Source organism: Eschscholzia californica, unplaced genomic scaffold (assembly GCF_041429995.1).
Source record: "Eschscholzia californica isolate CP2 unplaced genomic scaffold, dmEscCali1.0.p SCAF_1, whole genome shotgun sequence".
NCBI classification, from domain to species: Eukaryota; Viridiplantae; Streptophyta; class Magnoliopsida; order Ranunculales; family Papaveraceae; genus Eschscholzia; species Eschscholzia californica.
This window is the reverse complement of record NW_028238198.1, coordinates 30,877,807-31,006,833: the sequence shown is the minus strand read 5'-3', so window position 1 is coordinate 31,006,833 and position 129,027 is coordinate 30,877,807. Positions and strand designations below refer to the sequence as shown.

The 129,027-nt window shown below is 38.0% G+C and overlaps 14 protein-coding genes and 1 non-coding gene across 31 annotated transcripts; 9 read left to right on the top strand and 6 right to left on the bottom strand.

Moving 5' to 3' along the window:
• The first annotated feature begins 3,420 nt into the window (after window positions 1-3,420).
• On the top strand, window positions 3,421-5,147 carry LOC147566023 (amino acid transporter AVT3B-like). The gene has a single exon (XM_086652499.1). The coding sequence runs from the start codon at window positions 3,707-3,709 to the stop codon at window positions 4,964-4,966; it is 1,260 nt and encodes a 419-aa protein (XP_086508625.1). The 5' UTR covers window positions 3,421-3,706; the 3' UTR covers window positions 4,967-5,147.
• Window positions 5,148-12,669: 7,522 nt separating this feature from the next.
• LOC147566022 (uncharacterized) lies at window positions 12,670-15,822 on the top strand. The gene is made up of 3 exons (XM_086668137.1): window positions 12,670-14,921; window positions 15,002-15,563; window positions 15,650-15,822. The coding sequence occupies exons 1-2, from the start codon at window positions 14,574-14,576 to the stop codon at window positions 15,464-15,466; spliced, it is 813 nt and encodes a 270-aa protein (XP_086524263.1). The 5' UTR covers window positions 12,670-14,573; the 3' UTR covers window positions 15,467-15,563; window positions 15,650-15,822.
• A 10,018-nt stretch (window positions 15,823-25,840) lies between these two features.
• On the top strand, window positions 25,841-30,043 carry LOC147566021 (coiled-coil protein). Its single transcript, XM_086652498.1, has 6 exons — window positions 25,841-26,440; window positions 27,616-27,751; window positions 28,257-28,409; window positions 28,602-28,657; window positions 28,797-28,884; window positions 29,600-30,043. Exons 1-6 carry the CDS (start codon window positions 26,300-26,302, stop codon window positions 29,692-29,694), a joined length of 669 nt encoding a protein of 222 aa, XP_086508624.1. The 5' UTR covers window positions 25,841-26,299; the 3' UTR covers window positions 29,695-30,043.
• A 991-nt stretch (window positions 30,044-31,034) lies between these two features.
• On the top strand, window positions 31,035-33,981 carry LOC147566020 (protein kinase dsk1-like). The gene is made up of 4 exons (XM_086652496.1): window positions 31,035-31,596; window positions 31,967-32,746; window positions 33,307-33,354; window positions 33,432-33,981. The coding sequence occupies exons 1-4, from the start codon at window positions 31,420-31,422 to the stop codon at window positions 33,753-33,755; spliced, it is 1,329 nt and encodes a 442-aa protein (XP_086508622.1). The 5' UTR covers window positions 31,035-31,419; the 3' UTR covers window positions 33,756-33,981.
• Window positions 33,982-43,540: 9,559 nt separating this feature from the next.
• Window positions 43,541-45,073, top strand: EXL5 (EXORDIUM like 5). The gene has a single exon (XM_086652495.1). The coding sequence runs from the start codon at window positions 43,797-43,799 to the stop codon at window positions 44,844-44,846; it is 1,050 nt and encodes a 349-aa protein (XP_086508621.1). The 5' UTR covers window positions 43,541-43,796; the 3' UTR covers window positions 44,847-45,073.
• A 1,891-nt stretch (window positions 45,074-46,964) lies between these two features.
• LOC147566018 (uncharacterized) lies at window positions 46,965-51,481 on the bottom strand. Of its 2 annotated transcripts, XM_086652493.1 has the most exons (4): window positions 51,307-51,460; window positions 49,795-51,107; window positions 49,641-49,688; window positions 46,965-47,730 (listed from the first exon to the last, which is right to left on the bottom strand). In XM_086652493.1, exons 2-3 carry the CDS (start codon window positions 50,816-50,818, stop codon window positions 49,645-49,647), a joined length of 1,068 nt encoding a protein of 355 aa, XP_086508619.1. In that variant the 5' UTR covers window positions 50,819-51,107; window positions 51,307-51,460; the 3' UTR covers window positions 46,965-47,730; window positions 49,641-49,644. The 2 variants fall into 2 exon arrangements, with proteins under 2 accessions (XP_086508619.1, XP_086508620.1); XM_086652494.1 differs by lacking the exon at window positions 46,965-47,730 and having other exon boundaries at window positions 49,382-49,688; window positions 51,307-51,481.
• A 2,172-nt stretch (window positions 51,482-53,653) lies between these two features.
• Window positions 53,654-66,035, top strand: LOC147566017 (RAD3-like DNA-binding helicase protein). Of its 4 annotated transcripts, none has more exons than XR_015230348.1 (29): window positions 53,665-54,356; window positions 54,766-54,841; window positions 55,040-55,115; window positions 55,374-55,438; window positions 55,524-55,580; window positions 55,685-55,785; window positions 55,866-56,007; window positions 56,542-56,603; window positions 56,684-56,757; window positions 56,837-56,907; window positions 57,938-58,025; window positions 58,126-58,198; window positions 58,281-58,373; window positions 58,779-58,887; window positions 59,560-59,653; window positions 59,739-59,822; window positions 59,915-60,071; window positions 60,376-60,560; window positions 61,158-61,202; window positions 61,446-61,474; window positions 61,560-61,681; window positions 61,924-61,971; window positions 62,554-62,678; window positions 62,771-63,126; window positions 63,711-64,656; window positions 64,864-64,920; window positions 65,195-65,365; window positions 65,554-65,686; window positions 65,802-66,035. XR_015230348.1 is itself a non-coding variant. In XM_086652490.1 (28 exons), the coding sequence occupies exons 1-28, from the start codon at window positions 54,008-54,010 to the stop codon at window positions 65,590-65,592; spliced, it is 3,900 nt and encodes a 1,299-aa protein (XP_086508616.1). In that variant the 5' UTR covers window positions 53,654-54,007; the 3' UTR covers window positions 65,593-66,035. The 4 variants fall into 4 exon arrangements, 2 of the variants coding, with proteins under 2 accessions (XP_086508616.1, XP_086508617.1); XR_015230347.1 differs by having other exon boundaries at window positions 53,679-54,356; window positions 64,858-64,920; XM_086652490.1 differs by having other exon boundaries at window positions 53,654-54,356; window positions 64,858-64,920; window positions 65,554-66,035.
• A 1,235-nt stretch (window positions 66,036-67,270) lies between these two features.
• LOC147566016 (SWI/SNF complex component SNF12 homolog) lies at window positions 67,271-71,293 on the bottom strand. Its single transcript, XM_086652492.1, has 3 exons — window positions 70,802-71,293; window positions 67,831-69,412; window positions 67,271-67,638 (listed from the first exon to the last, which is right to left on the bottom strand). Exons 2-3 carry the CDS (start codon window positions 69,390-69,392, stop codon window positions 67,566-67,568), a joined length of 1,635 nt encoding a protein of 544 aa, XP_086508618.1. The 5' UTR covers window positions 69,393-69,412; window positions 70,802-71,293; the 3' UTR covers window positions 67,271-67,565.
• Window positions 71,294-72,526: 1,233 nt separating this feature from the next.
• Window positions 72,527-77,811, bottom strand: LOC147566015 (uncharacterized). 8 transcript variants are annotated; one of them, XM_086652481.1, is made up of 6 exons: window positions 77,399-77,811; window positions 76,461-76,646; window positions 76,127-76,206; window positions 74,341-75,987; window positions 74,092-74,260; window positions 72,527-73,389 (listed from the first exon to the last, which is right to left on the bottom strand). In XM_086652481.1, exons 2-6 carry the CDS (start codon window positions 76,540-76,542, stop codon window positions 72,752-72,754), a joined length of 2,616 nt encoding a protein of 871 aa, XP_086508607.1. In that variant the 5' UTR covers window positions 76,543-76,646; window positions 77,399-77,811; the 3' UTR covers window positions 72,527-72,751. The 8 variants fall into 8 exon arrangements, with proteins under 8 accessions (XP_086508607.1, XP_086508609.1, XP_086508612.1 ...); XM_086652483.1 differs by having other exon boundaries at window positions 76,133-76,206; window positions 77,399-77,736; XM_086652486.1 differs by having other exon boundaries at window positions 74,341-75,975; window positions 77,399-77,714.
• Window positions 77,812-83,105: 5,294 nt separating this feature from the next.
• Window positions 83,106-84,684, bottom strand: LOC147566014 (HMG1/2-like protein). The gene is made up of 8 exons (XM_086652480.1): window positions 84,439-84,684; window positions 84,286-84,343; window positions 84,054-84,176; window positions 83,896-83,953; window positions 83,747-83,791; window positions 83,562-83,642; window positions 83,379-83,471; window positions 83,106-83,286 (listed from the first exon to the last, which is right to left on the bottom strand). The coding sequence occupies exons 2-8, from the start codon at window positions 84,333-84,335 to the stop codon at window positions 83,266-83,268; spliced, it is 471 nt and encodes a 156-aa protein (XP_086508606.1). The 5' UTR covers window positions 84,336-84,343; window positions 84,439-84,684; the 3' UTR covers window positions 83,106-83,265.
• A 14,657-nt stretch (window positions 84,685-99,341) lies between these two features.
• Window positions 99,342-102,042, top strand: LOC147566012 (RNA-binding (RRM/RBD/RNP motifs) family protein). 2 transcript variants are annotated; one of them, XM_086652478.1, is made up of 2 exons: window positions 99,342-99,506; window positions 101,107-102,042. In XM_086652478.1, the coding sequence occupies exons 1-2, from the start codon at window positions 99,490-99,492 to the stop codon at window positions 101,879-101,881; spliced, it is 792 nt and encodes a 263-aa protein (XP_086508604.1). In that variant the 5' UTR covers window positions 99,342-99,489; the 3' UTR covers window positions 101,882-102,042. The 2 variants fall into 2 exon arrangements, with proteins under 2 accessions (XP_086508604.1, XP_086508605.1); XM_086652479.1 differs by having other exon boundaries at window positions 99,376-99,506; window positions 101,028-102,042.
• Window positions 100,388-100,449, top strand: LOC147566013 (small nucleolar RNA snoR101). Its single transcript, XR_015231652.1, has one exon. It is a non-coding gene; the product is annotated as a small nucleolar RNA snoR101 (small nucleolar RNA).
• A 29-nt stretch (window positions 102,043-102,071) lies between the features above and the next one.
• Window positions 102,072-103,634, bottom strand: LOC147566011 (uncharacterized). The gene is made up of 5 exons (XM_086652477.1): window positions 103,369-103,634; window positions 103,097-103,280; window positions 102,728-102,934; window positions 102,457-102,651; window positions 102,072-102,343 (listed from the first exon to the last, which is right to left on the bottom strand). The coding sequence occupies exons 1-5, from the start codon at window positions 103,449-103,451 to the stop codon at window positions 102,218-102,220; spliced, it is 795 nt and encodes a 264-aa protein (XP_086508603.1). The 5' UTR covers window positions 103,452-103,634; the 3' UTR covers window positions 102,072-102,217.
• A 9,787-nt stretch (window positions 103,635-113,421) lies between these two features.
• On the top strand, window positions 113,422-116,841 carry LOC147566010 (protein RKD5-like). Of its 5 annotated transcripts, XM_086652473.1 has the most exons (5): window positions 113,508-113,625; window positions 113,845-113,864; window positions 115,534-115,682; window positions 115,822-116,042; window positions 116,470-116,841. In XM_086652473.1, the coding sequence occupies exons 3-5, from the start codon at window positions 115,562-115,564 to the stop codon at window positions 116,662-116,664; spliced, it is 537 nt and encodes a 178-aa protein (XP_086508599.1). In that variant the 5' UTR covers window positions 113,508-113,625; window positions 113,845-113,864; window positions 115,534-115,561; the 3' UTR covers window positions 116,665-116,841. The 5 variants fall into 5 exon arrangements, with proteins under 5 accessions (XP_086508601.1, XP_086508600.1, XP_086508598.1 ...); XM_086652475.1 differs by having other exon boundaries at window positions 113,422-113,864; XM_086652474.1 differs by lacking the exon at window positions 113,845-113,864 and having other exon boundaries at window positions 113,428-113,639.
• A 323-nt stretch (window positions 116,842-117,164) lies between these two features.
• LOC147566009 (glycosyltransferase family 92 protein RCOM_0530710-like) lies at window positions 117,165-119,215 on the bottom strand. The gene has a single exon (XM_086652471.1). It carries the CDS (start codon window positions 119,078-119,080, stop codon window positions 117,335-117,337), a length of 1,746 nt encoding a protein of 581 aa, XP_086508597.1. The 5' UTR covers window positions 119,081-119,215; the 3' UTR covers window positions 117,165-117,334.
• Window positions 119,216-129,027: the final 9,812 nt, after the last annotated feature.

The following is a 129,027-nucleotide window of genomic DNA, read 5'->3' as shown; positions in this document are numbered from 1 at the left end:
TAAATATCATTAATAATGTAAAGATCAATTATTTATACCATTTTGGATTCGACCTACTTTTGGTTTTGTTGTTCATCAATTAAATTCTAAGAAAAACGTTGATATGAGGATACATATGATTTTATAAACAAAAAATTAGGCCGTAGGTCTAATTTAGGAAAAAATAAATGAAAAAGACAAGTTGTATTTTGTTTGATAAAAATTTTAATATTTGTATTTTGTTTGGTGTAAATCCAAAATGTAATGCAACCAACGCAGACCTTTGGAACCAGATAAAATATTCTAGCAAATTTCGTTTAGTTAAAAACCAGAAAATTTTTATTTTCTCTAGTAAAAAATTCAAACACAATGCAACCAATGCAAATATTTGCAATCCTTTTGCAACCATTAGCAAATTACGAAAATATTTATGCAACTGAAGAACAGAAAAATTTAATGATTTTTTTTCAAAAAAAAAGTATTGTACGGAGTTGTAACCAAAATATTCTTTTAACCCACTGACCACTCCGGGGTAAACGGATTCGAACGAGTCTGAAACCCACCAGAAATTGATTGGATTCGGTCCACTTGGTTGGTAGTAAAAAATGACTTTGTAAATACTCAATAATCAGTCAAATAAATAAGGATAAATGACCGTACAGGTCAGAGTATTTTGCTTAATAACTAAAAAAGCCAGGTTCTTTTATAAATTAGCAAACAGTGGTGGAATAATAATTTGAATTGCTCATTCGTGAGGAAAAAATATTCTTAATTAATTATCAGGTCATTTTTGAACTTTGATTATCCCAAAATACCCCTAACAGCAATAAAAAAGATTTTCTCTTTCTGTCTTTCACGTTATTTCTGCTGCTTCATCTTATTATTCTGATTAGGATTCATTAGGTTAGTGTTTTACATCTCATGATGATGATGAATCTATTGTTTTAATCTCCATCTCTGAATCCAAGTTTCATCTCCCCACAGTAGAAATATTTAGGTTTTCTTCTTCTTGGATTCTTCTCTGGTTCTCCTTCTTCGATGCTTCTCGTTCTTTTTCTTCTTGATTCGACAAAACTTATTCAAGTGTGTGTGTTGTTCATCTGATGTTGATGATACAAACTCAAGAAAAACGAACCCTAAATTTGGGATTAAGAAGGGTTACATGAGGATCATAAATTCATTTTCGTGATTCAAGCCGGATATAACTACGAGAATATGACGAAGCCTTTTCTTTGAAGACTACTTTCTATAACATTAAGTGACTCAGTTTGGAGAAGTAAGTGAGAATAACTGGGTGGATATATTGTGCTACCAAGAAGAGCGAAACTTCAACTCTCTAAGTATTTATAAGAGATGCCAACATAGCTCATTAGGTGTTTGACGAAATGCCTTAAAGGAACCTTCTTTAATGGACAGGTCTCATGACTGGATATTTAATGGAATGCAAAGCCAAGGTTTTTCCTGCCATTTTTGACATTAGAAGATCTTAAGGATATGGGTGTTAATGGTGTTGGTTCAGGAAGGAAAATGTAATATGACATTAAATAGCTCATAAGGGGGTTCTCCAGAGACTCATTAGGCTGTGCTTGATTCATTATGGGGAAAATGTAACCACTGCCTTCTTATTGCATACTTGCCTTTTCTTTGTACCTGTTGATGAATCGATTGTTAATTCTTTCTCTTTCTAATTTCAATTTCTTTTCTTCCACACTTGTTGAAGCAATATTTTCATCCTCACACTAAGATCGATCCTTAATACTAGTTAATACTAGTAGTAAATCATGTTTGCAATTTAAATTTTGCAAACACAATTTGCATTTTACATTATGCAAACATGTATTTGCAGAACAAATTGTTGCAAACACGTGTTTGCATAACATGTTTGCAAAACAGAATACATTATGCAAACACATGTTTGCAGATATACATTATGCAAACACATGTTTGCAGTTTACATTATGCAAACACATGTTTGCAGATCAGATTGTTGCAAACACGTTTGCATAACAGTTTGTTGCAAACACGTTTGCATAACAGATTGCTGCAAACACGTTTGCATAACAGCTTGTTGCAAACACGTTTGCAGAAAAACGTAAAGGAAAAAACGCCCGTTTTTTTCTGAGTTTTTTTTTGAAAAAAGGTATTGAGAATGGATCTTGTTAGAAAGCTAATGAAAAATCATTTCTAAATATATAATTTTTATAGAATTCCGACATCTCAAACAAAAGTTATATCGATTTAAAGTTTAAAGAAAAATAAAAGAATTTAGTTACACAAAATGACAAAAAAGGGTACTTTAGTATTTGCACACTTTTTGACCTGAATAATAATTTTCAAATGTTTTGTGCTTTTCTACTCATTTTCAATAAATAAACACAACCTTTCTCTACATTTACAGCACTACCCTAAACACATTGTAAGGATCAATCATTAAAAAATAAATTGATTTTCTAGATCTTGACTTGAGAGAGAAATTGAAGTATTTTCAACCCTTTCTTCACTATCTTTTTCATAATAATGCAACAACGACAATGAGAGAAAATCATAATATACTCTTCCTATTTTTGTAAACGAGAACATAGTAAAGAAGAAGAGCCGAATAAGTGAGGAAAAGGAAGAAGTTAGGGATTTTAGCCAGAGGAATAATGAATAGGGAAACTTGGTCAAAACTCCTTGTAAATTTTTCATTCTGGTGAAAAATGATCAGTAAACTTTTTTTTAGTCTTCAGCTCTATAGTTATTTTTTTAATTTGCAACACCTTGCAACGAATTTGTATAAAATATTAAGTTTTTAATGAAGCAAAATACAAATATTTGAGTTTTAAAAAAAATACAACTCGTGTTTTTAATAAAAAAAAATAAAATTGGATTTTCAACCCATTCAATTACGTATAATCGTTAGTCACGAGGTGTTTGGCCTTTCAATGAAGTTTGATTTCCAAAAAAAAAAAAAAGAATAAACTCTGAAAACCTGGAGGCCCTAGATTCGATGTTCATGAGAGGTGGAATCTGTGATTATTGAACTTAGATTATTTAAGATATAAATAATGTAATCAGTATATCGAGCTTTAAGTCTCTTTCACGTTGTTGGGCTTTTAACTTCTTTCTTTATCAGTTTAACTTAAGCGGTGCTTATTACATCTTCATGATGTATCAATGTCTCATAATAGTTAACGTAGATCGTAGTTGATTTCTAAAAATAAATGAACGGCTCCTATCGACCAACCCGGGAGAAAATGTCGTCACAAAAACAATTACGTCTCTCTATCAAGGGTAATCTAGTCTTAAAAAAGGAGTCACCTTGCAAGTACAAAACAAGAATACGATATACTGATGGACCACTCAAATCTTGTGTACTTTTACCTTGTCTTACCTAAATCAACGGTTCCAATGGAAAGATAAAATCCCGGTAGTAGGTTAGTAAAAATAGAACTCAATACGAGCCAAAATAGGCCACCATTATAAGGGATCCAAGCTTTCTCCTCACACGTCTCATCCCCAAATATCTTATCATCTCTGAAACATCTAGAAACAGAAAGTGTTCAATAAATTCTCAGAACTCTCTCTCTCTCTCTAAACTCCAGAGTTCATCAGACATTCTTCAATTACAACAGAGAAAGATCCAGATAGGAATAAATACCAAACCCCATATTCCAGGAGAGGAAAATTTCAACCTAATAAACCAATAAAATTTTGAAGATTTGAATTCAAATCGATCAAAATCAAGATGGGTTTTGATGAGGAAGCAAGTTCATCATCAAATGTTCTTCCACCATTTCCAAGAGAAGATTCACCTCTTCTTTCAAAATCCCCACATCTTTCTTCCACTTTCAAAACATTCGCTAACATCTTCATCGCCATTGTTGGTGCTGGTGTTCTAGGGTTACCTTATACTTTCAAAAAAACTGGATGGGTATTTGGTGTTATTATGATTTTCTTCGTTGCCATGCTTACTTATCATTGTATGATGCTTCTTGTTAAAACACGTAGAAAACTCGAAAACGATGAGGGATTTTCAAAAATCAATTCTTTTGGTGATTTGGGTTTTACTGTTTGTGGTTCAATTGGGAGATTTTCTGTTGATGCCATGATTGTTTTAACCCAAGCTGGATTTTGTGTTAGTTATTTAATCTTCATAGCTAATACCTTAGCATTTCTTACCCAAGTAAAGAAAATTCTAGGGTTTACACCCAAATTCTTTTACATATGGGGTTGTTTTCCATTTCAATTAGGGTTAAATTCAATTCCAACACTTACCCATCTTGCTCCATTAAGTATTTTTGCTGATGTTGTTGATATTGGAGCTATGGGTGTTGTTATGGTTGAAGATATAATGATTTTCATGAAAACAAAACCAGTTTTGGAAGCTTTTGGTGGGTTTTCTGTGGTGTTTTATGGTTTGGGTGTTGCAGTTTATGCTTTTGAAGGGGTTGGAATGGTTTTACCATTAGAATCAGAGACAAGAAATAAACAAAAATTTGGAAGAAATTTGGGTATTTCAATGGCTTTTATATCTTTAATGTATGCAAGTTTTGGAGCATTAGGTTATTTTGCTTTTGGTGAAGAAACTAAAGATATAATCACTACAAATTTGGGGAAAGGATTAGTGAGTAATTTGGTTCAATTGGGTTTATGTATTAATCTATTCTTTACTTTCCCATTGATGATGAATCCTGTTTATGAAGTTTGTGAAAGGAGATTTTGTGAAGGAAGGTATTGTTTATGGTTAAGATGGATTCTAGTTTTGGGTGTAAGTTTGGTTGCTCTTTTAGTACCAAATTTTGCTGATTTTTTATCTTTAGTGGGTAGTAGTGTTTGTGTGGCATTAGGGTTTATATTACCATCTTTGTTTCATTTGATTGTGTTCAAAGATGAGATGAAGCTTGGAGGACTAGTTCTAGATGTTGTCATATTGGTTATGGGTATTATTTTGGCTATTTCAGGTACTTGGTCTGCATTATTAGAGATTTTCTCTGTCAAAGTCTAGAGGTTGAAAGAGAGTTCTTGTCTCTATAATACCTCTCTTTGTATTTCATTAATAATAATTACTACTAGCATTGTTTAATTAGATTGCTATGAGGTTAAGGAAGAGATATGTTTATATATTGAGCTAAGTTTATGAATTCATAATTTTAAATAAATAAAGTTGGTTCTAATGTTCTCTCTCATGTTTCTTTGGTATTGATATTATTCTATGAAGAGTTGGATAAGAACTTGAAACACAAATGATGAATGATGAATGACTGAAAAAATAGGTCGTATTTTGTAGTGGAGGATCAGCATTAGCCATCTATCTTAGAGAGACATGTCACATATACGGCCTTATTTTGGTCATCTGTTTTAACATTTCCACTAGTTTTTCGATCATCTTAACAAAAAAAAAAACTAGTTTTCCAATCCGTTTATCACTGCAGATGTCGTTATACATTTCTTTACCAACATTTTAATATTAATCTGGCCTTATCTTGGTTGTGTAGTTTAACATTTCGACTAGTTTTCGATCAGCTTATCATTACAGATGTCGTTTCTTTAACAATATTTAATATTTTAATGTAAATCTTTAATCAATTTATGGTTACAGCTTACAAGTGTCATCGTATATTTCTTTACGTATTTTAATGCAAATATAAAGAGTTTATTGTTGATAAGTCACTATATTCAACACTCACATAAAATGATCCAAGTGTCCTTTGTGGTGGTATTCAAAAATAAATTTGTCATTTGTTTAATTGAATTAGTCAATTCATTCATGATTGGATTTGTTTAACTTGACTTGAATTTTATGTGGAGAACTTTATCACCACCACTACCATAAAAAAATCTTAAACCTTTAGGATATTTGTATAAAAAAGGATATTTGGAAAAGTAGCATGTGAATACAACAATGTGTAGGTTCCGGGAAAATATCATGTCTCACTAAAATTTGAGAGTCACTCTTGCTTTGGCTTTAAGGTTTTACACTTTGGGCAGACAAGTTGGCGATTTTAGACAAAAATCTCCAAAGTTTAGGAAAAGTGTAAACTTAGTAACTTAATAATCTCCCTTTAAGGGTGTTGAGACTTTTTTTTTTATGAGAAAGGGTGTTGAGACTAAAAATGCAACCTTGTTGAACTCTATATGTACTGTATAATTGTTTACGATAGTAATACAAGAGATCACAAAAATAAAACTCGCAAGAATTTTAAAACTAGAGAAGTTCTCCATCTCTTCTTGCATGGACTAGCTAAGGGTGGGTGGCCACATAATTTTGGACACCTTCCTTGTTAGGTCATCAAATGTCTAGAGAAAAAAAATGCCCCAATACCAACACTATGATTTGCCAACAAATAATTTATGGTGTGTTTGGTTGCAGGATTCCTAAGTAGGATTTCTATCAAAAGTGGGATTTGGTAGGAATCATGAATCCTTGGTCTGTTTGGCTACCAAGAATCCTAGGACTCTTGAATCCTAAGGATTCCTAATTCCAAAAATTGTATTGGACCAAAATCCCACCTTACCCCCTAGGATTTGCTAGGATTTTGGATTAATGAACCTAAATTTCAAACTTAAAATCAACAAAAAAATATTTCCTTCTACAAAATCATTATTTATTTTCAAAATCATTATTTTTTTCAAAAATCATATTTTTTCTAAAGACTTTTAAAAATACTCAAATAATAATGAATCATAGGATTCTTAGTTGCCAAACAAGCCAAAAAATATTACTAGGATTCATGAATCCGTGGAATCATGAATCCCAAGGACTCATGAATCCGCGGATTCATGATTCCGTCATCCAAACACACCATTAGTTTTTCACCAAAAAATAAAATAAATAATTTAGTGGGTAAGATGTGTATTCTAAATTTCTAGAAGTTCTAGGTTCTATTTTTCGCAAAAGCGAAATCCATAATTTATTAAACTTGATATAAATAAAAGTAGTATAGTTGAGCTATAGGCTTGTAGTTTAGTTTGACTTTATTTTGTAGTTTATTGGGTTGCAGACCCCTTTCTAAGGGTTATCGCGCTTGTTACATCTTGTCGATGTATCATTGTCATTGTAATGACGGAACTAAGATCACCCTTGGCAGTTGTCACAAGAAAATTTCTGTTATATATTATTGTTAGTCGTATGGGTATTTTAGGTAATTTAGGTTGGTCATGTCCGATTCTAAATCCTGACTCTGCCTCACGTGTTAACCTCTTTTTTTTTTTTTGTTGAAATGCATTGTGTTAAGTGTTAACATGCAACTTAATCTAGAAGAGACAATCTCCTACCATTTGAATTTCACAAGACAGTACAGGTTCCTTTTGTGTTATAGAGTTGTGCAGACAGTTCAACAAAAAAAAAAAAGAGTTGTGCAGACCAATATTTTAGATTGGGAACTAAATATCATAATTTGACACTTTTTTTTTTTATAACAGCCATAGCATTCTATTCATTCATAAAACGATGAGATACAATGTTGCTATGCAGAGAAGGCAAAAGAGTAGGAGTACAAAAATTCACCTCGAGTCTACTCTTCCTAGTACTAACAGCTAGAGAATTAGCTTTCTCATTTAAGCTTCTATTTACATAAAAGTATTTTAACAATTCAAAAGAGGAGGAGGATTTCTTGATTTTCATTAGTACGTTCTTGGCAGTCCAATGCACCGACCTGGGAAACCCATTCAAAAAGTTACTGACATTGATCGAGTCCCCCTCCAAGATGAGTCTGTTGAAACCATACTTCTGTGCCCACAAAATGCCTAGCTCGGCTGCTTTCCCTTCACCCTCATCTACTGATCGTGAGGTGGTGAGGATTGATTCCTTTCCGATTTCTGATCCTGCATGGTCATGAATAACAATAGCCAAAGCAGAGGTTAAGGAAGACTTCATAAAAGAAACATCATAGTTTATCTTGATTACTCCCATAGGTGGAGGAGTCCAAACATTTGGTTGAGATATAACACTTAGGGGGTAGCTTCTCAAGTTTTCTGTTTGTGATTTGATGAAGCTTTTAGTCTGTGCTATAAGTGTTGGGATATGTACTTCTTCCTCCTGAAACACTTTTTTACATCTAAATTTCCAAATATGCCAAAGTGCTATAGATATCTCTTCTATGATTCTTAATTTACAATCATTGCTTTCTCTTTTCGAAGCCTCAAAGTAATAAGAAAACCATTCCTGAAAGGTTGAACATGAAGGAGATATAGTTGTATTTTGTATTGTTAGTTCCATGATGTTTTTTACTACCGGGCAAGATACCAGGAAGTGCATGGGCACCTCTTCTTCTGATAAGCAAAGAGGACAGATAGGAGAAATCTCAGATATGTAAGTTGAGAGGAGCTTATTTAATGGGAGGATGTCATTAGCTAATTTCCAAAGAAATAGCTGGATCCTTGGGTGAATTCTTAGTTGCCAGAGCTCCTTCCAAGCATGAAATGAAACAGATTGAGGAACTACTTGATTATGTAAGTAAACTAAGTGCTTGTACATGGAGGAGACAGAGAAAGTACCAGAATTTGATATAGTCCATTTCTGTTTGTCCTGAGATGTATCTAATGGAATTGTTTGTATTCTCTGAATAATGTCTTGAGAGAAAAGTGTTTGAAGTGCTTGGATATTCCATGAGTGATTTTCATCAATTAGTTGAGAAACTATATTGAAACCTTTAGTATCATCTGGTTTCACTAGTCTTTGAATACCTGGAACCCAACTATCTAACCATATGTTGACTGAAACACCATCTCCTATATCCCACAAGATTTGATTGTCAATGTATTCCTGATTTTTGGAGATAGAGTTCCAAAGCCAGGAATTTGGGGGTTTTGATTGTCTAGGAGAATTGTATTTGTTCTTTATTAGTTGCACCCAAGCAGTTTTTGGTTTAGTTTTGAAGACCCAGTTCAATTTACTTCTCATAGCTTGATTGTCTTTATAAACACATCTAAGTCCTATTCCTCCCAAAGATTTTGGTTTACAAACAGATGTCCATTTCTTGAAGTAAATCTTCTTCTTATTATCCTTTGATCCCCACCAAAATTCTCTCTGAAGAGAAGTAATGTCCTTCTTGATCCTTTTTGGAAGATCAAATATGGTCATTTGGTATCTAGGGGCAGCTGCTAAGGAGGACTTGATGAGTTATAACACACATTAATATCTCATTATTTTAAAATGTGTTACTGGGACAGGTTGCTTGATCTCTTATAATTGCACCACATTTCATCTCCTACAATAATGGTTGGTTTATAACACACATTTTTTTACTTTGTAAGAGTATTAGGGGTGTTCACGAGCCGAGCTCTTAACGGGTTGTTCGAGCTCGACTCGACCATCGTTCGCGCTCGACTCGAATATGAACGAACACGAGCTTAACACGAGCCCAAAATCATGCTCGTTTTATGTAAACGAGCCGAACTTGATCATTCTTTAGTGTATTACGAGCTACTCGTGAACAACTCGTTTAACATACTCTCATACTATTGTAGTACATAATTACGTATTAGTATTGAAACTTGTACATGAAATATCAACCATTAAAAAATTATCGAAATATGAACCATTAATCATTATTATTGTATGTGACAAATGATCATTGAAGTATTTTGATAATTTAGAAAGTTTTCATTTGAAGTATTTTGATTAACGAGTTTAAAAGAATGCGAGCTCGAGCTCTTTCAAACTTATACGAACCGAGCTTGAACAAGTAGACAATTACTCGAACGAGCTCGAGCTCGAGCTCGACAGTCAAATACACAAACCGAGCTTGAACATCTTACTACTCGGCTCGGCTCGACTCGAGTACACCCCTAAGAGTATAACACCATGACTTTTCGTATCACTATCTTTAAGTTTATGTCAGAGGGGTCGACGTAAGTGTCCATGTCTCCATGACAACTGGCTCCAAACTTTGTCTTGGATTATATCCATTTTCCATGTGCATGAATATCAATATTTTGGCTATAATGAATACTTTGCTAAGATCTAAGTTTTCTTCGACGAAGGGTTTTCTCTTCGTTGGATCCCTCTCAAGTGGAAGTTGTCGATTTACGGTTTTACATAGTTTGTCCATCCAATTTCTATGTTATGAAGTAGATAAAAAATGGAGAAAGTTCGGGTAAGGGAAGACGACCACTCTTCCATTCTTGATAAGTCATCATCAGATCTAGTCGCTTTAATTAGTTAAAGTAATTGTTTGGTTTGGTGGTTTCTCCGAGTACTTTATTTAAAGACTTCGAAAAATTGTCAATCAAACAATTTAATTTAGGATTTTCTTTTGATGATGGTGAAATGAAGTTAAACATCCTCTATATCTACATCTATCACCTATTATTTGATTGTGTTCAACTTCCAATCAAGATGGTCGCTCAGTAGTCATCTCAACTATCGCCCAAATTAAAAACAAGCTTGCCAAATGGCAAACTAACCTCCTATCCCAAGCTGGTCGCTCGGTAGTCATCTCAACTATCGCAGCAGTCGTTCTCCGATACCAAATGCAGTGTTTTTCCATCCTGAAAGGCATATGTAACAACATTGAGTCCATCCAAATGACTTTCTGGTGGGGAAAATCCAAAACTTTCCATACTATCAACTGGTCAGCTATTTGCAAACCTAAGAAGACGGGTGGTCCTGGGCTTCGCCTCCCTCTTCTTGATAATCATGCCTTCCTTAACAAGATCAACTGGCGTATGATCAATAATCCTAATGCCATATGGGTTCGCGTTCTCAAAAGTAAGTACTATCCCAAAACTCATAAGCCCACTCCTCCGAAAGCCAATCATTCCTGGCTCTGGAAATCGATTACAAAGCATTACAACCAAATGGATGGTCTGGTTTTCTGGGACATCAATAAAGGTGATAATATTAACATTTGGCAGGATTTTTGGATCCCGAACCCCCCTCCCCCCCCCCCAATAACCAACTGTAGACGGTAAAATGTCTACGGGTCGGAAAGTCTGACAGTCAACGGGTCAACGGTCAAGGTCTTGTCGGGTCGGGTCGGATGCTTCGGGGACCGGCCACGTGTCGAAAAAAACCTGCACACAAAAAGAGAGAAAAGATCGTGAAGCCTCTGGGACACCGGGATGGTGCCGGCCTAAGGGGGCTCCGACGGTCAAGTCAGATACTCGGTCAAATATAAATAAGAAAGTCAAAGTGGGCAATAGAAGGGTAACCGTTGTCGGAGTGCTTAGGTGTCGCGGCTCGTGAAGTTGTCGGAACAGATCCCCACGGTAGTGATTTACTTACGGTAATTAAGAGCGTGATGGTAATGAAGTATCGTCGTTAACTCGCTGGTCGTAAAGGAGACTTGCAATAAGGTGCTGGTCGTAAAGGGATCCGCAATAGAGTGCTGGTCGTAAGTGGATCGGACGTCGAGGATGAATGAAGATGATACGCCTAGCGTCTTATCGCTAGATGAATGATGCGATAAGGAGGTGGTGGTATTAAGATGGTGATACTGCCAGCTAATTACTGCTGGATGGGTGTTACCGTCAGCTCCTTACCGTTGGATGGAGGATATTTCAGACCAGAGGGCTCTTATGCAACAAGGTGGTGGTCGTATGATGTTGATACGGTTAGCTAGTTGTCGTTCGAATTGTGACTATCAGACCCCTATCTCCCAATTTCTAAGACAATGAGTTAGAGACTTTGAGAGGATCAGAAGATCTTTGAGATGCTTATGAGAGAGCAAGTGAGTAAAGAGAATAGATTAGGTTACTCGAGTACTGTTGTCGAATATTGGATGCCTTTGTCTGAGTTTTGCTTATCGTATTTATAGTGGTGGAAAGGGATTGCCTTGATGACAACCAGCTAGTAACCGACGTATTTATTCCGTGTCATCACTCCTGCGAGATACGTTAGGGGCAAGAGGATCTGACCGTCAGATGAATATTCGAATTTCTCGAGGGACGGCTAAGATGTTACCGCGTGTGCGTTAAGCTACTAGCCAGTAACACCCGTCTTTAAGTGGCAGATACGGGATATTTACCACTAGTGCGGTTATGGATTGCACAATAATCCTCTGGCCGTAAGATTGCCTAGTACTGGCAGGTGGCTATCGCGTGACACGTGTCAGATACGCTTAGTGCCAAACGGATATGGATTCGGTGACCCGAGTAACGACTTGGGCCATTATCGGGCCTTCTCATTTAGCCTCACGGATTTTACCCTTACGAAGCGGTTGTTTCCTTTATTTTACAGGCACCTCGTGGGGCGGATTTTTGCCCATACAATTTGCCCCCCACTCTCTAAGTCTGTATGCAGAGTTAGAGAGTAGTGAGGTATGACCATGTCAGCGGAAGAGTGCGCATCTCGATCATATTTTATCAGCGGGAGTGCCACTTTGCATTGCAGAGTGTTTTGCTCAAGTTATCGAGGCGGCGATAGGTTGTGGAGACGTGGTCAGACAGAGAATCACGGAAGGACTTGTCGAAAAGAAAATAGTCGCGGAAAAGGATGCGACGGAGCAGCAAGGGGTGGTTCGGATATCACGCGTTGGTCGCCCGGGAACGACCAGCTTGCTACTGCGCGGGCGCGCCACGTGGCAGAAGCTGGTCGTCCGAGGACGACCAGCGCCCTACTGCGCGGGCGCGCAGTAGCGCGCCACGTGGCAGAAGCTGGTCGTCCGCGGACGACCAGCTCGCTACTGCGCGGGCGCGCGGTAGCGCGCCACGTGGCGGGCTCTGGTCGTCCGCGGACGACCAGCTCGCTATTGCGCGGGCGCGCAGTAGCGCGCCACGTGGCGGGCTCTGGTCGTCCGCGGACGACCAGCTCGCTACTGCGCGGGCGCTGGTCGTCCGGGACGACCAGCTTGCTACTGCGCGGACGCTGGTCGTCCGGGACGACCTGCTCGGGTCTGCGCGGGCGCGCCGACGCGCGCCGGCACTGGTACCGTACCTTCTTCCGTCAATCGAGTGCCCCCGAGACACCTAGTTTGTTCTCGCATTTCGAGGGTCCTTGCTGCGTCTTTGTGTGTCTGCGTGTCCATGGGTCACTCAGTCGCTTTGTGCGTATCCGGAGTTTTCGAGGGTACTCGGACACGGGGACCTCCTTGGCGGGAAGGAGGTGGATGACACCTTGGATTAGACCCTATAAAGGGGGTGGAGTATCATTATTTTACTTACCATTTGAAGCTTGAAGAGAGAGATTTTTTTGGGGATTCTTCACTTGTAATCAGGTATTTTTCTCTCCCCTATTTGGTTTTGTTGAGCTTTTTGCTTTTTATTTTTGTGTTCTTCAATTGTTCTTGATTCGTTCTTGAATGTTCATAGCGTTTGATCTTCTAAGTTACTTTCCTTATTTGTTGGCATGTGTTTTTGAGATTGCATACCTTGAGTTAGTTACTGCTAGGATCGATACCATGAGTAGACTATTGGTAAGATCGATACCTTGAGTGAACTACTGTTAGGGCCAATACCTTGAGTGAATTACTGCTAGGATCGATACCTTGAGTGAATAACTGCTAGGATCGATACCTTGAGTGAATTACTGCTAGGATCGATACCTTGAGTGAACTACTGCTAGGATCAATACTTTGAGTGAATTACTAGGCTTATGTCTCGTTTGAATGTTCCCCTCAAACCAGTTGTTGGGTTTGAAACCTTATCCCTTTGTCCTACAGACTTTTGCCATCCGGGATGAGTCATCGTGGACACGGTAATTCCTCTAGGCCGCTTCGCGTGCCAGAACATTCTGAATTCCGGCGACAGAAGGTGCTCGAACGAGTGACCTTGAAACGTCTATCGGTAAATCCGGCTTCAACCATTACGGAGGGCGGACTAAAGGATATACGATTCATGTTCAATATCCCTGCCTCCATAGAGCTTAGGCTTCCGCAGCCCAACGAACTTGTCGACGAGGACCATGGCGGTTGGACCGCATTCTACATGATTCCCTTCTTGATGGGATTTAGGTTTCCCGTCCCCCGTTTGGTGCATGGGGTTTTGAGTCACTACGAGATAGCTCCTTCACAACTCATGCCTAGCGCGTGGAGGCTTCTTTTGTGCTTGGAAGTGTTGGCCTACCTACAGCAGGTAGAGCTTTCAGCTAGCGACGTAGTTCGCTTCTATCACTTGACGAGCCATTCCAGGGACAATGGTCGTTATGGTTTCAAATTGCGGAAGCCTGGTGCTCATTTAATCACTGCAATGCCGGCTACCGACCGAAAGTGGCAAACTGGTTATTTCCTTGCTCGCGGTGACCTTGTATATGGTGACCGAGGGGTAGGACAGATTCCTTCCCGTTGGCAAGATGCTCGTAAGTATGTTATTGTTTATCGTGGAATACCTCATGTGTTTACATTGTTGTGGTTTAAGTGTGTATTGTCCCTTTGACAGACTGTTCGTTCAACAATAAGAACGTTGAGCGGCTTGAGAACTGGAAGGAGAGGATCTCCAAGTTGTTTGAGCGTCGTGATCCAGAGAGGAGTTCTGCCTTCCTTCTGAATCACTCCCTTATTTCAGGTACTCCTTTGTGGGACTTTGTTCCTGGTGCGACTCTAACAAATCGCCTTTCTGCTCCTGCGACGGCTATAGAGATTCGAAGTGCGCTTCTAGCCTACCAAGAGTCATTTGGTGCTCCGGTGCTCTTCCCACCTCCTTCGGCAAGTACAGAGTCATTCGCGTCATCGCAAATGGTGGGATCTGGTTATATCCCTGCTCCTTACGCGGACATCCGGAAGGGTGGCCAGAGGAAGAGGTCCAAGGCAGGTACTGGTTCGAGTTCTCTTCCGCATTCTTCTTCGTCTACTCCTGTTACCGAGGAGGCCCCAGCTTCGGAGCCGGTTTATTCGGCGATACCTCTATCTGGGTCTTCTGGTGAGGTTCCCATGTGGAGGCATCATCCTTCTGCTTCTCCCTTTGACGGCTCCACTTTCTTGTCTACTGGAGGGGACCAGTTGCTCTCTTTTGAGGATCACCAGAAGTTCCTTGCTTATGGTCCTTGTGGAGGCGCGGACTATGGTGTTTCGCACCATTACCAGGTATTCGCCTCTCATTTAAGTTGCAGCTATCCCTTGTTATATTTACGTGCTCATCCTTGTTTTTTTTTTGGTTTTTGTAGGCTTTCATGGCATCGATTTCCTCTCGTCGCCAATTGAGCGAGAGTGTGGATCGAGTTGCGGAGTTGACAGGATCATTCTCCCAATTGCAGACTCGCTACGACAGCCAGGTGGTTTCCTTTCAGGAGCAGGGTGACAGGATGCGTGCCCGGGAGAGAGAGTTGGAGGATCTTCGGGGGCGGTACACTGTGCTGGAGCGAGAAGCGGCGTACAACCAACAGCTAGTTGATGAATTTCCCCGTGAGAGGGATCAGATTGCGACTGACGCGGCGTTACGGACTCGTGCAGACTTGTTCGTCGAGTACCGCGAGCATGGGCCCGACAGATGGGATATGGATGATAACATAGAGGCCTGGCGGGTTCGTTACGAGGAGCTTTTGGCGGAGCGACGGGCGGGAGAGATGACGATAGATATGGACGAGGTGATGAGGGGTGATGATGCAACTGGAGGTAGTTCGCCTCATTAGTGCTTTCCTTTACTTGACTTGTTTAGAAATACTATGTGTGTTGTTGATTTCTTTTCTATTTGATGAACCATATTTGGTCGTCGTCGTGTGTCGTCAGGCGTTCAGCTCTTTTGTTTGGGCGACACACGTCGGATATATGTTGTTGTTGACGAACTATATGTAGTCGTCATCGTGTGTCGTCAGGCGCTCAGCCCTTTTGTTTGGACGACACGCGTCGGATATATGTTGTTGTTGACTCCTGGTTTAGCTAGACTTCTGGATTTGTATTTTAACGGTTCAAGTGAACCCACTGGATTTCTTTGAGACTCTTCGTTTAAAGATGTATTGCTATGGTTATGTACCTGTTGTTATTCTTCTTAGTTGAGTGGTTGCGATACCAGCTTATGTAGGGAAGACGACTAGCGCCTTATTGCGTTTAGGCGTCGGCCACAACTTACTGTCTCATCTTGGATGAATTACTAATCCTAACTTATATAAGTGATACGGCCAGCAGCTTGTTGCCCCAACTTGAATGGATTGTAAATCCTAACTTATATCAGGGATACGGCCAGCACCTTATTGTGTTCCGGTGACGACCAGTAGCTTGTTGTCCCAACTTTGAATGGGTTACAAGTCCTGACTTATATCAGGGATACGGCCAGCACCTTATTGTGTTCCGGTGACGACCAGCTGCTTGTTGTCCCAACTTTGAATGGGTTACAAGTCCTGACTTATATCAGGGATACGGCCAGCACCTTATTGTGTTCCGGTGACGACCAGTAGCTTGTTGTCCCAACTTTGAATAGGTTACAAGTCCTGACTTATATCAGGGATACGGCCAGCACCTTATTGTGTTCCGGTGACGACCAGCTGCTTGTTGTCCCATCTTGGATGGGTTACCAATCTTCACTTATAAAAGTGATACGACCAACACTTCATTTTGTTTTGGGATCGTCTAGCGACCTACTGTTTCTCTCCAGACAAGTAATTAGATGCCCTTGTAGTGAAATGACATCGATATTGATAAAGTTTAAACACAAGTAATTACTGGATAAATACTTGAGATTTTATTTCTAAATTTTTGTTTACATCGGAAGTGATATCCTAGATTTAAGAACATTACATTGAACTTGAGGAATAAGTGCGGGACTTTGTTCCTTCTAAATTAATTTTGATGAACAGTACGTTGAACTTGTTGTTGTCAAATGAAGAAGTGTTCGTCATTTGAGGTGCCTGGTGATTTGAGTTGCCTGTTGGACAGGTGAGGGTTGCTTAACCCGTATTGTTCTTCAGTTTCTTCATAGTCTTCTTATAGTATCCTCATGCCCCCCAGTCGAAGTGCGGAACTCCTCTGGTGGTTTGGACTTCGACTCAGACGTCCAGCCTCTTATTGTTTTTGCTACTTTGTTGTGTCTTGGAGACAGTTCCTGTCATCACACGTAGATAGTGAGGGGTGGTTGTTGGCGTAGCCAACAACCCTCCGACGCCCAAGTCAGTAGGTGATCTTTTGGAAAAAAGGCAAAATAGGAGAAGTTTCAAGGTTAGAAGTAGTACCTTCGTAAGTGAACGGCATTCCAGCTATTGCCTATGTTTAGGCCATCTTTTGATTGAAGTTTGTAGGCTCCTTGTCCCACTACCTTGGTAATGAGGTATGGGCCCTCCCAAGTAGGGGCTAACTTGCCAGCTCCTGTTTCCTTAGTATTTTGAAATACTTTCCTCAGAACCCAGTCGCCAACTTTGAATGTTCGAACCCTGACGTTCTTGTTGTAATGTTTGGCTGCTTTCTGTTGATATGCGGCATTCCTGATTGCCGCCATGTCCCTTACCTCGTCTACCGTATCTAGGTTATGGTTAAGTAGCTCCCAATTGCTTTCTTCTGTGGTCCACTGGTATCGGGCAGAGGGAACTCCTGTTTCAGCTGGTATTACCGCCTCACAACCGTATGCAAGTGAAAATGGGGTTTCCCCAGTTGGGGTCTTTGAAGTGGTTCTGTATGACCACAACACTCCTGGTAGTTCATCTGCCCATGCCCCTTTAGCTTTCTTGAGTCGTTTTTTCAGTGAGTTCATTATCGTTTTGTTTGACGATTCTGCTTGCCCATTGGATTGAGGGTATCTAGGAGTCGAAAAACTTAGTTTGATTCCCCACTCCTTGCAGAAGTCTTGGAAATCAAAGCTGATAAATTGTGAACCATTGTCTGTGACAATCTCCTTGGGAACTCCAAACCTGCAAATGACATGTTTCCAAACAAAACTTTTTACCTCGCGGTCTCTGATTTGGTGGTAGGCTTCGGCTTCCACCCACTTAGTGAAGTAGTCTGTGACAGCAAGCATGTAGACTCTCTGGCCTGGGGCTGTTGGTAGTTTGCCTACTATATCCATCCCCCATTTCATGAAAGGCCATGGGGATAGAATCGAACTTAGCTTCTCTGGAGGGAGGTGGGAAGTTTGGGCGAACCTCTGGCAGCTGTCGCAACGTTTAGCATAGTCAGTAGAGTCTGCTCTCATAGTCGGCCAGTAGTAACCTGCAGTCAGTGCTCTGTTGGCCAGGCTGCGACCGCCAGAGTGGTTACCGCATTCCCCCTCATGTAATTCCTTGAGGACATACTTGGATTCCTCTTGGGCGATGCATTTCAAGTAAGGCCCAGAGTATGATCTCTTAAGGAGCTGGCCGTCCATGATGCAAAACCTTGCAGCTTTGACTTTGAGCCTTCTAGCTTCATTTCGATCCTGTGGCAACTCATCGTTAGTTAAGTACCTGATTATTGGTGTCATCCAGGTCTCTTCTGCATCTGTAACCGCTACCTCTGAAGGCTTTGTTTTCCATACTGCCGGCCACTGAAGTAGCGTTAGGGGTATTGTCTGTGCATCCTTGGTTGGAATTGATGACCCTAAATTGGCCAAGGCATCAGCGTGCCCATTCTCGAGCCTGGGTACCTGTTCAAAACTAACCTCGGTGAACTGACTTTGTAGTTCTTTTACATGCGACACATAGGCTGCCATCTTCACGTCTTTGGCCTGGTAGGTTCCTTGTAGCTGGTTAACTACGAGTTGGGAGTCTGATTTTATCGCAAGTTTCTGGACTCCCATCTCCTTTGCCAAGTTCATACCTGCGATCAAGGCCTCGTACTCTGTTTCATTGTTGGTGGCTTTGAACCCGCATCTTATTGCTTGTTGGATTAGGTCACCTTCTGGGGAGGTGAGAACAACACCAAGTCCTACTCCATTCATGTTGCTGGAACCATCTACTGATAAGGTCCATTTGAGTTGGCTATGTTCCTGTAGATGGAGCAATTCTCCTTGTGCCTGCACTAAGGTGTTAGGTGTAAAATCAGCAATAAAATCGGCCAGTACCTGAGATTTGATTGCTGTCCTTGGCTGGTAGCTGATGTCATGTTCGCTTAACTCCACTGCCCATTTGGTCAATCTCCCAGACAGCTCTGGTTTGTGAAGAATATTCTTCATTGGGAAAGTTGTAACCACCACAATTGGGTGGCATTGAAAGTAAGGTCTCAGCTTCCTGGCTGCAGTAACAAGGGCAAGGGCTAGCTTCTCTAGTTGGCTGTATCGGGTTTCAGCATCGAGCAATGACTTGCTTGTGTAGTAGACTGGAAGCTGCTTACCGTCTTCCTCACGAACGAGTACTGCACTTACCGCTGTATCTGAAACAGCAAGGTATATGAACAGTTTTTCTCCATCTTTTGGTTTGGAGAGCAAAGGTGGAGAAGTGAGGTATCTCTTCAGCTGTTGTAGAGCTTCTTCACAGGCAGGTGTCCACTCGAAATTTTTCCCCTTTCGTAGAGTGGTGAAGAACAAGTAGCATCTCTCGGAAGACTTAGAAATGAATCGGCTAAGTGCCGCCACTCTACCTGCAAGCTTCTGGACGTCCTTTATGCATTTCGGGGAAGGAATACCCATCACCGAATTGATCTGATCTGGGTTGGCTTCGATCCCCCTTTGAGTCACCATATAACCTAGAAATTTTCCAGAGGACACACCGAAAGAACACTTAGCCGGGTTTAGTTTCATATTATACCTCCTGAGTACCTCAAATGCTTGTTTGAGGTGTTCCAAGTGTTGTTCTGCTACTAAGGACTTGACCAGCATATCATCGATGTAGACCTCCATAGTGTCGCCTAGCATGTTGGCGAACATTTTGTTTACGAGCCTCTGGTAGGTGGCACCTGCATTTTTTAGTCCAAAAGGCATGACTTTGTAACAGAATATACCTCTCTCCGTGACGAAGGCGGTTTTCTCCTGGTCGTTTGGATGCATAAGGATCTGATTGTAGCCCGAGAATGCATCCATGAAGCTCAAGAGTTCATGTCCGGCTGTGGCGTCTACTAGCATGTCGATGTGAGGTAGTGGGAAGGAATCCTTCGGGCATGCTTTGTTCAAGTCTGTAAAGTCAATACATACCCGCCACTTACCATTTTTCTTTTTAACGACCACCACATTAGCGAGCCAATCCGGATAGTGTACTTCTCTTACAGATCCGATATCAAGTAGCTTCTGGATCTCCTCGTTGATCACCTTGTTGCGTTCTGGTGCGAATTTCCTTCTTTTCTGTCTGACCGGGGTATGGGAAGGGTCTACCTGTAATTCATGAACTATTATAGAGGGGTCTATCCCTGTCATATCTGCATGAGACCAGGCAAAACAATCAGAGTTATCGGTTAGGAATTCAATGAGTTTTTCTCTGAGAGTAGGAGCTAGCTGTGCTCCAATTTGGACTTTGTGCTCTGGGATGTTGGGGTTAATTTGGACTTCGTCTAACTCCTCCATGTTTGGTTGGTTGAGGTTTGAGTTGAGGGGCACTTTGTTCTGTAATTGCTACAAGGGCTTCTTGGGAGCCTTCATTGTGTTCTTGTAGCAGTTCCTGGAAGCTCCTTGGTCTCCTTTGATTTCCCGTACTCCCCAAGGTGTTGGAAACCTCAATACTTGGTGGTATGTTGATGGTACTGCCCTCATCTCATGGATCCAAGGTCTTCCAAGGATCATGTTATAAGCTGATGGGCAGTCCAGTACCACAAAGGTGGTGCTAAGGTTAATTCCTCCTGCATATACCGGTAGCACGATTTCTCCCAAGGTATACTTCTGTTCTCCACTAAATCCTATAAGGACAGTAGAACGTCGGCAGATGCTCGATTCTTCTAGTCCCATTCCTAGCAAGGCATGAAGAAACAAGACATTAGTGGAGGATCCGTTATCAATAAGTATACGTTTAACTAACACATTTGCAATAGTGAGAGAGAGGACGAGAGCGTCATGATGAGGGTTGACGAGCCCTGAGACTTCGTTGTCAACGAAGCTGATGGTTTGGTTGGTGAAAGTTAGGGTTGACGCCTCTGTCGAGTGGGCAGTTGGATTTGCTACGATTCGTGCACTCCTTTTGGCTGCTGAGTGGCTTACTCCACTCACTTCTGAGCCACCTGTGATCATGTTGCAAGTCAATGTTGGAATCGGCTCCTCTGGCTCTTTGGGTCGGGCATCTGCTTGGGACATGGTTTTCTTGCCTTTATCCGTCAGTAAGTCGGTGAGGTGACCCCTCTTTAGGAGCTCAGCAACTTCAAGCCTGAGGGCAATGCAATCTGCAGTAGTGTGCCCATGGTCCGAGTGGAATTCACACCACTTGGAAGTATCCCTCTTGTCGCTTGGCGTCTTTGTCTTCCCTGGCCACCTTACCGTGTTACCCATCCCCTTCATTACAGCAATCACCTCACTTGGTTCAATATTGAGGTTGTATTCTGGAATCTTGGTACGGATGGGTCCTTGCGGTTTCTCGTTTTGACGATTAGGTGGAGGGTTGAATGGCCTCCTGTTCTCCCTTGGAATTGGTCGTCTGGTTGGGTATGGATCATTGCTCCTGGCTTCTGACCGTCGTTCATATCTTCTGGAGTGACGGTCTCTTGACCTATCTTCCTGTGAGTAGTATCTGTTCCTGTGGGCTTCGTCTTCTTCCCACCTAATTTCAACTCAGGCTCTGGAAAGAACATCCTCCATTGTTGTGCAATTGAACTTGGTGAGCTCTTTGTACAACTCCCCATCTGGCAGTAAACCTTTCCTGAATGCATCAACTGCTGTCTCCTGGTTGCAGTAAGGAATTGACACCTTCTCCCGATTGAATCTTCCCACATACTCTCTGAGTGGTTCACCTCTTCGTTGTTGGATTCGGTAGAGATCACCAGAGAGTTTCTCCAGCTTCTTACTGCTTGCAAATTGCTCGACAAAGGTGTCTGTGAGCTGGGCAAATGAAGCGATTGAGTTATGGGGGAGGTTAGTGTACCATTGTAGAGCTGGGCCAATCAGACTAGACCCAAAACTCTTGCACATACACGCTTCCCGCAAGTCCCTTGGAATCGCAGCAGTAAACATCCTCTGTTTGTAAGAGGCTATGTGATCGTCCGGATCAGAGGTGCCGTCATACATCTTCATGTTGGGGAAAGTGAACTTTTTGGGCATCTCTACCAGAGCAATTGCATCGACGAACGGAGAATCGGCATAGCTCTGAGGAAGACTCTTCTTGAAGGGGGTTGGGACTCCTGGAATTCTAGTGATCAGGGCCTCCATTTCAGCTAGCCTCTTTGCTAAAGCTTGCTCTAAAGGGGTACCTGTATGTGAAAACAATAAGGGATTAGAAGCCATGGTGGGTTGAGTAGGCATAGGGAAGATAGTAGGCATAGCAATATTAGAAGATGAGTAAAGAGGAGCAGCCATGGTCTGCTGTGGAGTGAGAGGTTGTTGAAAGGTATGTGTTGGAGCCATGAATGGAGCACTTGCGGATCCTGTCCCTACTTGGCTGGTGGTGAAGCCTGCAGTAGTGTTGTGAGGGGGTGTTGGGCGATTAGATGGTCCTCCTACTTCAGAACCGTTGGGAGGTGGTCGATTGTCCCCCAAACTTTGTCTTCTCGGAACCACCAACTCGGTAATTCTTTCTTGCAGTAGCATGTTCTCTGCCCGGACAGTAGAGTTCTCCTCCTCCAAAGCTCTCAATCTTTCGGCGTTTTCTTGCATCTGGGCAGTGAGTGAAGCAAGTTGTGATGAGAAATCCACAGAAGCGTTGGACATGTCTCCTTCCATGGTACATGTCTTTTCGGTAGTTAGTGGCTGGCCCCCTCCTTCTAGCGCCAAATTGTAGACGGTAAAATGTCTACGGGTCGGAAAGTCTGACAGTCAACGGGTCAACGGTCAAGGTCTTGTCGGGTCGGGTCGGATGCTTCGGGGACCGGCCACGTGTCGAAAAAAACCTGCACACAAAAAGAGAGAAGAGATCGTGAAGCCTCTGGGACACCGGGATGGTGCCGGCCTAAGGGGGCTCCGACGGTCAAGTCAGATACTCGGTCAAATATAAATAAGAAAGTCAAAGTGGGCAATAGAAGGGTAACCGTTGTCGGAGTGCTTAGGTGTCGCGGCTCGTGAAGTTGTCGGAACAGATCCCCACGGTAGTGATTTACTTACGGTAATTAAGAGGGTGATGGTAATGAAGTATCGTCGTTAACTCGCTGGTCGTAAAGGAGACTTGCAATAAGGTGCTGGTCGTAAAGGGATCCGCAATAGAGTGCTGGTCGTAAGTGGATCGGACGTCGAGGATGAATGAAGATGATACGCCTAGCGTCTTATCGCTAGATGAATGATGCGATAAGGAGGTGGTGGTATTAAGATGGTGATACTGCCAGCTAATTACTGCTGGATGGGTGTTACCGTCAGCTCCTTACCGTTGGATGGAGGATATTTCAGACCAGAGGGCTCTTATGCAACAAGGTGGTGGTCGTATGATGTTGATACGGTTAGCTAGTTGTCGTTCGAATTGTGACTATCAGACCCCTATCTCCCAATTTCTAAGACAATGAGTTAGAGACTTTGAGAGGATCAGAAGATCTTTGAGATGCTTATGAGAGAGCAAGTGAGTAAAGAGAATAGATTAGGTTACTCGAGTACTGTTGTCGAATATTGGATGCCTTTGTCTGAGTTTTGCTTCTCGTATTTATAGTGGTGGAAAGGGATTGCCTTGATGACAACCAGCTAGTAACCGACGTATTTATTCCGTGTCATCACTCCTGCGAGATACGTTAGGGGCAAGAGGATCTGACCGTCAGATGAATATTCGAATTTCTCGAGGGACGGCTAAGATGTTACCGCGTGTGCGTTAAGCTACTAGCCAGTAACACCCGTCTTTAAGTGGCAGATACGGGATATTTACCACTAGTGCGGTTATGGATTGCACAATAATCCTCTGGCCGTAAGATTGCCTAGTACTGGCAGGTGGCTATCGCGTGACACGTGTCAGATACGCTTAGTGTCAAACGGATATGGATTCGGTGACCCGAGTAACGACTTGGGCCATTATCGGGCCTTCTTATTTAGCCTCGCGGATTTTACCCTTACGAAGCGGTTGTTTCCTTTATTTTACAGGCACCTCGTGGGGCGGATTTTTGCCCATACACCAACCAAAGTGGTGAAGGATATGGTGCCTAAAGTCTGAAGGAATGGTATCCTTCCGAATGAGTGTCCTTCGACCAAGGATGCAATGCGTGCAATTTGGCTATTAGGATCTTAATGACCTTATTCGGAAGATCATTAGTCCGGTCCAATTAAGGGTCGTAATGCTTAGCTAGAAGCCAACTACGATCGTCGAATCAAGAGTTGATTCGCGGCTAACATAGACCGGATCCTACAAGGGTTACACAACAGAATAATGATTTGAACGGAGAGAATTGACTAGATGGATAAAGGCAAATAAGTGGATTGGATCCGTTATTGGTAAGTCCTGAAAGATTCGGAGAAGTCCGAAAGAGATAAACATGTCCGGGCCCAAAAGGGAGGCCCGGAATGGCTTTAGGGAAGCCGGCCATGTGATGGCCGGCCAAGGCAATAGGGCCGGCCATGTGATGGCCGGCTAGGCCCTAAGTGGGCCGGCCAAGGAAGCCCATAAAGGGCTATGTTGGCCGGCCACACTTGAGTGACCCAATGGAGGGTATTTTGGGTGTTGCCTAATAATTAGGTTCATGGAATCCTAGTTTGAGTCTAATACCTCTTCTAGGGATTTCTATATATACCTAATTATACAACCTAAAGAAAGAGATGGAATTCTCAACAACTGAGAGGGTTAACTGAAAGAGTTTCAGAATATACATCTCAGAGAGAGAGAGAGAAAAGGAGTTTTCTCAAGTATCTAGTCAAGAAGAAGGAGTTCTTCATCTCAACCTTCAAGAAGGTCCTAGCTGACTGAAAGGAGGGAGTTCAAGTCATTATTCGGTGTCTCAAGTAGAGGAGCTACACTTGGAGCTCTTATCTTCCGAATACTGATCGGAATTTAGTTCGTGGGAAAGCGATTAAGAGGTAATCATCTTTCCAATCTAGTTCATTGGTATGTTCATGTATAGATCCTGGAATTAGTGTTAAACATATGATGTTTGAGATTCCGCTACCAACACTAATAGACAATTAGGTGTATGAGATACACTAGGTTATTCCCCTTCAAGTGGGTCCAACCTTAATTGGGTCTCGCAGCTTATTACTAATAACAGTTGGAATTTTCAGATTTTACAGCAATGCTTTAATGAGGAGGTTTGCAGAGCAATACTGAGCATTAATTTTCATAATAATCAAGAGGATAAACCGACGTGGACGTTAACAAAATCAGGTAACTATTCTATTAAATCTATGTATAATTTTTTGAGAACAGAAAGCACAAATCAAATGCAGGATCAAACCGACTGGTTCTTTATATGGAACATGAATACTATCCCTCAGGTTAAACTATTTATATGGAAGTGTTGTACTAATAGCTTACCTGTGAAAGCTAAAATAGGCAAATTCATTGGAAACTCATAATCTTGTATTAACTGTGATGAAAATGAAACTTTAGATCATGTTATGCTTCAATGCACGTTTGCAAAAGCAATCTGGTTTCGTTTTCAGGTTCGAACAGATCAAATTAGATCCACCAATCAATGGATCCAACAATGGAAGGACCTAAATGAGGAAATCACTAACCAATATGCCAAAATCCTTTGGTTTATATGGAAAGCTCGGTGTGAAAATTGTTTTAATGCAAACGAACAAAGCCCGAGACAAATTATTGACAGAATTAATAATGCTACTATCACTCCTCTCAAGATTGAGACGATTACCACTAACAAAAGCAGGAAGAACACTAAGCAACGCACATGGAGACCTCCATCGACACCATACTTAAAGTTGAACGTCGACGCCTCTTTTATCAACTTTACAGATCCGGCCGGTATTGGATGTATCATCAGAGATGAAGAGTCCACCTTCATTATAGCAGCAGCGGACTCGGTGCGATGCTAAAATGCGGAAGAATGTGAAAGCCTAGCCATTCTCTACAGTATCCAATGGGCATTACAATTGGATATCACTCACGCTCATATAGAACAATGATGAAGAAAAAGAAAGAATACCAAAAAGAAGACTGGACATCATCTATTAAATCAAAAGAACAACAACTTATTCACATTCAATTAACAACCTCTACTGGATTCATCGTTACTATATATATTTAAGTATAATAAAGTTTAAGACCTTTAACGTCTTCTCATTTGTGATCTATTAGACCTTTTTATTTTGTGACATACTTTTCATTTTGTTATTATTGTAATATTGTACTATTTTAGCTTTACGTTTTAATTTAGTTTTGTAAATCATAGGATGTACTCAAGTACTCAACAGACTCACAAGATTCAAAACCACATAATGTATGAGATTGAATTAAAGTTTTAACTCGAAAAAAAAGGAAAAAAGAATATCAATATTTTGGAAACTCAACCCTCTCTTACCGTTAATTAGCACGAACTAGTATTTTTTTTTAGCAGCTTCTTCTCCTTGAATCTCGATGGAAGACCAAAACAGTAGAAGGGAAAATGGAGAATCGAAAGGGAAAGAAGATGAACAAGACACAAAAGCTCTTCAATTTTTGGATTCAATGGACAACTATCTAACCCTGATTGATTCTCTCTCATCAAAACTTCGCGAGGTATGATTTGATTTCTTATCGATTTTCCCCATTTCTTGTTAAATCATCCATACCCAGATCGGCCAATTAATTAACTTGAATGAATTTATTCATTATATTTTGATGAGTGGCTAAGTTAATTCTTCTTTTGAATTTTACTCATGTCTATCTTTTGAAAAATTTGTGCCATTTCCTAGTTCATCTGTTTGGAAAATTTTTCGGCTCTGGGGGTATTTGGCACTGATGGGTAGTTTTGGGTAGAATTGAATTGATTTTCAAAGTTAAAAAGCTAAGATGGGTAGTTGAAGGGGTTCACTAGTTCAATTACTTCATTTCTTTGCTTCATGGGGTCAAAAAACAACTAGGGTTTCCAATTTCTAGGAGAGATATACAATATATTATTACTTGTTATGACATGAATTAGGATGCTATATGATGTTTATAGATTACCAACCTCAGAACTCAACATGGCAATAAACTGAGTCTGAGTTGGGCTGGACTCTTTTTGAGATTCGAGGGCACCGAATCTTTCGTTTTCGAGGATGAGGGTCTTGGACTAGATAGATTATGTGTTTTTTCGCTATGAACAGAATTGTAGTCATATTGATCAACATGGGTTAGTTTTAGTCAAGGATGGGTGGTGAGTTCAGTTTTTCAAATGATGTATCATGTAAAAACTTATAACCGTCGTTAGCTAGATAGTGTAGAGTGTGTCCCCGAAAATTACAATAGCGCAAAACTATTTTGAAGTATTTGGTACCATAGATTTAACATACTTGGTGCTTCCCGTTCTAAATAATTAGAGTTGACAATTCAAAGTGTTAAACAGTTAGAAGTTTTAACAAGACTCTTGAATCTTGCTCATAGGCTTTGGTTATAGTAGAGGAATGGACATAGTTTCATGACTAAGAAAATATTAGAAAACACCAGTTCACTATGAACAAGGATAAGGAATAAACACGTAGGCTTAACATGGATAAGGAATGAACACAATTAGATTATGGTCAATATCATTAAGTTAATGATCTTGATTATGTAGCGACATCAGTTATGCTCATTGACCATTTCTTCAACTCATTTGATCAAGCTAATACTCAATCTTCTTCTATCTTTGACTTGGTATATTCCTTGTTATTATTTATGGTTTCCAGTCGTTTAAAGAGCAAACTTTTGCATTTTATTCTTTCCCTTCACAGGGATGGCTTGACCTTGCCAGTGCCAGACATTCAATGGGATCTTCACGTGTCAGCAGTACATTATTTGACCTCAAATTGCACACTGCTGCCACCACATTGCGAGTGACTGACGTGGATGATATTACTACTTCTCGAGGTATTTGGCCAGCTTTATGAGCATTCTTCGGTACTAATAATCAATGGACCCTAATGTCTGTCATTAATTAGATCATGTAATTTGGAGGTTCATTGTTCAAATGCGGTGTAAATAAGTCATATGAGTTAATATTCACCTCGGTTGGACTACCCGTAACTATATTTTAATGTAAAACACTAATCTAATATGATGAGTATGGATTTTCTTTGGTTTGCTCGACATCCATTTTTTTAGTATGCAAATGAAGTAGACTACCGTGGAAAAAGAGATGGGAAATATTTTCCTAGAGTATTATAGAAGGTGCGCCTTTAGAAGAAGGGTAATCTAGGTGATGGTACTAACTGAATGGGTCTGGACTAAGGTAAAAGTGTAGTAGAGGCAGTTACACAGTGGAAAACCCGAGGAAAATATAAGTGACATAATGTTTTGCCCGTATCTTTCTTGTTAAATCTATATTTTACCCAAAATCAGATCTATTACTTGACATCTTGATCTATATATGCAGATACAGATGTGAAGCAACCACGTTTTACCCTATGTAAATGGGCTTCATCTCGAGAAAACAATTCTCCTCGGAAAGTAGAAAACGATGAAAATGAGTCGGATAAGAAAGCCAATGTACCACAACTACGGCGTCGTGGCACTTCACAAGTTTCTGGTATAAACATAACCTTTCTAGCCATGTTTATGAATTTCAGAATACCTGTTTAGTAAACTTTAAACCTTGATGATAAGAGAAAGAGATCTATTCGCATCATATTTAACCAAAACCATTTATAGTATACCTAGGATTAAAGATAACGTTATCAGTTCGCATCATATTTAACAAGCATTGTTTCTTAAACCCCAGAAGCCGACGAGGAGCAATTGACAAGCAATGTGTCTTCTCTTACTGTTGATGATCAAGTAAGTGATCTGTTAAAGTCCTTGAAAGAAAGACATTTCTAACTCAACTAAAATAGATAAGATATGATTCAAGGAAGAAAGAGAAGTGCAAAATGTCGGTTATTATAATCTGGTTATTTTGTTTCACTTGTTTTCTTAGGTCGGGAAAGAGAGATCCAAATCATTATCAGTTTTTGGTACTTTGGTGTCTCCCAAGCTTCGTGCTGCTCAGCTTTCATTTGAGACAGGTTAAAATACATCACTTCGTCCTCTTCACGAAAATCGATAGTAAAAAATGATTTGTTAAGAATTTTGTTTTTCTTTTACCTGCTTCTAAACCCTTTTTGCTGTGCAACCAATAATATTTTTTTCAGAATAGCAACCACCCATGACCATGAATGATTTTGATGCCCAAAAATCACATCTATGTAGCCAGTTAGTGATAGTATTGGACCAGTGAGACTGCACAACTCGTTTGGACCGATTTGTCCCAAAATGGAACCCAATTTGGGGGTCAAATTGAGTTGATGTTGGAAGAAGTTGGGAGGGGTTATCTCAACTCCAAAACCAGATCTAGATCCTATAAGCTTTTTTGAGCAGGCCAAGAGGATCTGCCCCACCACGGCCATAGCCAGCCCATTGCTAGACATGTATCTGGCCATGGAAGTCGCAACCCTTTAGTAGGCCGTGTCTGCAGCTCCATGGCGTGGCAGACATGCCACAACTGTGCCTGCAATCTCCATGACGTGGCAGATATGCGACAACCCATAAATATCTGATTAAGAATGAAAGATGTCTGTAGAACTCGTAAATCTGGGAAGGGGTCAACAAATGACCGGAGGAAGATACCCACCTATAAAAATGGTTTTTGGGCATTTATTCATTTTGTTCAATCCATTACTTTGGGAACAAAACAATTATGATCCATGTGTGACCTATTTGTTGATTCCTTTTAACCTGCAGCTCTTGAGACACTTGTAGAAATAGCAAATATGCGATCTTTGATTCTCTCTGCTCATGCTGAACTGAAGAATGATATGGCTGTTACAAAAGAGTGACAATCCTTGATAACATTTGATCACAATCTGTCATAAATTCTCAAGGGCGAGATATACGGTATGACAAAATCCACAACTGTTTGTGCTTTAATGGTTCGTGCTGTATGATCTTGAGTTTTACAAGGCCAATGACTTCACGGAGAGAACTTGAGTTCTTCAATGGTACTTGGAGGAAGTAGTTTCAGATATGTACTGTTATCATGGCTTTTTTACTACAATTTTGCCGTCGGATTTTTCTCATTTGATTAGAATATGTATGTGAAATTTATACTTGGCTTCTCTCTGAGATTTGTACCGAAAGGATAATTTTGAATAGACACATAAAAAGTGTCCTACACACTTTTTTTCACTTGATTTTTTCTCATTTGAGTGTTACATATTCTTCCCCAATTTTGGCTGGAGTTTTGCACTTCTAAGGATTGCACCTCGCTAGAATCCCACAATTCTCGCTCCACCACCACCATTGCTCGTCTCTCTCTCTCTCTGCACTTGAGAGACAAACGAAACCAACAATCTAGGGTTCTTAGGGATGAACTCCGACCAAGATTCTTATTTGAATGTAAAGGTTTATCCCCAAATAACTTGTTTCTATGAGGATGCTTATGCTAGACGTATAGATGGGCCGCTTGATGTGTACAAGTACACCTTTCACATGAGAACGAAATGAACCTGCCACTATCAATTTAGGGTCAATAGAGTTCTTCGTGGCGATTAAATTCTAGAAAGACCAAATAACTAACCGCATCGAGACAAGTCTTGCATGCCAGAGGTGTAAGTGTACAGAATTACATACAGTGACCTGTCTGTACAGCCTCAGTTTCTGTGATATATAGTGCTAAAAGGTCCAAAAAAAAAGTTAATTATAGGAGTATTTTATTATCATGGAAAATAAGCAATGTTAGGTGGATACCATGTAAATCACTTGTAAAGTGAGTGGACATGATACCAATATACAAAAAAATGAATGCTTGTTTTGTAATCTTCTTTGAGATGGTGGGTATGGGGAGTATTTGAAACTGTGTTTTCCTCTACCCATTCTAAGAAGAATTAAAACATTTGTACATTTAGAATTTTCTTAGAATTCTCCATCAAAATTGTCATTCTAAGTGAGAGTAGATCGAAAACAATGAAACTTCATAGAAATTGGATTTTTTGTCTTAATAATGTTGACGTCGTTAATTGGTTCAAAAATGACAAAATGCACTAAAAACAGATTAGAACTGATATCTTATGGGGACGATCAAATTTCATCCTCTCTCTTTCTCTAATTCTGTTAGGGCGAAATCTAGCCATCCACCTAGATTCTAGATAAATAATGACCAACTTGTTTGGAGCAATTTATTGGGGTTGTGATTGTTTTGACTTGTAGTTTAATCAGTTAGTATTTGGAAAGGGTATTAACGTATAAGTTGTACCAACTAAAACCTAATCAAACTTATTAAGAAAATAATTAAAATTCATAATGTTCTCCAACTAATTAAAGTCTTATTAGGGGTTAATACATGCGTAAGATAGCAACAAAGTAAGGGTAGAATTAAAGAAATAAAGAGAAAGTGAAAAGCTTCATCTTCATCTTCAGAGTTCAGGAGGACTTCATCTTCATCTCTCACTTCTGTCTCTAAAAAACAAAATTGAATCATACCCTCAACTCAAAACGCCCACTTTTACCTATTCAGCTTGGTTTAGATTCAGAAGAAGCAAAGTTAGACAGAGAAAGAGAGAGAGATGTCTTCAACTTCAGGGTCTGAGGAAGAAGATGAAGGTACTGATGCTTACAGAAAAGGAGGATATCATGCTGTTCGAGTAGGTGATTCATTCAATGGTGGAAGATATATTGCTCAAAGAAAGTTGGGTTGGGGTCATTTCTCAACTGTTTGGCTTGCTTTTGATACCCGTTTCTCTGTATGTTCTTCTTCAATTCCATTTTCTCTCTCTCTTCTAATCTCTATACTTTACTTGATTCTTATTTATCTTGATTTGATCTTACCAAATTCAATTTTAACTTTATCTCTTTAATCTAGTGAATTTCTTGTTGATGTTTAGATCCCTCTCTATCTTAATCACATACCAAAATTGGAACCCAAATCCATAGATTCTTTTTGTGTTCTTTCAGTTAGTTTGGTGTAATTTTTGTTCATTTTTGCCTCATAATTTAGACCAGATTTCCTTATTAGTTGTAATTTTTGATTACCCATATTGATCAATATTCTTTTAATTGAATATCTGTTTGTTTATCTCTCTTGCTCTATTTTGTGTTTTCTTCATTTTTCAGAGATTTGTAGCTCTTAAAATCCAGAGAAGTGCAGCTGAATTTGCCGAAGCTGCTCTCCACGAGATCGAAATTCTTTCGGCCATAGCTGATGGAAAATCTTCAAATTCCAAGTATGTTATTCGATTACACGACCACTTTAAGCACATAGGACCTAATGGACAACATATTTGTATGATTCTTGAATTCCTCGGTGATAGTTTACTCCGTCTAATGAAATATAATCGTTATAGAGGTCTCCCGTTGAATACAGTTAGAGAGATTTGTGCACACATTTTACTTAGTCTTGATTACTTGAATAGAGAGCTAGGTATTATCCATTCAGATTTGAAACCCGAAAACATTTTACTAGTTTCCACTATTGATCCGTCTAAAGATCCGGTTAAATCTGGGATTTCACCGATTCTTGAGAGGCCCGAAGGAAATGCAAATGGTCCCAATGTATTAAGTAGTGATGAGAAGAAACTAAAGAGGAGAGCAAGGAGTGCAGTAGCTAAGATTTCAGTAAGACGATCTTCAATGGGAGGGATTCGAAAACGAGAGAGATCCTTGGATGGAATTGATCTAACGTGCAAGGTTGTCGATTTTGGAAATGCGTGTTGGGTTGATAAGCCATTCCAAGAAGAAATTCAGACAAGACAGTATAGAGCTCCTGAAGTTATTCTTGGAGCTGGTTTTTCAGTTTCTGCTGATATGTGGTCTTTTGCTTGCATTGCCTTTGAGCTTGCTACTGGCGAGGTTCTTTTCGCTCCTACTTGTGGCGAAGGTTTTACTGATGACGAGGTAGGATTTCTTAAATTTGCTTTTTGTTTCCAATTTCATTTTCTAATGTCACATACCTCTACCTAAAGATGGTGTTAGAAGCACATTTGGCCCAAGTCTCCTTGAGTACCGGTTTACTAGGAAAAGATCGCCCAAGAGTTATTTACTTCTCAAATTCCAATGCCGAAGCGAAGTGGGAACGTGGGATAATGCTAATACCTCCCCTCAATGCCAGAGCTAGAGGCTAAGTTATGAAGTCCTACGTGAAAACCGGCTTGCAAGGAAAGGATTGACCATAAGACTTGTCTACTTTGCAAAGTCACGTGCCCAGTTGGCGTGGGATTACGCCAACTATAGGACATCATTTTGTGGAGCACTTAACTTTGTACGATTTTTTCGTGAACCAATTCTTTTACCCATTTTTAGTGTAGGTTGATAAAAAAAATTTCGCTTGATGTTCTTCTATATTATGATAGAAATTCTCTTCGACTATTCTGAAAACTGACATGTTCTTGATGAAGATTACCCAAAGAACACTGATTCGTCGTGATGAGCCTGATGGGTTTTTTTCTGTTTTCTAGGATCACCTTGCTCAAATGATGGAAATCTTAGGAAAGATGCCTAGAAAGGTGAGAGAATTTTACATCTCTCTATTTGCTCATTCAACTTATCTAATACCTCTAACTCTCCTCTTTCATGTGAACAGATCGCGATTGGTGGGTCTCGATCAAAACAATTCTTTGATAGATATGGAGGACTGAAGAGGATCCGGCGACTGAAGTTCTGGCCGTTACAGAGGTTTCTTGTAGAAAAGCACAACTTTCAGGAATCTGATGCTTGTGAGTTTGCTGAGTTTCTCTCTCCTCTTCTTGACTTTGCACCTGAGAATCGACCAACTGCAGAACAATGCTTGCAACATCCATGGCTGAAGATCAGAAATTCAGCCCCAACTGAGGATAAAAAAGAGTTAAGTCTAGGAAAACTTGATGTTGGAATGAGTAAACTTCAGATTAAGGTGGGTCGACGATGATCGATTCAAAGCTTTTGACATCTGCAACCTTTCAGAATCCCATTTCCACTTCCATTCTTTCTTCTGGGACATCTAGTTTTTCGTCTTTACAGGATGTTAAGATTCAACATGAAGTTTCGTAATTGTATTCGATTGAAACTAAACAAAAACGAAGAACTTGTATATATTTGAAGAACATAGACTGATATTGTATTGGTAAAATGACACGGTATTTATTCTTCCTCTACTTCATTTCTCTCTATGAACCTCCAATGCAACTTTAAATTGTTTATCTTACTTCATGTCGAACAACTGCTTGAGCACTTGCTCTATTAGCGACCCGAGCATCCAACACTTAGCTCAGATGGGTTCGGTTTTTGGGTCCACTCCAAATCGGAAGGCGACAGAAGCCAGCCCAATTAATACTGAAATGGGCCATCTTAGCCCGGCCCAGTAGAAATTGCATTGACTAGTTGGTAATATGAGGCCATCCAAATAAAAACTTACCTAAAATTCAATTGAGATGACAATATGACATGATTGTACTATTTTGCCTTTAATAAGTGATGTCCTAATGAGGTTGAGAGAAAAGGGGAAATGAATAAATAGGAATGGGACCTGACCTGTGTTACTTGTAAATGTCTCATCAATCCTTTATGTATCATCATAATCCTAAACCCTAAAATTGCATTTTCGAAAAAAGGGAGTAGGTCATTAGTCAAAAGAAGCTTTCCATATTTTATGAGCAAAATCAAAACCCATGGACAATTTTGATGTCTGGTATCAAATTTTGGTTAAAATCTTTTCAAACGAACCCTAATATTGGCCTTTGGGAAGAATTTGACTTCCAATAGAATTTTTTTAGAATGGTAGAAATTGTTTCTATTTTCTAAAAAAATGGTCAATCAAACACAGCCTATAGTTTTTTTTTGGCTAAGAAAAAAATCTAGGTAGAGAAGAAGATATTTTAGGGTCCAAGTAAAGGAAAGGCAATGATTGGTTGGATAATGTGATTGAAGGCCACTCACCAGGCCACCACTTTCTCTCTCTTCTCTGTGGAGTAGGGTAGCCCTTGGAAATTTGAAAACTTCTCCATCAAGCAGTTGAAAGTTTGCAACTCAAATATTGACTTTGTCCGATCTACCCTTGTGATCACACTGAATTATTTTCTTCTTTTTATCACTGTGTCAAGTGTCAACTACCAAAATACTCTACTCTAAAAACAATTTACTCCATGAAGAAAAGACTGTCTTTAAGGGTGCCTCATCTTTTTTACTTTTCGTGTCCATCGAGCAGTTGAAAGTTTGGACTGTCCCACACCTTCAGACTGCCCCAGTCCGTGAGACGCTTCGAATTGCCCCACACCCTCATACTGTCTCGATTCATGTGCCACGAAATGGAGAATGAAGCTTAAGAGTAAAATGACGGGGTGGTTATAGACACATCCATGAAGACAATTATGCAAATTTGTGCGTGAGTTTTAAAACCCCTGTTCTTCAATAGACCTACCTCCGGCGAAGGGTTCCCTTCGCCGGAGTGTTTAGAGAGAAATGAGAGATTTTTTTCATGTTTGGAGGTCGCCAGCCGAAAATTTTTCCGGCCGGCGACCTTCGTCGGTGAAGAGACAGGTGACTTGGAGAAAGAGAGAGAGGTGAGTTGTAGAGAGATGTAAGGTGTAGAGAGAGAGAGGTGAGGTGTAGAGAGAGAGAGGTGAGGTGTAGAGAGAGAGAGGTGAGGTGGAAATTCATGTTTTTTATTTAATTTTATTTTGAAAAAATATTTACAAGAAGGGTAGTTCTGGCATTTACGTTAAAAAAGGGGGTCCTATTTGAATTTACGGAAAACAGGAGGCCATAAAAGAAGCTGGTCACAAAGTAGGAAGCCAAATAGGAATTAACTCTAATCTAAAAGAAGGGAATCTTTAATGAGCTTGGATCTGTAAAAAAAAAAAAAAAAAAGATGATTAACAATACTTTTTTCCAGAGTTAAGAAAGAGAGGTTACTTGAGAAATCTTGTTTGCGAAGATGTTGCAACCTTGCTGATGGAACAAAAATTGATAATGAATATTGTTTTAACAGATCTGGAGGTTTCTACATTCAAATTTACGAGGACTTTTTCTAATTGAACATATCTAGAGTTTTATTAATAATGTTGCCAAACTTTTCTAAAGAATTCATAATTGAAAGAGATGCATCTTGGACCGAAATATGACAATACTCGTGCAAGAAAGTCGTCCAATGCTCCAATTTTCTTCACTAGTAAAGTACTAGGGTCTAGACATTTGGAGTTATCAACGTACGAAAAGAGCTAGGAGCATTGTCACTCAATCACTAAGTGGAAAACTTATCTGCTTGGGCGGTGTTTTATTGTTCGAACAGATCAACAAATCCTAAAGTATTTCTTATGCGCGTGATACGACGCCTTTATAACAAAAATGGCTAGCCAAATTATTGGGGTACGACTAGGTTATTGAATAAAAACAGTGCTTACAGTTGTTATATTATCGAGAACATCAGTTATTTATTAGTCCGTGCTCACAATGTAAGGAATTATTCATGGATGAGTTTCATGCATCTTCATTGGAAAGCCCCTCGGGTATTTCAAAACAGTGAAACATATCTTTAAAACTATTTTATGGGTCTACACACGTAGTGAAATTCGGGAATTCATAATGCAATGTAGGATATGTAAACGCAATAAGCATAATATGTACCTTATCACCGGTGGGATTGTTGGAGCTACTGTCAATACTGACAACAGTATGGGCGGATGTATTGATGGATTTTATCGACCGATCCCAAAAATCGAAAGGTAAGTCGGGAATCCTCATTGTGACTGACTAATTTACAAAATATGATCATTTTATAGCTCAACATCCATACATGGCTGCATCAATGACCCAATCATTTTTTGAGAATGTCGTAAAATTCCATGGGATCACAGTCAATTGTTTCAGATAGAGATGTCGTGTTCATTAGAAATTTTTGGCGTTTCTGCTGCAAGGAAGAAAACTAAATATGAGTTCGGTATCATCCTCAAATTGACGGACAAACTGAGGTAGAGAACCGATGTTTAGACGCATTCCCACCTTGTTTTACGAATAATAGACCAAAAGAGTGGGTCATGTGGTTACCGTGGGTGGAGTAATGGTATAACACATTTTATTCCACACCCACTCGGACAACTTCTTTTGATGCTTTATATGGTATATCGCCTCCGTATTTGGTCATATATATATATATATATATATATATATATATATATATATGTGTGTGTGTGTGTGTATATATGGTGAAGCTAAAGTGGATTCAACTAAATAATTGCTACAATGTACTTGGGTATTGAGAAAGCTACAAAGAAACTTTAGAACTACATAAAATAAGATGAAACAAGCTGATCAAGGAAGACGAGAGGTGGAGTTTCAAGCAGGAGTGTTTGTGGGTCGTAAGTTACAACCTTGTAAATTGATGTCTACAGTCAGATGTGGTAATAACGAATTGTCGGCCAACAAGTGATGGAACGAGTAAGGAAGGTAACATATCGACTTCAACTTGTTGAAATATATTTCTATATATTAAGATATCCCATATAATAGATATTAGGAAATATCAAATATTAGAAACTAGTCAGAATTAGGAACTAGTAAATATATTAGTATAAACTATTAAGAAACTAGTAAAATATTAGAAACTAGTAAAGTTAGTAGTATTGTAACTCTATAAATAGAATCTTATATTTCTTTTGTAATCCATCAAGGAATAAAACAAGTTCTTTGATCAATTTCAACTTGGTACCAAAGTCAAAAGTCTTATATTTTTGTTTGGGAATTTATATTGATTGAAAGAGAAGAGTCTTTCATCTTCATCTTGTTTTTCCGGTTTAGCTAAAGTGAAGGGCAATTGATGTTTCCGCAATAATGACTCTCAATAAGGCAAAATTCAAATTTTGCTAAAGTTGTTGGTCAATCTGACAAAATTACTTATAAGTGTACTCACTGCAACAAAATTGGTCATACCAAAAGTCATTGTTATGAACTATTAGGCTATCCAGAACGGTGGGATCATAATCGAAAGAAAACTCTAAGAAGACCCTTGTAGATCACACTGTTAAGCAAGCTTCATCGACGGTAGCCACTACAGGTAATGTAGGCAAGACTTTAAATATGTCTACAAAATTTTCGAATAGTACTTGGATAATTGATTCTGGTGCTACAGATCATATGACTTTTGATTCTAGACAAGTCTCAACCATAAACCAATCTTCACATAAATATGTCTCTACTGCCAATGGCACCTCAGCCCCTGTTGTAGGGGAAGGACCTATAACTCTAACGAACACATTGAACTTAGACTCTGTTTTGGTTGTCCCATCTTTAGATCATAATTTATTATCAGTGTCTCAAATAACCAGCACTCTGTTTTGTGTTGTCATCTTTTGGCCTGAATTTTGTGTTTTTAAGGACATCCAGACAAGGCAAACAATTGGTTATGGTGTTAGGCGAGGAAAGTTGTATTACTTGGATTTAATATCTGAAAGCTCTAATAAATTGCGTCAGGCATTAGTAGTGAACAATTCTGAAATAAAAAATAAAGATGAAATATGGTTATGGCATCGCCGTCTGGGGCACGCCTCCTTTGGTTACCTTAAGAAATTATTTCCATCGCTATTTATTAAATGCAATGTTTCAAGTTTTCAATGTGATGTTTGTGCACTTGCAAAAAGTCATCGTGCATCGTTTCCGTTAAATTTAAATAAAAGTTCAACTCCTTTTATGATCTTACATTCCGATGTCTGGGGTCCATCTAAGGTTCTTACTTTGGGTGGGGCACGGTGGTTTGTTACCTTTATTGATGATTGTACTAGGATGACTTGGATGTGTTTGATGAAATCTAAAAGTGATGTAAAGTTATTGTTCCAGAAGGTTCATAAACTGTTTAGTACTTAGTACAACGCAAATGTTCAGATACTTCGTAGTGACAACGGAGGAGAATATATGGATCATGAACTTCAAACTTATTTGGTTTCTCATGATATTGTTCATCAAACTACTTGTCCAAATACCCCTCAACAAAATGGGATCGCTGAAAGAAAGAATCGTCACTTATTAGAAGTTATCAGGGCTATGTTGATCGAAGCACATATGTCATTATCTTATTGGGGAGAAGCACTTCTTGATGCAACCTATTTAATTAATAGAGTACCATCTAGTACTATTGAGTTTAAGACTCCTTTTCAAACTCTATCGGATGTTACAACTTCTCATACAGTTTCAAATTTACCTCCCCGTGTCTTTGGGTGTGTAGCATTTGTTCATCTTCATGAGCACCAACGTACAAAATTAACTCCAAGGGCATTAAGATGTGTATTGGTAGGGTACGGTGCAAATCAGAAAGGGTACAAATGTTATCATCCTCCAACTAAACGAATGTTTGTTACATCGGATGTTATCTTTCATAAAGATTCTAAGTATTTTTCACCTGAGTCTGAACTTCAGGGGGAGAAAACTAAGCAGGAAGTTCTGGCTCTTGATTATGAAGAAACGGATAATCATGTAGAAGAGAACAAAATTGGATCTAATATTGAAGTAAATTTGATTCCTGAAGAAATAAGTGAAGTTGAAATTGAAATTCCAGAATTACCAACACCTGAATCGGTAATGGAAGAAAGTGTTAATGAAATCGTTGAACAAATTGTGAATTCACCTCCAATTGAAGTCGTTGAACAAATTGCGGATTCACCTCCAATTGAAGTCGTTGAATGAAGGGTTAGTAATACACCAAACCAATCAGTTGTCGAGGATGTTCCTGAAGCACCTTCCGAACCACCTAAGAAAATATTACCGTCGCGTCAAACCAGAAGTATTCCTGAACCGACATATGAACCTGAGCTGTCTAGTAGAGTCAAATATCCTATGAGTCAGTATGTGTCAGATCATCGGTTGTCAGAATCAAATAAGTCGTTTGTAAATCAATTATCTACTGTATATATTCCTAACAATGTATAGGAAGCCATATCTGATTCAAAATGGAAAGCAGCTATGAATGAGGAGATGAAATCCTTACAAAAGAATGACACTTGGGAGCTAGTTGATCGTCCAGAAGATAAAAATCCAGTGGGATGTCGGTGGATTTATTCAGTGAAGTATAAAGCAGATGGTACAATTGAACGTTACAAAGCGAGACTAGTGGCAAAAGGCTACACTCAAACTTATGGAGTCGATTACACAGAGACATTCGCTCCAATTACAAAAATCAACACTGTTCGCGTCTTGTTATCGTTAGCAGCAAATTTAGATCGGCCACTACAACAATTTGATGTAAAGAATGCTTTTTTGCATGGGGAACTATTAGAAGAAGTCTATATGGACCTTCCACCGGGATGCAAGATACCACAAATACATAACCAGAAGGTATGTAGATTGAAAAAGTCATTGTATGGATTAAAACAATCAGCAAGAGCGTGGTTTGGAAGGTTTACAAAGGCTATGAAGGAATTCGGTTATCACCAAAGCAATTCTGACCATACCTTATTACAAAAAGGCAGAAAGGAAAACTCACAGCACTTATTGTATATGTTGAAGACATGGTGGTTACTGGGGATGATCCTGAAGAACGAAAGACTTTACAGAATTACTTATCTAAAGAGTTTGAGATGAAAGACCTTGGTCTATTGAAATACTTTCTTGGAATTGAAGTATCTCGATCTAGTAATGGAATTTTCTTATCCCAAAGAAAGTATACTTTAGATTTGTTACATGAGGTGGGTATGTTAGCGTGTGAGCCGATTGATACACCTGTCGAAGAAGGATTAAAGTTGTCGAACTATTGATGTATATACTGATGCAGATTGGATCGGGGAAGTAAATTGTAGGCGATCAACTGCAGGATATTTTACCTTTGTTGGCGGAAATCTTGTTACATGGGGAAGTAAAAAACAGAACGTTGTTGCACGTTCAAGTGCAGAGTCTGAATTTAGAGGAATGGTTGATGGCATATGTGAAGCGTTGTGGTTAAGACTCCTGTTGGATGATTTAGGATATCCTTCTGAAAGACCAATTCAATTATATTGGAGTTAATTCCTATATGGCCCCCTACTTTGTGACCAACTTCCTTTATGGCCCCCAAATTTTTGTAAATTCAAATATGGCCCCATATTTTCATGGAAATGTCATAACTACCCTTCCCATTAATATATTTTCAAAATAAAATTAAAAACAAAAACCTAAATTTCACCTCACTTCCCTCTCCACCACTCATCTCTCTACACGCCGGCGACCTTCAAACTTAAATTTTTTTTTTTTTCACTCACCTCTCTCTTTCTCTCCAAGCAGCACTAACTTTAAAAAAAAAAAAAAAATTCACTCATCTCTCTCTCTCTAAAAATTCCGACGAAGGGGGTTTCCCTTCGCCGGAATCTGGTCTGTTGAAGATTCAACAGATCTGGTATGTTCTGTTGAAGTTTGAAGGTCGCCGGCCGGAAAATCCGGCGACCTTGATGAGAATGCTGACTTGGAGAGAGAGAGAGAGAGAGAGAGAGAGAGAGGTGAGTTGGATAGAGAGGTGACGTGGAGAGAGATGAGTGGTGGAGAGGGAAGTGAGGTGGAATTTAGGTTTTTGTTTTTAATTTTATTTTGAAAATATATTAATGGGAAGGGTAGTTATGACATTTCCATGAAAATAGGGGGTCACATTTGAATTTACAGAAATTTGGGGGTCATAAAGGAAGCTGGTCACAAAGTAGTGGGCCATATAGGAATTAACTCATTATATTGTGACAATAAAGCAGCATGTGATATTGCTCACAATCCAGTCCAGCACGACCGCACAAAGCATGTTGAGGTAGATCGATGTTTTATTAAAGAAAAGTTGGAAGACAACATTGTAGAGTTACCAAAGGTCCGATCTGGAGATCAATTGGTTGATGTTCTTACTAAAGCAGTTTCAAGTCGAATATTTTCGAAAATGGTAGACAAGTTGGGCATGTGCGATTTCTATGCACCAACTTGAGGGGGAGTGTTGAAATATATTTTCTATATATTAAGATATCCCATATAATAGATATTAGGAAATATCAAATATTTGAAACTAGTAAGAATTAGGAACTAGTAAATATATTAGTATAAACTATTGAGAAACTAGTAAAATATTAGAAAATAGTAAAGTTAGTAGTATTGTAACTCTATAAATAGAGTCTTATATTTCTTTTGTAATCCATCAAGGAATAAAACAAGTTCTTTGATCAATTTCAACTACTACCAAATGGATAGAGAATCCATTCATTGTTTCTGGTGTCCTACTTACAACAGGCACTCCTACCATGAACACTGAGATTAAATATTTCTACCAATGAATAAAGAAGAGGAATCAGACATTTCAGTTTTTAGAGATGATTTGCTAGAGCAAGGATATTGTCAAGGAAAAGGTTTTTTTTTTTTTTTTTTTTTTTTTGTTGAAGGTCAAGGAAAAGGGGTTGATAAAGAACTATAACCAACCAAGTAAATAGAGATGTTGATAGTTGTCTATTTAGTATTTCAAGTTTAGGAAATTACTATTCGTAAGCATGTAATATGTTTTTAAATTTGAAATAAAAATTAGAGAAATTAATAGAAATAAGTTTGTGAGTTATTATCGTTTGTTACCTTTGCCCATCTTGGTTTTTATGCTGCTGTAAATTGAGGATGTGCCCCTCATTTTCTTTTAGCAGTGGATCAAAACCTTATTTGGCAAAAATAATTGGACCTTTTGTCCAACCCCTGTTATATTTTTATTTTTTTTTGTTGAACTAACCCCCATTATATTTAAGAGTGGGTTTCGACTACTCACTCGTGCTTGCCCCCTTCAAGTACAAACTAAACTAATAATAACTACATTAAATAAGGCATCACATGGCAACAATGATATGAAAATTATATAATTTAAGTCAGATTAATGTACCATAATTCCGGTATTAGTTTACTCTACGAGGAGTCAAGATCCTCTAAATTTTTCCTAGATATTTCAACCTTGGGTTTTGTATTTAAATTTTCTTTTTCTCATTTCAGCATTTCCCGTTCTATTTTTTATTCTCTTTCTTCTACAACTGACAAAACAAGATATAGAGTATCAATTTAAAATTCGTGATGTCGGTTGTCTGTTGAAAATAGCTTGGACAACTGAAACAATGTCTTTGGGTGCTGCTTTCGCCCAGTCTTATTTATAAAGTCACACAATTTGTGATTGAAGGTGATCAAGTCGTTAAACATTTTCTGAAGTAAAATAAACTTTATCAACCTCTTTTTAATTTTTATACAATACGATTGCTAAGATTTCATGTATCTTCCTACAAATTTGTTATGTTAGGTTTTAATTTAACATCTGGAGTAACAAAAACGAAAGTCATAAGGTATCAAAATTCATTTTTATGATTTTTAAATATTTAATTAACGTCACTTTCCTGTAGACAGTTAATTCAACTACATTTCCTACGAGGCTTTGACTTTTAGATACCATTGTAATCTATCGGTGTCTATCGATCAGGCCCGATATGTTGATAATTCCGGTCTAACTCGGAACTGGGATCGAAGCCGCTAATTCCTAACATGCCGGTTTAGCCCACGGGCCGAGATTATCGGATTGGTTCAGTCTGGGCCAGGTCAGTACATTTTAAAAAATAAATTTAAATTTGAATGAAATTGAAGTACTTCCATGTAAAAATTAAAAATGGATTGTCCTATATGCTTAATTGTGTATAGTATGGGCCCTCACAAAAACTTTATTGGTTTTTAAGAGGGGTTTTGAATGTATCTGAACCAAACGGTCATTATTTCAAAAAAGCAAGGTTATCCCCGCCATTTCATGTTGAGAAAAATAAAAAAAAAGTGATTCCCATTTTTCCATAAGAAACCAGAAGGCAATGAAAGCAAGATACCCTCCTCTTCTTGCAGCTGTCTCCAGCCCATTTCCCCCCTCTCTCTCTCCTTTATAAACCCTCATCTCTCTCTTCACTTCACCACCACCGTTTCCACCACCACCACCACCACCACCACCACCACCACCACCACCACCACTTACCCACACCCAAAAATGTCAACTTTTTCTCTTGTTACCTTTTCCCTCTTCATATTCTTCTTCTTCCAAACAACCAATGTTTACTCCACTTCACAAACCCTTAACCTAAACCCAGAATATTATAATCCCCAAATCCCACCATCAACCCTTTCTTCTTCAAAAAAATTTGAAGGATCATCAGACCTTGTTAACCTTCGTTACCATATGGGTCCAGTTCTATCATCTCCAATCAATACTTATATCATCTGGTATGGAAAATGGAAACCAACCCAAAAACTTTTAATCAAAGATTTCATACTTTCAATCTCATCACCTGATCATCTCTCTGCTGCTTCTGCTTCTTCACCATCTGTTTCAGAATGGTGGAAAACTGCAACTCTTTACACAGATCAAACTGGTTCAAATGTTTCAAAAACTGTATTAATAGCTGGTGAATATCAAGATTTAAAATATTCTCAAGGTACCCATCTTACTAGATTAACAATCCAACAAGTTATTGGTAATGCTGTTAAATCTGCTCCATTTCCAGTTGATCATAAAAATGGAATTTACTTAATTTTAACATCAGATGATGTAACTATGCAAGATTTTTGTAGAGCTGTTTGTGGGTTTCATTATTTTACTTTCCCATCTATTGTTGGTTACACATTACCTTATGCTTGGGTGGGTAATTCAGGCAAACAATGCCCGGAAGTTTGTGCTTACCCATTTGCAGTTCCGGCCTATATGGCCGGTGGTGGTCCGGCGGCATTGTCACCACCAAATGGAGATGTGGGTGTTGATGGAATGATTAGTGTGATTGGACATGAATTGGCTGAATTGAGTTCAAACCCATTAGTGAATGCTTGGTATGCAGGGGAAGATCCAACTGCTCCAACTGAAATTGGGGATTTATGTGAAGGATTGTATGGAAGTGGTGGTGGTGGTGGGTATATTGGACAAGTGATGAGAGATAAACAAAAAAGAACATATAATTTGAATGGAAGAAGAAGGAGAAAGTTTTTGGTTCAGTGGATTTGGAGTCCAATTTTAAAAGCTTGTGCTGGTCCTAATGCTTTGGACTAAATATCAATTCTCTCTCTAGATATACTCTTTTTCTCTCTCTAGTTTCTCTCTCTATCTCTCAGCTTGAGAGATTTTTTTTGTTTATTAGGGAACAGAGGTTTGTTGTGATTATGATAAAGGAGAGATCAGAGATGTAGGAGAAGAAGAGGGTATTTGTTTTTTGTTCTTTAATTTATTTTTGGAAGTTCAATTAATTAGAATATAATTTGATGATGATTAGAGTTGTGATATTGGATTTTGTTGATAGATTTTGTTTTTTAAAAATTCAAACTTGTTTATTGATGATTCTGTTTAATATTTAAATGTGAAATTTTTAGATTTTTTTTTCTTCTAATAAGTACAATTTTAGATTAATTAATATAAAATTCTTCTAAGTGTTGGATATTTAATCATAGTACTAGATATTTAATCATAACTCATTCTTAAAAAGAAATTTTGAACGGCCACCAGACATCACTCTTATCGAACACTATAGGTGATAGTTCTTCACCAACCCTTAGCTCGACTGAATCCGGATCAGCGTGAAAAATTTAGCTAACGAAATGAATCTCACTTCTCTCCCTAAATCATGTCTATCTACCTAAATCACGTCCGTCTACCAGGTAGAAATTGTGATAGTCTATTGGTGAGTCAAAATATTACTTTTGGTGAGACATTGATTTGAAATACTATAAATCACTTTTAGGCCCATACCAAAAGGAAGTTGAAAGAAGGAAAATAAAGTTTCATTTGGAGTGTAGATAAAACTAATAAACAAGTAGGGTAAGAAAGATTTCAACAAAAAAAAAAGTAGGGTAAGAAAGAAGAAAATTGAACGGTTGATATTAATGAGGGAGGTTGTTGAATTGAATGAATGATGATGGGGCCAATGGGATGATGACCATGATGGACCACCCCATAACTATATGATGTATATTAGGGCTTTTTGCCAGAGAATGTTTGAAAAAGATGGAAAACAAATTGAAGAAAAAGAAATGGAATAGAATGGGAGAAAACTTCACTCTATCATTTCAAGTTGTTTTACAGCTGTTACATGTTCATCATCCAAAAGAGGAATGATCAACTTGTGATGTTTACACATCTCTAAATTAACCCTAATAAGTGTATTAGTTAGTCTTTTATAAGTTATTTATAGTTTAAAAGAAGTGGTTGAGAAAAAAAAGTCATTTTTGACTTCAAACATTTAAAGAAAAGTTTCAAAATTGATCATACAAGAAACTTATTACTTACATCCACCATGTGTAAGAATGTGTTTTTTTATTTTCACTTTATTTTATTTGTTCGTATACTTAACCATACCAAAACTCTCAATGAAACATCCACCCACGAAGAAAAAAGAAAGTTTCTAAAAAGTTGACGACAAGTAGGAAGATTCATTATGTGTCGTAGAAGAAAATAGTGGCAAAGTCACGTGTAAATAATCTAAAACAGAATTCTCCAACACCACCATCTCCGCGGTCAATGTCTTTCGCCTTTAACATTACCATCGGGTGACCATCTTGATGCCCTACATACTTTTTTCTAAATAACTTTCTCTTTGGGGCATTACAAAAGTATATGTTGACTTGACACTAATAGGACTCCACTTTAACTCTTGTGTTACCAGAAGGATGTTGTGGTCGGTACAGATACTTTTTAGACCAAGCGTGTGGTAGTCCTACGTCGCTTAGAAGAGTGTCTGAAACCTGGGTTATAGGTGTGTGCTCAAACTTGGATCATAGCAATGCAATACTAAGATGTTGGATTAGGTCCATTAGGATCAAAGACAAAGCAATAAAGGGGAAGGGGGACCGGACCCCCGAAACCATGAGGCCACTCTCCCTCTCATCAAGTGTAGCTACCAAACACCAAACAAGTTGTGGGCATTGTCTTCTCTCTATCTAACTCACCATATTTTTGTTTCTAACCTTTCCTTCCTGTTGTTTTAACTTCACATTACATAATAGATCACTAATACTACAGATTACTATCTAATAACTGCTTCCAAAATTTCACTAGCCATACCAATCAAATAAAATTGAAACTCACCTGTTGAAATCAACCAAAATATTCAGCGTCGTGTCTGGTAACTGGAAGTTCAATACTGTAATAATCCAGAGCTGGAAATCCAAGACAAACTACAAACAAACAAGAAACAGGTTGTTTTATTTGATGGAAAAGGAAAGTCCATACACCACTGACCAAGTCTAATAGTATTGTCCTGTTCGAATAAGCCGCAAACAGCAAATGTGGACCTACAAAAGATGAAAGCACAACCCAGCCCAGATAGTGAGGTAAACCTATAGCTAACGAACCACTTGGGCATCTTCTAGGTTAGCAAATATCAATCTCTCGTCAAACAAATCCTACAAAATCAGAGAGACAAGAAAAACAAAATACTAACATATACTACTTGCATCGTAATTTTACAACTAACAATGAAAATCAATATTTTTCACATACAGAAGTTATTCTCATTAAATGATGAACAAGACGTTAATTGTTTACAAGGGTTGGGGACCATGACTTTTTGTATATTGGTTTATTAGGTGTATATATGCCAGAATGGAAGAATTATGCCGTAATTGGTATATATATTTCCAGCAATATCCCTTTCCTAGTAGGATGGTGACTAGACGTGGGACCGACTCGAAGATTACAATGTTTATCGCCTTACTGATCTCAGTTAAATTCTTCAAAAGTAGTCGTCTGATCACCCTTCGGAATCTTGATATGATACTACTGAACAAAAAAGCAAACCTATGTGCAAACTCGAAAACCTGACTTACCTCTCTTAGGGTTTATACTAAAAGGATCTTACATGAAAATAACATTCGACTCTAAATTGGAAATATCCTGTATCAGCTTTTGCGTTGCCTTCTCGGCGTTCTCGCACGTGTAGAATCTGTCATTACCAATATAAAAGGCGTTATTTTTGTTAAACTAGTACTCTTAACACATGAAGTAAAAGATTTGGAGAAGAATCACATAAATAAAAATAAGATAAGAAAGTTTATTTTTGGTTTCCTTCACGGTGGGTTTGAGATTGAAAATTGAAGATTAAGTTTCTATAACTTAACATAAAATTCGATACCACCAACTGAATTATGATGTGTAAGATATGGCAACTGTATGGCTATAGAGTTTTAAGTTAACAATAAGGCCAGGGCAAAAACCAAATCATAATGAACTATTAAACATGTAAATAATGATTCCTTGGAGTAGTGACTGTGCAGCAAGATTTAAGGCTCGTAAAAGCAGAGTAGGCAAAAAAATTGATATTATTTATTATCATCTTTTTTCTTTTTATTATTGTCGTAAACTGACTCATCTGAAGCTGAATAGTCTGACTTAAACGGACACATAATTAACCGTAAACAGCCATTCAGTTGAGTCAAGATCACAAGTCAAGAAAATCAAACATTCTGCGATCTGACTCGGATCAAATCAAACCTCGAATTAGATTTCAAATCTGACTTGGAAAAAAGACAAAATACCTCCCTTAGATGCTCCTTGACCATGCAAGATTGCTCTGCTAATACCCTAGGGTATCAGGATTTAATCTGTCTATGATTTTGCAATACTCAAATGTATCAGGACGACAGACAAATGTTTCTTTTGTTTCCACGGGACAAGAAGTCTAACTTAATTACTTCAAAATTTAGTAATAGATCCAAGAAGAATACTTAGTGAGTTAGTTCTTTGTCAAAATCAGTACAGGAAATAACATAAATTGTCTTAATTTCATTCAAGAGAGTATTGTGTTTCAACCAACATTGCCAGTGAAAGGAAGTGCAATTCATTATCCTTGTCAAGGAGTAAGAAAGTGATGAGGTGTCTACTATGACGGCACCAGGAGATTTGGGAAACCTTGATAATCATGGAAGTGTTTGGGGAAGGAAATCTTCTAATTTAACTATGACCAGAGATCACCACACAACATTATCTCCACTGTTTTATGCTAATGAATATCGACACTATAGACCTTATGCAAAATATGCACTATAACTTGCTATTGCAGCACAATTTCTTACTTTATTTTCAGTTTCATTATAAGAACACCATTTCGTAGTACTTCCACTGACTTTAACAACACACTTTTGTTAACGAAATATGTGTTTCTATGAAAGATAGCTTCATTCAAGCATTTTACTGTATATAAATTGTTCATCTGATTTAAACATATGGGCATGGCAGCTCATCTGAGTGTAAGATCTTTACATCCTGCACTTTAAAGACTATTTTGCTCAAGAGGTACTAGGTCTTAGATTTTATGGGTAAACTGCATGGATTAGACACAAGCTTACAAACGGGACAAGTTATTGGAACCTGGTGGCGATGATATGATATTCAATATCACATGAACCAACTGATACTAACAACCCGAATAAACACTGAGGACAACCTACAGCTGTAAGCTACTTTTTTGAGGGGTCATCCTTGAACCTCAATTCTCATCTCTACATGGTTGCTAGTACAAAATGCCATGCAAAGGCATCCTTCTCTAGTTATTTAATTCATCGTCACAAGAACGTACTAAAGAAGCTTAAACAATGTGTTCAAATGTGAATAAAATTGCCCCTGAATCTTAAATTTGTAATCACCATTTGACTTGATAGTATCAGTTTCAAACATAGTGAGGATAATCCTTACTTTCTAATGTAAGCTAAATTATTACACAACCACAGATTCAAAAATTAATGTGATGACACTAGAAATGCATAGTACATGTTTGCACCGCCACTAAATTCTATGGAAGACTATAAGAAGGGTATGCATCACAATTGTCGGAAAATAAAGAGTAATAAGTGTTACCTCTTTAATCAACTTCCGTCACGGCATTTCCATCAGCGTCTGTGATATCTGAACACATAGAAGACAAGAATTTACTTCCCGCATAAAATGAGGTTGCATAGAACTCGTTCAGCTTTCCATAGTGATATTTGACAGGCCTCAGCTTAGACCTCACCTGCAGAGGAACAACTAGCACCTAATGGTGGAATGTTTTCAGCTACACATTTATCAGGTGTGTGATCAACGGATCTAATCCCTCTAGATTTCAGATCTTCTTTGGGGCTTTCACGGTCTCTAATGGCACAAAGGCTTAAAGATTGCTTCTTCTGCTTAATTTTTCCTCTCTTTCTATCAACAATAATACCTCTCTCCTCTAGTCCCTCGTAGTATTTGTCATTTGAAATGCTCAATTCAGCCTCTCTACCGACAGAAAAGTTTTTCCCCTTGGAACAGACAGCTTTAGTACGTACCCTTTCTTTCATGACTATTTTATCCGTGTTGAACAACTTCTCACTGGAAATTCCGCTATTAGCATTACCTTTTAGAGCAATTCTATCAGATACTGAATCTTGTAGCCTTTCACCACTATCAGAAACCCTAGATTTTTTCGAACAAAGGAATTTCTTATGCTTATAGTGATTGTGGATTTTCAATTCTGAAGTTACAGAACCTTTTGAAGTTCTAGGCGAACTGTTCATCGATTGATGTAATTTACGTGCCAATTTTTCATCTGTTTCGCAATTCCCGCTTAATCTTTGCTTCTTATACAAAAGATCAACCTGAACATGTTTCTTCGGTTTGTTTTTCCTTGAATATCTCTCAACTTGACCTGATTTCTGAGAAACATACTCAACCAACTCAAGAGCATTTTTAGCAGCAGCAATCGCCTTCGCTGCTATAGCTGCCTTTTCCTCTGCTCGAGCTCTTGCCGCAGCTGCTACTTTTGTTGCCGCTAAAGCAGCTGATCTTGAAGCATCAACAATCTCTTCGGTTAAAAATTCAGTATGTCTCGAGTTCAATAGATCTTGAATACGAGTACTGAAACTATTAGAAATTGAAGAAAGAGGCGATGAAGATGAAGAAGAAGATGAAGCACAATCACTATTCTGCTTCTTCAATCCAGCTAGAAGCCGTTTACGAGGAGGTAACCTAGTATCGCCACTTAAGTGATTGAAATCACATAAACTACCTTCTTCCATCTCTTTCTCTATCTATTTCTTATTATCACATAAAATTCATATACACATTAGATCATCAATCAAATGATGCCGCTAACTGGCCGAATTCCGATTCAACAACCTAAATCACTTCATTATTTCTCACAAACTTCAGGTTTTCATCTATCGGTTATTGCAGACGAACTTTTAGGGCAAAACTAACAACGAAACAACACAGTAATTCAGAAACTAAGACCTGGATAGCTTCATGATTGGAATTCACGAGTTTCAGCAAGCAACTAACACATCGAACCTCAATTCTGTGGTTTCTCTGCAAAAATAAAATAAAATGAGACGATTAAATCAAAGAAACACATCAGTAACAATCAAATTTTAATGTTTATTAGCTTGATTTGAAGAAAGTAATCGTTAATCCGTTTTGAAGGAATTACTCGTAATCTTCCGTAGTTCGACGAAGAACATTTGAAGATTAATACATTCAACAAGAAGAATCGAGAAGGAAATGATACCTGATTATCACCGAGAGAGAAGGAGAGAGAAAACGATTAAGTCATGGCGATTATTTAGGTCTTAATGGATGATGAATCAACGGATTTTCTTCTTGTTATGAAGGTAGAGAATTTCTAACAGGTTTTGGATTCAGGACTCCTAAAATACCGGATTGAGGAATTAGATGACTAGAATGCTTTTAATTATTCTATAACCTCCTAATAATAGGAAACTACGAGATTGCCCTCGGTAGGAATAGGTCCGGACGGGCAGGAAACAACTCAACCGGTCCTGGCGGAACGGGCATAAGTCCTGTCCACCAGCCTTTGGTGTAGTGGTTGGATACCCCTCTTAAGTCCATGAAGTCGTGGAATTGAGTCTCGGTGGAAGCAGTTTGTCATCAAGATTTATCCTATGCAATTTAGGCTATAAATAATGTAATAATTTGTCGGGATTTAGACCTCTTTCATTCTTGGTTTAAAATAGGCAGTTATCGTGCTTATTCCATCTTCGTGATGTATCAATGCCTTGTAAGGACTAACGTAGATCGTAGTCGGATTCTCATAAAAATAAAAATAATAAATAAAAAAAAAAAACGGCCATAAGTCCTAAGTGTCTACTAGGGCATCCAGACAAAAGGGGCAGACATTTCGTATTTTTCTCCAACAAAGTGCCTGTCAGTGACTGTTTTGATAGTCGACAAACCGGGTATCAGTCGTCGGGCACCCACTAATGAACAAATAAAGAATTTTTTATTTGAAATTAAAACTGTTTAATAGCAAAATACAACTTTTTAAACTCCCACTTTACAATTCCAAAATGTAAATGAATACAAAATTAAAAGATAGTCATTGAGATTTCTCATGGATTACGATTGGTTCTATTCTTCTCCTCATGAATCGTGTCGTTTTGTAGATTCTTGAGTTACTGGTGAGATATTGAGATTTGGAGGAGAGAGAGACTAGAGGAGTGGAGGGGCGGAGACAAGATTAAGAAAAGTGATTTCTAGGGTTATATACTTTAACTCTTGAAATCTATCGGTTGTAGCTAACCCTACAAATCTGAAGGTTTAAAATCAATCATATAGGCGCGGGTATAGCGGGTAAGATAAACTGACGGGCATGGACGGGTTCGGGTGGAGGGACTGTATAAGCGGGCAGACTCGGTCGGATCACCGGATAAGGACCTATGCCCGCGTCCGTCCACTTAAGCTCTTTCGGTCGGGTGGGTACGAACCGATTCGGGCATCAGACGGTCACGGACCCTTCGGACTCAGACTGTCGTGGGCAGTTTCCAGACCAAAATCCCACCCCTATCCTAGAGAATGACATATATATCAAACTAATTGTTGTAGACTTTTAGTGACTTAGTTTTATCTGATATGGTCAACATTTGGTAGCGCAAGTGGTCGATGACGCTTACATAAACTCCAAAACTCTGGAGGTCTCAAGTTCAATTCTCAGAAGAGGTTGATTTCATGGGTTATTGAATTTGGGATATTAAGGTATAAATAATGTTGTTGGACTTTATGTCATAGTTTAGTTGGACTTCAGACCTGTTCTTGTTAGATTTTAAATAAGGCGATTATCGTGCTTATCACATATTTGTTGTATCAACTTCATTATAATGACTATCGTAGATCGTAGTCACTTTAAAAAAAATCACCTCATATTGCACATTTTTCACAGTTCTTGAGCGGGTTTGTATTAATACACAGTGTTGAAAACTGGGAGCCATTGATGAAGAAAACTGTCGCGGTGGCAATTAATGAAGAAAACCTCAACCCACGAGGCGTAAGTTATTTTTTTTCTCTTAAGGGCTTGGAACAATTTGTATCAAAACGAATACACGATCCTTGATTTTTTTTTGTTGAAAGATTAAGAAAGGTACTCAAGGTGCCCATGTGTGTCTGATATGTATTAGATACATCACTTAGTCCCATCGTTGTTTAGGCGAAAACTCAATTCTCGGACTATAGGTGGAAAGGTAGGATAATAGGTGTCGACACAGTCTGGGTGCCCTTTTTAAGTGTACATGCTAAGAAAAAACTCAGACACATACAACAATAGCTATTTTAAGACAATATCGTTATGTCACAGAAAGTTGAGTAGCTGTAATGAGTTACTCAATGACCTATAACAAACTTTCTAAACTTTTCACGGTACACATTATGATTAGAAGAATGAGACAATACCTTGAATAAAACTCAAGATTGAGACAACCGTCCAACAACTGCTATTTACATATTTTCTAAAATAACATATTTTACAAAATGAGAGATCAATGATCGGATTAAAACTTCATACAGAGAAAACCGTCCTCGTAGTTGCTTTCACATACTTCCAAAATAATCTATTACAAAACCACATCAAAGGTTTGGCCACTCCAAAGAGGAGCCAAAAGGAAGAACTCTACACCAAATTTATAAGTGCTAGCCTTGGAACGGCAGCACACAAGATGTCTATATTTTCTCCCCTTCGCGGGGCCAGCGATCTCCCACCACTCCGCGGACGGCACATTCATTTCCCGTTCCCCGCTAAAAATAATAATTTTGGATATTCTCCCGCCAAAATATTATCTTCTACTTTTTAATCCGTAATCTCCTCTAAACGCAGTTAATAAAATTCCCCTAGTCTTCAATCTACCTCTCCAAGAACTTGATTATCAAGAAAAAGGGGAAACCTAAAAAAACCCTAATCACCAAGAAAAGCAAATCCCTAAATGGATAATGGAACTCAAAAATCAAACCCTAGTTGCAAAAATACATACCCTATTGGTGGAATCTCAGTTGAGTTTCCATATCAACCTTATGGATCACAGTTCGCGTTCATGGGGAGAGTAATATCAACCCTAGATCGAGGTCAGAGACAAGGTCATTGTCATGCATTGCTCGAATCTCCAACTGGTACTGGAAAATCTCTATCGCTTTTATGTTCAGCTCTTGCTTGGCAGCAGAATTACAAATCGAAGAATCTTTACTCTAATCTTTCTCTTTCTAAACCTGCACCGGAGGCTGCTTCTGATCCACTTGGTTATGGTGGTGGATTTATACCAGAAACTCAACCATCTAGTAAGCAAATATTATATTCATAGTGATGCTAATTTTGCTATTGAAATGATAAGATAGGGGGGGGGGGGGCAAGGGTTGATAACTAGGGCAATTGGAATGTGGTATTTGGCAGAACCACTTCAAGCATCCACATTTTTCTTTAGTATAATTTAATATCCAAATTCGTACATGAACACAAAATTTTGCATTTCATGTGGTTATTACTTACTGGCAAGAGCCTAAGTTGCTAGGCTTCGAACATGGAGAACTAAGCAATCTCTTTATAATTAGGACGTCTTATAGGTTATTATGGTTGAACAGTATTTGTACCAAACGACGGAATGGGTCGCAGAGATATGTTTTCTAACAAAAGATGAAACCTTGTGTATGTTCGAAGGAAGTCATTTCTAACTCGGTTTTGGAATTTCAGATAATGGGGAACCAGGCCCGTCTGCGAAAAACTCCAAAACTACAAAGAAAAAGGTTCCTACCATCTTCTATGCCTCGTAAGTTTTGGGTTTCTATTAACTCAGTGACTATAATCTTTCTTCCATGCGTATCTATCTTTACAAGTTAGAAAATGTTCTTGATAATTCGAGGAAAGTAGGGATAAACTATGTTGCCAACAATTTTTGCTTACACTATATTGTTGTTGTTTAACTTGTTTGAATAACATTTATTGTTTCTTGAATTAACGTTGGAAGGAGGACTCATTCACAAATAAGTCAAGTCATTCGTGAATATCGCAAGACATCTTATCGGGTTCCGATGGCAGTTCTGGTAGGTTGATCTATTCAAACTTTTGATGATGTTCATTTTCTAAGTAGTTTGTTTGTGTGTGTATCAATTGAGTATACTAATCATCTGAAGTAGTTATGCAACTTTGGTTCTATGAGCTATGTTTGCTTAAAGTTGAGGGTTGTTTGTACATTCTTCTTTGCATAATCATCTTATCTTTTTGAAGATTACACTGGTTGAGAGCTTCAGTTTTCTTGTTTGCTTTATTTTATCACCTAATTTTCATCATTTTTTTGATAGGCGTCAAGGAAACACTACTGCACAAACAAAAATGTATGTGGAAAAGCAAACATTGACGAGGAATGGTGAACTTCTAAACCTTAAAGCAACACTATATTTTCTGTTCTTTATCGATCTTCTGCTAAATTTGCTGATTCGTAAATGTCCCAGTAAAACACTTCTAAAGGAGAATTCACGAGATGCAGGAGGAGGATGCTTAGAGTTCAGGTGAGATATACTCCTACCCTAGTTTATAAATACATATATTTATATCTCAGGATCACTTTCCCTTTTTGCATGTAGTAAGTAATGTCAAGCTCTTATATCAACAGAAATGTCCATAAAGTTAAAGGTCATCCATCCATCCAAAAAGGTGGCTGCAATGAGGCTCATGATATTGAAGATCTAGTGAAAGTTGGAAGGCTTGTCAAAGGTTTAGTTTACTTCCATCGTAGTATATTTAAATTTTTGATGTTGCTCTTCTATTCCTTATGTAGGGACAAATTTTTGTAGGTTGTTCATATTTTGCTGCCCAAGCTATGTCAGAAGAAGCTCAACTCGTTTTCTGCCCATACAGCTACATCATTAATTCAGTCATTCGTGGGGCGATGAATGTGGAATTAAAAGATTCAATTGTCATTCTTGATGAAGCACAGTATGACCTTCGAGATCCTCAACATACACTTGCTATCAATTCAGTTTGTTCGATCGTTATTCATTGACAGATTTTATAAAAGATACCTTACATTGATGTCTGATCGAAAGCAATACCGTTCTCGCAGATTGAGTTCATAAAAGATATCTTACATGCATGTTAAAAAAGGGCCCCTTACATTACTCTGAAGTCACTGTAACTTAATTGCATGCCTATGAGTAATCAATATGCGTCTTTGTGAAGTCACCCACTTTAAGCTATCTTCAAAAAGTTTTCTGTTGAAACCGTTAATCGGAGCTGTTTACTTCTGTCTTGATTTATAGAGTAACCATGGAAAACTGGGAAGTTTGTTAAAGTTCGGAATCAGTAGAACCTCATCATGTAGTTTATTTTAAATAATTTTTCTCCAATTTGCATATTTTAAACTTATCAGGAAACCTATTTTGTGTGTTTGTCTGTGTGTTTTCTGTATGTTAAAAGGCACCCAATTACCTTGATTGTTGCAATTTCTTATGTATCTTTACTGTGCAACAGCAATATAGAGGACATGGCACGCGATGGTGGTAGTGTAGATGTAGAAGAAGATGTTTTGTATGGTAAGTTATGCAACCATTGCTCCTTCTATCCTATCTCTTGAATATACAATGATATTTATTCTTTTCGATCTGTATAACAGCACTGCATACTGAGTTGGGACAACTATATTTCGGTGAACCAATGATTTACCAGCCTTTATATGAAACAATTCAGGTGGTTATTCTATTAAGCATCTATCTGAGAATTCTACTATTGATGAATGTGTGGTCTTTGCTGAAATTTTATTTTGTAGGGAATTATCAGTTGGATGGGCCAGAGGAAGAGCACTTTGGAGAAGCGAGAGTTTCAGCACTACGTCTCATGGTGAGTTAGTTATTTACATCTAAGTTTATTTGCTATTGCACACTGTACACGACCATATATATTAATTAATTAACTAACGCCATCCTGTATTAAAAATATGTGTACAAACCTGCAAGAGTCAAAGTTTTAACAATCAATTTACCTAATCGATACACCTCAAAAGCAATTAATAACACGGTCACAGGGATCATACAGTTTGACTCTTAACCTCTGGGATCATAACCAAGATTTTAAAATTCTTTTTTAAGCCTCAAGGCGGTTTGCTCTCACAAGGCGAGGTGGTGCCTCGAGGCGCGCCTCAATGCGTATAATACGTAAAAGAATTGCTAAAGGAAATGACATCAGTTATGTAAAAATATAACATAACAAGTTTTCTACTTTACTGCCATAGTATAAAGTCTGAAGTGTTGCCAAACAACTCAAAAATAACTGTGAAAACCAAAACTGAAAATTCTGAAGAGGTTATTGGATTCAAACACACAAACTTCGATAATGGCCTAAAATCCGCACGCCAGTTTTTTCAAACATTGATCATAACATCGCACCGCATGTCCGAATTTGTCATCCACATTGACTTACTCTGAGGACAATTGCCGTTTGGCTGGACGACCTCTCCTCCTATTAGGTAACACCTTCTACCTAGCAACACTCAATGCACCAGTAGAATCCCCATATACAACGTGTACTTCTGATTATAGGTCGCCTCTTTCCTTACTCGAACCAGGAACGTAGGGGTAACTCCGACTTTAAATGTTAGTTACTCATCTAACAACTCCCAGAAACAATTACCTAAGAGGAGGGACAAGCATCTTAATTTTGGATCATAATTAAAGATTGTTAAACCACTTTGGTGCTATATTGGTCAATGTATGATACATTTGATGGATAAATGCATGACTATGGATTACATGTTGGCAGCTAACTACTCGTCTTCCTCGCATACTGTGGTTAATCAAGTTGTTTGGAGTCTTCAGCTTAGAAAGTTCCAGTTTACTTATGTATTGTTTAATTGTATCTGGCATTTCTCCAGTTGGACGGGTGATAAAGCATTAAAGGAACTTCAAGAAGCCGGCGTTTCTCAGCAGTGTTTCCCAATCTTTCAGGAGTGTGTCATAAAGGTATTGTGTTAAGAATTCTTTTTGTGGCTTTTTTCTTGGCTTCCTCATATATGTTATTTAGTTATCTCTATCATTTATATCCTCATCTTGTTTGGTTAAGGCAATCAAAGCTGCATCCGAAGCAGAATCAGGGGTAGCTCGTTTGAGTGGAAAATCAGTGATCATTCTTGAAGGTACTAATTTTAGGAACCTACTGTGAACGATTTGCTTTTAGAAGTTTAGCATAATGACCCTGCTTTACAATTTGAAATGCAGGATTATTTTCTTCACTTGGATATTTCTTCTCTGGAAATGGGCTCCATACAGTTGATTATCAGCTTGCTTTACGGAAATATATCAAAAGAGATGGTAAGTCTCTTAAAAGTTCCGCGTCTTCTAAATGATAGAAGTATTTTACGTCTTAAGCCCCAATCTGACTTTTGTGATGTCTACTATTTTGAAACTTTCTATTAGAATTTTCATGGAACCTCTTAAGCATTTAGTGTTACGGATTGCATTTTCCTGAGTCTGCATATATGTCTGTCCTTGCAAGTTTAGTTTCCAAAACACAGGAGAACTTCAGCTATTTAATTGTTTTCTTCTGCCTATTGGCACATGCTTCTGGTTGCAACGGTTATAGCTACTTTATTTTAGTTTTGTTTGCCACTGTTGAAAAAGTTCTGTGCCGGTAGGAGCCATGTGCCTAGGTTATACTGGTACTTCGCTGTTCTTTTTGTGTTCACATCATCTTACTTATTTCAATATTGTTTTCAGGAAATAACTCTGGTGAATGGACACATTCGTTTAGCCTGTGGTGCCTGAACCCTGCAGTTGTCTTTAGAGAGATAGCAGATCTTTCTATGTCTGTGATATTGACATCTGGGTAAGCACCTAAGCTATCAGCCTACTGATTTCATTCACTTTACTTCATTACTACAATGAGCAAGTGGAACATATGGTTATATGTGAATGTGCTCAGGGAACTGCCCAAGTGTCTGAAAATTTAGCAGAGATTCGTCCATGTTAGTGACCAAGCATCATACTATAGATACCCAGCACTTCACATATCCAAGTGTATCCTAAAATAATTAGAAGTGACTCAGTTTTGTTGCACGGTGTATATTATATTCTTTATTTCAGAGCATGATAATTTTGAGTAAGCGAAACAAGCAGAAGGACATTTATCAGTTGGTAGAACAGCTATCAAAAAAAGATATTTATCAGTTGGTAGAACAGCTATCAAAATTGTCAATTCTTTGTAGTCCAAACTAATAATTTCTTTCCTCAACATTAAAAAAATTGAGTGTTTCTTTAAATATCACTAGAGCAGACTACTTACTGTCTAGCTTTAAACTACAACTCTGGAAGTAGATGACGTTTTAACTATAAAGATGTGGACTTCATTGATTTTCAAAGATAGCTTTTCTAGAAGTAGCGGAAATCGTAGCAAAACCAGTTTATGCTCTTTGTGTTTCCTGTTTGTACTTCGGCTGCATAACTTAGATGTAGTTGTTCTTGTAATTACTCCTTTTATTTGTGTGTTTTGGTGATTCAGAACTCTCTCACCCATGAGCTCTTTTTCGTCCGAACTCGGGGTTCAGTTTGAAACATGTATGGAAGCTCCACATGTTATAGATGTCAAATCACAGGTACGAGTCTTTGTTTACATCTAAATATAGCTGTATTCAATTTTGTTTGTGCACCAATAATCTGATCAGCGTTAATTTGTTGTAGTTGTGGTCTGCTGTAGTTTCCACTGGCCCAAGGAATTATCCATTAAATGCGAGCTATAAAACAGCTGATGCATATGCTTTCCAGGTAATAAGAGACCTGTGAATCGATGATTCATCTTCAACTTATTGGAAATGGGACTCACAGTAATGCTCACCACAACTTTGTTGATTTTGAAGGATGAACTTGGTGCTTCTCTAGAGCAAATCTGCAAGATCGTACCAGGTGGTGCTCTTGTTTTCTTTCCTAGCTATAGACTAATGGAGAAACTTTGTACACGTTGGGAGGAAACCGGTCAGTGGTCTCGACTGAATGCTCAGAAGTCTCTTTTTGTTGGTAAAGTTCTTTCTATCCATCTTTTGGCATTCTTGCTTTAGTGATTAATCTCGTAAAAGATTTAAAGCGGATGGGATGCTATAGCAACCCTCAGGGAAACATAACTTTTGTTGGCCTTATATCTTTTAGATGTTTATTATGCTCTAGTTGTAGTACTAGCCTACTAGCACATGAATTCAAGAGATGGTTCAAAAAAATTCTATTGTATATATATCTCTAAACAACCTTGCTTTAGCATACATGTAGCCTAAGGTTTTCAATTTTCTGTAATGTGAATGTGGTGATGATTTACTTATTGGTGCAGAGCCGAAAGGAGACCAGGAGGCCTTTGAGTCTGTTTTGAAGGATTACTATAACACAATTCGTCAAGGTAAAAAACCAGCTCCTTGCACAATCAAGAAGGGAAAAAGTCGAGGCCTCAACCACTACTATTCCAAGGAAAGCCAAAAACATTCGGGGGCTGCTTTGCTGGCAGTTTGCCGAGGAAAGGTAATTATGTAGAGTTTTGGAGGTACTTTTGTAAAACATCTTGTTTATGCTACTTGTATATAAGAAGATTAAGAAGGTATTTTGTGTTTTCGAGATGTGTAACTTAAAGTACACAGTATTTTCTAGGCATATAAGGGCTTCTAAGTTCCAAATCAGTTGTATTTTGTTTGTGGAATTTCCAAAAACTTGAAAGGGCTATTGTTGTTTTAACATCTACATCTGGGTGGTGGAGGACTCAGACTCGAACCTTCAATTTTGTCTTCTTATACAAAATAATGAAATATCATCTGGACATGATTCAGAATAAGGACAAAATAACACTATGGGAATTTTTATTTGTTGATTTTACTAGGAGAAGTTGGAGGAGGTTGTTTCTTTGACTATAGTAGTTTTCGTGCAAGGAAGGTGCCTAGGCAACCCCAAAGGCCTGTTTATCCCTCTAACACCACATTGATTAGTTGTCCCAGGAAATAGCCAATGCTGTGATTCTCTCTCGATTCTTAATAGGGAAGGCAGAAATTGCTTGGTATAAAAGCTTAACAATATGAAGTAGAACTGTAGAAGACTAATTGTGTTTGCTGTTTTCTTCTTTTTCAGGTCTCTGAAGGGATTGACTTCTCTGATGAGAATGCTCGTGTTGTTGTATCCTCACAGATTTTCCAGAGTTCCAATTGAGTAGATGTTCTTATAATTTTTTAAAACATCGGGTCTCTCTTATCCAAAGAGATTAGTTTTAGTTGGCAGCTTTATGGTCTAATATTTGGATCCCAAGTCGTATGTGTCTTGTATTTTTGTGTGGATAGAACAGTTCCTCTTATTAGCTAACATCATTTCCTGTATACTTGTATATTCATGATTAGTGTGAGTAATCCTTGACTCTCGCAGGTAATTGTTGGTATCCCGTTTCCAAACATGTAAGTGTTCTGTCTGAATTTTATGAATGTAATCTATGCACCTACCCCGAGTTCAATTTACTGACTCCTGTTACCTGGTTGACAGACATGATATTCAGGTTGCTCAGAAGAAAAAGTACAATGACACATATAGTTCATCAAGAAAACTACAAAGTGGGAGCCAGTGGTACTGCCACCAGGCATTTCGTGCTTTGAATCAGGCTGCAGGTGATAACTATCTTTGATTTCTCTCACTAGTCTAGCCCGTTCGGTATCGTTTTTTCTTGTGTATTTTCGCTAAACAATTTGCATATCTCCGTTTGCCACGTGCTATTGTTACAATTTGCTGCTATTCAGATACTTGAAGAGTGTTACACAGCTTTACAGTATATCCTTCTGTTTGTAAATCATATACACCGATCGTGCAAGTCCTTGATAAAGCAAGTAATGATATTCTTTGCTTTCTGTAGGTCGTTGCATACGTCATCGGTTTGACTATGGAGCCATAATCTTCATGGGTATCTATTCTTTGTCTTCCCCTGATTATTTTGTTTCTTAATTCTGCAGTGAAGGGGAAATAGTAGATTTAGTATAATAGATATTTGATTAGGAAATTGGAATTTTTTAGATAGAGCTGCCACAGCAAATATTTACTTCCCAATTTTTTTACAGTTTAGTTTCTTGCCCCAAAAGGACTATGGCCTTCTCAAGTATTCCCTCCCCCCACCCGGAATGAAGTGGACTGTGGGCCATATAAGAATCTAAATGGATAGCTAAAGAATGAAATAACCCCCTCAACCGTTCACCCCGCATAGTATACAGTATACCAGTCCCTCAAAATGGAAGAGCTAATTACTGTGTTGTTCAAGGCGCTAGTTGAGTGCCCCAGATAATAACTTGTATACCTGTCATGCATATTATAAACAACAGTCAACAATAAATCAACATTTTAATAAGATGTGATGCTTAGTGATTTAGGTGAAATTAGTCCTCAAGCACATGTTTTTGGACCACAAACCAAAAATGCCTCGAGATTATGAGTTTGCGTGATCAACATTTATACGTAGGCTTCTAATATGTCCAGTTAATCATTCATGCAGATGAAAGATTTAAGGAGGAAAGGAATACTGCATATGTTTCTAAGTGGCTAAGGAAATCCATCAAACAGTATGACAGCTTTGGCGAGTCAATGGAAGGGTTACAATCTTTTTTCCAGGATGTCAAGGTTCTTCTCTTCTTTTAAGGGTTTCTTACAGTTTTAGTGTCTGAAACACCGCTTTTTTGAGGAAAACTGATGGTCAATTTAACCTTTTACAGGAAAAGACTAAGCAAGAGGACATTAGTTCATTAGAGATTTCTGTCATCAAAGAAGAAGAAATCCCTGTAACAAAGCAAAGAGGGTTGAGGGAACGGGTTGTGAAAAGGAAAAATACTGGTTGCAAGATTGACTGTTCTAATGGAGAAAACGTCGTCTCTAATAACATGATAGCAGCGGGAAAGGCTCGCAGATTACCCAGATCTTTAAATTTAGTACGAACTGATGAGGCCCCATTGCCCAAATTAAATGTCCACGTCAATGCAGAGACAACAGAGTTTGATCATGCTGATGATACTGTGACAGTAATCTGCAGAGACTGTGTAGACTCAGAATGCAGTGCCCACATAGATTCAAGGTGAACTTGTTTAACTGACAAGGCTTTTATAATTTTTAAGTTAGGACTTAGGAGCATCTTGTACTGTATTAAATATTTAATGAAAATGATAAAGGATATATGCTCCTAGGCTCAAAGTTGAGGGATAAATTTTGTCAAGAATCTCCTGAAACTGGAGATGTCGATGCACGCATATCAGCCTGTTCCACAATCATGAATCTGATGGAACTAGGTTGGTGGGTGTTTACGTGATCCTTCCGGACGCAAGGAACCTTATGGCATAAATTATTATTACTACTACCTTTTCACTGATCGCCTAGGTGGTTGTCAACACGGTATTGGAGCTAGGTGTCTTGGGAGGCCAGAGGCCAATGGTTTGAGTCTAACTAGCAGCTGTGACAGGGTTTCTTGGGTCTTCTCATACACCTAGTTGAACCTCAAACCCTACTTATATTCCTTGATTTACCGTGTTATATGAACTTGTGCTTCGGGGAAGTTTCCAATGGTAGATTACAAAATAGGCAGTCAATTTGATTGTTAGCTGTGAGTAAAATTTCAAGGTGTCAAAATGGACCATTAATAATGATCATTTCTTACTTCTGCAGGTCCGAAAGAAAATCCATGGCATCTTCTATCAGCAGTCCTGAACAGTCTACCTTTGTGGGAAACCTTCATATATATGATACTATTTCTATTTCCAGTCCTGCTGCTGGTTTCTCCAAGGAAGATACCTCAAGTTCATCTATGGTGAAGGCCACTAATGAGATATCAGATCAATTATCAGTCCATTCAGCATCCATAGCCAGTTCATATGGACCCTTTTCTGAGGGTACATATGCAATGGATATCACACCTGAAAGATTAGTAGATATTGACTTCCAAAATCTGAAACCAGAAATGGAATCATATATGAGTTTGAGTGTTAATTCTCACACACAGAAAAGGAGAAGGGCAATGAGTTCAGAATTGGCTAATTCCGTAATGGATGAGTTTCGAACTCCTGATTGCAAACCACAAAACAGTATGGAGTGTTCGGGTGCATCTAAGGACGCAAACCGTCGAATTGAGTTTGGTTTTGAGGCCGACTCTGCAGTGTATGAGTATAATAAGTCAAATGGTACAGAAACAGTTGTAGCAGACAGCTTTAGTCCGTCATCTTTGTCTTCCACTTCTGAAGTGGGAAAAAGACTAAATATTTGTTGCTCATTTTGTAAAAGTTCATTAGGTTTGCCCGAGAACCAATACCTTGTCACGTGTTTAATGACATCATCTTCCAAATCGTACTTGCAAACGTTCTTGGGAAATGGATTGGAACATGGATCCATCAACGAACCAAAGAGTATACCTGTTGTTATTTGTGACCCATCTCTGGTTGATCAACGACTATGTCTTAGGCCTACAAGTGTGACCGATCCGAAAAACAGTATTTGGTCTGAACAAGATGGGTGTGTATTTAGTACAGTTTTCTGCCCGTTCTGTACTGTTTCGAACCATTTTCTCGGTCTACAGGTCATGGCCACTGATGCATCAAATGTTCAGTTACTCAACAAGGTACATTCTACACACAATATTTGAGATTAATAGTGAATCTTCTGTTTGGTGGTTTAAATGGGATTTTGCTGTTACTATTCTTCAATTGAATGCGATAGAAGTAGATAAAAGCTTCCACGCTTGTTTGTATTCCAACTGGTTATCATCTGTGGTTTTGCTGCTTTTATCGAGAATTGGAATTGATTGGGTCTTCCTTTGTAGCTACAGATCTTGTTTTATGCTGATCGCTTGGAAATCAAGAATCTTGAAGCACCAAAAGACGAGGTACTCTCTTTATGCATAACCTACTACTTTCTTTTGTCGATAGAGTCAAATTCAGAATGAAACGGCTAGAAAATGTAAAAACCCACTAAAAACTATTTGTTCATTCATTTTGAATGTGGAAACTTCCATTGTAATACTCGTATCTATTAGGTGTAACCTGTTCCTGTAGATTCTTAAATTACCCGAGAGTAACAAACTAATGCACGAAAACTAAAATTTTTATATACCTATGGCAAAATGTACTAAACTTTATTCTGTATCTATTTGTTGATAGCCTTGCTTGCCTGTTGGTAGCTCAGAAGTAGGCCAAACTAACTATAGTCTAGACGTGGGTCAGTTTGCTTCTGATCGCGCCCCTCAAGGAGATCAGGGTATAGCTATAATTGATAGATTTTCATACACACAGCAACAAGACTCTGGAGGCTGGAGGACAACAAAATCCAAGGTTCGAAACTTCGAAACGTTTTTGTTGTTATCTTCTTAATATATAGTTTTCAATATCTGCTTTATGACCAATTCTTGAAGCAGGTTGGTGAAATCTATCTAATTCCAAATATCCCTACAATTCCTCCATCTGAATTTTAAACTGAAACAAAAGGAAATGATTTCTAAGTCTGTCGTTCTTTCCTGCAGTTGAGACTACCAAAGAGAAGTCTTCAATCTCAATCATAAAAGCAATGAGAAAAAAGGAGCTCTTTTTGTGTACATTTGAATTGAACCCATATTAGTTTCGAACTTGACAGGAAGAACAAAAAGCTCTGTGAAGGTGAGAGATGCGATGTCTTTTGTTCAAACAAAGAAGTAATTGTTTGAGTTAAAGCTAGAGAAAATTATAAACCTTCATTAGCAACCATTTCTTTTGTTGGGTGTGACTGTTTCAGGCATTTGAACAGCTTTTTCGAGCACTATCTTCGGCCCTAGAGGCTCAATCTTTTGGTGTCTCTGTTGGCAGTTTCCTATTGCCCGAAATTGTGGGCTTTGTTCTAACTATGGTGCTACCATTTGGGAAGAGAGGGTCCGAGAGTTGTAAATATTGAATGGATGGAAATTATCCTTTTTTTATGGTTCTTTTACATTTGATATATATATATATATATAGAGTGAGTTTTTATTTAGTTGTTTGAAAAGAAAAAGCTAAGAAAGAAATCTGGTTTCTTGACTGCATATCTTTGTCCATACTGTAAGTTCGAAAACATGCTTGATTCAACCTCAGACAAGTTTCTTAAGCATCAAACTCTTCCGCTTAACCTTCTCTCTCAGGGCTTCAACCTCAGGTCCTTGTTTTTCAAAGTTTTATGTCGAGCAAACTCATTTGTTATATCTTTGTTCTTCTGTTTACTAGGAGTTCCAACTCCTTGATCGAATACATGCAAGAATTTGAAGCTGCAAAGGTGTTGGTGCAGGTTGCTGCTGCTGCTTATCTTTTGCTGGTTGGATATTGGTAATGGATCGCTGAAGTGCTTTCTAAGTCCCATTCATGAATCAGTGAGATCAAAACTTCACGAGTAAAAAGGAAGATCAAAAGAATGTACTCGTCCCATCGATAATAAAAGGAGAAGAATACATCTAATAAAAGGAAAAGAAGTACATAATTGATTGGGAAGAGTAATAACCCTAACTAAATACTAGAGCTAAATAAAACCAACAAGAATAAAATCATATATTTATTAAATAATGATACTAAACTCTTGGAGCTATTGATAGTGAAATGGGAAACCCTTTAAGCGGAGCAACGGACCCTAAAATTTCAGGGCGTTCGTAGAGGGAGTGAGTTTCAATAGGTAAGGATATTTTCAGAATGAGAAAAAATAGAAAATATCTGATTGCTAATTAGATATATTGATATTTGCAGTAATCTCAAGAGGTACCTTGCTCCTTTTCTTTTTCTTTCTTATTATGAAAATTATTGACTTGAATGTAGTTCATTTCTATTAATTTAGTTGTAACAGTTGATGAACGACTAAACCCCTAAAAAGTAAACATCCAAACAAACCAAGCTTTCGATTTTCTTTAAAAACACCACCTCCGTATTTTCAGCTAAAGAATTTTGAGATCGCTGTTGTTTTGATAATAAACCCATGGTTGCTTAGTTTCACTTCGTAATGAAGTTTTCTAAACCAAGACTGTTATCTTTTTGTGAAATCCTTTGTTACTTCTAAGTTCTGCGGCGTTCTGATTGATCATGAATGAAGTGACGTGCAAGCTATCAATATATGGTCAGGAAGGTGAGAAATCAGCTTTGAGTCAGACTCTGAGTGAAATTATAAGGTAAAGAAGAATTTCTCTGTGTTTACTTTCCATGAATGCGAACCCCCTGTAGCAGATATCAACACGAAGACACCTGAAGTAATGAAATTTGAAAGACAAAGTTGGGATTCATCCTGAACTTCTACTTATCCTGAACATTTCACAAGTATATTCAGAAAGACCAGACTACAACAGATTCATATCTCTCTTTTTAGGTCTAGTTTATAATTCTAGAAGGATAATAAAAACAATAGAAAACATTGAACCATAATCTAAGTTTCTGAACTACAATATGAGAATTACAAGTATAATAAACACCTTTAAGAAGTAATTTAACCGGATAACCAAGCATCATAATCATGCTTGCTAATGAGGATTACCAGGAAATTGCTGCCAATTCATGTACTTCCAGGACCTTCACTCCCTGCAGCTGGTTTTCGATTGAGATACCGAATTACAGCATCTTCAACCCTATTAATGTTCAGAAAAAAGGATGATTAGTAAAACAAGAAAGACAACACTGAGAGTTGGCATTTATTCAGACTATTACATATGAAGGTGCTCCTCCACGACTGAAGTATTCGGTACCACCAAAGTGAAGAGAAGACATGCTAATTATACGTATCGAATATAAATAAGCAAGTAAATAAAAAAGGGGTATACCATGCTTGGTTGTAAAATTCAGCACGCCGTTCTTTTTCGGCACTACGACTTGCTTCCCCAGATACCGACTTCAGGTCTTTACTTTGAGAAGATATAAGAGCATTAATGAACTCAACAGGAGATTGACTAAACCCAAGAAAGAAGGCCCTTCTTCGGCGATGTTCGTGGATCTTCTTTATAGCAGCACAAATTGCTTCTTCACATGTATCGATCTCTTTATGTTTCTCACTGTTGGCCAAGAAAGCAGACATCTCTTTTTGCAAAGGAAGGGGAATATCCACCAGCACATCATAGCAGGCAGTCCCAGCTGGATTGTTTCCCGATAGCTTTATTTTGTGCTCCAAATGTATAGGTTGAGGAGGCGATAAATGCTGTGAGATCTTCTGCGAGACTGCAGAAAACTTCACCTTGTCTTCACCAAAAACTTTCCGAAGGGGCAAATCACAGGAAAAGCAAGAAGTCTCATTTGGGTTCTGCAGTTTTCTGGCTTTGACATAGTTCCAAATTCCAGCTATGACTCTAGGACGAGTTTCAACCTCAATCCCGAGAACCTCCGTCAATGCTGGCGAAAGCTTAAATTTTTCAGGAACATAATTCATTTCCAGACGAATGTTCACAGTGAACTCCTTATCCCCTTTCCTTTTAACCTCAAAGCCCTCCTGGGGGACTGGTGACCGAGCATTCTCCCATACAATCTTTGGATTTTCAGGATACAGTGTCGGGTCCAAGGATATAACAACTCTCTTGAAAAAGGCAGCGAATTTGGGATATAATGAGCTCTGTTTCTGCAGAACGGCAGCAGAGTCTGGATCCACCCCGTCTTCTAAGATCCTGCCAATAATCTTCAGTGACCAAGAAGGCTGTTCAGAGTTTTGCTTCTCCGGGATGGTCCGTGTTTGATTAGCGAATGTGTTGAAAACATAGATTCTGAGGGTCTTTTGGATACAGGGAGGATGTTTAACAGATTCCTGGATGTCAATTTTCTTTCTTGTCAGAGCAGCATCAACTCGAGCCTCAAATTCGAGCATCTGCGTATAGAGAGCAGACTCGGGCAGAAGAGCTGCCACCCTATCTGGTAACTGTTTCTCTGGAACCATACGCTTCTTTCTACGTGCAGCGGGTGTTAGTTCCATAGTTCTAAATGGAGAAGCTGATCCAGTAGCGGTGAGCCCAGCAGGACGCGGAGGAGGTTTCTGAGCAAACCGTTTGATGTTTGCTGTACCTGGCGTTGAGAGAGAGGGAGATGAAGCACCAAGATGCCCCATACTAGGGTTTTGGGTCTGCGAAAGGGCCTGAGCTTGCGCTTGAGCCTGTAATTGAGCTTGAAACTGGGCTTGCGCTTGAGCCTGTAACTGAGCTTGGTGCGCTTGGGCCTGAGCAAAAACTTGTGATTGGACTTGGGACCGAAGAGGGGTCTGAAATTGACCTTGACCTGGTGCTTGAGATTGCCCCTGAGGGAGAAAATGAGAGGGTTGTCCCATGGCCATAGACGAAACTGATCCTGTATTACCCAACCCAGAAGGAACCCCGACGTTCCTCATAGAGTTATTGTTACTTGCCATTGAAACCTAATGGATTAGACCTACAGAAAAATTAAAGAAACCATCCAATTTCATGAGGTACAGAAGGTTTGTTCCCTCAAGCATCTAGATATCATAGTGTGTCAGCTAAATTACATCCACCATACCCTAATTTTATCGGTGATATGAGTCCTTGAAAACCTCAAAAACTAAGGATAGCTAAGGTAAATATATACACAATGTTTTAAAAAACGTTTCCACCTCAAGGCGGTAGGCTCCTAAGATGCGAAACGGCGCCTTGAGGCATACGCCTCGACACGCAAAAGGCGTACATTAATTTATTATTTTCAAATCACCAATTGTATAGAAAGATAACATAGCACAGTCTTTTTTACTTGCTATTATAATCTAAAGTCTTAGGTGTTTATTAACCAAAGGTAGCGATGTTTAAAATGTCACAGACTAGCATAAAATCCAAACCCCTCAAAAGGAACAAAAGCATTATATATGCTGACTTTTTCATTTAAGAATCCCATAAGAAGACGAGAGACTGAAAAGAAAACTATGGAGAAACGTGTAGAATTCATTTTCTCAAAAAAAATAGCCACTTGGTGAGGCGTACGCCTCGGACACCTTGATGTACGCATCACAAAGTACATATCTGCATTTTGTTGAGTATGGAAAAGGCGTACGCCTCAAGGCAAGAAGCCACCGAAGAGTCAAGGCGTACGTGGCCGATTTGTGTGTGTGTGTGTGCGCGCGCAAAAGAGTTAGTACTTTGCGATAGTATAAGTACGGGTGGTTCTGAGAAAGTCTAGATAATGATCAGGTTATCGTTTGGTGCTACATTCCTGCTCTGGCCTCTGAGAAGATATTCCTTGGAAGGCATAAGAAAGTCTTAATTTTACAACACCATATAATGATCAGGTTCTTTACCTCCCCAACCAAGATTTCAAGCCGAAAATAGTTGAGTTTCCAACAGAAACATAAGGTTCTATATATTATAAATTACATTTTTCGTACCATAATATCATAACTTAATTCAAAAATGTTTGGTGGTAAAACAAATCATTTTTTTCACTTTGAGAATGATAAAATCGGAATAGAAAACATGACTGAATTAATAGTTGGAATTTTCTCATGCAATATACGTCAATATATACTTCCTATGGTTCATATACAAACACTCCATTAAACACAACTTTTTGTACTTTTCTCACCCAAATACATTACCAACAAGTTAGCTAATTTATGTTAGATTTAAAGAATTATAAACTAGGGTTTTATCAATGGGTGACTAATAGTTTGTTTGACATAAATAAACTATACAGTCAAATTCACACAGAACTCCACAAATAACAACCAAAACCCTAATACCCCAAAACCCAAACCCATTGAAGGAAACATTAAACTAGAAAGTCAGAAGAGTGGGGAAGAAAATAGAGACTTACCCAAATTCAGTTGTGAAATGAAGAGAGAGAGAGATTCATTTGAAGCTCATCTTTCAGACTTTCATTTCGTGTTCGAGTTACATGTCCAGATCCAAAAGTACCAGAAACAATTACAAAGAATTGAACAAACAATGGGTCTTCTTAGAAGTAGAGAGAGAAAGTGGATATGGGTGTGTTGAGAGAGAGAAAGAGGGAGAGATGAAGGTGGGAAATTGGTTTTCCTGAGAAAGAAGACGACCGAAGCCTTCTTCACCGGACTCACCCTTTTCTATTGGGCGCGGTTCAAGTACTCCGTCATAACGGAAGTTAGGGTGTTTCTCATTAGAATATTAACCTGCGTATTTGTTACACCATAATATGCCACGTTGGGTAACTTTGGTGGGTTAGTGTTGGGAAGTTTTAAACACACACCCAAAAGTGTTATCAGCTTCTTTCCTCACATTCTTTCTCCAAATTTTGGTTTGGGGGGCGGCAATAATACTTTGGTAGGTCATTTTTTTTTTTTTTTTTTGAAAGGCTACCAATAACATTAACAAATCAGAGTTTTATTACAATATAAATGAAAAATTAAAGATGGAACATCATTTCAAATTTTATTTTTTGCTAGTTTGTCTGTTGGAGTATTCTGCGATCGGTTGATATAGTCGAAGGTAATGTGATGAAAACGAGGTAAGTTCCTTATCTTTTGAATGTGATAGAGGGATTGGCATTGCACTTTGCTTTTTGCATCTTTAAGGTGATATAAAAGCTTCTGGTTATCACTTTCAATATTGATGTTCTTGTATTGATTGTCTGTTGCCCATTGAATGCTCATTAGAATAGCTTTTGCTTCACTTTCTTCAATCGTTCGAGCTCTAGATGAAAAAGTTTTTACTACAATAAAACGAGTCAAGTGATCATGACAAATGAAACTTATGTCGATATTCATGTTAATCTTGATGATTGATACGTCTATAGTAATACAAATTGAATTGCAACATGAGGATATATGCGTCCAGTAAATGGGCCAGTGATATTTATCAGGAAATTATTGGACCGAAGACCCAATTTTAAACTTTTTTTAGTTAAAAAGACAAGAAATTTTTTTGTTATAAACTCAAATATTGTATTTTTTGCGAAAAACCCAGATATTTGTATTTTGTTTGGTAAAAACTCAATATTTTTTACAAAAGTGTCGCAAGCCGTTGCAAAGTTGTTGTAAGGTGTTGCAAGGCACTCCAAAACTATTGCAAAGCAGTTGTAAAGTTGTCGCAAGGCGTTGCAAAGTTGTCGCGAGGCGCTGCAAAGCTGTCGCGAGGCGTTGTAAAGCTGTTGCAAATTAAAAAATACTTAGGGAGGTGAAGACTAAAAAAAAATTGACAGATCTTTTTTTAACTAAAATTTAAATTTTTTATGTAGTTTAGGTCAAATTTCCCGATGTGTACAGTATATAAATAGTATATAATTGTTTAATCGTAGAAGACTTTAAATGGTACATTGGTGAGGAGATTACATTTAGAAATTGTGATTTATTTTCTTACATTTCTAAAAGGAGAAGAAACATTTGTAGAGAAGATGTAGGTTTATTCTTTCAACAAACAAAAAAAAAAGATGTAGGTTTATTGAAAAACTAAAAAGGCTAGGGACGGTAAGATGAATATGTACTTTACCCCGGTAGCGATGAAGAATTTCCTCCATGAAAAAGAAAATGTACACAAAACAACTCAAAATCTGACTACCCAAACAGAGAACAAGAACTTGTTTACAAACTAAGAAAAAGAGGATCAATGTACATTTCATTTGTGTCAGCCAAGTAATTTCTTAAGAATTTCAACCCAACTCTCCTACTTCCAACACAAGTTGAAAAGTGAAACAAAAAAACAACAACAAATATTGATCATCATGTACAAAAATTTATTCCCCTTCCTCCTATCAACAATCTAACAAATTATCCTAAATCCTTAATTATAGTTATAACAATAAATCCTTCACAATTTCCCCAATTAAGTCCCTAAGAATCCAAGTCTCTATTTCTTTTCCAACAACATTAACCTCATCATCAATCAAACTTAACCAAGGAATCGTTTCTAAATCGCGAGAAACCATGGCATCTAATGAATAATAATAATAACCATCCTCACATTCCGGATAGACATACATGTATATCGTTCGCCATACAATATCTAATAATTTCTTTCCTCGTGGTGGTGGAATCTTGCCCGACCCGAAAATCTTTCTTTTGAATTTAGACATGGTTTTTGAAGGTACTAGTATGGTTAAAAGAACTTCATTTAACAATTCAAATAGTACCTTATGATCTTCCTTATTCCAATCTCTTTGATCTTCCGTTGTATTTTCCTCCGTTCTTTTATCATAAGATTCTTCAACTTTCTCGAGTACCCAGTTTGGTATTGGTTTAGAATTTGAATCCCATCTTGGAAAGGAACAATCCGAGGATCCATCATATAGCCCGGAAACTACAAGGATGTCTCGTATATAAGCTTCTGTTTCGTCCTCTAAATCAACCATCCCATTTTCTTGGAGCTCCTCTTCGATAGGCATTTCCTCGGAATGCTCGCCACTTAGTTTGTTCATCTGATTTCTGAGCTCTGTTCAATAATGAAGTATATTGTCATAAAAATACCATATACCAACCTATAATCGAACTAACTTAAGTACATGGTGTTCTTGAAAGGGTGTTTATTCTCTTAATCATATAAATATAGTAAATATTGATAGTGAAGAACCTAATCTGGGGATCTTTTTCTTTGAGGATTAGGCAAAGAATGACGGAATATAATAGAAAATGAACGAACGAAAATACAGAAAGGTTTAAACACAAACCGGTAGAGAAGATGACAGAAAACGAAAGAAAACACCTTCCCAACCGAAAAAGTAACATACATTGAATAACTAAGATAATTCCAGTTTTTTTTGGTGTGTGGGATCTTTCTTTGGTAGGTAGTAGTGGTTGGGATAGGGTAATAATCAACTAGAGAAACGGAAACGGGCGAGGAAATATCGAAGATATGAGAGTAAAATCTGAGGAAAAAGAGCAACCATGGCTATCATAAAAGGCTTTCTTCTAAAACTTGATATATTTGGTAGGTAAGAGTGGTTCCAAACTTCCAATAATCGACGAGAACTACTAACCCGAATGCATCTAAGAAGTAAACGGGTTTGAGAACCGAGCTACCATAAAATGTGAACCGATCATAATTTCGTGGTGAAAAACTGTGTCTTATAACAAAATGGAAGCATTAAATTTGATAAAGATGATAAGTTCATTTCCTCGATGAAGTGTTTCTTACCATTAAGATTGGAGCTGATATCACTGAAAACATTGGGTACAGTTTGCTCTTCTATCGAAGGAATGTCTAGTGTAGAAACTGGGCTTGGTTGGTCCCAAGTCCTACAATACTCGTCTCGAGGAGTATTGCAAATTGACGCAGGACTAGGAGGCACCTCAGTGAAATTATCCTGTAAGACCATAGAAAACAAACACCATTATTTACAGACGATTAACTTAACCATAAATGAGGTAGCATTCAGACTCTTACCAGATCATTTCTCAGGTTCCTCGGGACCGTTGGGTCACTCATGATATCCTTCACGAAATTGGAATCGTTACTCTCTAGTTCATCTACTGATTGAATCTTTCGGCCAAAAAATCTACCTTTGAAACTGAGACTATGTCTTAAATTTGAAACTTTTCCTTTGAAATTAAATCTCTCTTTCTTGGTTTTTCTCGCTCCAATTGGAACGTTTTCAGTGGTTTCATGCTTCCTCCTGGTGAAATTAGTCCCGTTTAGAATATGCTGATCCTCCAATAGACGCTTTCCAAATGAAGTTCCTGATATTGGGGCAGATAAAGATCTTACGAGGTTCCTTGGGGAATTTTCGTCCGTCTTGATCCCATATCTAAACGATAGGCTTTTCGTTTCAAGCCCATCTCTTAATATATTTCCCGACGGACTTAATCTACTCTCGTCATTATTCATCATGGAAATCAAACTATCTGCATCCGTAGTCCGAATATTTTCGAGCGGTTCTGGATTTAAGACATTACTCAGTCTCTCTGACAAGCTTCTTCTGGCGTCTCGGCTGATGAAGTCTGGGGAGTCTGGGCCATTAACTTGAACTTCACTAGCATATGATCTCATTGATTCTGTTCGAAACAAATCCATTCCAATGTCCCTAGTAACACTTTCTCTAGCCCGTTTTGATATATGACGAACAATTTGTTTTTGTTTCAATGGTTTTTCGCTAAATGGGGTCTCAATCCCACTACCTCGGACAATAATATCCCTTTTTGGACTAGTCGTCTTCCCTTGGATTTCGAATCTTAATCTTTCCTTTACTTCCTCAAGAAAATCTTTGATACTACCTTCTTGTTCCATAATTTCAGATGAACCAGTCCAAGACTCTTCACTCCCAAATGTCTTATCAGGACCAGGCTTTAAGATAACTATCCTAGTCGGCACGTTGGCTTTTTCCAGTTTCTCGACATGGTTCATCAAGGTGACCTGCTCAAAGTTACTACTTCTGAAAGCTACCCGTCCTTGTTGGTAATCTTGACACACCTCCTTTCTACCCAATCGTGAAAAAGTTTCCTCAGTTGAGCTTGATTTCAACTTATGCTTCTCAAGTTCTATTGGCTTTTCAAATGCTGTGACCTTCTTAGGATCTGAATAAAAAGCCATTTTTTCCTTGTTGAGATGTTCTTGGGCAAGCCATCGTCTAGGAATATTACCCGGATTGGTAATCTTCGAGTTTTCCCAAACTCTTGCAGCTTGCCAAGCTTCAAAATCTTTTTTGAACTTTTGTAGTTCTTCTTCTTGAGGATGAGGTCGAGGCTTTGGTTTCCCATTCTTTTTTTCGCGTCTAGATTTGTCAAAATCTCTTTCTGGACTATGAGAAAGCACGCTATTTTCTGTCTGCTTCGACTGTTTTAAACCAAGCGGGCTACGTCGGACTGAAGAGTCTCGTTCGTGCCTTATCATCTCGCTTCTTTTCTCGATTAAGGCGCTTGAAGGTTTCGTTTCAAGCGGTATCATATCCATTCCCATCAAACGGGCTATAACGCTGGGTACTTTACGTTTGGGTTCCGTTTCTTTTGGTATCTCCTCGAAAACCAACTCCTTCACCGGAGCTCCAACTGGATATGAGGCGTCTTTCGAGGAATTTGATGTTACCTGAAATGCATACTGGAGATTCAAAGACAATTAGATGTTGCTAAAAATGGGTTGGAAAACACCTACTTGAACTCGGCAAAAAAGTAAAGAACAGATAAAATGGGGGATTATTAAGATAGCTATAATCATAGAAAACAAGAGGATGGATTACGGGTACGTTGTCACCGAAGCAATTGTAACACTGCGATTCTTCAATTGATAACTCCAAGCTATTTCGAGGAGCTTCCAGGCCTAAAAATGAACCAATTAAACAAAAAAGTTTGAGATTCAAGCTAAGAAAGTGAGAAATTCTAGTAGTAAATCAACTTAACGGAAGTTTTTCACATTTTCCTCATTGTTATGACTATTGAGTGACGGATTTTTTATCACCCGAACAAACGTTTGTTTCTAGGAGAAACTAGGAATTTGTTTAGATCACATGTCACTTAGCAAAATCTCTTGAATCCACAAATACAAATGAAAAACATAAGAAAATTGAGGCTTACCGTCATTGTCTCTCTTTTTACTTGATAGCTTTCGAGATGTGCTAGACTGATGAAAGTCAAAGAGATGGAATAATCCTCCCATCTATTTGAATCTAAGCTTCCAAAACATCCATTCCGGGTATATGTCACATCTAGGCCTTATCAGAGTCGTAGCCCGCCACTATATGAACGAGAACATCTTAGTACCTGTTAAATACCAAAACCCGAAAACCATATAAGCATCGGGAATAGAAGCTTAGTCTCATGATCCTGCATCTTGAAGAAAATTACCGTAATGATCGAATCTATCCAATATATCAAAGGCAATGAATCCGCGTAAAGATGGAAGAAAAAACAGATGCAAAATGAAAGACACGAATTAGCCTTTTAGACTAATTTCCAAGTCTTAGCAAACTTTATTTTTTCCCAAAGAACCAAACTATTAAAGAATGAAAGTTAGAACATGTGAATTGAGGAGATTAAGATCAAGAATTAAAAACACAATCAACAAGATCCAATATGATAATCAAAACAAAGAAAAGAGAATATAATATGTTTCTTTAAAACTATAATTGAAGAACATAGATTGAACAAAATTGACAACCCAAATTCATGAACAAGAGAAGATATTGAGTAGATTTGAGTTTTTGAAGATAACTTTCCCAATTTATTACCCAATTCATGAGAATCCTGAAGTTGAATATTAACAACCCTAATTCAATCATAAAATCCTGAAGTTGAATATTGGTAAATAATTCTTCTAATTTTGTATGAAATTCAATTAAAATGTCATCTGTTTCTGATCCAATTCTAAACAACCCAAATCATCAATTACCAAACAGAACTAAATCATATAAATTGACAACCTCAAAATCTTGCAAATAATCACAACTTTCTTCCATTTATTTCCATACCCACGAATGAAAAAGTCAAAAAACTGAAAACCCATAATCACTAACCAGAAAATATCATTGGAAACTGATTCTTCTCTTCTCCAACTCCATTGGGTAATCAGAATTTCAGAAACATTGACTGCATTTATCAAAAGTCAACTAATTTCAACTACAACTTTGAGATAAATGTAGAGAGAGAGAGAGTAGTTGGGGAAACTGAGAAGTAAAGCTGGAGAGAGAGAGAGGTTTGTTAGCTTGTTGGTTGATGTTGTTAGAATTGTTGGAAGTCTAGAGAAAGAGATATTTAGTAGGATGACAATGATAAGACTTTCTACTAAATTTTGTTCTTTCTCTTCCTCTCTTTCTCACTCTTCAATATTCTTTTGTCTTTTCCTAGTTTGGTCTTTTTTTTATTTTTCTACTGCTCTTTTGCTGTAACAAAAAATTCATTTCATATAAAAATCAACATCTCACTCAACGGACTAGATTAAGAATGTGATTTAATTTAGAATGCCTACCTATTCTCGTTGCCGGATGTCGGCGGAGTTACATAGATGGACAAGATTCACAAATTAGAACGAGATAGTTGAATATTTTCTCTCTTGTTGCGTCACAGATGGAATTCAGCAGTGCGATGCGCCACCTCTAAAGTTGTGGTAAGTTAGATATACAACGTGGTTAAGGTGGTGGTTAACATCTAACATGTGTTTAGGTCTGAATTCAAGTCTCACTTAGCCAACAATTGGTGGTCCAGTTGGTAAGCGCATCTCCTCTTCAATGCGGAGGTCACACGTTCGATTTCATGGAAATGTAAATCCAAGAATATTAAAACTTGGGTATAAATAAAGTTTTTGTAGGCTTTTAGGCTGTTAATTTCATCGAACTTTAGGCCAATAGTAATTCGGCAATTATCGCGCTTCTCACATCGTATCATTGTCTTTGTAATGACTTTTATAGCCAATATTAAAAAAAAAAAAAAAAAAATTAAGTCTCACTTAGATCCAACAAAATATCTAAAATGAGTAAATTACAAGTAGGAATTGACATCAACTTACCCAAGTGTTATTGATTTGGACCCGGCTATAATTGATTGTTAATTTATTTATTTTTTTGAGTTAATTCCTATATGGCCCCCTACTTTGTGACCAGCTTCCTTTATGGCCCCTTTTTTTCGTAAATTCAAATATGGCCCCCTATTTTCAAGTAAATGTCAATACTACCCTTCTTAATTCTAAATTTAAAACATTTAAAAAAACTTATTTCCACCTCACCCCTCTCTCTCTCCACCTCATCTCTCTCTACAACTCACCCCTCTCTCTCTCTCCACCTCATCTCTCTCTACAACTCACCTCTCTCTTTTCACAACTCACTCCTCTCTCTCTCTCTCCAACTCACCTTCATCTTCTCCGAATATAGTCGCCGGCCGGAAAATTTTCCGGCCGGCGACCTCCAAAAAAAAAAAAAAAAAAAATTTCCTCTCATCTCTCTCTCTCTCTAAAAACTCCGGCGAAGGGGGTTTCCCTTCGCCGGAGCCGTGAACAGACCGATCTGGTCTGTTCACGCCAGACCTTTAAAGGTCTGCCGTGCTCCGGCGAAGGAAAACCCCCTTCGCCGGAGTTTTAGAGAGAGAGAGTTGTGAGATTTAAAAAAAAAAAAAAATTTAGAGAGAGAGAGGAGAGAGAACTTTTTTTTTTTTTTTTAGGTTTGAAGGTGGCCGGCCGGAGAATTTTCCGGCCGGCCACCTTGCCGGAGAAGAAAGGGGTGAGTTGGAGAGAGAGAGGTGAGTTGGAGAGAGAGAGAGGTGAGTTGGAGAGAGAGAGAGGTGAATTGGAGAGAGAGAGAGAGGGGTGAGGTGTAGGGAGAGATGAGGTGGAGAGAGAGAGGGGTGAGGTGGAAATTTTTTTTTTTTAATGTTTTAAATTTATTATTAAGAAGGGTAGTAATGACATTTACCTGAAAATAGGGGGCCATAAAGGAAGCTGGTCACAAAGTAGGGGGCCATATAGGAATTAACTATTTTTTTTTTTTCTTTATTGAAAGATTGTCACTTTACTTTTTTCATTTTTTGTTGAAAGATTGTTACTTTACTTTATAATCAAAGAAAATTTGATTAAGAATCAATTAAGTAGGTTGGATAACAAAAGGAATGGTTCAATAATAGAATGTAAGCCAGCACGTTGACAACCTTAATCAGAAGATAGGAGCAATATTCTTATCACGTTTAGATGTTTTTTGGTGCTTACATTCAACCGTAAAACTAGTCAAAATTCTATGTTTTGGAACTTGTGCAATAATTCACCATTTCCTGATATAAAGGAAATATGTTGTCAAAAAATTTAGCCATATGGCATGTTTTCGAGAGAATGGTGTGTGATTTCTAAACTTTTATTTAGATCTAATTTTGGAGACTATGGGCCAAAAGTCGAAAACAAAATTACATTAATTTAGATTTAAAGTCTAAATTTAATATAAAGAAAGCAAAAAAAAATTGTAATTCTTAAATATTTGTTTTTGTCTCGTACAAATACATAAGTGCATCACTAACGTGTCGATTGTTTAGTAAATGTGTAAGAATATGTTTCTTTTGTACGCAACACAAAATAAAATGTGTGAAGTTCAAAATGGTGCATGCATTAAGGAAACACAAGTTTAAATCTAAGAATTCTTTGTGAGTTCAAGTCAATAATTAATGGTTCTAATTCTCCCTGCATTTTCATTCCCTAGCTGAAAACTCGCAATTTGTCTTTCAAGAGAAAAAGGGAGGGAAGTTTTTACGAAGATGATTTGTATAGTACATTTCAGAATTTGTATTTTTTTATTTTTGGTCTATTTTGTTTTAATAGTGGACTTATTGTCCTATTAGGGTCCATATTTTGGATCTTCTACCAAAAAAAACATGGTACAATCTTTACATTGATAAGAGCCCCCGATAGGACTGGCAAACTTTACACAAAGGGATTGATCCAGAATTTTAACCCAAAAGATTGTTTCTGGAGTAAACAACCACTCATAATTAAAGCATTATCAACACTTGGTTGTCTAAGTGGTTGATAGTATTGACATAAATTCCAAAAAATCAAAGCACTTTGAACCGCCTGTTGAAAGACGTTTTTCTATTGACACAAGCGTGAAAGAAGAGTGCCTAAGTGGATAGTGGGGGCTTTCAACAAAAAAAAAAAAAAGTGGATAGTGGGGGCCACTAGCAACCAAGGGCAACCACACAATTATAACTGCAACTTTTGGGCATCAAAAATGTTTTGCACAGAATAATGATCTGGTAAATTACGATTAACTTAGGAAACATCTTTATTTTTATCTTGAAATAAACTTGATTGTATGTTACCCCATAATCTTCATCTTTACCTCACCTTCACCACAACAACTTTCGGCCACTACTCGTAAACCACCACCATCATTTCCCTCTCTCTCTTCTTCTCTTTCTCTCTCCTTTTCTTTCTCTCTTCTCTTTTTCTTTCTCTCTCTCTCTCTCTCTCTCCTCTTTCCCTCGCTTCTCTCGCTCTCTCTCTAAAAGAACCCAGCAAAACCCTAACCTACTATGTCTATGGTATATCTATCTTCTTCAACTGAGAAGATTTGAGTTAAAAAAAAAGGAAAGTCCATCTTGAACTCATCTAAGTTGAAGAAGCAACGGGACTGTCACTCTTCATCTCAAACCTTCTTTGTTGAAGACAAAGCGACTTTCTACTGAGTTGAAGAATACATACATCTTAACAAATCGGAGATATGTCTCCGTTTTCTAAAGAGTGGGGGAGAGGAAGAAGGGAGACAGAAAGAAAAAAGAAATATGGAAATAATGATGGTGGCGGCATAGATCAATGCCAGTGGTCAAAAGTTGTGATGTGTTGGTAAAATGCAATTAAGTTTATTTCCGAAGGAAATACAAATAGGGCTGTAAACGAACCGAACTATTTTCGGATACAGTACTATCCGAATTCGAAATCCGAAATTATTCGAACTATCCGATAAGGGTTCGATATCCGACGGATGGTCAAAAATGACATCCGAATCCGATATTCGAAATGCTATTCGAATATCGAATATTATCCGATCCGAAATTCTGAATTTTAAGCCATAACATTATAACACAATATTATCCGAAATTCGAATATTATCCGATTCGAAATTCAAATACAATATTATCTGATCCGAAATTCCGATAAGAGTTGAAGACTTGAAGTTGAACTTTGATTCTTTGAAGTCTGAAGACTTAGTCTTAGACTTTAAGTTGACTACTTGAGGATAAAGTTTTGTTTATTTTTTAATCCCTTGGGTGAATCTTAACCGTTGATTTCAAATGCGAATCGGATCGGATTTTTTCGAAGTCGGATATAGCTATATCCGAATCCGAAACCGATATCCGAAAATTATCCGACAAGACATCCGAAATTCGAATCCGAAATCCGAAATGTCGGATTATTTGAGTGCGGATGCGGATCGGATTCGGATTTTCGGACCACCGTTTACAGGCCTAAATACAAATTGATAAATAGATGCTTCATTAGTCAATCTTGATTTACCAAGTCATTATTCTCCCGATATTATTTTAGATGCCCACAGCCCACAGTTACACACTAGCATTCACACATTAATTTCAAAATGAAAAAATAAATAAATTCTAATCATAATGAGAAAAACTGACATCTAGTCAGACCTGAAATGAATTAGAAAAGAACTAACTGCCTACACATGATGCTTAGTGGAAGCTGACAGATACTGAGATTATATCTGACTCAAAACCATCTAACTATCCGTTAAAAGCACTAGACCCATAACCCCCCACCTTCCCTCGTGCCTCACACCTTCCCTTTCTCAAACCAATACAAAAGAATGGAATCTTCATTATAAGGTCTTGGATATTTTAATAACTTCCTCAGAAGTGGCCTTCTTTTCAGCATCTTGCTTGTACCTAAAATATTATACACATACAACTCACTTTTTTATTGGACCAGTCTCACCCAACCCAACCGAGTCACAAGCGATCCAACAGAGAAGAGCATTATGCCCGATACGCCAATACTACAACCTAAAACAAAACTTTGCTGCAACAGGTTTTGCCGCTTTTTTATACAACTTACCAAAATCAAACTGCAGCTATACTGCCAACATCTCTGAAGAAAGTTTTCCTTTCATCGATAATAACTAGGGAAAAGAAAAGATTCGACTAGCCCTATAGCGATTATATTTTAACTACAGAACAACATAAAGATGCAACTAAAGCTTAACTACACTGGGCAAGAACAAGAAAGAACCTTGATAAAGTAGAACAAGGAAAATTTTCTTATGGCGTAAGTGTTGTATTACCTGTATCAACGGTAAGTATTACATATACTACACAAAACAAACGTAAAGACATTAATGTCGTTCTTTCACAACCCTAAATCCACAACCAGAACATCATAGATAAACCTCTACAAGTTAATACTTTCATAATGGCTAAAGAATTGTCAATGAAACCTATACAGCTATATGTTGCTTCTTCCTTTCTAAGTCCTGACACCCACTATGATCATATAGAAGTGTGTACAGTTCTGATCTAAACCCTAAAATGTTCTTGACAAATATTGGGCTACTAAATCTAACCTTCTCCTTACATAACCCAGTATAGATGGTATAACACAATTTAAGAACATACTACTAATAAGTGAGTTATACAATAGTTAAGTTTCATCGAAGATTTAGCTAACCAATTCTTACCCAGATTATAAAACCTAAAAGAGAACATTGCTGAATAAAGAAATATAACACAAGATAATAAGGATCCAAAAAAGGCTAGCTAAATCATTTAACATGAAGCAAGAGCAAGTACAAGAGCATTTTAAGATTGTCGAAAGTTACAGAAACATATATTTCCATTTGAGTAACAGATACCATAAACACCCAGTTAGAAACGAACAATCCCAAGCGTCATCATTCTAGTCATCATCTTCGTCCTCCTGTTAAGAGAATCGTCCAAAAAAAACAATTTAAAACCAGCATCCAAATTCCAAAATGACAGTACATACCCCATATAAAGTTATAAACATACCTCTCCGCTTTCATCATCTTCATCCTCATCGTTCACTTCTGACTTTGATTTGTCAGATTCTTCTTCTTCTTCGTCGGACTTTGACCCTTCAGCCTGGTTTTAAAACCCAACTAAAAATTAGTTCAAATGTCGACATGGTTAATAAATAAGACAACTCATGAACTTAGAGAAGAAAAGCTCTACCAATTTTTTGTTGTAGGCAGCCATGACTTTGTTGTATTCAACCTTTCTTTTTTCAGCTTTTGCTACATATGGAGCTTTCTCCTGAAAATTATCAAGCGATTCGAGAAAAAAAATTATATATGTAACAAAAATAACCCTAATTTCTACCAAAATTGTTCAAAAGGAATTTTGCTTTTTTTACTCACAGCATCAGATAAAGACTTCCATTTATCTCCACCAGCTTTCCCAACCTTTTTTCATCAAAAAAAGTGATATCAGAAGACTCTTTAGTAACAATTTTGTAGAACCAGAGATTTCAGTAATTGATTAAAAAAAAAATGAAAAGAAATCTTACAACTGAGACTGATTTGTTGTTAGGATGTTTCTCCTTAAACTGCTGTCTAAATTCTTCCCTAAAATTCATAAACAAGTAAAACAGTTCAATCCAAAACCCTAATAATCTCTACAAAGGTACTGAATGAGCACAAAATAAGGAAGAAAAGTAATTTTTACATGAACACGAAGAAAGCACTAGCAGGTCTTTTAGGTTTGTTAGGATCTTTCGCTGGTTTTTCCTTCTTAGCTGGTTTTTTTCCAGCTCCATCACTAGCAGCACCTTTTCTCTTAACACCAAGCCTTCAAATCACAAAAAACAACTTCAAATTTTCAGATCTGAAACTACTAAAATTTTCATTAAAAAAGTTGATGAATAACTTTAGGATGAAGAAATCGATCAAAAACTCACTTGCTCTCGGCTTTTTTGGATGAATCGGCCTTCGATTTGCCTCCTTTCATGGTGAATCCTGTAACAAATCAGATCAAAAGTGTGAGAATCGGTTGAAAACGGCGTGGAATCGATGAAAATCGGTATAAAACGGTGTAAGAGAGAGTGGTTTACCTTTTGGGGTTAGGGTTTGAGGATGGAGAAGTGAGAGAGAGAGAGAGAGAGAGAGAGAGATTTGTTCGAAAAGGTGGGTTTATTGTGTGGAAGATGTAAGAGGGAATAATATAAGGGGAAAATTAAAATTTTCAATCTCAACGATTGAAATGAAATCTTGAATTGGGCGGGATTTGAAAATATGATGACACGTCACCGATCCTTGTGCTCCACAAGGAATGAAGTTCCGTCTGTTTTCTCCCTCAATCCGGTCTTAGGTGAGGCCTTTATTATATGTTGAAAGGGATGTGAACAACAAAAATGATCGGGGGACTCCCTGTCGTACTGCTTGGCATACTCCATAGCTGAGTTGACTAATAAGAAAAGAAATATTTCGACCTTTTTTTAAATTTGAAAAGGCTAAAATATTCCTTATCCTATTAGAGGGAGTACACCATGGAGTATGTCATGAAGTCCCCTTATCAGCGTTATATGAACAATATGAATTGAGTATTGTTTTGTTAGAACTGTATGATCTGTTTGAGGACCAATTTTTGTTTCCACTCTGATAGGGTTTTGCTGAACTTTTCTATGAACCAATTAAAACTGATGATTTTATGATCGGGTTTAAGAATAAAGTATCCTAAATATTTGGAGTCGTCATTTATTATAGGTGTGTCTAATTCATGTATTAAAGTGGCAATAATCATAGGGGGCAAAATAAATGGATGACTTTGTGAAATTAATAGCTTGGACAAAAAAGATTAATAGGGTAAATCGTCTCTTGATTGAGCTTAAGTTGGAGGCAGTAGAGTTGCCAAACAAGATGTGGTCATCCGCAAATAAAAGGTGGGAGACAAATGGACAATGTTTATTAGTTTTTCCACCTTTGCAGTTGCCTTGTCAATCACATGTATGGATCGGGATTGAGTCATGATAACAAATATGTAAAGTGATAAGGACAACCTTGCCTAAGATCACGAGATAATTTAAAATCCCCAAGCAGATCGCCATTGAGTTGTATGTATAATGAGGCTCAATAAAGACATGTGATTCCAATAACCTCTAAAGTCGTCTCAAGGAAAGACAAGCTGAGCCTATCGCATGCCTTCGCCATATTCATTTTTAAGGCGAAACCCCCTTTCTTTGCATGTGAGTGAGGCAAGGAATGTAATAATTCCTGGGTAATTATAATATAGTCTATGATTTGGCGTTCTGGAACAAACGCGTTTTGGGCTATGAAATACTATTTTCTATAAATGGTGTGGATTCTGTTGGCGATGATTTTCGTGATGAATTTATACACCGAGTTGCACATAGAAATCATACGAAAATCTAAGGCGATACCCGGTGACCTAATCCAAACAATCAAGGAAATGGTCGTATGGTTGATTGTAGAATCAAAAGTACGTGTTAGATGACCCACCGTCACACATTATGTTGTGAAGTGGATGTACTTTTTATTTGTTGATTAGTATTAGGTCACTTGTAACTCTTTTTTATCGACGAGTGAAGGAGTTTTGTCTTTATTTGTAATGTCAATCATTATGAATCGATGTTGATTTTCTACGAGACAATGGGGGTGGAGATTCTGAAGGTTGGTTATTTACCATATTACTTTCTCATAAATATATACATTGGATGATCACTGCAATTTAAGTGTGATTCGTGTGATTGTTCTATTGTCGCAAGTACTTACTCACAAGACATGTTTGAAAACTACGCGTTACACGACGTTGGACAAATATCCAAACTCCAAAGGTTATATACCATCATTTAACTAAAAGGTCGTTGCAAACAGAAAAACTAAAAAGCCATGTTAAAATGATAAAAAAAATTGTGATGTTTTAAGAGTCACTTTCGGTTACGTTTTGGTAATATATTTTTAGAATGTATGGGTGACATTCGAGCATGTTTTTGTTCTTTCACTTAACATTATAATGGTACTTTTGCAATGCTTTTGTCAACGTGTTCATTGGTGTTTTAAGCAAACATATATTTGTCAAGAAAATAGAGCAGAGATTAGCGAGATCGAGGAGAGGGGATAGAGTTGACCCATGACTAAGAAGAAAAATAACTCTATTTTTTCTCTCAAAAGGTCGACATACTTAAAGAGGTATGGATTTGTCTGATCCATACGAGAATCAAGCTCAATTGAGAAACATGGAAATCAAGTTAAAATGAGAGTAGTTTTGGAAGATCAGAACACAAAGCTTTGTGTTGATTGGGACAAGCCGAAAAACAAATTTGGTTGTTAGTTGATTTTCTCTAGCATCCTCACCCTTTTATCTATTACCTACCCTAAAAAAACAAATTTATTCACCCATTAAATGCAAGGGAGTAAATACAACGCCCAATCTAGACCGTCAGAAATCATCATCTGCATAGTTCAATTCCTTTGACGTTTTACATCCCTTCGCGCGTTAAAGTTCCCCTAACTCTTCCTTAGCCAAAACCGAAGAAATCTTCACAGCTATCCACTTCTGTTACCAAATCGATCCACCCATTAAGAATTAATCTTCAATCAAATCTTCCTTCACCCAAATCGACCAGGGTTTTGACTATTGTCAACTTTTTCACCAAAATCGAACAGAATTTCAACACATTTCACACTTTCGATGTCGGGACAATGTCTATGGCGATGGGGCAATCATGTCGTCTATAAACAAGGTCGGGACAATGTCTATGGCGATGGGGCAATCATGTCGTCTATAAACAAGGACATTTGGTACAAGTGCATCATATGATGATGGTGAAGGTGGTCGAGTGACAGATTGCGAGGACAATGTTGATGAAGAAGGAGATCGTGGGCTATTAACAGATAGGGACAACATACGATTGACAGATGCAGATGAGGCACACGATGATTCCGCTGACAACAACATAACAGACATGTAGAATAAATTAGAAATTAAAACTTGAACTTAAAATTATGAAATGGAAACTATGAAATTGATTAGAAAAGGATAATTTGTTACAACTTAGAAATTGAACACATGATATAAGATGGAAACTATGGAATTTACCCCTAGAGGATATCAGATTTTACCTTATATCCTACCTGGCAATTAACCCTCAAGAGACTGAAGTTGTAGAGAGGTGGACAAACTTATTTTCTGAACAATGTTTATAGGAGGCATACCAAAAGTTTATTCGGTAAGAATATCTTACCCTATGTCTTACCTTTGAGAAGTTTGATTCTTTGCTGAAGATTAGGGAGATGCCATAAAGATTTCTTTTTTCTAAAGATCTGGGGGAGTGATTTCTGCCATGAAGATTTGGGGAAGAACGTACCTTGAGAAGTTCGTTCTTTGCTGATGATTTCTACCATGAAGATTTTTTTTTGAAGATCTAGGTGAGTGATATCTGCCATGAAGATTTGGGGGCGAAGAGCTAAGAGACTGAAATTCAACCATGATTTATAATCAATTTCTTCTACCATGATTCATAATCAATTTCTTCTGCCATCAATTTTGTAACATCCCAAGAGGCTGAATTTCATAATCAATTTCTTCCGCCATGATTCATAATCAATTTCTTATGTTGTGATTCATAATCAATTTCTTCTACCATGATTCACAATTTCTTCTGTCATCAATTTTGTAACGTCCCAAGAGGTTGTAATGCGCGAAGAAGAGATGATGATGATTAGGCGCGAAAGTTCTTTTCTTCGGTGATAACGCGCGACAAAGATAAGGATATTGGACCACATCTCACCTACCTGATTAAGGCTTTTACTCACTTTCTTCATCTAGTTAGTCAATAAATTTGTTAATTTTAGGGTGGGTAATAGATCAAGGGGTATGGATCTTATCAAAATCGCAACGAACGACTGAATTTGTCTTTTGGTTTGTCCCAGCCAACACAAAACTTTGTGTCTTGTATAATAGACAACTAAAACATCAGGAACGACATCAAATCTTCGACACAAACAACCAATACTATAACGTTACATTATCTATGGGAACCAATCATCCAAGGAGGAGAAAAGAAATAATGTTGCATTTAATTTTGTCGTAGAAAATGAAATTCGGTAGAATAATATGTACAACCATATTAAACTAATTACTAATCAACTATTATAGAAAAAACAATTACAAAGGTAACATATATAAGAATAAAGAAGAAATTGATTATTGTGATGCCTTTATTACAGTAAAAACCAAATGGAAGTTATGAACCATGCCAATTGTCTTCAAAAGGAAAACAAACAATAAAAGTCTAATAACATAATGATCCTATATATTAAAACAGGTCTGTCGGTTAGATGAGCGATAAGTCTGTCCGTTTATTTTTATTGGGAGTTTGACAGAGATCACATTCGACGACTGGTATAAAATCCTCTTCATGTAAATTAAATCAAAATAAAAAGATATTAGTGTAAATCGACCAAAATCGATTATGATATCCCTACAATAACTACTACCCACGTATTTCTCTCCATACTCACGATTTTTACAACTTAGTTGTGAGTTAGTTAATATCTCTTCCCTATTTATTCTCTCTTATCTTCTTTATTTTCTTTCCCAAATTAATATTGTCTTTATTACTAATTGTTCTCTGTTTTTTCATCTCTAGAGGATTCTTCTTAAGAATTTTGATTTAAATGTCATCTCCGACGTTAGCCAAGAGGGATCTGTCGCGTTTGTAGGACGCGACGGAAACCTAGTAAAAATAAATTATCCTCATGGTGTAGATGTAGACTCTAGTGAAATTTTAGCAATTGAATCTAAAAGAAATTTGGATTCTTCCGAGTAGTTTAATTTCTTAGACTTCACCACTATGCCATGCATCAGTGCTTCATCATTGTAAGTTTCAACTTTACTCTCAAATTGAAAATATAATGATTGTTGATGACACCACTAATGGTGTCCATAATTTTTTCATCATTTTCTTCTTTCAAATAATATAAAGCCTCGGTTGAAATTTCCATTATCTCTTCTCTGGCCTCCTGAAACGCAGTGACATATGTTGTACCTGTGGAATCTTGTAGTTGTAATTGTAGAATATATCTAAAAATACACCCAGAGAATGACTTAACACATATGCGACAATGCCACTGACAATCTTCAATTATCATAACTTTTTTGTTGCACTGACAGTCTCCAATCATTAGTGGGCAAGCAGGATATGTGAAGTTTTCAATTTTCACATCTGAAATAATACGCTAATAGTGATGAAGTCGGGTTTATCAGAGGTCCACAATTGATCGTCTTTGATTTGAGAAATAAGAGTACGCACTTTGCTAAACATACATGACGAATCTAAAGAAATCGATTTGGTTAGGGCAGCGATTCCTGTTGTTTTAAACCATGTTTTTAACTCTCGCGCCTTAGGAATATCTGCTTCAATAAATAATTGACTTGAAGGAAGTGTTCTTACTTATCTTTCGTTAAAATCACTTATTATAGCGGTTTTGACGCACAAAACTAGATTTACTCCTTACTCAAACATATCATGAATCATATCCACTTCTTCATTGCAAAAAATTCTCCACAACGTCAGCTCTACTCTAAAGCCTAACATGTGTCTCAGTTGAAGGGTTCTTTTCTGTGTTTCAGTACCATTTTTTTTTTTATAGTTGTAGTCACACTTATTGTTGAAACTATCCTAATTATATCAACAAAAAAATTGGGTTGCATGGTTACAATCTGACTTATGGGTTGAAACTTAAATTTGTACGTAGGTATACAGTTATCGCACTCTAAACACAATTGAACTGTAAAGTTCCTTTCTAGATACATTTCGTAGTCATTGTTTAGGTGGTTAAAACTCTTTGAGGATGATTTCATGATTCGATTAGATATCATATACACTTTCCCGACCTCAACGCCATCATAAAATTTGTCGACAAACTCGTTAAAACACGTCACATGCATTTCTCCACCCTCAGAATTAAGAACATCGAATGAAAATGATTTACCTGCCCCCTTTGTATTTGTGTAGGTTATAATTGTATATTGTTTAGTCACCTTGACTTTAATTGTCCATCTTTTTTATGTATGAACTCAGAGACTTAATAGGTATCTCTTTGGCAACAATATTTCTCTTAGAAACAACCAACTCATTGCTTTGGGTTAAAAAACTTTTCCTCTTCATTTTGCTACATAATATTTGTTACGAGTAATTATTAAAAAAAAAACTAAGAAACAAAAAGGTATGCTTAAAATTGACACTAATTTATCAAATATGAAAATGAACAACCCACCATGATAAACTACATACTAAAATCAACAAATAACAACCCCACAATGACAAATTACTAATTAACAAACAAAACAAATTATAAGAGTGTTGATTTTATACACTAAGAAGAAACATCAAACTCGATCTGGATTTGTTCCTTTTTGTTAAGTTCTTATACTGGCAAGGAAAACAACAAGGGGTACGTATAGGAGATGGAGGACGATTCATGAGGTTAATTTGGTATCCAAATAATTTAACAAGAAATAGTACAAAAAAAAAATTTAAAACAGGTATAAAACTTGTTTGGATATTAATCCACTATCCAAAAAATAAAGTAAAGATGCACTTCGTGTAATTTTTATCAAAGAACAAATCACTAATGATTCATCATCTCAAAATTAATTAATAAATGAGAATACAATCCGATGTATGAATGTCGTGAGGGGATTCTGCATAACAAACAAGAACAAATGTTAAATCTGAAAAAAAAGGAAATACAATGAGAGAGAGGCCATCAAATCCATACTAAAACTATCCATTCATAAGAGTTCAGATTTACAATCAATTCATTGATTTCTTTAAAAGTAATTTATAATCAATTTCATCTTAAACCTGACTAATTTATTCATTTACACTGCATCAAACTCATTTTGGATTCAACTCTTTTTTGTTAAGATCTTATACTGAACAACAAGTGTATGTATATGAGATGGAGGATGATTCATGTTAGTATCCAAATACAATAACTAAAAACAGTAAAAAGAAAGCTTAAAACGATAATAGTTAAACTAATATCAACTTAGAATTATTGCAAAAGAAAAAAAAATAAAAATAAAAACGTTGGTTCTGTTAATCCAACAAATGTTAACAAATCTTTTTGGAACTTATTAATGTCTGAAATTGATGATAAGGTGACAAAGATATGAACACGGAGTAATAGAACTTTCAGAAATGTATACTCTCATGAACTTATGAAATCTAATCTACTGATTTGAGCTTGATTTATAAATTGTAATATACTGATTCAATTGTAAAGTAATTAGAGAACTTACAAAATGTATACCCAGATTGATTTGAAAGTTGAATCGTCCCAAGATGTTGTGAAAGAATTTTAAATTTGAAATCCTAGAAGGACTTCGGTGGTTTTATAAGAGGAGTCTGAGTAACGGAAATAGTGGTATTTATGACAATCAGAACGTTCAAGAGTATCAAGAAATCCTCCATTGATGATAATTATTTTTAATTGAACTCTTGTGACTATTACTAACTACTTACTAACTACTTATAGATTCCAATCTATCATCTCTCATTTATCGCTATAGCCACCCAATATATACACATATGAAGAAAAGATCAACATACTTTAAAGGGTATGAAGTTGCCGTTTATCAGGTATGGAACAAGACTGTGACTGAGAATTTGGGGGCCCAGTGCCAAATTTTATTATGGGCCCATGCATAAACAAATGAAAGAAGTTACACGTGGAATAACAAAAACAATCAAAATAGTTCTACTATAGAAAGATAAAAAAACATTTTTTTATTCAAATCACAATGTAACTTTTGATGACATGATAGCTATATATACAAAATATTAACTTGCAAATGACATAAAGGTCGAAATACTAAACAAAATACCTAATTGAATCCTTATAAAGAAAATATTAAATACTTACTATGCTATATAGAATTATGACGATTAAATGATACCAAGAAAAAAATAGCAAACACATTATAGTATATATTGAGAACAAAAATAACAAAGACGTTACAATATATATAGAATTGTAATATACTGATTTAAGCTTTTGTAAAGAAATTAGAAAACTTACGGAATGTAGACTCAGATGGATTTGAAAGTCGAATCGTCCCAAGATGTTGTAAAATAATTTTAAATTTGAAACCCTAGGAAGACTTCGGTGGTTTTATAGAAGAGTCCGAGTAATGAAAATTGTGTTATTTATGCCAATCAGAATGTTGGAGAGTATCAAGAAATCCTACATTGATGATAATTATTCTTAATTGAACTCTTGTGAACATATACTTTTCCCCAAAACATGATTGATGAGTAATACTGACTACTTATAGATTACAATCTACCATATCTCATTTATCGCTATAGGCACCAAATACATACATGTATTAAGAAAATATAAACATACTTTCAAGGGTATCAATGCACCGTGTATTAGATATGAAACAAGACCGTGACTGAGAATTTCGGGGGCCAATGCCAAATTTTATCATGGGCCCCATGTATAAACAAATGAAAGAAGTTACATGTGAAATAACAATAATAATCAAAATAATTCGACTATGAAAAGATAATAAATCATTTTTTTATTCAAATCACAATGTAACTTTTGATGACATGATAGCTATATATACAAAATATATTAACTTACAAATGACATAAAGATCGGCATACTAAACCAAGTACCTAATTGAATCCTTATAAAGAAAAGTATTTAATACTTAGTGTGATATATAGAATTATGACCAGGGGCGGCCCGGGCCCAAAGCAGCCAAAGCAGCTGCTTTGGGCCCCGAGCTAGAGAAGGGCCCAAAATCTCATAAACTATATATATAAACATCTCTTTTAATGGGCAATGAACTTGTAATTGAAAGCAAAAAAAATTAAGTTTCCTAACCTTGACAAATTCCACTCACAACCATAGTACTTCATTAGGTAATTAAAAGGTCAAACTTACCAAGTTCAATTTATAACCTAGTTAGGTTGATATAGTTTTCCAACTTATTCTCTCACTAAAATGTGAACTTTCCTTCTCTTTCTCTCTCACACACCCACATTCCATTTAACTATGTGTTCTCCCTAATTTTTTTTTTCTTATTGTAGATTTATTTTTCTTCTTTTTTCTTGTAATTTTTTGTTTAAACATATTTTTATCTTGAGATTTTAAAAATTATAATCTAGTTTTCCAGACTCTTCCTAAAATATATTTGATCTCTCTAAAAGTGGTTTTCTTTCATGTAACAAATAAGTCAAAATTATTATTATTATTATTATTATTATTATTACATCAAGTATTTTAATTACATTGGTTTTCTTGTATTGGTACATATTTAAAAACATGTTTCATTCAAATGTGTAGATTTTGTTATTAGTCGAATTGTCATTTTTCTTAGATGAAATTTTCTAATAATATTGTCATTACGGATAATTATATGACATTTGATGAAAACCCATATAAATTTTTTGTTTTGGTAGAAAAATATAATTTTTGTTTCTTATCTTCAACTCTCTATGTATTTTCCTAATTTGCAAATGAGTTGCAAAAGATTGCAAAAGGATTGTAAAAATTGCGAAAAAGATGCAAAAATTGTGAAAGAGTTTTTAATCGAACGGAGTACAAATATTTTGCGGGTTTCAACAAACAAAAAAAAAACAAATGCTAAGTTTTTAACTGTATGGGCAAATATTCGCCCAACGAAGTGCCTGTAAAATAAGGGAACAACCACTTCGTAAGGATAAAATCCGCGAAGCCCGATCACAAGGCCCGATAACGGCCCATGTCGCTACTCTGGTCGGCGAACCCATGCCCATTTGACACTAAGCATATCTGACACGTGTCACACGATAGCTACCTACCGGTACTACGCTATCTTACAGCCAGAAGATTATTGCGCAACCCTGACCACGTTGGTGTTGAATATCTCGTATCTCCCACTTAAAGATGGACGTTATCGGCCAGTAGCTTATCGCACACGTGGTAACACCCTGACCGTCCTTCAAGAAATTCAAATACTCATCTGACGGTCGATACGTCAGATACTATATCCCTTAATGTACCTCCCATGAGTAACGTTCTGGAATGAATACGTCAGTTACTTACTGGTCGTCATCAAGATGACCCTCCTCTACCATTATAAATACAGGAGGCCAAACTTAGAGAAGGGGCATCCAATATTCCACAACAAGACTCGAGTAATCCAATCCATCTTCACTACCATTCTCTTCGATAAGCCTCTCAAAGAGCTATCCACTTTCCCAAAGTCTCTGACTCATCGTCTTACAGTTGGGAGATAAGAGCTTGGTAGTCCCGAATTGAACAGTAACATGCTAGCCGTATCGACACCATTACCACCACCACCTTATCACATAAGAAAGCTCTCGGGTCTCATATACCTCTCATCCAACGGTAACTAGCTGGTGGTAACACCATCCTTTTACGACCACATCCTTACCGCATCAGTCATCTAGCAATAAGACGCTAGACGTATCGACATCATCCATCCAACGATCCTCACCGTCCGATCCACTTACGACCAGCACCTTATTGCTGATCCCTTTACGACCAACACCTTATTGCAAGTCCCATTTACGACCAGCAAGTTAACGACAATACATCATTACCATCACCCTCTTCATTACAGTAAGTATATCACTATCGTGGGGATCTGTTTCGACAACTCCACGAGCCGCGACACCTAAGCACTCCGACGATGGTTACCTCCCTATCGCCCACTTTCACTTTATTTATATTTGATCAAGTATCTGACTTGACCGTCGGAGCCCCCTTAGGCCGGCACCATCCCGTTGTCCCTGAGGCTTCACGATCTCTTCTCTCTTTTTGTGCGCAGGTTTTTTTCGACACGTAGCTGGTCCCCGAAGCATCCGACCCGACAAGACTTTTGACCGTTGACCCGTTGACTGTCAGACTTTCCGACCCGTAGACATTTTACCGTCTACATTAACCAAACACAATGTGATTATCTTTTTTAAACATAAAAAAAACTTAATATTGGGTCTTCGATCCAATTTCTTGTAATTCTTATTTGTGAAGAAAGGGCCTCTTTTTCTAACTTCGCTTTAGGCCTCACAATGGCTAGGGTCGGCCCTGATTATGACGATTAAATAATACTAAGAAAAACAAAGACGTTACAGTATATAGTGAGCTTGACGAAGTTGTTTTCCATTTAGATATTTTGTCTCTCTTTTACTTATTAAAAAACTATAAGTATAACAAAAATTTAAGTCGAAAATGAATGAACAAGAAACTGAATTAAATTAAATATTATCTCTTAATTACTGTTAATAATTAATTTAGTAAAAACAATATAAATTAGTTGAATAATAAATATTGATTAATATATTTTAAAGAGACTAGCGACAGTGGAAGACTATTAAAGATTAAATTGAAAAAAAAATCTATTATATATCGAATAAATTGTCTCTCTTTTAAATCTATCAAAGGATGAATTACTAATTTAGGTAGAGAGAAAATAAGTTATATTAAGAAGAGAATAAATGGAAGATATATAATGAAAGAAGAAAAGAAAATGAGATTTTAAAAGGTAAGAGAGAAGCTGTAGATGTTTAGAAAGAGAAATATCATAGAATATGGGAAACAAATAGATAAGTTATCCATGTGAAAAGGGAAAACGAAGGAAGTAGGGAGAGAATTGAGGGTTAATCTGGGTAATTTATCGCCCTTAACTTTTTAAATGGCTATTCCATGAGGTCGTGGGATCGAGTCTCGGTGGAAGCAGTTTGCCATCAATATTTATCTCATGTAAGTTAGGCAATATATAAAGTAAACTAGGGTATAGCCCGTGCCCGTAGGGCACGAAAATTTCTATATTTATGTTATACAAAATTATTAAATATTTTGGTCTTATACAAATATTGAAGTAATAAAAATATATTTAAAATAATAACCGAGATTATATTGAGTTGTTTGAAGGGAGAAAAGAGGAAAGAGAGAAAAAGAGTTAGAAAGTTTATAGGGAGTGAGTAGTTATTTTGACTTTTACACTTTTATCTTTTAAAACCCCGTTAAAAAGAAGGGTCGTGATTTACGAAAGAACATTGGACGACCGAGATTTATAAACCAAAGTTATAACATGGCACCAAAACCTACCTAATTTGTTATTTAGGTATCGTAGTAAATATAAAGTAAATATCGTATAAATTTGTCGGGCTTTAAGCCTCTTTCGTTATATCGTGCTTTAGGCCTCTTTCATTATGGTTTGAATTAGGCGGTTATCGTGCTCATCACATCTTTATGATGTATCAATGCCTTGCAACGATTAACGTAGATCGTAGTCGATTTCTAAAAAAAATGGTTAATTCCATTTTGGCCCCCTAAAGATGACCAACTCACTAAAATGACCCCCCAAAGATGACCACCTTCTAAAATGACCCCCTTTTTAAATTTTCCGTTTAACCATTATTATCATCATTTTCAATACCCAGTTTGCCTTGCTTTTTTTTTTTTTTACTTTATGGTAGGTTATGAGGTATTACGCCCATTTATGCCATTATAAGAGGCAAAGTAATAATGCGAGAGTTATGTTGAGAGTGAAACTATTATTTTATTCTCCCTTTGTGTCTCTCTCTAAAAACTGTATTTTTATCTTCTCTCTTTGTTTCTCTCTCTAAAATTGTTTCATATTATCTCTGTAAATGTCTCTTTACTTTTGGAAATCGTAGAGAAAGGTTATAGAACTACAAGAGGAAAGTAAGGACATTGATGAACATACTTTGATGAAAATCAGTTAAGCCTCCATTGACTTCAATATATCTTTGAGACTTAATTTGTTCTCGTGGCATTTGAGATTCATTCCATGGAGAATATGTGGTTACACCTAGTTTGTGTTTGATTTATGAGACATTTAATTGCAATTCTTGAAGTGTAAGTTGATAATTATTTGGTGCGATCTGTCAGGACTGTGAATAAAAAGAGATGATGCAGATGGTGGGAACTTGAACAATGAAAATGGTTTTATGGGGAAGGTGTGAAAATAAGGTTGAAGAGAATAAAGGTGCTTAGTAGATGTTGCATGAATGGAGAATAATGAGTTTCCCTCTTAAATGAAATGAATAACCCAACAATTTTCAAATGGAGAGAATAAAGGTGCTTAGTAGCAAAATGGATTGAATCTCTCTCCAAACCTCCGTCTTCAGATCCAAGATCTTCGGGTACCTTCGAAAGAAAAGTAGTTAGATGTTGCATGAATGTTCAGATTTAAACTATGTATCTAATATGATGTTGATTTTCAGAGTGTAATTTTGCCTTCAATGGAGATTTAGAGGACGCTGTTAACACAAAACTTTGGTTGGAAGATAAGGAAGTAGAGAAAGTAGTGAATGAAGGAATAAGAGAGAGAGAGAGAGAGAGAGAGAGAGTAGAGAGAGAGAGAGAGAGAGAGAAAAAGAGAGAGAGAGAGAGAGAGAGAGAGAGAGAAGGAACGAGATGGTCGTATAATCGTATCGGCATCCATGGTGATGGCGTCGGTAGATGACAACGATAGTAGTAGTAGATGACAAAATTTTTGCTCCCATGGTATCACTTTCTCTTTCCTAATATCTATAAGATAGATTAAATATATTATCACAAAACACATGATGCCTGGCAAATATGACAGAAGGCTAAACTCGGCATTGTAAGAAGTGAAATAATTACTTAACGGAAAAGTAAACGGAAAAACTCAAAAGGGGTCATATTAGAAGTTGGTCATCTTTAGAGGGTCATTTTAGTGAGTTGGTCATCTTTAGGGGACCAAAATAAAATTAACAAAAAAAACTTTTCAAATGAATACTACATAGTAAAACAAAAAATGCAGGTCCCATGTGATGGGGGCCAGCGTTGTCGACCATCGCACACTACCCCATCCACGGGCCTGGTATGGAATTGTAGAGTGGAAATAAATTTGGTAACCGCTCTAGCAAAAAAAATGTTGACCCTTCTTTAAAGTTCCATTACTGATGTCATTCAATACGAAGAATAAGAGAACCAAGCTGTTGGACTGGGAAACATGAATAACAAGTTAAACTGAGAGTGATTTTGGAAGATGATGTCATTCAATACGAAGAATAAGGGAACCAAGCTGTTGGATTGGGAAACATGAAAAGCAAGTTAAACTGAGAGTGATTTTGGAAGATGGTAATATTTTTGACGAGGAATAAATGGTTAGTAAATGGGTTATTTCCCTAATAGCCCCAACTTTGTGACCGGTTTCCTGCCTAGCCCCCTACTTTATCAAAAATACCCAGATGACCCCCTTTTTTAGATTTCGTAATAACACCGTTACCTACTCATAATTTCTCTCTCTTCCATCTCATTATCTCTCTCTGCCACATCACCTTATCGCCACCTCACCTTATCGCCACCTCATCATCTTCACCGGCGAAGGTCGCCGACCGGCCAATTTTCCGACCGACGACCTTCATTAATTTTTTTTTTCTTCTCTCCTCTCTCTGCTTCATTAAAATATGAACCAGATCTAGAAAGACCTGCTTGAAGGTCCGTTGAAGACCTTAAAGAAGGTTTCTCTAGATCTGGTTCATATCTAGAGAGAGAAAAATTATTATTATTTTTTTTAGAGGGAGAGAGAGGAGAGAAGATTTTTTTTAATGAAGGTCGCCGGCCGGAAAATTGACCGGCCGACGACCTTCTCCGTGAAGATGATGAGGTGACGATAAGGTGAGGTGGCAGAGAGAGGTAACGAGATGGAAGAGAGAGAAATGATGACTAGGTAACAGTGTTATAACGGAATCTAAAAAAGGGGGCCATCTGGGTATTTTTGATAAAGTAGGGGGCTAGGCAGGAAACCGTCACAAAGTTGGGGGTATTAGGAAAATAACCCTTAGTAAATATGAGCGAATCAGAATTTACCAAAAGACAGGGTCCAAACGAGGAGGTAGTCATAAACTAGAGGGCAAACAAGAATTAACTAACAAAGTACTACAAAAGGAAACCACGGCCCGGCGTTATTAGGGTTTTTATCTACCTTCAAAGAAGCTCACGCAGAAACCTTTTGAAATTAGGGATTCAAAATCTTCCTTTGCACGTTACAAAACGATTCGATTCGGTTTTATTGAATCCAGAGAGAAGAAAAGGCACAGTTATCCTGTTTCACCACCATGTACGGATCGAGAGGGTAAGTTCTTAAATCAAATATCTTTTGATTTTAGGGTTTGAATCGTAGTTTATTGGTTATTATACGAATCTGATTCTTGTTCTTGTATTACTGTTTTGAAATATATTCTTACTTTTATGATTAAATTTATCATCCTTAATTTGATTACAAACCCTATACTTGCGATACGCTTGGCTCCTGGTTATGTTTGTTATATTGGATTCAGAAAGTTGTAGATTTTAGGGTTTATGCATTGAGACGAAGGAAGATTAGTTCAATGGTTTTTTGTCATATACATTTCTAGTTCATGAGATTTCTGATTTAGGTGTACATTGACTTATGAAGTTGGATTCATAATCTATGTTATTTAGGGATTCGGTGTTCATAGTAATATCCATCAAGGATAAAACTTGAGTCTTTATTGCCCGTGAAATGATAAATACTTGTAACAACTTAAAGTGGAAACCTTTTCATCGTTGCTTGTAGTTTCTTGCTCTAACTATGAGTTTTGGATTTTGCACCGACTACCGTTTTTGGGCTTCACAAAGTAAAAGAAGCTACGTTTATTAAGTTCCCTGTCCAAATTTTAAGGCAAACCGAGTTTTATGAGTTGTAGTCTTGCCTGTTCCGATTTCTTTAAGAAGGGTTTACACCATTTTAGAAAAGTGAAGAGGTTGAGGTTTATTGGTAGTCTCAAACATTTTGTGTCGAGTCAAAAGATCTGCATTTTAATACGTATTTATATATTTATCATTATTAATTTTTCAGTATCAAAATTAGTATTTTTCACATTTCTCATTATTTTTCTGGTTTTTGTGCATTGTAAGCTTTCCTGGTTCTTTGATTTCAAATAAATAATCTCTTTATGGTTTTGTTTTTGTGTTAAAATTTGTGCACATGATGGCTTACACTTGATCTCTGAACTCCAGGTAAGTTCTTGTTGAAATGGTTTTTTGCTGATGCACACCCTTTTTTCCCCTTATTTCCGTCTTTTAGTTTTTGAATTCAAAACAGGTTTTGTGAATTTCTAGCTGATGGTGTATATTGTGATAGATTATTCCTAGCACTTAGGGTTTTAATTAGGGAACACTAGTAAATTCAAATTTGGCAGTTAGGTTAGGAAAAGAAATCCATATAAAAACTTTTAGCACCTCATTTGCTGTACTGGTGTAAAATAAGATGCCAACATCATGGATAGATCAGTTCAGACAATGGCAGCTTGACTTTGTTTAGTACGTTTAAACAAGTTAGGTGTTCTTGATGGTAAGTTTTCTTTGTACAATCTAGGTAATATGATATGGTTGCTTCTAATTTGACTTATTGCATATTGTGTGGTCTTCCCTCTTATAAGTGGGTATCTACGCCTATCAATCTGTACTCCCATTCACTCACGAATAATCTCTTTAGGATGGGCTCAAGCTCATTCCTATATCTTTGTTACTCTTTTTCATGGTTTATTATTTTTTAAGCGTATTTACTTGGAAAAGGGTGGTAGTTGGTAACCATATGAGAACTGCTTTAGAATGGTAGAAATATGTGTAGGTGTCACGGAGTCGTGGGTTGGGTCTGGTTTTATTAATAGGGTTGAGTGTGGGGTATTGTTTTTCTTTTTGGGATGAAGGGCAATGTATGGGAGCGGGGGGGTTTCAGACGGGTACGAGGTTGGCTCAAAGAGACAAAGAATGATCGAATCAAATCCATACTTCGCAGTGAACAGCGGTGCCAGCAGCTACCAACCTTACAGCTATGGTGGTGGATGGAACCCAAGCTTCCCAGTCGTTCGTCTCAGAGGTCTTCCATTCAACTGCACAGACATTGACATATACAAGTTCTTCACTGGACTGGAAATCATTGATTGCTTACTCGTCAACAAAAATGGCCGATTCTCAGGAGAAGCTTTCGTAGTTTTCCCAAATACTATGCAGTCTCAATACGCACTTCAAAAGGATCGTCAGAACATGGGACGGAGGTATGTCGAAGTTCTTAGATGCAATAAGCAAGATTATTACCAAGCTGTTACTTCAGAAGTGAACTATGAAGGAATTTACGATGATTATCGTGGAAGTCCTCCACCTTCTCGATCAAGGAGGTCGACTAATAAAGAGCAGTTGGAGTTCACTGAGGTTCTGAAACTCAGAGGCCTTCCTTTCTCTGTAACAAAATCTGAAATTTTGGAGTTCTTTGGTGATTTCGAGCTTGCTGATGACAGTATTCATCTGGCTTGTCGTGCTGACGGGAAAGCCACAGGTGAGGCTTATGTGGAGTTTATATCAGGCGAGGAAGCTAAGAGAGCAGCTATTTGCAAGGATAAGATGACGATTGGTTCACGATATGTGGAGATCTTTCCTTCTACACCTGACGAGGCGAGACGTGCTGCTTCTAGGTCAAGGCACTGATGTACTCTGATTCATGGATACCCTTTATAAGGAGGCCATTCAAGTTTTTATTGTATCATCTGGCTTGGATTGTTTTTTCATTTTACTTGCAATTTACTTTCGGAAACTTTGTTACAGCATTAAGTAGAGTCTATTTCACTCAATATAAAACTTGTTCAGTATTTGACAGTTTCTCTTTAGATGTTCGCCCTAATCTTTGTCAATTTCTCGTATCCTTTATAGATCGTTATTTAAATATCAGTACATTCTTAATGGATTGAAATGTGCTTCTCTTTAAGGTTTATACAAGGTAACATTATACGAAAAATGAAAACGATATGATTATGCTTCTTAAGATCACTCTATCTGATAACTAATAGAACGTTCCTTCCATTCCCCCATATCAAGGTACTTCTCGTAGAAGCTTACTTCTCCATTCACTTTCACTGTCACTGCAGCACTGCTTCGGGTCCCATATCGCCCCTATTCATTATCGATAAACAACGAGAAGTTTCAAACGACTCGACGAACCCACCATTGTTATGATGTAGAATATAAAGTATAAACTCAAATAATTAGGTTTTAGGCCAAATTACCATAGGGGTATCGGCTTCTATGAATACTGAACTGAGCTTGAATTCCCAATCTTGTGAACATATGTTGGGTAGTTTAGTTCCATCAGTTTCTTTAACCTTATCTGTCATAAGTTTTTCAACCATTTGTTTCCCAGGTGCCTCCTTTTCACCATAATTTCCAAGAAAGTCTTTGAAATGCTTGCTTAAACGTCGAGCCTGCATCATTGAATGTAAAAACTAAGATTTAGAAACCTTCTAAGTTTTAAAAGAGAGAATGATCTCATTTAGTTACCTTGTGCCAAGGTGAGTCAAGCTTCGCATTTGAGAGTACATGAATGCCTGGTGAAACTTCTTGGATTGAAATTGGTCCATGTTTTGGTCTGTTAGAGAGATAAATCATGGTTTTTGAACGAAGATCAGCTAATATAAGGTTAAACCCATTGTATTCGTCTGCTTCTTTCATTACTTCCTCTGCGAAATCCTTCGGGTTTTTCTTGCTCTGCAACAATTTTCATAGTAACGCCGGATAAGCATGATAATATAAGTCAAAACCCAAGCGGGACTAATCAAAGTTGTTCGGTTAAAATAGAAAGTTAGAAGTATTGTAAAAGAAATTCACAACAATATTTGGTAGAAGCTTAAGATTGTTAGAAACTTGTACCTTAAGAAAGCTCACAGGAAGATTTCCTCTACTCTTTGCCATTGGTAGGGAGATATGCTCTAAAACATTAGTAAGGAATGCTAATCTTCCTCCTCTTGTACAAGCCAACCATGTCCCTCCTGCAACTTCATCTCTCCCTCCTAATATCTCTCCATCTTCCCACCATGATATTGGCTTTGTTGGCCTTCATTTCAAACAACCCAAATTCAATTACAAAAGTAATAAAAAAAACATAAACAAAATAGAGAGAGAGAGAGAGACTAAAATGATACCTATCATGATATTCATCTCTATTGAGCAAGAGAAGAAATGGGAACAAAGGATGATCTTGCCAAACAAACACAGCAATACACATAACTTTTGTTACTTTTCGAAAATGAAATGAGTTTTTATCAAGAACTTTGTCTTATTTATATAGATAAAGTTAGAAGTGCAAGTTAGCATACTTTTTAATCAGGGGGTTGACAAACCACTGGCACAATCTTGTTATTTAGTAAAACCTATGTCTAAATGTAAATACAAATCACATTTACACGTCACACCTAATTGGGATTAATCTCAAAATATCAAAAATATTAGATGCTTTCCCCACTTATTTTTATAGGATTAGGAGTTTTCCAAGGTCACACACATAGTTGAACATTGCTTGTTAATTCAAATGCTTATATGATTAGGATGGCTTCCCACTTCGAACTTTTCCAGTTTCTAAATGTAGTAGTCGTGATCAACTTATGTTCGTAGCTCCACGCCTCCACTATAACAATAAATCGGAACTATTTCAACAGTTATGTTATGTCAAAATTTTTACGATGAAGGTTGATCAGAATCCGACGCAAACAACGGACTTTATATAGATTAACATAGTATTGTTTATTTTTTAGTATTTAAGTTTGAACTTCTTTTCTAACCATTAAATTAATAGACGTTACCGTGGTTAGCACGTAAAAAGCACTAACGCATCCAACATTTTCATCTTCTTTACTTCCATAATAATATCATGATATGATAAAGAAGCCAATTTAGAACTGTAAGACCAGTCACCAACTATAATATTTAGCTCAAAGCCAATTTGAATTTGGCTCATCTAATTCAAATAGATTCCCGTCTTCGAGATTAGATCAAATCAACTCTGAGGACGATTGAGAATCGCAAATTACACAAAATTGGAAAATTATCGGAGCTCAAGTTCAACCCGTCAAGTAACCCAGCCGGAATAGTTTGGTTGGATGAGTGAGGGGCTATTCTTAGATTATTTAGATAAGAAGGGGGGATTCTAGTAATACATCGAGATGAAGACAAAAAGGGTAGAGAGCTTTTAGATGAAATCAGGGAAAAGTCTGAAACAGTCGAGAGGGGGTAGTGGTGGCCAACGGGCCGTGCCGACACGGAAACGGACCGGCACGGCCCGTTTATTTGAGGACACGGAACGGCACGGAACGGTCCGTTCCGTGCCGTGCCGACCCGTCACGGGTCTGGCGTGCCGTGTCGGGGCTGGGATTTTAGAGCCCCAGACCCGTTAAACACGGCCCATTAGACACGCAGGAACGACACGGAACGGATCGTACACGGCACGACCCATGGACACGGAACGACACGGAACGGAAACGACAACAACGACACGCAAGCAACGGCCCAATTTAGTTATTTGAATTTAACAAAAGAGGTTTTACTTTTTTTTTTTTTACTTAGATTTTTTTTTGTTGAAACAAACTAAAACTTTTTTTCAAAAAAATAAACAAATAAAGTGGTAAAGATAGTCCCACACCTAAACCACAAAATATAAAGTAAATGTGGAGAGTCTTTATACAACTCTTCTCCAATAAAATAAGCAAAGATATGACATAGACTCTAAAGTTTTTGTACATCACAATTTTTTACTTGAAAAAAAAGTATATTTCTTTTATTACTTTTTTTTGACAAGTAAAAAAATATTTATGAATGGGTCGGAGCCACGGAAGCGACTACGGGAACGCCACGGAACGGCCACGGGAACGACTACGAAAACGCCACGGAAACGGCCAGAAACGCAACGGAAACGCCACGGGACCGGGTGGGCCGTTCCCATGGGCCGTTTCTGTGCCCAGACCTTTGTGGTCTGGGCACGGCACGGAACGGCACGGCTCAAGCCGTGCCTGGCGTGGCCGTGGCGTGTCTGACACGCCACGGCTGCCAAACGGGCCGTGCCGGCACGACACGGCCCGTTGGCCACCACTAAGAGGGGGAGGTGTCCGTACGAGAAACCGTAGGAATCTATTTAATAAGATGCTTTAACTCCACCCTTCCAAACACGGTCACGTGTGCACAACCATGTGACTGTCACCTCCATTTATATATATATTGTGAAGAAGAAATCAAAAGTGAATGGAGAGGAATAAAAGAAAAAAGAAGATATAGGATATGTTTAAAGACCGAGGAGGAGGTGTTGGATTGAAGTCTCAGATTGTTTCGTTTGATGGTAAAAATATCAATGATGCCATAGACAAAAAACTTGCTAAATCATCACCATCCACTTCAAAGGGAGCAGTTACTTTCGATCTCTGGTTACTTCAACACTTCGCGGCTTTATTAAGGATGATCAATCTACTAATACAATGGAAGTCGAGAGGGATGTAAATTAGTAGTTTCAATAGTATTAGTATTATAAATTTTGTATTTTCGACCTTTAGGGTCTTTTCATTCTCGATCTTCAGGATCTCATTTTTCGACCTTTAGGGTCTTTGAGTCTATGTCTTGTCAATTCCTTTCCCTTCATGAGACACTTTACATTCGAAAGTTTTGTGAAGTTTACTTATGTAACTCTCTGTAGTTCTCAGAGGAATAAGAACTATCTACCATGTAATCTTGTGATCGTTATCACTTATGAATGAATTATGACTTTACTAAAAAAACAATTGGTTATAATATCATTAAAGTAACTACTCTCCCACATTCGTATCACGAAGAGTTATTTCTCTCTCCTTTTAATACTTTCAAATCTGAAAGTTGGAATTTCACATTTCTTCACTCCAATATATTATTTGTACTTTTTATACCTTTTCCCCTCTCTCTTTCTCTTCATCTCTAAGTATAGTTTTTCACTTTATCTCTTTGTTTTATTATCTTAAATCACAATTAAATGCGATCTACTACAAAGGCGTTAGCTGACGTGACATGAAAATGTCACATTTGGAGCGTTTAACTGAGACTAATTAGTCTGTTTTGGGTGTTATTTATTATATTTTATGTGTGTTTTCTTGTTAGGTGGCTTACATGGAGGTAGACACGTAGGTCGAAATAAAAAAAAAACAAATTATCACTTTCATCTCATGCGACCGAAACGGGAGAAAAATATATCAAAGGGATCAAACGACAAGTGGAATCAATGACGAGTCTGACGATGAAAACAGAAGTCGATTCGGAGTTAGGACGTGGAAGTTATAAAAGAAAAAAGGCCGAAGGACATAAGAGATGTAAAGAAAAAGATGAAGGCACCCCCTTGGTCTCTAAATCAAAGCCCAAGTCCAAGAAAGACCTAAAGAAGAAGAAAATAGATTGATTTTATGAGCACCCTCCTTACCCTCCTTTAAGAAGACAAAGTCAAGTCTAGAAGACCAAGTCTTAGTCATGCGTTTCTTGGGGAGTTGTTAAAAAAGAAAAGATCATCTTCTATCATCAAGTTTGGAGGCTAGGGTTTTTTGAGTTCTTGAAAGTTTGGTGAGAGAAAGAGAAGAAGGAGAAGGGGAAGCCGACCAAAGCTTGGCCGACCAAGCTGTGGCCGACACAAGAGAGCTCAGGACATCACAAGGTCAGCAAGCTTCCACTGCTCGGGTTCTTGAAGCTCCATAGCTCGGGACGGTTGTGAGACGTGCGGCTGTAGCTCGAGACGGATAACACGGGACGACATAGCATTTGGCTCGGATATGGCTGAGACTTGGCCGAATTTCACTTTACTCGGTCGAACCTTATCTTGTTCTTTAGCCGGATTTTCAAGGGTTTTCCGACCACTTTTTTGGTCGAAAACCATAAGGCTTTCACTCTCCATATAATCAGCTAGCTACCCTTGTTATTTGATTTGACTTTAGTGTAAAAATTTCTAGAGATTGAAAGCTTGGTGAAGCTTTCATGGAGTTTGAGTAAAAATGAGGAAGAATATGACTGATTCCTACAGGGAAGTCTGATTTTTCGCTCAGGGACACCTATTTTGTATTTCTGAAGGGAACCTAAATTTTTGTTAAGGGGAGATTGGTTGCACCTAGATATTCATATTTAACAATGATCTTACTCTCGCACCACATTGAAAAAGGGGGAGGTTCCCTCATTATCTTCTTGTCATTTATTATTCATTCACCATGCTTAGTTAACTTTAGTGTGCTGATTATAAGATGAAATTGTGATGAATTTTATGATTGTGTATGTTGTGGTTTATTGTTTTGATTATGAATCAACGTTCTTTTAATTCGATTATCGTTTCAATCATATTTTCACGTGTTTTGTCATGCACCTCACATAGTTAATAGATGAAGCAAAGTATTCGATATCGATCGTAGTATAAGTTATAATTTCATGTGTCTTGTCATGCACTTCACATAGTTAGGCGACTACACAACACTCTCTATGACTCGAGTTTAACCGATTAGGAGGTTTGTTTGACTACTTATGATCTCCGGATATACGTAGTGCTTAGAGACATCTACCTTAAGGTCGAACCTTAATTGTACTTCGACACATTAGATCGGACCACACAAAGTCGCAGATTTATCATTACGGATGCCCGGATCTCGGCCCTTCTCTTACTTGTTTGTCTCCCGACTTTTGTTCCTCCGATTCTTCTCTCGAATCACTCTCGCCCGTTTACTTAGATTATTTAGTTTAGTTTTGCTAGTTTTCTTCTTTTGTTGCTCATTCAAAATAAAAATCCTCTGTTTATCTTGTTCATTTCCATTTTAGTTTAAGTTAGCTAGTAACGTCTAGACCGGTGAACTAGACCCTAGTAATAAATAATATAGGACTTGGGTTATAAATTCACTCTATGATTAGGGAGTAGGCGGGAGATCTTGGTCTAGAAAAAAATCTTTTTGAAGATTCCAGACAGGGCCTGGGTAAGACTTTGTAATGCTTTTTTATTCTCGTGAATTGAGATCTTGAATTGACATAGACCCAAACTCACTAGTATAGATTGGAGATTCAAATAGCAAAAATGATGTCTTTGCCCCCTCTCACCCCACATTCTCTACGTGACACAAAAAAAATTTCGTATCAGGAAATATATTTTAATGAACAAACCCTGCATTCTCTACATGAGACACACAAAAAATGTCGTTTGGAAGCTAACGTATTATGAACAAACGTTTATGTAGTATGATAGTTTATAACTTATTATGAAAAAATAGAATTTATAGAGAGACAAAGAATTTTAAAAAAAATAATATGATCACGATCAAGAGAGAAACAAAAACTTTGTGAAACTATATATCAAAAGAGATTATATATGTACTATTATACATAGACAAACAAATTCGTCAAGAGGAAAATGGAAATGTTTTGTTTGGAATACAAAAGTAATGATCATTAGAAGACATTGATATATCATGAAGAAATATTACATAGATTATCAAGATTCATGAATGGAATGAGCACTACAACTGTCTCATTTGAGCCCTAAAGGCCATCTTAAGGGGCCCAATGGCCAACTAATCTACCTCTACTTTATTTATACCGAAGTTCAATAAATCCTATATTTGCACCTCCATGAGATCGAATCTGGGATCTTCGTGTAGCAGAGGGAGTGTCCAACCACTAGACCAAGAGACGGTGGACAATCAAATTGATTTCAATACATGTAACTATTATTATTCTAGAGAGAAAAACTACAAATGAAACTTAATTGAGTAATCATACACTCGATTTCTTTCCCAATTCAATCTATTTATTGCTGGAAATGACATTAATGATGAACTAATAAAATAATCTAACCCCTGTTAAACTGAAATCGAATTGGGCAAATTTATTTTGATGCACCAGCCGGATTTACTTTCTACTGATAGCACATTATGAACAACTATATTATGTTGTGCTTGTTCAAAACATATTATTTTTGTTGTAATACATAATGATGGGAACCAAAAAATTAGTTTAGGAAGAAAAATGATTTTGTATTCGAATTAGAGAAGTAAATAGGATTTTGTCATAATTTTTCTAACAAATTCCTAACATACCCTTATTCTTTTTTGTTTTCCTTATGTACCCCCTAGCTAATTTATGTTAGGCTTCTCGCCTGCCTGTACCTTTGGAGAAAGGAAAAGGATGTGATGCCCAACCACTCTCCCGGGTGAGGTGGCCGGACCAGATTTAGAGAAAGAAAGTGAAAAACTTCTCGGCCACCTCACCCAGTCGGGATTCACTCGGGAGCGTGACCGGACATAGTATCAGGACTGTTGGAGAAATACATACTTCCTTCGTTCCATTGTTATTGTAGTTTTGAAGAATTAAACTTATTAAGGATATGCTATTTATTGTTACAAATATAAAGACTTTTCGTAAACTACTCTAATTTAATATATAGTACTTCATTGAACGCAACATTGACAGAAGTGCAGAACCAATTAGAACATTTTAACGGTATTAAAAAAAAAGGGTAGTTTTAGAAGTTTCATCATGTTAATGATTAAATGAATGTTATAAATGAAAAGTGAACAAACATATTGGGACATCCATAAAAGAAATAACAACCAAATGAAATGGGACGGAGGGAGTCAATGACATTCTTTTCAAAGTTTTCATCCACTGATTGTTATTTTTCTTAATAGTTTTCAGATGTACCTATTTATTTATGTTTTATCTCTCACATCTCTTATTTCTTATTCATCTTTTAACTCCACCTTTTCTTTCTTTGCCGAACTTCATTAATCGAATCCCAATCTTTTTCCATGAAATATCATCATAATCACCAAATCTTCAAAATAAAATTAATTCAATCTTTTTTTTTCTATTTGTTTTCTCTTTTCTTCTATTTCTCTTAGTCACCTGCATTCTCAACATCACAGATTTGTATCTGACGCCGAGTCGCATCAAGAAATTCATAAATCAAACAGAAAGTTACGTAATTGAGGAGGATGAATCGTAAATTTTAAGAGGGGGGATTTCATTATTTTTTATATTAAGGATTTGTAGTCGGAAAAGGGAATACGCAAAAAAAAAAAAATACAATGATAAAAGAAAGAGAATTAATCAATCAAATGATTCTAAAAGAATCTCCAATTTTGAGTTCGAAAACTTTAAGAAGCTTGCACCTAAGTTTTCAAGTTCGATAAAAAACCTTAATGATTATATTACTTAAGTTTTTGTTAATAATACGTTATTTCCCAACACATCATTTTTTTCTTGCGTCATTTGAGAAAAGGTGGAGGAAAAAACTCTCCTATAGGAAGGTTTCAAACTTCACTACTTCTCTTTAACTCCTCTGCCACTCTCTACTTTATCTCCCCTTCACTAGATTTCGCAAGGATTAGTCCTATTTGACCCTCGTCGAATCTTGTGATGGATGGTGGTGAAGATTGGGACGGTGACATGAAGCGAGAGAGAGAAAGATAAAAAGATGCAAAGAAAGTGAAAAATGAAAAGAGTAAAGAATTTTTTTTTTCGTTAAATCGAAAGGTAGATAATTAGAAAATGAGAAATTTTCCAAATCTCCTATAGATGTTTTGTTTTAGAGAAAAATACCACTCAATTTTTTAGTGTTCAACTCCTTCGGTATTGCAACTTTGCAAGAGGTTTGCAAAACCTTACAACAGTTTTGCAACACCTTGCAAAGAGTTTTGAAAAAAATATTAGGTTTTGTTCAAACAAAATACAAATTTTAGGTTTTTAACAAAAGAAATACAAATTTCTAAAAAAACAAAAGAAACAAATTTTAGATTTTTAACAAAAAAAAAGTACAACCTGTCCTTTCAACTTAAAAAAATTTAATTTAACTCTTTTTCGGAAAAGACCTTACAAAGGTTCATTGATTGTAAAGATGATTGAGAGAGAAAATGATGAAGGATGCATTTAGTACGAGAACTAATCTTTTTGGGAGATTGCACAATCAAGCTTGCAAAATATATTGTCTTTTTTTTTAATGAAAGTAGACTCAATGGTCTATATTTTTATTCAATAATAATTTCGTGAACAATATTGGGTTTATCGATACCCAATTCAACTAAGATACAACTTGGGGGTGGTGGCCCTTGCCAAGCATTGTTCGACTCATTCCTAAAAGAAAATTTCGCTAAAGTGTGAGCTACAATATTATTTGAACGAAGACAATGTTTAAAGGAAATTGGGTGAATCGGGTCACCAAAGTGGTGGAGCTCCTCAATAATGGGTCAGATTCTCCAAGGAGGAATATCCCTCCTATCCGAGCAAGCCTGAATTATTGTAGAAGCATCTCCTTCTATATAAACTTTTTGGTGTAAAAAGCTTTGTGCCAACTCCATTGCTAGTAATGTTGCCCTAGCCTCACATTCAATTGCAGATGTAACTTGTATAAATCTTGTTTTGGCCGAGAGAAAAGCACCTTCATGGTCCTTACGAACTGCCGCTATTGTTGCCTTGCATCCTTAAATGAGCCAACAAAATTAATTTTAAAGAACCTTATAATGGTGGTTCCCACACTCTTGATGGAGCTGCCTCTTCCTTTTGTAAGCCCTCAAAATTATTTTGTTCCCCACAATGAAAGTCTCCATTCATGGTTAACGCTTCTGCAATAATACTCATGCTCTTTGGTTGTGTGCACTAAAAAACAAACTTGTTTCGAGCTTTCCACATGAACCAAGCAATATATAGTGTTATCCAAACCTCCTCATTATCCAGCGTTTTGTTTATCCACTCTTGATGGAGCTGCCTCTTCCTTTTGTAAGCCCTCAAAATTATTTTGTTCCCCACAATGAAAGTCTCCATTCATGGTTAACGCTTCTGCAATAATACTCATGCTCTTTGGTTGTGTGCACTAAAAAACAAACTTGTTTCGAGCTTTCCACATGAACCAAGCAATATATAGTGCTATCCAAACCTCCTCATTATCCAGCGTTTTGTTTATCCACTCACAAATCATCGCAATAAAGCACACATTTTCATCCAACCTCAACCCTAACGGCGACCTGAACCAAGTTTTTTTTTGCAAGCCTACACTCCTTCAGAATATGTTAAATATCTTCTTCTTGTTCCTGACATGTTGAGCACACTTTTGACAAGTGACTATTGAACCGTAAAGCTCGACTCTTCGTAGGTAGCACACCTTGAAGTAAACACCATATGAAGAATTTGACCTTTGGGGCAACAACCACATTTTTCCAGAAGGTATACCAATTAATATTGTGATTTACTTCATCAATTGATGAAGCACTTGGTTCCAGAGATCTTTAACAACAAAGGGCATTACCTTAGTTTGGCTAAAGGCAACGTGTTATCAAGAGACAATACCTAAATCAGAGTTTGATCTAACAAGTCAAGTCGTCACCCGACCACCTAACCTGAATTTTTTTTCTCTCTTCTTCTTCTTCTTCTTCTTCCTCTTCCTTTTTTTCTCTCTTTTTCTCATTCTGTTTACTTTCTCCCTCTCTCTGTCTCCAGCGAGGGGAGGATAAAAAGTTACAGCTTATAATAATTACCAAAGAAAATATGAACATTAAGTGTAATGCGGATCGAATGATCAAAAATACCAAGAACGGGTAATAAAGTGAATTTTCTCAGTTCAGTTTCAGGTCCTTTACCAGTAAACCACACTTGAAAAACACCGCGATCTATAGATAAACTAGTCTTCTTTATAATCATCTCTCTTTGTTGTTCCATTGACCGATTATAATCTGGTGAACAAAAAACCCTACCACCTAAACTTTTAGGACAAAATAGGTTACGGAGTATCATGAATTCAAAATACCAATCATGTTATTCTAAATAATGTCAACCCACTCATTTACGCATGTTTTCCGAGAGGTCCAAAGGGGAGTATTCTGAATAAACCGATGACTCAAGTAAAGGAGATGAAGAAGGTGAGCGTGAGAGGTGGTGAAGATGCCCGCTTAGTTTTGAAGCTCATGTTATTTGATTGGTTAAAGAATAAGACGACGATAATGGCATTGCCTCTGACCAAACTTGGTCGACTTGTTTTGATCAAGTTTTGGGATACAATAGGTTGACTTTAACAAAAAAATAAATAAATACATGGCCTTTAAAACTTACAAAAAAAAAAAAATTCTGATACGCCAAGGGTGCGTTAAGCAAATATGATTAACGTCAACTTTACGGCCCACTCTTTCCACCACCGTCATTTCAGAAACGTTCTAACCAAGAGAAAAAGAATGACAGACGACCTAGGGTGGACGCTAATACTACCCCCTTCATTTCTATACTTCCCTTCAAGTATAAAATCCCCCTTCTTTTTCTCAGATTAAATTTCACTCTTCTCTCTCTCTAACTCTTTCCGTTTCTAAAATCTTCATGATTTTTCAACTTCATTTAATTATATGAGCTGGAATTTTTAGTGGGTAATTTTGATTTCATCGATGCTCAAGGTTTGTTAATCTGGGTACTACTTCATACAATAAGTAATCCTTTGTGTGTTTATATTTACTCATTTGGGGGAACAAAGTTCATGTTTTTCTTGAGTTATTCTTCTTCTTCTTAGATTTTAAGCTATTCCAATGGACTTCTGATTGATCTTCTACTTTTGTTACATGCATTTGATGCCCATCTTCTTCCCCTTTTCTTCTTCTTCTTCTTCATTCTCTTAGATACTCCTCTTTGCTTCAAGGTATACCCTACCCATCTCCCCTTTTAACATTTTTGTCTCTCTCTCTCTCTAAGTTGAAGTAGAGAAGGTATGTTTGAATTCTAATTTTCAATTGAATGTTTGCTTTGTTTTGTTCTTGGATGAAGATTGATTTAATGGGGTTTTAGTGTATTTGATAGGGATTACTAGAAAATTCAAGATTTGATTTGATTTTGTTTTCTTCTCAATGTTGGTAAGTCATTCATTGCATGTTAAGCAAAACCCATGTTTTAGATTTCTTGATTTTTGATTTTGTGAGTTTGATCATCCCTGGTTTGATAGAAGCTAAGACAAATTTTTTGAGGATGATTAAGAAGCCTAAATCATTTTGGACATATTGAGTAGTAAATGTGCTTGATGTATCCATTATGGCTATATTTTAATTTATAATCTTTAGGGTTTATTTTTGGAAATAGTTTATCTTAGATTACTAATATCTGCAAAGTTATGAATCTATGGCTTCCAGAGCTTTGTTTTGGGTAAGGAAATCCTTAATGGGGTTACAAATTTGATGAAAGTAAAGCTAAGTCTGTTTCTAAGGCATTACATGATCATGAGGTGGTTTTGATTAGCCAACAAGAAATTTCCATAATATTAGAGCCCTACCATTTTGCATGTTTGTCTGTTCTTCGTTGTCATGGACCTGTGGTAATGCATTCTAAGTCCATCTTTAGGCTGATGAAATGAAATACGATCTAGGGAGAGTAGTGATTAATAGGTGAGAGATGATAATAGGCTATTTTTGGAAAATAACTAGTTGAATCTCTTTAATTGATTAATATCTTAGTTCCATATCCTATTATATTGATCCTCTCAAAGTGATTTCTAAGTAAATTTGAAGATCATTTCAATGACTAAAATAGATTCATCTTGTCGGTGAATTTTGAGGCTCTACCTTCTTTATCTATTTGTATGGGAAAGTAATCTTTGTTTACCCGTTTTTACTGCATGGCCAGCTAATGTAGTAATAACTCTAAACACGTCTCTTGCATGAGGTGCTCTGTTTCTCCAAGACCTCTACTAGTTTGAAATGGCACTAGGCCGTCTCATAGAACTACCAGAATGGGTCACTCGAAACATTTTTTGTTGTTGGTTTAGGGCAAAATCCTGTTGTAGTTACGGTGAAGATTCTAGTGCCTTTAATAAACCGTTATCTTTTCCTGTTATTGTTTCTCATTGCTTTTTCTCGTTAGTCTTTTTTTCCTACTTAATGACACGTGCGAGGAGTAAAAACATTTTGTCGTGATCTTTGACATTTCTTCTTTGTGTTTCGTATTTTTGATGTCTTATTAGGATTGTACTTCCTTGTTGCTTACGTTTTGACCTAAGATTGATCAGGCTGTCCGATTCTATCTCGTCTCTTACGTTTATAAACATATACAAACCAAACATCAGAAACACAAAATTTTGTTTTAACAAGAAGAGATGTACTACTTCCCTATTTTTTCATGAATTAGTTGTTTACCTGATTTTTCATGTTAAAACAATCAATGCAAGACGACATGAGTTTTATATGTAACATTTAGACTTCTAGTCGTATTTGTCGTGTTGATTCATTTCGATTTACTCTTTACGAATCCCAACTTGAATTGTTTGTTTGTGAGTTGTGACTAACAAACATGTAAAAGTTTTGGATTTGTGATACCGGCAGGGAAAGGATTTAAGGTAGCGGAAAGGAAATGTGCAAAGAAAACAACGACAAAAGTCATCCTCCAACTAAAAAAGTCCCTATGTTTGATCTCAATGCCCTTCCCGATGAGACTGAATCAGATGAAGAACATGTTGAGAAAACGGAACCAGGTTAGAAGCTGTACTTTCTGATAGAAAATCTCTGTCAATATATCTACTTAATTGGAAAATAAAAGGTGCAATCTTTATGAAGATGTTTTCAAGTACCTCGACATTTTGGAGTCTAATATTTCGGAAGCAATGATTGCAGAAACTGCTGTTGAGAAGATAAGAAAGAGGGCTGATTCAGCAGAAATAGCGAAAATCACTTATGACGATGTTTCCAAGTATTTTGATGTTCCAGTCACAGAAGCTGCAAAATGTATGAAGGTTGGAGTCACTGTGTTCAAGCGACGGTGCAGAGAGCTCGGCATTCCTCGATGGCCGCATAGGAAGATCAAATCCCTTGACACCCTTATACATAATCTCAAGGTACTCCACTTCTTTAAAGCTTTTTCATTGTCTTGGGCTTTCTTGCAAGCAAGAAGATGCATCGAAGACCTCACGGATGGGATACTCACCGTTCCCTATACTTATGGTGTTAAAGTGAGCTACTCTAGGGCAACCCCTCAGGCCGGCCTAGCACGTTACTTGAGAACTAGTTTCATGGGTTCCCTTATTGTAGGACACCACAAGTGACAGTACAATCATGGTAAAAGTACTGCTCATTCCTTTTGGATAGAGGTTTCACAATATGCAGCCCTCCAAAGCAATCTAGGCGATTCCACAGTTTTTTGGAAACAGTAAGATTCAGACTCCGGTCTCTCCAGTTGAGAGACACACAACGTGATTTCACATAATTTTGTCAAATGCCATCCATATGTGTGTATTATATGTATATGTGGGGTTTGAATAACAGGAAGAAGTGGGGAGACAGGAGGAAGTGAACGACGAGACGACAGAAGGGGTTAAGAAAATGCAGATGATATTGGAGGTAGAGAAAGAAACGATAGAAAGGAAACCTTTCATGGAGATACAAAGAGAGACTAAGAAATTCAGACAAGATGTTTTCAAGAAAAGGCATAAAGCTCGAGTTAACAACAGCAGAAGCTAGTAGCTATGCCAACAACTGCAACAAATCTTAGACATTCCTACCAAATTTAGAGAAAAAGATAAGGAAACTAATAGTAATAGAAACTCATTTCAGTGGGTATTTAGAATAGTCAATATACTTTAAATGGTGACTATGACTTCAGATACCTATTTTGAAATCTTAAATGCTTTACATGAAGTGCTTGCTTATAGAAAAATGCTAAGGAACTAGACAGACTCTGGACAAAAATCTTATATGGCTTGTTGTGATTCGTGTTTTCAATGATTCTGGTCTACTGAACTGAGAATTACGGCAAGTCACATCCGATTTTCGCCTAGAGTTTGCCTTGTTTTTCTTGTTCCCTAGCATTACCTCGGTTTATATTACATTTGGGTATTTTTAGTGGTGTGGCTGAGAGTCGATAGAGGCCCAAGCCTTGTCTGAGCTAAAGGCCACACAAGGCCTGTCTATTCCAACCATTGATCGAATGAATCCTTAGAGTAGAATCATAGAAATACATATTTTAAAAAGTAAGAAAGGGAACATAGAGCATGTTTCTTGATGTATTGATAATTTTTTTACAAATAAAAGAGTCAATCATATTTACAAGGGAAATTATGAATTTTAATATGGTTTTTCGCGAATAAACGAAACTGAATTCAGCTTCATCAAAACCATATATTTCGATATCTTAGTCATCTTGCCAAGCCATCTTTAACCCTTTTGAAGATGACTCTAACCCAAACCATTTTTGAGTTACCATTTTAAGCCTATTGTCATGAACTTCACAAAATTGATTAACCCAACCTTTTGGCTCAATTGCTTCAAACCCTAATCCGGGTGTCCGATCATTAGATGTAGGGTTCATTTTTTGTTTCCAATCAACAACATAAGCTGAAACCCTTCTCCTAAACTTCACCTTGAATTCAGACCAAGCTTGGTACTTGTAGTGATTCACGATTGCTTCTTCCTTAGACTTCTTCATCACTTTATACCCATCTTTTAGTTGAAAATGGTGAATCACATTAAGTAAAGATGTATCAATAGCCTCCAACAATACAATCGACTTGTGTCTCTGTTGTAACCGTCTTCGACATGTATATCCCTGAGTCACTCCTTGCACTGGGTGAGTTTTCTGATTCGAAGGTCCGTATTCTAGACAGTTGATCCAAACTTGACCTGTCATATTATCTCCTCTTGACGATAACTTTTGAGTACGAGGCAACAAAGATTTCAACATATTTGGCGATGGGTGTGCCGAATTCTCCCATTTTGGAGAGAAAACAAACTCATCAACATCAACATACATCATCCATTTACATGAATCCCTAGCATGAATAACACAATGTGAAAAACCAGCTTCTTGTGTCTTAGCCCAAGGCCAAAATAGTCTTTCCACATCATAAGAATCTTCTAGAAGTTTCTCCACCACATTTTCCAACTCATCTTCACTTCCATTATCATACAATATGAACTTCTCAATCCCTAATTTTGAATGATACATAATCCATTCTTTCATAAACTTACTAGCATTGTACACCATAGCACATGCGCATAATAGCTTCTTCTCCTCTTTACTTTCTATATTACGCTTTAGTGGTGCGTAATACGCCACTGACGGAACTTGCCATTTCGTAGAATTTTCTTCGTTTTCTACTTGAATGGAAACTCTAATAATTTTCTCATCGCCGTTAGAAAGTAAACGGCCAATTGACTTCCCGTTAGGATGACTGCAACGAAAGACTTCTTGTGACGAGCTAGTAACAGACGTTATAACGGTGTTATTAACCCCGTTATAAAATACACAATTTAACTTTGACGGAGATAGATTAAATCCTGAATGATTATTAACGCCTTTAACGAACAAGATAACGTCTTCTTCAGTAGAAAGAGATTCGTAAGAGAGAGAATTCCATTGAAAAATCACCGGCGACGCTGTTACATATTCCGGCCAAGTTTCCGGTGACTTCGTTTTTACTAGGATTGGACTTCCGATTCTACTCTGACGACGAAGTTCAATAGGAAGAATGCACTTGAAAGTTTTTCGTTTACTAAAAGGTAAGGTTCCGGCGAATTTAACCGGAGAAGTTAAATTATTTTGAAAGAGACAAGAAAACTGGTCACCGGAATCTGACACTATTTGATTTTCGTTTTCCGATGAGATTATTACGAGAACTTCGTAATCAGGTAATAATACTGAGTGATCAACAACAGAATAAGATCGTAATCGTCGAATTTTCAATGGATGATTATCAGTAGAAACTGAGAGAGAGTTGTGGTGATGATTAGGTTTGAGTCTGAGTTCGAACTCGATTGGTTGTAATTTGGGAATTTGTTTGCCGGAAAAGAAGTAAGGATTAGTAGTGAGAGAAAGTAGAAGAAATAGAAAGATTGATATGAAAATACAGAGAAGAATTTTAGGGTTTTTGTGGGTCATCTTTTCCAATACAGTGAGTAGAGAGAGAGATGGGTGAGGGTTTTAAAGGTTTTGTTCATCGATTTATTTCGTCGTTTCACGCGTTCTAATTTGTAATAGAAATTAGAAAGAAGGAGAAAGTTAGAAAGTTGTAAAACCCTCGTGCGAATTGAAGTAAGGATTTTAGTAACCCGAAGTCCGGATACTCTTTGCCTTCTATACGGGTCATATTTGTTGAGAAGGTCCGAGTCCATTTGAAATAAAAACGGGTACAAAAGGGAAAAGTTTGGTGTATGGAAATATCCGGGTTTTATATGGAAAGATCGTGGAAGAAACCCACACCAAAAACCCGTCCAAAGTCTCAAAACGACAGCTTGCTTGTTAGGTGTTAGTGTTACTGGTCAAAACGCCTATAGATTTGGACTTGTATAGTCAAAGAGAGACTCTTTAGCCGTTGGCGGCTTTGGACCAAAATCCATCAAACACCAAAAACCACTTGATATAACAGCATATGCAATGGTTGGCAAAAAAAAAATATCACCTAAAAAAGAATCTCCCCCAAGTTATTCGGTGATTTGAATCTAAAGACAGAATACTAAAATCTCACTAAATCATTATTCATCACACTAGTTGTTATTTATATCTCATTTTTCAAATAAAACAAGACTACACAACAACTAATTGAAATTACAACACTTAAATTGCAAATTGAAAGTACAATATTTTACTAAAACTACAAATTAAAACTAATACTTCGATTATGTGTTATTAAGATAGAGAAAAAAAATATTTAAGGTAGTCTTTTTTTTGAATATTTTTGGTAAAATGTTTAAATTTCAGTTTTATTATAATTTAATTAAGTAATTAAAATTTTTATGGGACCAGACAAAAAGAAAAAGAAACCCTAAAAGGGTTAAAATAAAGAAAACAAAAACAAAGACTAAAACTAAATAATAAAACGACCAAAATAGGTTTAAAATAATCCATAGTCCACCATCCCACCATTTTGGTGAGAGGGAATAGTGACCGACCACTGTTCACAATAGGGGAGATCTTTGGTGATCTCCCATGCCGTTGAGTTACGGTGGCACCGGAGATCACTAAAATTTGGTGATCTTCAGTACCGCTGGGGATGCTCTAAGTACTTTCTTGGTGACTCTCTTCTTCGTCACTGTTCAACCAAAGCGATTGACCATGGGGAAATGAGGAAGCCATGGGACTGGCCTGAGGTGCATGCCCCTCTTCATCTTTCCTAGTAATGTCCGGAATGACTACTTTACCTTGAGATTATCCAAAGCAAAAGAAAGACGAAAATAGTTCAGCTGCTTGTCAAGCTTTCGAAGATGACTTAATAGAAGTTCAATTGAACAAACCTTGCCTGGTAGACTGGAAGGGGGTTAGCCAAAACAAGCGAAAAAGGTCAACGAGCTATAGATATTAGACAAGAAATGTGACCTCCTAACAAGACAAAAGTATTTTAATTTTTTTTTTTATAAAAAAATTAAAATACTTTTGTCTTGTTAGTCACAAACCATTTTTTTTTTTATATAAAAAAATTAAAAGATTTTTGTCTTGTTAGTCACTTAAGCAAAGAGGTCACCTAGAGAGAAAGTAAAATTGGTTTGTGACTTGAAAATTTGGGCAGGAGAGAAGAAGAAATAAGTTTTGAGGATAGTTGTGTCTTAAGATTCAAAAATAAGGGTAACTTGCCCAAAGAGTGTTTTTAAAATTAATTCAGATTTTTCAGATTCAGCCAATTCAGTTCAGACAATTCAGATTCAGCTAATTCAGATTCAGATGTTAACAGAAAAACAAACACAACCTAAGTCTTGATCTTAAAAAACACTCTTTCTGTAAAATCCATGGTGAAGACTGGAGACAAGCTACATAGAGGCTAGAACTCAAAATAAACATATCTAAGTTGGGTATAAGTCTAATAACCACTAACTTCATCCAGTTATTAAAAAACTTAATGGATTGTTCTTGGTAGCCCTGTGATTACCATGGTGCCTTTACATCTTTTGGCGACTCTGTGGAAGTAAACTCTAAGAGCGCCCCATGTATGCTGATTTTCTTTCCCATAATAATCATAGACGGTCGCCCTTTGAGCTTCCCATATTGAAGTTTTATATGCAACCTCCCCAGCTTATAATAGCCGCCGTATTGCTAAACATTAATGATGCTATGCCCGGCACTCCTTCCAACCCAATTCCGGCCGGCTGATATGTCGGGCATAGATTTAGAGAGAGAAACTTTAATATGCCCGACACATCAGCCGCCCGGAATTGGTCCGGAAGAAGTGCCGGGCATTGCATCAGGGCTCATTGGTAAATCTTGGTGATTCAGATAGGTTAGTAACTAGATAATGGATTAATATAAGTTCCAATAAATAATTTGGTTTCTTATATCCAATCTCATGCCTGTATTGTTGCTTCAGTTTTATGTGTTTGGTGATTTTCTCATGGAAACATCTAATGAATCGGTCTTTGGGGTAGGAAGAGTATCATTTGGTGTGGCCGGTGCATAAAGAGGGTCCATTTATGTGCTTGTTCTTTTTATAACAAATTGGTTCAAGCTTCAAGGAGATCGTTATACGTATCATTTAATAAATAACTGTAAAAATATAAGAACTTGAATGAAAAGTGTATTGGCAAAAAACAGCATTGGGCCTTCTTTATGCGCCCACCCTCGTGTAACATAAGAGGGGTGCCTTCAGTAGCCTCTATGGTCTAGCAAGGAAGCCCACCGAAAGCCCAACACGCCTCGCAAGCCTAGAAATTCTAAGCAGGCTTACACAAGCCCACGCTCCTGGCATGCCAAGATAAAGTCTGCCATGACGATCCACCCACACTCCAGCTAGTTGTGCGTACACGTGGCCAAGTTGTTAGAGATTGGGTCAGCCCAATCCTAGCATTCTGCTACACGTTGGGGTCATGGTAGAAGACCGAGTCTTGCGCTACTTTAAAGGAGTGGTGGACTATTTCTACTGGCAACGAACAGGCTAGGGCAACGGGTATCGTAAGGCTACCCTTCTCTCTCAAGAGATCAACGGCCACGGAAGCAGTCTAGTATGATCCTACTATTGCGGATCCAACAACCCTGCGCCCCCAAGAGCGGTTACTATCCTCTACACCCTATAAATAGAGGAAGCCTCACTCTTGGAAAGGGTTCAGACTCTCACTCGAAAACTACTTACTTATTCTCTACTTAGCACTCCAGAAGTCTACTCCGATCACTTCAATCACTCTATACTAAGCTCCGGCTACAAATCACCTACCCCGACGACCTCTGGTCTAAAGCTAGCCTAAGGCAGAGATTCCGGTCAGAAGCTTCCACGAAACCACATCGGAACTTGCTAGAGGCTTCTCGTTTCTCCCATTCCCCGTTAGTCTACCCTTCTGTGAGCAGGAGTCTACCCTTCCGCAAGCAGAATCCTACTCTTCCATAACCAGAAGTCTACTCTGCTGACCAAGTAGTCCAGAAGCTACCACAACTCACCATTCCGTAGAACCGAGCTCCGGCCACTCTACGAGTCGTGCCACCCCGACGCTACAACGATTCTACCATCATTAGTAACTCTACCTTCGGTTTATTCACTTTATTACATCGAACTAAGTTACTGACTTGACCGTCGGAGGGTCCTTGGCCGACACCATCTCCGGTGCCCCCTTTGGACTTCACGGTTGTGTTTTCCTTGTGCAGGTTTACAGGCTACTGGTACCCGTTTTCTACCCTGACGTTGGCCCGACAGCAGCCGTTTCTACCTCTGACGTTTGCCTACCCATCTACCCGACTACCAGAACCGACCTTCTGCCCGTCAACCCGTCTATTTGAAGGCCCGAAGCCTAGTTGCTGGTGCCCACCCGACGATCCTTCTAACCGTGTGACTTTCTACCCGTCCACAGTTTGGCGCCCACCGTGGGGCCTCAGCAACAACTATCAAAGACAACCTTTGCAATGGCAGACGACATGGTAGCCACTCCGATCGACGTTTCAGCCCAGATAGCTGCTCTCACAGCCCAAGTACAGGAGAATGCCCAAAAGTTCAAAGCTCTAGAAGAAGAGAATTCTCTGGTGAGAGCAGAAAACCAGCTACTTCAAGAGAAGATCACCGAGCTCTCTGTACCAAGATCAACAGGGCTAAGGTTTCGAGCTCCTGTTACTTCGATGCAACCTTTCACTCCAGAGCCAGGAAGTTCTTCCAGCCAACCATCCATGCAATCGGCTACTGTCAGTGGTTCTACAACGCTACCTGCAACTCAAGCTGGCTCTACAACACCCTTCATAATGCCTCTGCCTTCATTCCAGAGCTCTGCTCTGCCCCTACACTCTACTCTGCCCTTACACTCTACTGCTGCTCCTCTTTTCTCCTCTTCAATGTTTACTGTTCCCCCCTCACACACTGTGGCAGGTGGGACAAACCTTAACTCACAAGCTGACATCCTAAACTTGTCTTTTACAGGTACTCCTCTGGAGCAGATCATGGCTAGGAAACTCGCAGAGATGGAGGCAATGATCACCAGAATCCCTGGAGTTCCTGCTCCGCTAAGGAAGAGTCTGCCCCAGAGCTACGCAGACTCACCTTTCGTTGATGCTATTGCCTTGGTAGAAATGCCTAAGAAGTTTTCGTTCCCTAACATGAGGATGTACGATGGAACTTCCGATCCAGACGATCACATCGCATCATATAAGCAGAGGATGTTCACCGCTGCAATACCAAGAGATCTCAGAGAAGCATGCATGTGCAAGAGCTTCGGTTCAAGCCTTGTTGGTCCAGCCTTGCAATGGTACACGAACCTGCCCAACAATTCGATCGCCTCCTTTGCCCAGCTCACAGACACATTTGTAGAGCAGTTTGCCAGTAGCAAAAAGCTAGAAAAGCTATCTGGCGACCTCTACCGAGTCCACCAGAGAAGGGGCGAGCCACTCAGAGACTACGTGGGGAGGTTCAACCGAGAGAAGGTGTCGATTCCCTACTGCAACCAAGAGACTGCCGTTGATGCGTTCAGAAAAGGCTTACTGCCAGAAGGAGAGTTGTACAAGGAGCTTACTAAATTTAACTGCACTACCATGGAGGATGCCCTGGCTCGCGCTTGGGTAGAAATTCGGTGGGAGGAAGACGAAGCCCACCGAAACAAATATTTTTCTTATGATGACAGGAACAGGGACCGTCGCTCTAGACGACCAGATCGGAGAACAGATAGCAGACCAGGGGAGCCCTACCCAACTTCCAGACGTGGCCCTCCTAGGGAGAACAGAAGGCCACTTGACCCTCCATCAGGTCGCCCAGCAGAGAAGCCTCAAGGACCCGTTCGTACCAGGATTCCGGAGTACAACCTGAGCATTGAACCAGTCGAACTAGTAGCGGTTATGAAGGGCATGGGCAGTACTGTAAGATGGCCAGGAAAGACAAAGACTCCTGGCGAGAAGAGAGACACAACCAAGTGGTGCGAATTCCACGGAGATCACGGCCACAACACTACAGATTGCATAGCCCTCAGGCTAGAAGTTGCAGAGTTGCTGAAAAGAGGCCACCTTACCGACTTGTTGACAGAGAAAGGGAAGAGTACCCTGGCACAACGAGACACCCAAGTCAAGGAACCAGAGCAGCCGATTCCTACGAAGACGTGTCTAGTAATCTCAGGAGGTTCAGAAGTGAGTGGAGTTAGCCACTCTGCAGCCAAGAGGAGTGCTAGAATTGCAGCCAACCCTCTAGCCCACTCTACAGAAGCTACTCCTCATGCCTACACCAACCAGACAATAAGCTTCATAGACAATGAAGCCACGGGGCTCGTCAACCCTCATCATGACGCTCTTGTTATCTCTCTTAATATTGCGAACGTTCTAGTTAAGCGTATTTTGATAGATAATGGTTCATCCACTAATGTGCTTTTCTTGAATGCTTTGCAAGGTATGGGCTTAGATGAATCTTGCATATGTCGACGCTCTACTGTTCTGGTAGGCTTTAGTGGAGAACAAAAACACACATTGGGAGAAGTCACACTTCCCGTCTTCGCAGGAGGAGTCAACCTTAGCACTGTGTTCGTCGTACTGGACTGCCCTTCTGCCTACAATATCATACTCGGTAGGCCATGGATCCACAGCATGAGGGCAGTACCATCTACGTTCCACCAAGTGCTTAGGTTCCCAACTCCCTGGGGTGTCCGAGAGATCAGAGGGGAGCAGAGTACCTCAAGGAATTGCTACAAAAACGCAATGAAAGCCCCGAAGTCAGCCTTATAGCAATTACAGAAGGAGAAACTCAGTAGCACCGATCCAGACTGCCCAAGTATGGAAGAGCTAGATGAAGTCCAGATCCACCCAGACTTCCCGGATCATAAAGTACAGATTGGTTCTAAGCTCAATCCTACCCTACGGAGCAAGCTCGTCGAGTTCCTCACAACCCACCACGATTGCTTTGCCTGGTCTCATGCTGACATGACTGGAATCGACCCGAGGTAATGGTACACAAATTGCAGGTAGATCCTAGCCATCCTCCAGTAAGACAGAAGCGTAGAAAATTCGCTCCAGAACGAAACAGGGTAATAAATGAGGAAGTTCAGAAGCTGATCGAAGCTGGGTCTGTCCGAGAAGTCAACTACCCCGACTGGTTGGCTAACGTAGTCGTGGTAAAGAAGAAAAATGGGAAGTGGAGAGTCTGTATCGACTTCACAGACTTAAACAAAGCTTGTCCCAAGGATTCATTCCCGCTACCTCACATCGACATGCTTGTCGATGCCACTGCAGGCCACCAACTACTCAGCTTTATGGACGCGTTCTCTGGCTATAACCAGATACTGTTGCATCCTGCAGACCAGGAAAAGACTGCCTTCATCACAGAAAGAGGCATCTTCTGCTACAAAGTCATGCCGTTCAGGTTGAAGAACGCAGGGGCAACCTACCAGAGACTGGTAAACAAAATGTTTGCAGGCATGCTAGGGGACACCATGGAAGTCTACATCGACGACATGCTAGTCAAGTCTCTGATGGCTGAAGAACATCTCAAACATCTCCAACAGGCTTTCGACGTACTAGAAAGGTACAATATGAAACTTAATCCTACTAAGTGTTCCTTCGGTGTTTCTTCAGGGAAGTTCTTGGGGTACATGGTGACCCACAGAGGAGTAGAAGCCAACCCAGACCAGATCCTGTCTGTGATGAACATCCCTTCTCCCACATGCATCAAAGATGTGCAGAAACTGGCTGGTCGAGTGGCAGCACTCAGCCGTTTTATCTCACGTTCCTCTGAAAAATGCCACCATTTCTTCTCTACCTTACGAAAGGCCAAAGAATTTGCATGGACTCCAGCATGCGAAGAGGCACTCCAGCAACTGAAGGAGTACCTGACCTCTCCACCCTTGCTATCCAAGCCTCAAGAGGGAGAAAAATTGTATGTCTACCTAGCAGTCTCCGAAACAGCAGTAAGTGCAGTGTTAGTACGGGAAGAACAAGGTAAGCAACTACCCGTCTATTACGTTAGCAAGTCCCTGATTGATGCAGAGACCCGTTATAGCCAGCTAGAAAAGCTTGCACTGGCCTTAGTAATGGCTGCCAGGAAGCTAAGACCATATTTTCAGTGCCACCCGATAGTCGTAGTTACTACATTCCCGTTAAAGAATGTGCTTCACAAACCAGAACTATCTGGTAGACTGACCAAGTGGGCTGTCGAATTAAGCGAGCATGATATTTCCTACCAACCTCGTACTGCGATTAAGTCCCAAGTGTTGGCTGACTTTATAGCCGACTTTACACCTAGTACTCTAATTCAAGCCGAGAAGGAGTTATTGTGTCTTGCAGAGCAGAAAAAGCTGAAATGGACCCTGTCGGTTGATGGCTCCAGTAACATGAATGGGGTCGGTCTAGGGCTAGTCCTCCAATCCCCTGAGGGAAACCAAATCCAGCGTGCCGTCAAGTGTGAGTTCAAAGCCACAAATAACGAAGCCGAGTACGAATCATTGATCGCCGGGCTAGCTCTCGCCAAAGAAATGGGTGTTCGAAGGCTAGAGATAAAGTCAGACTCCCAACTGATAGTCAACCAAACGCAAGGAGCATACCAGACCAGAGATGCCAGGATGACCGCTTACCTAGCCAAGGTAAAAGATATGTTAACTGACTTCGAAGAGGCCAACATAACACAGGTACCCAGACTGGAGAATGGCAATGCTGATGCCCTAGCCAATCTAGGCTCATCGATCCCAGCCAAGTCAGAGCAGTCAATCCCACTAGTTACCCTCCAGTGGCCAGCCACATGGAAAAATCGTGCCCTGGAGGTAGCAAGTGTAGACTCCAGCAACAATTGGATGACACCAATGATAAGTTATTTGACCACTGACGAGCTACCAGAAGACAAGAATGAGGCTCGTAGACTAAGAGCAAAAGCAGCTAGGTTCACCATGCTGGAAGGACAACTACTTAAAAGGTCCTACTCTGGACCCTATCTCAAATGTGTCACTCCAGAGGAAGCCAAATACGTGCTAGCCGAGCTTCATGAGGGAGAATGTGGCAACCACTCAGGAAGCCGTAGTCTAGCCAGTCGAGTCCTTACAGCCGGCTACTACTGGCCTACCATGCGAGCAGATTCTATAAGTCACGTCAGGAATTGCGACAGTTGCCAGAGGTTTGCCAACTCCTCCCATTTACCTCCAGAAAAACTCAACTCCATACTTTCACCATGGCCGTTCATGAAGTGGGGTATGGACATCGTGGGAAAACTACCCACTGCTCCAGGGCAGAGAGTTTACATGCTAGCCGTAACAGACTACTTCACCAAGTGGATCGAGGCTGAGGCATTCCACCAGGTCAGAGACCGCGAGGTAAAGAATTTTATTTGGAAAAATGTTATTTGCAGGTTCGGGGTACCGAAGGAGATCGTTACCGACAACGGTTCCCAGTTCATTAGTTTCGACTTCCAGGACTTCTGCAAGGGATGGGGAATCAAGCTTAGCTTCTCTACCCCACGCTACCCTCAATCTAATGGACAAGCAGAGTATTCTAGTAAGACCATCATGAAAACTATGAAGAAGAGAGAAGAGGCTCAAAAAAGCTAAAGGGGCTTGGGCAGACGAGTTGCCAGGGGTTCTCTGGTCGTATCGAACTACTGCTAGAACCCCAACTGGCGAAACTCCTTTCTCCCTAGCCTACGGTTCTGAAGCAGTCATACCAGTAGAAGCTGGAGTACCATCAGTACGTTGTCAATGGACTACAGAAGAGTCAAATTGGGATCAACTCAACCACAACCTCGACACGGTCGACGAGCTTCGAGATATGGCAGTAATAAGGAATGCAGCATACCAGCAAAAGGTAGCCCGTCATTACAACCGGAACATCAGGGCTCGTACCTTCAAAGTAGGCGACTGGGTGCTCCGAAAGGTTTTCCAGAATACCAGAGAGGCTGGAGCAGGTAAACTAGCCCCCAACTGGGAAGGCCCTTACCTAATCACCAGGGTGATAGGCCAGGGAGCATACAAGCTCCAAGCAAAAGATGGGCTCAACATTAACAACAGTTGGAACGCCACTCACCTAAAGTTGTACCACTTCTAACCCTACCTCTTTACTTTACTTACCGCTTCTAATAAACACTTGTTCTGACTTAAGCATCGGAGAGTCGGTGGCCATGCCACCGACTACCTCTCTCACCCATTTTGTGACAGGATTCTTGACAATAAAATGGGACACACCACATTAGACCTGCTGATCTACCAGCGTAGATATACACACCTGGTAAAGTTGGTTCAACCCCCAGACCAAGGAGCATAAGGGCAGTTGCGGCTCCAGTATAACTCGTTAGCATACGACATGCCCACACCGAACCCCTCAGAGGGGAACAGGGAGTACCACATATTCTTATTTCCTCTGTCCATTTTCTATTCTCTCCTCAGAACATTACTGACTTGGGCGTCGGAGGGTCGATGGCAATGCCATCGACCACCTTTCCTTCTTTCTGTACAGGTTGATTATCCTACGGTGAA

Bases quoted from the DNA above. Each gene is read 5' to 3' on its own strand.
- LOC147566023 (XM_086652499.1), top strand. From the start codon at position 3,707: ATGGGTTTTGATGAGGAAGCAAGTTCATCATCAAATGTTCTTCCACCA.
- LOC147566022 (XM_086668137.1), top strand. From the start codon at position 14,574: ATGGTGGGATCTGGTTATATCCCTGCTCCTTACGCGGACATCCGGAAG. The intron at 14,922-15,001 runs GTATTCGCCTCT...TGGTTTTTGTAG, and splicing joins GTGTTTCGCACCATTACCAG to GCTTTCATGGCATCGATTTC.
- LOC147566021 (XM_086652498.1), top strand. From the start codon at position 26,300: ATGGAAGACCAAAACAGTAGAAGGGAAAATGGAGAATCGAAAGGGAAA. The intron at 28,658-28,796 runs GTAAGTGATCTG...TTGTTTTCTTAG, and splicing joins CTCTTACTGTTGATGATCAA to GTCGGGAAAGAGAGATCCAA. The intron at 28,885-29,599 runs GTTAAAATACAT...TTTAACCTGCAG, and splicing joins TCAGCTTTCATTTGAGACAG to CTCTTGAGACACTTGTAGAA.
- LOC147566020 (XM_086652496.1), top strand. From the start codon at position 31,420: ATGTCTTCAACTTCAGGGTCTGAGGAAGAAGATGAAGGTACTGATGCT. The intron at 31,597-31,966 runs GTATGTTCTTCT...TTCATTTTTCAG, and splicing joins CTTTTGATACCCGTTTCTCT to AGATTTGTAGCTCTTAAAAT. The intron at 32,747-33,306 runs GTAGGATTTCTT...TCTGTTTTCTAG, and splicing joins AAGGTTTTACTGATGACGAG to GATCACCTTGCTCAAATGAT.
- EXL5 (XM_086652495.1), top strand. From the start codon at position 43,797: ATGTCAACTTTTTCTCTTGTTACCTTTTCCCTCTTCATATTCTTCTTC.
- LOC147566018 (XM_086652494.1), bottom strand. From the start codon at position 50,818: ATGGAAGAAGGTAGTTTATGTGATTTCAATCACTTAAGTGGCGATACT. The intron at 49,689-49,794 runs GTGAGGTCTAAG...CTATGTGTTCAG, and splicing joins TGCTAGTTGTTCCTCTGCAG to ATATCACAGACGCTGATGGA.
- LOC147566017 (XM_086652490.1), top strand. From the start codon at position 54,008: ATGGATAATGGAACTCAAAAATCAAACCCTAGTTGCAAAAATACATAC. The intron at 59,823-59,914 runs GTAATAAGAGAC...TTGATTTTGAAG, and splicing joins CTGATGCATATGCTTTCCAG to GATGAACTTGGTGCTTCTCT. The intron at 63,127-63,710 runs GTGAACTTGTTT...TTACTTCTGCAG, and splicing joins AGTGCCCACATAGATTCAAG to GTCCGAAAGAAAATCCATGG.
- LOC147566016 (XM_086652492.1), bottom strand. From the start codon at position 69,392: ATGGCAAGTAACAATAACTCTATGAGGAACGTCGGGGTTCCTTCTGGG. The intron at 67,639-67,830 runs GTATACCCCTTT...GAACATTAATAG, and splicing joins GAATTTTACAACCAAGCATG to GGTTGAAGATGCTGTAATTC.
- LOC147566015 (XM_086652481.1), bottom strand. From the start codon at position 76,542: ATGGGAGGATTATTCCATCTCTTTGACTTTCATCAGTCTAGCACATCT. The intron at 74,261-74,340 runs GTAAGAGTCTGA...ATGGTCTTACAG, and splicing joins GGAACCTGAGAAATGATCTG to GATAATTTCACTGAGGTGCC. The intron at 73,390-74,091 runs GTAAGAAACACT...ATTATTGAACAG, and splicing joins TATCAGCTCCAATCTTAATG to AGCTCAGAAATCAGATGAAC.
- LOC147566014 (XM_086652480.1), bottom strand. From the start codon at position 84,335: ATGAAAGGAGGCAAATCGAAGGCCGATTCATCCAAAAAAGCCGAGAGC. The intron at 84,177-84,285 runs GTGAGTTTTTGA...TGTGATTTGAAG, and splicing joins TCCAAAAAAGCCGAGAGCAA to GCTTGGTGTTAAGAGAAAAG. The intron at 83,472-83,561 runs GTAGAGCTTTTC...TTTTAAAACCAG, and splicing joins CTGCCTACAACAAAAAATTG to GCTGAAGGGTCAAAGTCCGA.
- LOC147566011 (XM_086652477.1), bottom strand. From the start codon at position 103,451: ATGTGTATTGCTGTGTTTGTTTGGCAAGATCATCCTTTGTTCCCATTT. The intron at 102,935-103,096 runs GTACAAGTTTCT...AAATTGTTGCAG, and splicing joins TTCCTGTGAGCTTTCTTAAG to AGCAAGAAAAACCCGAAGGA. The intron at 102,652-102,727 runs GTAACTAAATGA...TCAATGATGCAG, and splicing joins TTGACTCACCTTGGCACAAG to GCTCGACGTTTAAGCAAGCA.
- LOC147566010 (XM_086652475.1), top strand. From the start codon at position 115,562: ATGTGCAAAGAAAACAACGACAAAAGTCATCCTCCAACTAAAAAAGTC. The intron at 115,683-115,821 runs GTTAGAAGCTGT...CAATGATTGCAG, and splicing joins TGTTGAGAAAACGGAACCAG to AAACTGCTGTTGAGAAGATA. The intron at 116,043-116,469 runs GTACTCCACTTC...TTTGAATAACAG, and splicing joins CCCTTATACATAATCTCAAG to GAAGAAGTGGGGAGACAGGA.
- LOC147566009 (XM_086652471.1), bottom strand. From the start codon at position 119,080: ATGACCCACAAAAACCCTAAAATTCTTCTCTGTATTTTCATATCAATC.